The following is a 121,896-nucleotide window of genomic DNA, read 5'->3' on the forward strand; positions in this document are numbered from 1 at the left end:
GTGGACCGTATATATTATTTTTAAAGTGTTGGAAATAACACAATATAAGTTGAATAAACGCGATCAGATTTGCTGTGTGCTGTTGCTTGTGTTTCTGTCTCTCTGGTTTTAGAATCATATTTCAGTGGAAAATCTGAAGAAACAAAACCCACCAAAACTCTTCAGGATTACTATAGGCCAACAGCTAGTAGGCTAATGCTATCGCTAACCACTAGGGGTAAAAGCTAGCTACAGCTAGTATAAATTCTGACTGAATAAAACTATTACTGACAAAAATAAGTAGTGGAAATTCACAAATACTATCTAAAGTAGCCTAATATGATTGATGATAAAATATTTATCAAAGACAATGTTGTTGTTGTTGTTGTTAATAGAGTCATAGAATTTTAATCAGGCAGCTTGGTTGCTGTTAGCGTACCATAAAATGAGGAATGACAAAAATACTGTCTCCAGAAATACACATAAATATCTAAAAATCAACCAAATGACCACAAAAATATCCACAAATGACATAAAATGATTCCAAAAAGCACACGTTTGTGGCCCCATTGTGTTAAAAGTTCTCCATCACTTGGACTAGATTGTGTGTTTTCCTGAGACTTTGAGCTTCTGTAATAAACAGTGTTTTCTGTGTTAGGTTTGATTATCTTTATTTTAGGTCAACTGGAGGCTCGCCAGTAAGCATATCCTTCATTAGTTGTCTTTGGAAATGTTTTTTTTTTTTTTTTTTGTGTAAAAAAATGTAAAAAACAAAAACTTGTTAAAATGTTGTGCTGGCACAAAATGACGCATGCATAAACATCACTAAATACAGGAAATATTTATCTACAGTTCAGGAAGTCATTTTGTGAGATAAATGCCTGTTTTAACATCAACGTCTCTGCATGCCAGTGCCAGATGGTGTAAAGTTACAGATGGGATTTTGAGGGAGGTGATCACCATCTTTTTTTCCTAAAAATCCCTCTAATATACATAATGGAATGTTTCTTAGTTTCTAGCAAACTGAGAGCAAAGTGTGATTGGAGCAAGCATTTATTTGTGACTTGTTTCTAAGGTGAATTACTAAAACGGCAGCCGCGGTGTGTTCTTTCCGCGGCAACTACCAAGTTAAATTCCTTGTACTGTTCTAAACTGTACCTGGCGAATAAAATCCTTTCTGATTCTGATATATATATATATATATATATTTAAATAATTGTGCCCCGATTAGCATAGCCCTGCATTGGACTGGATGAGAAAGACTAAAGACTTGGATGGATGAATAGATGGATGGATGGATAGATAGATGTACCGGCGGATGGATGAATGGTTGCATTTAAAGCTGCTATCCGGAGTTTCTGAGAAACATCTTGATGTCCCGCCCTCAACAGCTCGACTTCCTCCCACTTCCTCTGCAATCTACCAGAAGCCACGCCTCTACTTTCTGCACGCGCATCGCGGAACATAACTAGGTCGCATCGGGTCGCATTGATATAGGTCTATGGGTCAGGTAAGAGCCAAAATCATATTTACCTGTTTGCTGTTGTGACGCGCGGCCTTGTTCTCGTGCACAGTTCCGCATTCACTTTGATTGACAATCTCAAAAACAGGAAGTCGAAGCCTATTGGCTGGGTGCACTCGGCGATTGTTTCCATTTGTACAGGGGTCTATAGGACGAAGGAGGGACTTATATACATCAATGTATATGAATGACCACCAGCAGTAGACCATAGTAAAAGACTAATTAGGTATTTTTTAGCATTTCAAAAGAAACATACATAAACATAGATTTCTCAGAAACTCTGGATATCAGCTTTAAGATGCATTTCAGGAAGTTGCTTTCTGGAATATGTGGACTACAAGCCTCCAGTCCACAGAAAATGGCCTGACGTGTCTCCACATGTTCTGAGAAAAACTATTATCCAACAATTATTTCTTTCCCTGAAAACCAGACAATGATGTTTGAAAAGAGCAGCGATGTCAAAGGAGGGATTTGATGGTTTTTGTCTGTTGAGCTCTTACCTGAGGGTGAAACCGTGGCACTCCCAGGATTTTGGAGGTTTCAGGTGACAATGAAATGATCTCACTGAGTGAAAGATGATAATAGCATAAATGCTTTGAGGCATATGTCAATCCCCTGTGGGTTAGTCATTCAGGCCATGACTTCATCACAAATACAGGGACACAAAGCAAATCCTCATCACTTTTGAAAATGAATATATTCGACCAAATATAACAGAAGGTACAAAACCATAAAGATATTTTACCTACTTCAAAATTTCAATATTTGAAATAATTGTGATATTTTAATATTGTAAAAATATAATGATTGTTTAGCCTGGGGGTTCTCAAACTTTTTGGATCAAGGGACCCCTTACAGGGGAGAATATTTTGTACTCCTAAATGCCACAGAAATTATCTATTCTTTGAATGTTGCAACTTAAATATTTAAGATCCGTGTAGTACAACTTCATTTAAAAAGTACTTGTACTAGTCTCGTATAGATCATAGAATGTGTTTTTTTTTTTTCTTTACTAATGAACAAAATATTTAATATTTATTTGAAAAACATTGAAGTAGTTTTTTGAATGTGACGGGACATGATGCACTAAGTGCATCATGTCCCGTCACATTCTACTGTACTTGTAAAGTACGCTGGTTTTATTGGTGCATTGGTTCCCAAATGTAGGTATCCACTTTTGTAATGATACGACATGAATAGTAGTTAAAAAGATATATATTTCAAGACCCTCAAGCTATGGCCTGAGAACCCCCGGGTCTCCTCAAGCCGCAGTTTGAGAACTACCGGTTTAGCCTATAAAAAAAGAAAAAAGATTTATTCTTTGAAGATTTCTTCATCTTAAATATTGAATATTTTTGTAGTAGGAATAAACTTAAAGAGTACTTATACTAGTCTTGTATAGATCATAGACTGTGTTTAATGTTTTACTAATAAACAAAAATATTTGCACATTTATTCGAAAAAAAAAAAAAAAAATTGCAAGTAAATTTTTTTTAGTGCCTTTTTTAGCCATTGAAACAGCCATCACACTTCACAGTGATACAGCAGTGCATCATGTCCAGTCTCCATATAATGTTGTACATGTAAAGTATGTTGTTTTTGTTAATGCATTGGTCCCCATAGGTATACACTTTTCAAATGTTAATATACGAGAATAATAGTTGAAAAAATAAATAAATAAATAAATAAATAAAATTCAAGACCCCATCAGACCCTATTAAAAATATAATAATAATAATAATAATAATAATAATAATAATAATAATAATAATAATAATAATAATAATAATAATAATAATAATAATAGGGCTCACGCTAAGGTGTAGGAAACATAATTAAGTTCCCAGATGTCAGTTTTAAAACAAAAAAATATGAAAAATCAGAACTTTGTGCACTGACTCAGTAATTTCAGCGATATTTGACAAATAAAGTTTTTTTTTTTTTCCCCTCAGGCGCTGCTTACCCACGCGCAGGTAATTTCAGACACTTTTGATCAGCTGCGCCCTGAAGTCACGTGACATGACCACCGTAGGTTAAACCAGAATATGCTCTTCCCAGGTGGACCAGCGACTGAGAAGCGTTGATATCGCGACGCTATGAGGAAGGATTTGTCTCCAGTGTGCGCAGACGCAGACAGCACTAGACACGCTCATCTTTTATCTGCTGTGACACCTACGAACAGAAAGTGTGCGTCCAAACAGTGCCATGAACACTCACTGTTTGATTGGAGCACAGGTGAGTAATGTATCTGCTGTCCACTCACTCACTCACTCACTCACTGACTGAGATGAGGGCTGCTGCTGCTGTTCTCCATCTTTATTATGTAGGGATGTAATGATTCACCCAACTCCCGATACGATTCGATTCACGATACTGGGTTCACGATACGATTCTCTCACGATTTATTTTACAAAATGGGACTGTATATAAATGTCTGAAAAATATCCCTTTATTTTTTTTGTGGGAAAATACTGTACAATTTTTCATCGTCAAAAGAATCCCTTGATAAACTATTCAAAACAATGCAATTTAACTAAAAGTAAATCTTGAATGAAATAAATAAAGGAATAATACAAATGAAGAAGAAGCTTATTTTTTAAATTCTGGTTCTATAGTAAACAATACAAAACTGCATAGTAGTTCTTTTTCTTTTTAAAAGTGCAACTGAAAATGTATTTTGTGCCTTAACAATTGGACTTACAAAAAAAAAAACAGTCATTTTACTGTATTTAGGTCAGATATTTGTTTGAACCAGCAGAGGCGCTGGTAACCCAGTGGTCGGTTGGCATGCAGATATTTTGCAGTGAAGAAGAGATGCTATGCTAGCAGACAGAGCTAATAGAAAAACGTGACTTTTACAGAGATATTCGTGTAATATTACAGAAATTCTTTCGGTGCTAAAGGGGTAAGTAATCATTTATGAATATGTTTAAGAGTAGAAGGCGGCCAGAAAGAAAGTATTAGCAGATTTCGCCCGCCACCAACACTCGCCCTTTGCTGGTTAAAAAAAGTACTGCGATTCATTTTTCACAGCATCGATGTGAACCTTGATACCTATGAATCGATTTTTAACTGCCTTACGATTAATCGTTACATCCCTATTATTATGGGATGGAAGCAATGGCATGATGAGTTCTGCCTCTGACCCAGAATAGCTCACATAACACTTTTAACTCACTAATATTCCCTAAAATTTAGATTTAAAAGTCCCTATTTACAATGTTAACTGTGAGTCAGTGCAACCTGGATTAATGGACTACATTGAGTTTAAGGACACATTTTCTTTGCTTGTACACTTGATTTTAAATTACATAACAATTTTGTTTGAAAATGTCAATTTGTACGGTTGCCGTATACAACCCCTGGTTCTATTGGTACGGTTACCGAAATACAAGTACGTAGCATCTTAGGGTTAGGTTTTGGTTAATGCTCAATATCGCAACAATTTTTAGGGTAAGGTTTAGTCTTAGTCTCGTGACCTAAACTGGCCAAAAAGGGGCGCCGCGTACGGATAGAATGTCGAAATATTGATACAGCAACCGCACGGATAGCTACTGCCATTTTGTTTTTACCAGTCAATTTTAACTCCAGCATTGAAAGCAAATTTTGATTAAGTTTTTGTCATAGTCTCTTAACTAAAATGCAACTTAGTCGTAGTCAAAATGTAATAATCAGGACTATTTCACTGTAGTCTTGCACTGCTACATGTTTTTATGTGCTATGTTATCTTGTGTTTTATTGTGTCCTATATGCTGCACATATTTTTGCAATCTGAATCGCCCCTATTGGGGGCAAAAGATTCTGATTCTGAAATAAAGTTGATTGATTGATTTGATAGTTTTAGTCAACTAAATTACATTAAGATTTTAGTCGAAAGGAAGAAAGGATTGTTTAAAAAGTAGGGTTGTCCCGATCCGATATCGGATTCAAATTTCCGGATTATCCGATTTTTCTTTTTTTATTAAGTTGTAGAATACTGTAGATATTATGTTGAAGGTTAAAAATTATATGAGAGAGAGAGAGAATTGTAAGTTGATGAACTACGGCCAGTCCTGTGGAATATGTCTGCGCCGAATAGCACGTACCATGTTCCCGAGAATTCAGTCAAATGACTCGGTTCCACCAAATAAAACAAGCATTAACGAGCTCAAAGTGTCGATGCGTACACATCCATAGATTATACCTTCCAATGTTCAGCCCGATCCAGTCAAGAATAACAGAGGAGTAGCGTACGCAAGAAGAAGAAGAAGAACAACAACAACAACAAATTGAGTGGCGTTTTGAGTCTGCTAGCCCAGCCTCAAATATATACTGAAAGGGCATTTTGACCTGTAGCTGTAGCCACCCATTTAGCTATTGCTGTTGACAGTTGGATGTTTGTATAGAATTCTCCATGAGTCTCTGTTGAAAACTTCCCAGCGTGGTTTGCCTTTGGCGAGGGGGAGGAGGGCTCTCTGAAACCCCTGCACATGCTCGGCAGCAGGTGGTATTTGAGACTCTACGTACTACGGTGGTAACTATTCAGATATGCAAAGTTGCTAGATATGCAGATACTTTGGTCTTGTCTAGAGAACCATCTGGCAGTGCGTTAAAGATCAACTTGCCATCCAATTTCATGTCTTTCACAATGTTCTGTTGCCACTGCATCACCTTCTGATTTCTCAAAACCACGGAGCAGGCTGAGGGTCATTCACAGAATGCGTGCATGTTAATCGCGCTACAAATAAATTAGTGTTGTTAAGGGAAGCTTGCATTAACTTGTTATCGTGTTATGTTCGACAGCCTTAAAAATAACCAAGATACTTTTTATCCTTGGGTTGAGTTTTGTGTCCCGACCCTTTCCGCCCAGTTACAGAGGGATGGCAGGTGCTGTGCTATTCTAAATCTCGTGAGAAGGTAATTTGAGATTTGATGACCTTAAACACCTTTAACCTCAACCCACTGCTGTGTGTCACCATGTAATGTTAAACTCAGGACAGACCAGACCTTGTCTTCTCATGCCCTGGCAGTAGTTTAGTGTCAGTAATTTACTACCTTCCTCTTGTCTTCCTTTCACATCGTGGCCTTGGGATTGTATGGCAAGTGTGTCGAAGAAGTTTTACTGGGTGTAATCCAAGCTGGAAAAACTAAATGGTATTTAATCTGAAATACTGGCACTTCAAATGTAGGTTAAATGGTAATAGTGCCTTGTATATCGTATATTGATTGCATAGTGAGGAAATAGCATATTACGCTAAGTTAGAAAAAACTAATAGCATACTCCGTACTATGCACTACAAACTCAATGGGAGGATTAGGATGATGACCGTTTCTACTGAATTATACTTCCAAATTTCCCAAGATGCATTTGGAACCTACAATGACAAAAACCTGAAGCACACTGAGGCTAAATATATCTGATTTTCCACCGCTGAACATTCTGAAAGCATTTTAAGCAAGAAAGTGACCAAGTAGAATATTGGTCATATTTGGTCATTTGACCCATAAAACTTGCGGAAACATATCATGCCAACATTTTGGAGATGTTCTGAGACCCGCCATTGTGGTGCTACTGATCAAACTTACGCTTAACTTCAAAACAAGAGCCCCTTTTACAAAAACCTTAAAAACCAATGGAAGACAAGAATAGATACTTTTGAAATAGGAACGTTTGACTTTTAGCTTGAAGCCCAGCTGTGTCCAAGGACGATTTTCCCAATTCATCATGGGGAGGTTGAGCAAGACTAGTGTGCCCAACCAATGAAAATGGAGGAAATGGACAGAATCGGCTTGAACCGCCGTCACCGTGGGGCAAGGAATGTTTTTTTATGGTGAAATGTTTCCAGGAACCGCTTATTAGGTGCACCTCCCTCCTGTCCTGGTTACATTAAACTCAGCCTAAATCACCACAAACACCATCTAAAAACAACGCAAATCCTCACTGACTCCTAAATACAGAGCCACCAGTGCCCGTTTAACTTTGCTGTGTCTGTAAAGCGCTGTCCGTTTGTTGTGTAACGCAGTGGCGCTCCTTGAAAACGTGTTCAGCTTTAATCATCTTCACTTGCTCAGTGTTCGAACTGTAGTGTCTGGCTAACTGAGAATAACTCAGTCCGTGTTGTCCTTAAGTTCTTTTTATTCTAGTGTTTTGTCCGTGCCTCATAAGTACACATTCACAGTCAGTAAGCTACCTCAAGTACAACCGTTTCAATGGGAACTTCCGCTTTACAAAATAAGTCAGTTGGAGCAACGTTATTAGAATGTTACATTCGAACAATATCTCATCCGAGCTACAGAAGACGGGATAATTTAAATTAGGTTAATTTAAACTAAGGTGATCAAAACATAATCATTAAACCAGCTCAGATTCAGTAAACCTTTGATCCCTGAGAGGAAATTGGGTGACATTAATGATATTCTCACACATCTTTATATAAATAATTAAAAAAGAGCAGTCGGAATAATCCATGTCACTACAACTTAGTGACATGGATGTTGACATACATTTTTTGTTTAATTGAGTTTATTAGTATTTATTTTGTTTCCTCACAGGAGGTAAAAACTAATATTTTCTTATAAAATGATAAATATTTCTAAAAATAGAAAATAAAACAGAATCTGGAAAAAAATAAAACAGATTTTATAGGGCCCTATAGGATGATCACACTTTAATTTGGTAGGTTTCTGTCTGTCTGTTACATGGAAACAAATCTAATTTGATGTAGCCTTCCTTTCAGTTCGACGATGCTCTGCACGTCTTCCTCTGGCTCCTGATTGATGTTTTTACTGGGAACTTTAAGCTGGATGTCTTTTGATCTTTTGCTGTCTCACATTTCTCCCTTTTTAAAGATCATCTTAAATCATAACACAATGTGCCCTATGTACATAAAACTCCAGGTAGTGCCAGTGTCGGCATGCGTGCGAGTGTACGCCTACTTCGTGCTTGGTGCCAGGAGTTTAATAGGGAAACAGTTGTGCTTCAATGTGCATTGACTCGTGTGCGTTGTAAAGCTGCGCTAACTTTATCTCTGCTCTGGCTGAAAGATTTCCAGACTGCATGTGGAGTTCAAACACATTGTGTAAGGAAAAGACCCAACTGGCTCGCCATAGGAGGCTTGGCCCAGTTCTGTTGTGTTTGCTATATATAGGATCAGTTGAGGGGCTTTCTGGGACACCGACGCTACAACAAAAGCAGAGTTGATCTGATAATATCTGGATTTGCTTTCTGAGACCAACAGGAAGTGGTTTATTTTATCTACAGCTCATCTAAAAAAGTGTATAGCTCATATCAATAAAAACAAATGCAGAAGTATATTTTGCTCATTGTAATTTTGCGTGAATTCATTGTGATTCAAACAGATGTGGTATTTTGTGTTAGGGGGCTAAGGAGGTAGGCACTAGGCAGCGACTCTTTGTGTTTGGGAGGTCACGATCTTTCACCTGCTACTTGCGGTCTTCCCTGCTGGGAGGTCATATTAGGGAGGTGAAGCATGAAGTGAGGCGACGAGAGGGAGGAGCAGAGAGATGGAACCAGATAAGAACATAAAAAAGATGCTAGCGCAGGAAGTTGGATTATAAATTACTTTGGTGGAGATATTTTTATACACTTGTAAGATGCAAAAATATCTCCATCAAAGTAATGAGAACTATAGGTGTAAGAAAAAAATTAATTTGACGATTTATCGCGATATTTCATCGCCCAATATCATATAAATCCCAAAAAATTCCAAATCAATTTTTTAAACATGTTTTTAACAATTAATTGCGCTAACAAATGCGTAGCACGTAAACACCCGATAATTAGGTGTCAGTGAATCACATCAGACCTTGTTAAACTACCTCACTCCTCAATGCATTTTAGCTTAGAAGTTGATTGCACTTTATTTTCATAAAACATACTGGGTACTTTTCTAGATTTATGTTGTTACTTTTTTTTACTTAACAGAATCAGAATCTGTTGTAGAAGCACAAGTTAAACTTTTTTGGAAAATGTCATTTGACAGTTTGATAATACAAAAAATCACCACTTGTTTTTTATATTGGTGCTTGAACTACAGTAAGTTACCATTTACTTGTTCTTGTGAGTTAAACAAATTGAAATAATTGTATGTCATACCATTTTGTACTTGTAAAGGTGAAAGGTGTTCTTTAGCTTGATGTATAGTTTTTATTCACATAGAAAATGACCTTTCTATCATATTCCAGTAGCTTTTGCTTTTCATAAAAAGCACAACAACGTTTTTCATTTATATTAGCCCTTCAAATAAAACAAAACATGCATTCCAGAAAAAAGCTAAAGTGCATTAAAGTAGAGGTATGATGAAAAAAATCACTTTCTAATGGTTTTGATACAGTGATATACATTCCTTTAGCCTCATTCAGAGGGTCAAAGTTGACAAAGTTCTGTGTCCTCCATTCCTTGTTATTCCACATTGTGTAAAAAGTCAGCTTTAAACGGGCGAGTTGGATTTTGCCCACGTTGGCAGGTGACATCACCTAACACGCCTCCTAGAATGTGAGCTCCTCCCTGTCCAACTATCTAACAGCTAAAACAAACACTGCTGTTTAATATAGAATATATATTATACTTTATTGCCATATTTAAATGCAAACTGCACTACTTTTTCTGCTGCCGATTGTGTTGGGAGTCAGTGCTTGGAACCACGGACCCATTGTTTACACACATCAGCTGTTAGCACTCCGTGCTATTGCTACACCAGTTTATGTAGCGACAGCCGGTGTTGTGTAAGGAGGAAACAATGGGGATGTTAACGGATTTGTGTCTCACAGCGCTAACAATGGACTCGGTTGTGGAATCGGATGGTTTTACGCGGTGACGGACGACGGAGAGCGGTAAGCAGAAAGGAGAGAGTCTGACTGTGGTTGTGTGCATAAAGGAGGAGCTGCTGCTGCTCCTGCAGCAACGCGCGCTCACTTTTCCAACTCAAAATCACTGCACATTTTTTGATTGTGTCACACGCTACTTTTCGGTCTTGCTTTTAACTCGCTAAACCGAAGGCCAAATGTGGCTTTTTTTTTGCAATATTCGGCAGAATATATTTGGTGGCCGAATATTTGGTGCATCCCTACTACCCGGGAATAATGCACATATCCGAGCATTTTTGTAAAACTGATGGGAGAAGCAGTATTAAAGCAACTGACCTCCTTTGCTTCCTCCTCCTGTATTTTCTGTATTTACCTTTATTGTTGGTAGTTTTTTTGTTGACTTTTGTAGTTGTTTTAACAACTGTAAAGTATTTTTGAAAAGCGCTTATGAATAAAATGTATTATTATTGTCGGGACAAGCAAGATTTCCGAGTCTGAAAAGGACAGTATGAGTTCTCACTTTGAAAAGGTAAATTTACGAGGTCCACCATTCACTAACCAGGTCCATGAATATTTTTTTATTAATACATTATTTTACAAATTTGAAGGAAGTGCACAAGATGGACAGGCCGATAAGTGAAACAGCACTCTTTAGCTGATTGATCGCTGTTGAAAAAATTTTTTAGCTTGTGTGTAACATTAGCTTTAGCAGCTAACTCTGGATTTCTGCCTTGGAGACCGATACATGTTTCAGCAAAAAGTCTTTAAAGGAATCAATGCTCCAATGGGAAAAAAATTATCTAAATTTCTGTCAGACTCGCTGTTTACATTGTCAGCTATGGCGAGTTTTGACCTTTTGACCTTTGACCTCATGCGCGAGAACTGAACCAAAGCGAGAGTGTGAAAAGGTTTATAGAAGAGCCTGCACCACCACCACCACTGCTGCTTCCTGTTTTATTTTCCAAACGTCTATCGTTGTGTGTGTGTATGAACATGTCATGGCACAAAGCGTTGATGGATAATGTCATGTATTTCCTGTCAGACTCGTGTGTGTGTGTGTGTGTGTGTGTGTGTGTGTGTGTGTGTGTGTGTGTGTGTGTGTGTGTGTGTGTGTGTGTGTGTGTGTGTGTGTGTGTGTGTGTGTGTGTGTGTGTGTGTGTGTGTGTGTGTGTGTGTGTGTGTGTGTGTGTGTGTGTGTGTGTGTGTGTGTGTGTGTGTGTGTGTGTGTGTGTGTGTGAGACCAGCGCAGCATTTCAGCATGTATAGACTTGCTTATATATTTGGACAGTTGGCTTTCTGTCAGACAAGCATAGCAACACTTCCTGTTCAAAACCAAATGATTTTCATCTTTTTTTACCCCCACCCTGCAACGTTAAATCATCCATGTACAACAGGCTGTAGCCTTTCTATTCACTGTGTTGAATTTTGCACGTTGACATTGCTAAAATGAGCAGGTGGTAAGATGTAATACCTCCTGGAAACAAGGTTAAAGTATGCTAAAGATTTGGGGGTGAAAAATACGTTAGACTGGAAAAAGAAGACTGCTTTATCTTACGTCTTTCTGACCAATGCTGAAAACTGTATTGATATATCAAATAGTTTCTTTACTTCTCTGAAAAACTGTGAATATAGATACCTTCCTAACTGGGTGTCAATTTTTAGCTAAATTTAATTTCATTCCTTTTAATAAAAAAGATGGTTTATACATTAGTAGTCAAGTCAGTAGAGATACTAAAAGACTATTTTATGTAACCTTTACTAGTATGAATTAGTATGTATGACTTAGAAGTGATTTAGAAGCTGCATATGCAATAAAAAGTACTTAGGGTTAGGGTTAGGTTGTGGGCACGTTTGAAAAACAATGATTTCGCGACAAACTCAACGGTCCATGTCATTTAAAAAAATAGCCCACTCACTTTGGTCTAAAAATACATATTCTGATCAGGTTTTTTCTTACATTCCCACATGCAGTTATGGGCCAATGAAAATAGTAAAAAAAAAATGTAGATTTTTTTTTTTCTCAAGAGACTGTCACCCAAGAACCAATGCACATATCTGACTAATCATTAGTGATGTGAACAAAATTAGCTGATAAAATTACAAGGAGCTGAGACATATGAATAGTTGTTTACTGAAGGCCCAAAACCCCGAAAAACTTGTTTCCAAATTTGAGGGACTCTCATGTCCACCAGATAAAATGTATAGCAGATATTTTTTGGAGCGTTTCCATTGACGGTATTGGCTCGACATGGCTCAGCACTCCTCGCTTTCGGGACCTGATAATGTTTTTCCGGAGCTTTTCCATTGAGCACCAACCTGACATGTGAAACTCCACAGATTGCACTAAGATCGCAAACAAAAATCAGTGGTGGCCAAATGCTTCCTCTTTGTGCGTGAGTTGGTCTTTGCTGTAATGATTCTCACACCCAATCAGTGTCTGCTTTGAGCCTATGTCACATGTTCATGTTCTGCTTTTTTTGGAACCTCAATGAAGGAAGTACAGTACTAAAAAAAAAGAAGCACCAGGCCATGGAGGAGGTACTCTTTCCCAGTGGAAACGCACAAAAGGAAAGTAGAGCCGAGCCAAGTAGAGCCTATGCCGCCAATGGAAACACGTCATTAGTATATTCTAAGAGAGTAGGTGGAGCTGTATTACTATACCAAATTTCAGTGTCCTATGTGATGTAGGTCCTGTGATATTGAAAGCTGAAAATGGAAGAAAAATAAGGACGGACGGAAATCCACACATACCCCCCTCTTTAAATTGGCCATATTTCAAAAAGTATTCATCAATTAAGGTAAAAAACTTACAGTGTGCCTATTGAATGATCAGAAAACAAATGGTAAAAACATTTTTAGATTGAAGTGCATGAGATGTCCTGAAAATTTGTTGAAATGCCATGGAATGACCCTCAAGGAAGTGCTCCCTTCACATACTGTAACTCCAACTGGTTTTTAATGAGGTTTAAGGGTTCCAGACTTTCCCATTGTAAGTTGTCTACCTTGTTCAGCTGGAAGGCATTCGTGGATCTGTAGTAAGATGGCTGATGGTGCGCCCACTGACAATTTCAGAAGTCTGATTTCTTATTTCCTCCAAGTGTCCACCAAAATGTTCTTTAGCTTGGGAAGAACGTCATAACATCCAGGAAAATGGATGACACGTAACTAAGAACTAAAACGTCAGATTGAAATGCCATTACACCATAGATTTTACTTATACTCTTCTATATATATGAATAGTATTTGGACAGTCATAGGTTGAAATCTCCAAAATGGCGATACCTGCTTAAAAAGAAGGAATTTTACTTGTATTTGAGGCAAAAACTTGACAGTAAAAAGGAAGAAATTTTTCTGCTTTACATCTGTCCACTAAAATGCATTCATGTGATGAGTTGGTAACACTTAGTTAGAAGAATGTCAATTCTCTGACTATGTTTATATAATCTATTTATGTAATCTTCCAACCCTTGCTTGTCTTTATTTTGATCTTGCTGTTTGGTCAATGCCTGTGTGACCTGCTGAATCACATGCTAAATTACATGTGTGAGGGCATTCTAGTGCACACATTGAAGGCAATGCTTAGTGCGCATCAGATGACACAGCTGCGTCTATTTTAGTTCAGGAGAAACAGACATTCCAGGAGACATACCTATAGGCTGTGATTTAAGTGCATGTGTCTGTTTGAGCAGAAGCTAGTCATGTAGAAAAAGCTCAAAGTGCTTTAGAGATCTGCTGTAAAAACATGTTACAACTAATTACAAGGTCTGCAACAGGCAGGGAGAAAGTCAGACTGCTGACTTTAGCAGTTTGGTTGCAGGTACACGCAGTAAAGTTGAAAATACTTTAATGTGTGGCTTCAGAGGTGCACTTAAGCAGGAAGATTATCAGGAATGCTTTTATACATCTCACAAAGCAGCAGCAGCTTCTTCTATGCACATTCATGCTTCTACAATGGAGCTCCTTGGGCTTCCTGTGCATGTTGTCAATTCAGATGATTAATGTTATTCAGCAGAGTGTTACGAATAAAAGCATATTTGTAAGATGCAGAAGAAAATACTTGGAAGTCATTTTGCGTGCATCTTTCTCTGATTATTACGGTAATTGTTATCTGTGAACTTCTCGAAGTTCAATAAACTCATGTAGAGGTGGAATATGTGCAGCTGACCCTCCTAAGCAAAGACGGTCACACATTCAGTCATCCCAATGTCCCTTTGTTGCTTTAAACATAATTTATTTACCATTTTGTGAATATTTTCTCAAATTCCACCACCCAAAGACCTTCCTCTGCTGCTTTGTTACAGCTGAAAGGTTGAAGGTCGGACAGATACTAAAATACTTCACCCTAAATGCAGCATGAAACCTATCATTGCAATCAATTCACATTATTTTGTCTATCTGTTCATCTATTACGAGAGATCAACTACACAATAGGTACAGTTTAAGTGCACCTAACCTCTAACCACCTATAAATATATGTTGCTTATCAATTATAACAATTTTAATTTGGTAATCATTTAGACTTTGTGGATAGACCAACAGTTTGTTTCTCATCTTCTTCAACACACCATGACTTTTCATGAAGATATTGTTAGACCTTAGAGTTTTGCCCATAGCATCTTTATTTATTGTATCTCTATGACAATGAATTCTATAAAGTAGGGGTGGGAATCACAGCTGGGTATCTCACAATACGACACGCGGTGCATGGTTCACAGTGTTGGGAACGTTACTTTAAAAAAGTAATTAGTTTTAGTTACTCACTACTTGTTCCAAAAAGTAACTGAGTTAGTAACTGAATTACTCTATAATAAAAGTAACTAATTACCAAGGAAAGTAACTATTTGCGTTACTGTTAAAAAAAAAAAAAAAAAAAAAAAATTGCTATATGTCAAAGCATGTATAATCATACCCTCCCCCCAATATCGATATGATACCGATACGCAAGGCTGCAATATCGGTATCATATCGGAAATTAAAAAGTTGTACCCAGACATCCCTAATACTAAATGTACCAAAAATGCACAATAGTGTTTAATTTAGGTATATCTTGTAAATAATTGTATTTTTCTTTTCTTTTCTTCAGCACAAACAAATGCTCTGTCAAGACTTTGTAACGGGATATTTAGCTATATATTTGAGTGTTTATCTTTTCCAAACCCTTGCTACTCCTTTAACCACCTACTCACTAGTGAAATGATCATTAAAATGCATGACATTCTCTCAAAACTTGAAGTGGCACTGTGATAACGTCTCCTAACGAGGCTTTTTCTTCTCACTTCATCATGTTTATATGACTGTTCTGTAACAATCACTCGGATGTCGCCTACTGGGACTGATGGAAGAGGAAAAAGAGTGAATTCCCATGGGTCAGGGGTCAGCACTGCTCAAACTCTATAGAAAGCCTCATGACAACCTGTTTTGTGCCAGGTCGACGGATTCCTCGCTAAGTTTGGCAATGATGACTGTTGTGGTAGAGAACGGTTTCCTTTTAATTTTCTCAGCTATATTTTGGACTCCAAGATGACAAAAATCCAGGGAAGAAAAGGAAAAGAAGCTTAAGGATGGTGGAGTTATCAGGCCAGAATGTGAACATTTGCAAATTGACCACAACAACAATATATGGTGAAGTTATTGACTGCTAAGGTGTGAGAAGAAGTACATAATTGCCATATTTATTTGTTTGTTTATGTTTTCACAGATGCATTTTTTGCAAGGCAAGTAAAGCTTTGAATAGCACAATTCATACACTAGGTACATTACAGTTTAAAAATATCAATACAACCAAAACCACACTACAAAATAAGTAATAAAAGTGAGTATGGCTAATGCAGATATTGAATCAAATCATTATGGATTAGTGGTTTGCCTCTGGTCCGCCTCACAGCATGAAGGTCCTGGGTTCAAGCCCTGGGGTGGACACTTGGGTCCTTTCTGTGTGGAGTTTGCATACTATCCCAATTGTGTGGGTTTTCTTTGGCTACTCCGACTTCCTCTTCCAATCCAAAAACATGACTGTTAGTTGATTGGTCTCTAAATTGGCCGTAGGAGTGAATGTGAGTGGTCGTGTGTCTGTCTGTGTGTTGCCATAGATGGATTGGCACATTGTCCAGGGTTTACCCCTGCTTAGGCACCAGCAGACCCCCACGACCCTGAAAGAAGGAGCAAGTGGGTCCGAAAATGGATTGATGGGTATTCAAAGGGAAAAATTTGTATTGGGTTGAGTCCTCAAACAAACAGCTGGTCAGCCTCTAGCCTTTAACTAAAGAGAAGCTCCCAGTCATGACTCTTTGCCTGCATTTTGTCAGGTCAGTCAACACACGGTGATGCTGAATTCCTCAGAGATGGTAGCACAGGAATGTGTGTGAGGTAGAAATGTAAAGCCTGAGGTTGTTCTTCAAGCTTTGATTCACTGTCTGTTAGAGCTGGGCAAAAAAAATCGATTTAATCGAATTTGTATATAAAAACTATTTTTATTTTGCAAATTAATTAAATTAAATAATAATAAAATATTATTTTTTTATTTATTTTTTTGTTTTTTTAATTTCCCACCACAGTTTTTTCTAACTTTTTTGCTTTCCGATGTGAGCCAGCCCCCTCTTTGTTTACATGTGTTTAGCCTTTGAGTAGGCTATATGTGTGCCAGAGCCATGTTCAATTTTTTATTCACACTATGCTGAGATGCAAAGGGAAGAGTTTATTTTTTAATTGTAATGTTATATGTTATAAAATATGTAGTTATCTGATTTCTTAATCAGAAAATTGAAGCTACTGTGAAGTTGCTGTTGCACTTGTGCTTAAACCTGAGTTAAAGCTTAAAATTATTGAATGACAGAACCTGAACATTTACTTTTTATTTTGGGATTGTTCTATGCATTTTAACTCTTGAGGACAATCACAGTAATAAGTTTTGACAATATATCTGATGTCTGCAGTATTTTGAAGTGCATTAAAAGTGTCCTACTGTCTGTAAGATTTGAAACCTTCACCGATTCAATATTCTTTAGAAAACAGTGCAACCATCGGCTCAGTCTTTGTAAACTTATTATTTGTGTTTGACTAAAGAGAGCAGAGGGGGCGTGAAGTGCTATTAGGTTGGTGGGGGGGGGACTTTAAATGATTGTTGCATGGCCTGAACAGGCTGCAAACATTAAAGTAATTTATTTCACTGATGGAGAAAAGAAAGAACCCCCCCACCCACTCCTTCATCCAGCTCTCCCACTCAGCAGCTGTTCCTCTCACTTTTCATCTTCCTCCTCCTCCTCCTCCTCACCCAGAGCTCCTGAACGCTCGCCCTCCCCACCAACCCCATTTCCTCGTGTGATGGCTTTGTTTTATTGTTGTGCAGCGTTTGGCAGGGAAACCCCCGTCTGGAGTGCAGCAGGGGGGCGGCTCCCTGTGAATGCTGGAGTTGTAGCGGCATGGACGCCCAGAAAAGAGGAGGATTAGAGGCGGCTGTTGGACATTTGCTTTTTAATTGTGCTCTTTGATGATTTTGAGTTGTCACGGTTTTTTTTTTTTTTTTTCCATCTCGAATAATAATGCCTGCTTAAGACATGCCGTTAGATAAAAACCCGCACACTCTGTTTAGTTCCAATGCCAAGAGGCTGCTTTTGATATTATGTACACGACACAGTGGTATTTTTAAGCTTGGGGAAAAAGATCAAGCTGACAAGCAATTTATTTTAAACCTTTCTGTTTTTACGAGCTGTCAACTTTCTTTTGTTATTTTTTATTTTTTTTAAATTGTCTGCTTTTGGAAAACGTACATACACTGGGATTCCAAGACACAATCCCATACACACACAAGCCAAAAAAACTCCCAGTCGAGGACAGGAAACCAACCTAATTTATCTGCCTGGTGATAAATGGTGTTTTCCTGCAGAGAAGTGAAAATCTGCAAAAGGCCCAGAAGCCTCTCCTGTGTTATCCACTGTTTATCCTCCAACCACTAATCAGCCTGCACCAGAAGTCTTCTTTCCATTCATGTGCAGGTCTTTGAGATTTCTTTTGTCTGGCTTTAAGTTTTGAAGCTTGGAGCAGGTTTGTGGTTAGTTGGCTGGGTTAGTGGTTTGGAAATGAAACCATACTGGTTTCCTGTAACCCTGCACTGTCCTACGACTGTATCCCTGTGACTTACTGGTGGAGATAATCAGTAGAGACGTTTACCCTGAGGAGGAAAGGGATTTGGACCTTATTGCACATGTGCACTAGTGTGTAGTTTGTTTAGTTGGCTTGGTGTCACCCTACAGACAATTCCTGCAGATTCACTGTGTGCGCTTGTGCGGTACTCCGAGCCTTTAGGGCCTTGAACTATCCAGTGGGTTTTAAAGCCTGCCTTTAACTGATTTCCTGTTGTATTAAAGCTGACAAGAAACAGACATGCTGTAATGAGCTGTCATCTCATGCACTCAGCCAAACATCAAACTGTGCCACTGATGGCGGGCTGCATCTGTGTGTAGTTTTTACGTCCACGAGTGTGAGTGCAGGATTGTCTGAGTATCAGGTGGAATTATCAGCTTTCGGACAAAAGGTGTAATATTTCTAAATGCTGCTTTGTGTCTGGCTTCTGTCACTTGTTTGTGTGGGTGTGTGGTCAGATATATGAGCACTGGCCTTTGTGCCCTTGGACCCACGGCAGATGTGGTGTGAACAATGAGCACGGTGAAAAAAAGGAAGTGGTGTGTATAAATGGTCTCTTACCTCGAGTAGAGCGTTTGTGCGTATGCATGTGTGTGTCTTTGACTAGTGTGAATGACACAAAGACTACTTTCTGTCTTTTAAACTTTCTTTCAATCTTTTTTCAACTTTCAAATTTTCTTTTAAACTTTCAGTGTCTTTCTTTCAAACTTCCTTTCATTCTGACTTTGTAGACGAACACAGCAAAGCATTAAAAGCAAGATGTGGATTACATATGCACCCGTCAACAGAGCAAGCATCAAAATGATACATTTAACACAAATGTACATATATATCCTCCTAATACAGTTTGAGAATGGAGAGAAATCTACTCCTGCCCCCTCCTTACTTTCAGTGTCTAATTTTTCACCTAATATGTTTATTTAATGCGTTATCCCGTTAAAATAAAAAAAACAATAAGTAACTGTCATAGCAGCTTTCTTTTGGTTGTATCACCATTTTCAACAATTCTGCCAACAAGCATAAAGCAAAAATAGAAAACTAAACCATGCAGGGTATGCTACGCTAACACTTAATTAATATTAGCTAAAATGCTGAGACTTTGTGTTCCTCGTTTCTTTCTTTTTGTCTTCCTAATTTGTTGAACATTTGTGTCCTAAACAACCCCAAGTGAATAAATCTTGGACAAGCTTGTGCCCCTCAGGCGGCTCTTAATGAACTGTGAAGCTCCTCCGGATGTTGGCCTGTAAATCACAGCACAGGAATCAGGGCTCATGGGGAACACGGTTGATAGTAAAGCAGCCTCCTTCTGCCCTGATTCACTCATATCCAAGTAGGGCTGAGCGATTTTTGATCCCCAAAAAAATCTGATTCAAAAAAAAATTTCAAGCTTCGATTACATTTTTTTTAATGTACTTAAAAATGACTGTAGACATCAGATATACTGGCAAAAGTGCAACTTTATTTCTGTGATTGTCCTCAAGAGTTAAAATGTATAGAACAATCCCAAATTCAAAAGTAAATGAGGTTCTGTCATTCAATAATTTTAAGCTTTAACCCAGGTTTAAGCAAAAGTGCAACAGCAACTTCACAGTAGCTCACATTTTTTGATTAAGAAATAAGATAACTACATATTTTATAACATAACATTACAGTTAAAAATAATAATAAACTCTTCCCTTAGCATCTCAGTATAGTGTGATCAAAAACATGCACATGGCTGTGGCTCACATATAGCCTTTTTTTTTTAATTAAAAAAATAAATAAATAAAATTAAAACTCAAATTTTCAAAATAAAAATCATTTTTATCTACAAATTTGATTAATCGGTCTTTGCCCAGCCCAGAGCCCAGATATTTTAACCACATTTTTCTTTTTGAGCAAAATACACTGAAAACTGTTGGTCCTCAAATGTTGCTCAATATTATTGATAATTAATAATTATTGTTTGAAGTTATCAATGGGATGGATGATACCCTTCAACACGCACAACACAAAAACATGAACTAAATGGCTTACCAAGAACATTTTGATTCTCTGTAATAGACATAAAATGAAGGCCCTGGAAAAGAGGAGCAAGTATTTGCTAAGGTTATTGTCAAAGGATTTAAGAATGTCAAATCTCGTGTCTGGAATGTTCATGTGCACAGCCTATTTGTCTAATCCCAGTTGAATTCGTAAGTTTTCTCTCATGAATACGAATCAGACAAAGGTGGATCTACTGTCAAAAGTAGGTCACGAGGTCACAGGCATTATGTGTCGACTACAGATCCATAATACAAATATTTGTGCAAGCATTATAAATATGACTTTGGATTTAATTCAAAAATGCTTCATAAAAGTTTTTCAAAAGTTTGGAATTTCAAAAAGATATATCAAACTGTAGTTTTGACAATTTGTCAGATTCATACCAATGCAAATAACATCCACAAATCAAGTTTGTGTCCACATACCTTACCCTTTACTAATGTTCATTAACAGACAACGTTTTTGAACAAATAGACAGAGAGCTGCTCAATGGTTTCTTTCAATAGAAATCATGGGTTTCACTCTATTATTGCTTTAATCTGTATTTGTTGGATTTAAATTTTCTATCATTGGTTTGAATCAGTTTTCCTCCCACAGTAAACAATCGTCAATAGCAAATATCTCTTATTTTTCACATTTATTATGATGGTCTGTCAATGAGTGTTCCAGCCTTTCTTGGTCACATCTGGGTCCCGTTAGGACTTGTCGCTAACATCTGCACATTCAGTAAACACAGATTTTTCTAGTTCCTCAGACTTCTTAAAACACTGTTTCCTTGGCCTGTGGGATGCACTCGTAGCCTCGGTGTCTAGCTGCTATTACAGCAAGCACGTGACCTCGTATTTCTTCCTGTCAACGTGAGCAACAGTATCCTCAAAAAAATCAGCTGGACAACAGGCTGCAGCGTACACACAACACGCCGTAGCATGATTTCACTCCTGTGTCCACACGGCTTTAGAAGTAAACCGAGCCATGGGGACGTTTGCTAAGCAGCCGTTTGGAATCTCAGTGAATCCCAATGAAAATGCAACAACAATGTGACCTTTTCAACCATTATTAAAGAGGACTTATCCCGCAAACATGAAAGAAGGTAGCTACAAAATAGATTAACTGTTTTTAATTCCATATGTGCTCTTCTAGAGCCTAGTAATCAACTAAGTTTGTTCTGTACTATTTCCATATAAAGACTCTAACCACTATTGTCTTCTACAAACCATCTAATTTAATGGGACTTTTAATTTAATGCTCCCAAATTTTATTTTGTGCACTGTATTTAGAAGAAAAGGTATGAGGCAGTGGTCTAAAGTGTAGTTTTGTTTATTTTTAGATTCACTAACACTCCACAAACCCAATCTGGAATGATCTCATGAAAATGTCAGGGATTTTTTCTTCCTGTTTTGATTGGCTGAATAAGGACCTGTAAAGCCATGGATTGAGGCTTATGTCTAATTTTAGGCTTATTGGTTTCAAAACCCACAATTTGCTTTATCATGGTGGAAGGCAGAGGGTCATAAAAGAAGGGTGCGAGAGCTGACAAGGGTGACCTAAAGTGAGAGAATATAGTTAAGGAAGATAGAAAGAAAAGAGACTGGAAAAGGGCAAAAATGGGAGACGTCATCGAAAGACAGACAGCTGAGGCTTGGAGGGGAGGTTACTGTTTCTGGTTTCTGGCACGGTAGAGCGGACGTGATCACCAGCTCAACTCGGTTCCCACAGAGAAACACATCATCACGTTAATTTATGAGACACGTATGGCGTTGCGTCATCATTAAGCGACTCTGGGTTTGTTGTTGACAGTACATTCTGTTAATTTCATATTTTCTGTTGCGTAGGGTAACTATAAACCAAGATTTACCCAGACACGTGCTCTTTTCACGGACTGGGTTTCCCAGGGCCCCTGAACGCATCACGTTAATTTAAATGACCGTAACTCTGCTCATATTTGTTCTATCGAAGAAATTCCACCAGTTTATGAAAGATAATAAGTTGCTCTTTACAGCCAGTGTCGGTACATTGCGGTAATTTTACTCACACGTAACGGAAACATTAAAGATGCCGCTTTGTTTTGACGAAATCGACACAAGGAACAGAGAGAACCAAGTGAGTGAGAAAGAAAGAGAGATTAAAACAGACCAAATAACGGTGGATTTAATAAAAATGAAAGACTCTCTCTGACGATAAAAACCACCATGAATGGAGGTTCAAATGGATTTTAAAACAAAGGAGGACACTGAGCCTATAAAGGTAAGATCAGTTTAATTTCTGGATCAATAAATGTCGTTCTGATTTTGTGGAGCTAGTCTTTGTGTACATTAATGTAAGTGTAAATAGATGCTTTTAATTGTGTGTTTGTTTAAACTTTGTGTGTGTGTCTGTGTCCATCTGATCATATTTATCTCCATCACATTCAGTTTTCCTTTTGATGAACATGACATTATCTAACTCTTCTTTTATTTCTTCTTTAAGTCCATGCAGAGTGGACACGCCCCTCCCTGGACATTAAAACCATGAGCTGATCCTAGTTTCCATCATCTGGTCAAGACCATCATTTCTACAGACAACAGACAGAATAAAGCTCAGTCAACATGGGAACATGGGATGCACTTATTTATTGAAATGTATATTAAATGATTATTTAACTTTCTTTTATTTATTTTTTTTAGGAGATGTTTTTAATTGTTTCAATAATTTAGAGACTTAAGGAACAGATTGTTATAATGCATAATAAAGGTGATTTACTTGAGTCAGCACTAATTTCAGATTGTTTTTAAGTCTTTGTATAAAAATACTTTAACAGGACAACAATGATGTGCAGAGCTGCAGTAATGTTGGCTTCATACAATAATACTAATAATAATAATAACCACTGCACACACCACCAGAGAAGCATCCAGTGAATAATTTACAAATAAAAAAAAGTTCACTGATGATGACATTGAGATCTCAATGTCATCAGTGAACTTTTTTTTTTTTTTGTAAATTATTCACTGGAAGCTTAGATATTGTGTGACAAAGATATCAAAGTTTTTTGTGTTGAGAAGAGTCATATTTATGATTAAAAGTTATGATTGTATTATATTCTAAAGTTTAGAATTATCTGGCTTGTCTTCCTTTCTTTCTGTTCACAGCATAACCTTATATTTAGTTCTACAAAATGTGTTTACAGCTAATTTTACTGATTATTGTTACACATCATCCTGCATGTGCATTATATACAGTATAAATGTGTAGATTTAACCAACTGTTGGAGAAACCATTTTATTAAATACAAAGCAAACGACATGCAAACAGAAAAACAAAGGTAGAAATACTGTATTTAAATTATGAAATTAGTGAGTTGTTAAAGTGCTGAGGTGCAGCGGAGGGTCTTCTTCTGCAGAGACGTGATGATGAAGGGTCCGAGTAAAACCCAAAATTCCATGGTAATTTTGAGGGTATAAACATGCATATAGCCACATTGCTGGTATATTAACCCATATAAACCAAAAATTATAGAAATGGTACATTTTACGGCTGCAAATGTGTAACATATTACTGGTATTTTGAGAACAGGACACATGTAGATTTCTGAGCAATACATTATAGTTGTGCAGGACTAACAGGAACTCCACACACTGATAATTGGCATTGCCACATGTGCACTAACACGACACGAACTAAGAAGAGAACTAAAATAATATTCCCATCCTTGTACTTCCAATGTTTAAATGTTTTGTTTTTAAGGTTCATGTTACATTTTGCAAAAGGTTGCACTTTATTTCTGGCTTATTGATTTTTGTTTGGAAAATTATTACCCTTTCTTTCAGACATTTCATTTATTTGGGCTTCTATTTGCGATGTTCTGTTTTTGGTTACATTTAGATGAATAAATTAATACACTACACTTTGCTCCCCAAGACACTGTGTTTGTTTTCATTCTACAGAGTTTGTGAGTATGTGTCCCAGAACACTGAAACACCATATATATATATATACACACACTAGCAGCAGTACAATGTCCAATTTCCATTTTTTTTCTGGGTTATATAACAGCCAACCACATGTGTCCTGTCCACAAAATACCAGTAATATGTTACACATTTGCAGCAGTAAAATGTCCCATTTCCATATTTTCTGGTTTATATGGGTTAATATACCAGTAATATGTGTTTATATGTATATTTATACCCTCGGAAATACCCGGACCTGATGATGAGCTGCTACACTCCGTTACTGTCCCGCTGTCGGCTGAACAAAGAGAAGTCCTGACGGTCATGTTGTCCTCTTCCTCCATGAGTTCTCTGTGATGTTGTTCATATATATCAGGTAACGCCAACTCTGAACTTTTCATCGGCTAACGAGCACTTCTGACATCGCTATCATTGCGGAATGCGGATGTTTGTGTACCAACGTCATCACATTTTGCGCGCGGGTCGAGTTGTGCGTGCGCATGCGCGGCCAACCGTGCCAGTCTGGCACGCTGTTTGGACCACCTCTTCCAGCAGGACCATCGGGCCGTTAACCCCTCTGCGGTGCAGTTCACACCTACGCAGGCCAGACAATGGCCCCCCATGGTTTCACACATGCACAGAGCTGGTTAGGAACGGCCCTGGTTGCCAGTGTGAGTACACCCTAAATAATAGCCCCTGCTTGAGTTGGACTGCTTTCATGGCTCCCTTTGTGTGCCGTGACATCTTAGGTTCCCTAAGGAGGAGAGGGCCTGAGAGGGCTTGGCTTCCAGGGTTTTCACTGGCATGGGAAAGCTGGAGTATTAGCCCATTATGAATATGAAGGGAGATAAAGCCTCCAAGAGTCAAAGAGAACCTGCCAACAAACACCCCTGCCTCTTTATCCCAGACACACATCAGCGTATATATACACATCGTAGATGCCAGTGTGCTTGGACAACCAAACAGAGTTGCCTGTTGTTGTTTTTTTGTAATTATTGGTTTTTAAAACAAAACCAGTTAAAATCGCCATAGAGCACATAATATATCCTCACATGCATGTTTTGGAACAGTTATATGCATTTTTTTCCACCTACACAGATGGGCAAAGAGTCCAATGTTGAGCAAAATGTTGTTACGTAGATACAGTATGTTGGCGATATTATGGACAGCTCTCAAGTAAAAATGTTTGATATGTATATCATAATATGTGGCCTTTGTCAGATCTGCGCAAAAAAACATGGGCTGAATTCACCCAACACAGTGCCAGAAGTGTAAAGTTATTGACAATAGTTAGCACAATTAACCTCATCAAGCATATTTGGCACTGTTTTGGGAAGTTTAATAGACAGTAATGATGTAGTTACGGAAAGCCAATGAACCAGAAAAAAAGCGGAAATGGTAACCGTATGCTAAAATGACATGGAAATAAACTCTGAATGGAAATGTCAAGATTTTAAATGCATAATCGAAGGCTCTGATGAAACATTACATGAAGTAAATGTGTTTCAATATCAGCAGTTATGGCATTTTCAGGAACTCTGTTTCATGCTGAGGATTTGTCGTCTTAGCAGTTGTTGATGATATCTTGACATGCGAGGGTCGGGCAGTGATTAGTGTTCCAGCCTCAAACAAATTGCCACTAAACACATTAACAACAACATTTGTTGCACACTTGTCTTCTTTACCATTTCCTCAATTGCCGTTTTCGAAGCCTCCGGAAATTTCTGGCTTTTTGAGATAAAAGCACTATCATTAGCGACTCTGGAATGACGAATTCATCACGAGTGTGATTCACCTGCACAATAAAGTCACATCCTGTTTAATTGACTCATTGGTAAACAAGCAACTGATGATGCAGAGGAAATGATGGTGGGTGAAGGAGGGGGTGTCCTTCCTCTTCTTTCAGTTGTTTGTTTCTGCATATTCTTTTAATAGCAATGGCTGAGTTAAGATATGTGGACTCTAAGTTGTTTGCTTGAATGCATTTCTAATGCTAATGCTTCTTTTGTTCTGAAGCTGATTAGTTTAGAATTTATGCTGTGGACTTGATTAGCCTATTGTGTAGCCTGCACTGGTACTTGAAATAATATTGCAATATTTTGTTACTGTCCAAGAATTTTAGACTTTGCAACTTTAAACAATTCCCAACTTTCAGCACATAATTTTTTTCCAAACCTAAACGCTGCTGTGATCATTAGTTATTATCACCCTACATTGTGTTCAAGTGCTCATTTTTATGTGAAGTTTGTTTTAAGTAAGTTATTTGAGGTTAAAATACGGGATTTGACGTCATATATGACGATGATTGACAGCCGCGGATCTCGCATAGCTCTCTTTGTGAATAGCAGTTACGTGGTGAAGGAAAGCTGAGACGCCATTAAACTTTTCCATTCAATTTTTTGGTCTTTTTCGCACTAACCTCTGTGATCTAATCATCTGAACAAGACGTTGGTAAGAATTTGTAGTGGGAAAGATACTTAAGTTCTTGGTGTAGCTAGGCTGCGTAAGTCATTAGGGCAGTATGCTAAATGGGCGGGCGTGTTACCAGGGCTCCTCCCGTCGAACCCCACTGCGCGTGCAGACTGGCTCTAAATGACGTCAAAATTTGCAAGATGCAAACGTCCCTAAGTGCTGTATTTTGCCTTCAAGAACGTTGAGTGGGAACAGCTACAGTGCACGCCCACTGGTTAAGACACGCCCAGTCTATAAGATAAAAACTCGAAAGAACAATCTACACCATGCTAACTAGCTTCTCAATGCTCACTATAGTTCTCTATTCACAATTATCTCAATTTAACCTACTCACCACAGATTGCAGAGTCCACAGGTTAGTTTTTGTTGGAGGGGCGGGGCCAACAGTGAAATAAGAAGCCACCAAAATGTCACAAACTACCATTGTCAGCCAGTAGCAAAATTTGATTGTAATAGTTTGGTTTTTTCAACCCGTAGAGGGCAGTCCCGCTTACATTTTTACAACAAAATATGCCAAATTGAAATACTTTGACTGAAATGTCAAAAGTTGGACTAGGATCAATCAATAACATTACTTCATACACAAATACATTTGTTTTCAGCAGAAAAAAAAATGGCTTTTTGGGTTTTGTTACTCTTTAAAGGGCCTTTTAGACCACTTACAGATGGTCAAGTATTTTGTTTTGAAATAATCTGCTCTATCTGACCACACTGCTTGTCTGTCAAAGCTGTCAGTGATAAAAGTGAGCAGGTTATCAGCTCGTGCTTCCTCAGACGCGCTGTTCTCATCAGTCATTGTCTTCTGTATGTTTTAAAAGGGTAGGTGTGGTGTTTGGTTTCAAAGTGTCAGCACTGTGTTTGTAGGCTTTCCAGGCTAACACAATAGCAGCCAACTACAGACCCACATCAGTACTGCTTGTTTGGTCACCGCCACAGTATGGGGTGAACAAATGGTCCCCTCCTTTTGATTGTTGCCTACTGAAGGTTCACTTAATTTGTGTAATTTTTTTGAAATGTAAGTCATTTGAGTATAATTAACTCAACACCCCGTGTGCTTTTGTCCTCCCTGTAGAAATAAAACAGTGCACAGACGTGTGAAATGTGGAAAATGTGTGTACGGTATGCTGACATGGTCAGTGTGTTACCTTATCAATCCCAGGAAACCTTGTTTCGCAGAGAGAGGAACAATAGCTACATGCTCTGAGAAAAGGGACTTTCCTCCATCCTGCTCAGCTCGGGTACAGAACAATAAGTGAACTGCACATTTACCAGCAATGACCGGCATTTGCTGGGATGTGAGACCCGTCCCACTGCTAAGACCCCTCACTGTTCCTGAGTAATTTGCCAGCTAAGCTTTTGTTTCCAACTTTGACTTTTTGACACCAGCAAAAAACAATATAATAGAGGCAGGAGCTCGGGTCAAAACTACCAGTGTCTGTAATTTGACCCAGTGCTGGTGTTTTTTATTTTAAGAAAGTGTTTATTCGTACGGTTGTCTTACGGACAAACCCCGGTTTACCGAAGTACACGTACGTAGCGTCTTAGGGTGAGGTTATAACCCTATATCGCAACAATTTTTTAGGTTAGAGTTAGGTTTAGTCTTAGTCACGTGACCTAAACTGGCCAATGACTGACCGATCATGTGACCTTAACTGGCCAATGAGTAACGCTGCGAACAGATAGAATGTCAGTATATTGAAATGGCAACTGTACAGATAGCACTGCCTTTTTTTTTTTTCAGGTTGGAGCAGCATCTTAACCTTGGGCTGCCCTTGTTTTTTTTACTTGGTTCGGCCTCTCAATTTTTTAGCTCAACCACCTACTCTTCTCATGTTCACTGACAGCTCTTCTTGTTTTTTTTACCAGTGTCAGTTCTGTCACTTGTCTCGCCTGCTGTTCTGGCCGTGCTCCACTTTTTTCAGCAGTGGAGGAGAGAACTGGGCTGGATGGAGTGTTGCTAGAGAAATTGGTCAGGAAGTGGGCTGTTTGGCTCTGCGCGTTGCTTTCACCGTCCCCCACCTTCCTCCCTCCCAGTGGGCAGTCAGTTCCTTTGCATTTAGCCTCCATCTGTTCTCCCATCACTCTCTCCCTCTTTCCTTTCAGTGCCTCACTTTCTCTGACCTCGTACAGTAGAGGAATAGTCTGCGGACCTGAGCCGCATCCAACATAGTATTAAACTTTTTCAGGAAACCAGACATGGATCTAACAACTAAAAGGAGGATACTGGGATACTGGCAGCTGTGGAAAGGCTAAATGTAGGAATGGTCTGACTGAGGTAGGTGACAGGTTGTCATTGTCTTACCAACACTAATATTACTGTAAACTGAGCTTTTCATGTCTGCTGTAACAAACGTACCAGATATGACGGTGCAAAGGTGTATTTTGCAGATGTGGATTACAGTAACCCAATATGACCTACTATTATGCTGCCCAAAGTTTCAATTTAGCATAACTCTAATAGCAACTATTCCTATCTCATCTAATAGGATGCCATTGCAGGCTGCTGCAAGTTGTTTCACTTTAGAAGAGGAAGGCTACCGAAGTTATGGTTAATGAAAATTCACCTTTATGGATCTGATTTGAGTTAAGGGTCTGGGGAGACAGATTTGGTTTGGCTTGATGAGATATTGTATTTTTACCACAAGCCAACAGCCATTGTTGATTTATCCCTATTTTCTGTTACTGTATATACAGTATAATACTTTATTCTAATTTTCTCTGTTGTCCAGTGCAATGTTTGGCTGGACGGTCAATTTCAACAGTTTATAAATTAGATATTTTGTAAATATAGCTCTATGGGTTTGCCAATAAGCACCGAACACAATTCATAAATGTTGTATAACCCCCAAAAAATGGTGCATGTTTTAGTGATATACTATAGGTATTCCACACTCTTACCTTATGGTGTGTGTGCGTGTGCGTATGCGTGTGCGTACGCATTTATTTCTGTGTCACTCCTTTGTGGCATGGCCTCATTTTAGAAGCTTTAACTGGAGCACCACACCTCTGGAGGAGATGTTTTCACATATCACTGATGTTCTCTACCAGTTTGACATGAGGTGGCATTGGGGTTCTTGTACTTTTCTGCTTTTTCTACAAGCGAATGTTGCTGTTTCATGTGTGGTTCTTGTATGAGCGTTATAAATACTTTAAAACTAAAGTCTCTTTTTAAAAAATCCTGCAACTTAATAATTGTCATAATTATCTGGAAAAGACTCTGTTTTTGGAGGATTGTGCTTAAAATATTTTATCCAAAACATCCCTCTTGATAGGTTGTTTTGTGTGTGTGTGTGTGTGTGTGTGTGTGTGTGTGTGTGTGTGTGTGTGTGTGTGTGTGTGTGTGTGTGTGTGTGTGTGTGTGTGTGTGTGTGTGTGTGTGTGTGTGTGTGTGTGTGTGTGTGTGTGTGTGTGTGTGTGTGTGTGTGTGTGTGTGTGTGTGTGTGTGTGCGCGTTAAGCAGGGTCGTGTCATGTGTACCTCTGTCTCGTCTCCTTTCCTGGAGCGAGACCCCGTTCTGCGACTTAATCTGTGGCCAAACACAGTTTCCTCTGTACATCCGCCTCATGCTCTCAGACTAAACCAATGAAAAATCTGTGTACACACTCGCCCACACATAACCATCCACAGTGCTTTGTTTTAAGAGCCTGAGAACTTGTGCCATTTTAAGTTTCAGTTACTTTCTAATGAGGTGGGACGATACACTGCATTCACAATATATGATAAGACTTTAACTATGGACATACTGTACATGCTTACTTTCAACTCACTAGGAATATGAAAAATAAAAACAAACCATAGCAATCTGGTGTGGATTTTTCTTATATCTGCCCACCCGGCCCCGCATTACTACTCATACCTTTGACAATACGTCATGTAATGTCTTAATGTCACAATAACTTGTTGCACAATATATCATTCTACCTTTACCTTCTAATATTACATTATTCCCTTTCACGTGGTGTATTTCAAGATCTTCAAACCAACAAAAAAAATCTATCGACCTCCAGAGATGCAGTGTACCACTGGGCAAGGCAGGCAAATGCTTGTGTGTTCCTAAACCATTTGGGGCCTTCAGGGCAGATAAATCTTACTTAACGACAAAGTTTGCAGTTAGGGTTTATTTATTCATTCATTTTCAGCCGTGAATCATTTGTGTATAATCCCTTTTCCTACTTGAGGTCACCTTTTTCTGAATATGCTTTTTGTACTGTTGATGGAAAGTGAAGTACACAGAACCTTCAGGAAATCGAGTTTACTTTACGACTTGAGCAAGCAGTTCTCCACCAAAACAAGAGATGGCAGTAATACTGGATGCTGAAAGAAACTTGAAGTGAAGTAGTAATCATTGTGGTTAATTTGTCTTTTAAGTAGATTTGCCAATGAACTCTACACATGCAGAAGTAGGATAGGACATAATAAGCTCTAAACATTATTGACATTCTAAAAACTGATTCTGCATCACTCACAGTGCCCATTCATCTGTCATCTCTGTAGACACTGTTGTCGCTGTAGTAGCTGGATAGTTATTCGAAGCCCCTACTCTACTATATTGTAGAAGTAATGCCTTAGTCAGACTTCTGGCCGGCAAGAGTTAGAAATTCCTGGACTTGTCCTGGCACTTGGAGCAGACTGATGCTGCCTGAGGGAATAATGTCCGGGAACCTGGAAGCCTCGTAAATTTTGGAAAGTTATTTTATCAATGCACCATATTTAGATAAATCAGGATTGTTTGGGTCTACCACTTTTTAATACTTGTACATGTACCATACTGCATGTAAATCTCTTTGCTCTATCAGTTTTACTCTTACTTTACAAAATCAGGCTGGATTTTGATTTATTCTGTCTAAGATGGCCTGTTTTTTTAATACATCACACTTGCCAGATTTCATCTGTCACTCAAAAACGGTACATCTGGTGTTTTGCACAGGTTTTGCAGCAACACTTGCCAGTTGGAAAACGGTTGAGTAATTGTAACAACAAAGCTGGAATTACGAAGAGACCATTTTTTCCCTTCAAACCAACCACTAATTCTAGTTCAGTCACTCAGTAACAGCAACAAATAATTTTTTTTGATATTGTGCACAGTGGATGTTCATCCATCACTGTTAGTCATATTCTAAGTAGGTATTTATAACTCTTTTTGTAGTGGTTAAGCTGTTTAAAATGCCAAGCTCATCATCAACACAATGTTGGAAAACATTCATCTGAAGTATCTTTGCAGTCGGATAGAATTGTGCAGTTTTGTTACTTTCTCAAAAAAAATCATATACCTAAGTAAGGATTTTTAAAACAACTATTGCAATTCGTGCATTATATTACATTATTTAAGTTTCAGTTAGGGATGTTAGGTATTTACTCTGACATATTGTTAAAAAATAATGTTGTCGTGTTTAAGTTGATGAGAAACAATTTAAACAACATTATATCATGTATATGAACAATAGAATGCGTTATTTGTTTGAATCTAGCATCAGGAAAGTCTTGTTTGACTTTTGGCTTTTGCTTACATCCAACCCATGCCAAAAAGGCGATCTACAGTATACATAACAGCCGTTTACCTGACTTTCCCACCCCAAAAACTGAGCTGAAGGACACAGCTACTTAGAACCTTATACAAGTAACATTTGTCTGCTTTTCTTCAGTGCATAGTTGGAATATAAGCTCCAATCAGTCTTCATCACTAAACCTACCCACAAACAGGACCTAAACAGAATGACTTCTTCTGGTAAATGCTTCTAATCCCTGTTGTGTCTTTACATTGGGGGTAATGAGAAGAGGAAATTCTCTAGTGATTTGGGTAGAAAAATGATACAGCTCTAACAGTTTTGGGCATAATGAAGAGCTCAGACAGCAGGAATAAAGGGTACAAGGTCTGTGACGCTGAATCCTTGTGAGGTCCCTGTCGATGATCAATCTCTGCAATGGCAAAAACAGACGGGGGTCACAGAGGGAAAGAGAAACTGTATATGAATGACCCCTCCATTGACACGTCGTAGTCATTAGTCACAGTCTCACTCACATTCTTAATCTATAGCTCTTTTTTCTTCTCCGAGATACAACGCAGCACTAACTTCTTGGCTCTAGACAGCTGAGAAAATTCGGAAGCTGTCTGAGTGAATCTGGGACTGGATTTCTTACATTTACTAACACACAAGCCCTTACAGGAACACACACTACTATGCTTCAATAACAGCCATGAAATGATTTCTCTCACATCTGTCTGCTTTGTCCCCCAAGAGACAATTATATGGTGAGGGACCGTTTTATTTCTGATTACACCACACGTCACACAGCCAAAACTTTTTCAACAGGCCTTTATGTCCGGAGTCTACTGTGCTTTTGTAAAGCTGATGATTGTGTCTGTGCACGGCTGTAAAAGTTGAAAAGAGTATGTATGAACTCTCTGCCCTCTGTCAGTGTTTTCTCTGGCCAAGTGTTATGAAGAACGGAGTGGGTTATTGACAATCAGCTTTTTCTTCCTCAACTCTGCCTCACTGTCTGTCCACATGCCACTCCACCAAGGGGACAAAGGCTTCAGTGTTGTCATAGTTACCACGGCAGCGCGATGGCAATCCCAAACTACCAGATCATCAATTTTGACTTTTGGTGCTAAAAGCAAGCTGGAGAGGTTATGTGTATGAAGTCTTTTACAAGAATGGCAGTTCTTTGTTAGTTTTGAAAAGGACTCATGCCAGGAGTGTGGAAGGAAAAGACATCAGAGCTGAGCTGAGTGTAAACAGGGGACTAGAGACAGAATTAGTGCGGGAAATTTGTCTTGCAAGGATAATTTTAAAATGCAGTATAACATTTCCATATTGATACAGTATCAACTGCTGGTGGTAGAGTAATGTTTTGGAAGAAATTCCATCATTTTAATTTTTAATGGTTAGAATTTTTCCAATTGTATGTAACATTCCGTTAAGGGCCAACCTTAAATTTGGAAAACTTAAAAGGAATTCCAGGTAAATCCCATGGAAAGTTTCTAAATTAAATTTTTTTTTTGCAATAATGCAACCCTAGTTGGAATGTTGTTTTTATTTTTTTTTTTTCATTTTAAATTGAGGATAATATTTAAGTTTGGATATGATTATTAAAAATTACTCGAAAGTCTATTTTCCGGTTAATTCCAATAAATGATTCCCAGGAAAGTTTGCTTTTGAATTTTTCTAAAAATTTCCGAGTTTAGGGTACCGTGGGACTTTAACAGTTTTTTTTTTTTTTGGCCCCTTTGCAACCCAACCCCAACCCAGAAACAATCTCAATGAATTGTCTTTTTCGTCACTATGGAGGAAATTTGACGTGGTCTTCTAAAGTGTTACTCTTAAGGTCACTTTCACAACTTTAGTTGTTTTGAGCCATTCTTAGATGAACTTGATCTGTTTATGACCTCCTCGAATATGTTGTTAATAATCTCTGTCAGGAACTTTGTGCACTGGCAACAGGCGGCATTAACATTAAATAAAAACACATACGATTGACTGTACTTGTGGCTATGTGTCTAGGTTTTCCCCCTTGAATGGCTTTATTGGCGCTGCTTCTGTTTTTATAAAGTCCTTAGCCAAACCTACAACTCATGGACAATTTTCTTTAAAATCACAGCCCTCAGTAGTAGTGCTGTCTTGTCTTTGATCTCACTTTTAGGGCTCTGTATCCAAATATGGCTGCATATGTACACCCTTAGAAGAGGTTACAGTATTATTTCAGTGGTTGGCATCCTGCAGAGAGTCAAACTGAGGCTGTGGGATCACACAGGGGCCATCAGATAAGGTGGACTGTTGCTGTAGGTTTCCGTCAACAGGTCATGCTTGGTTGAATCAAGGATTTTAGATGGTCCCTCTGTTTGCCAAGCTGGAGGTGTTCATTATAGATGCTCTGTAGAAAAGTGTGTAGTTAAGGTTGCAAAGGGGGTGATGGCAGGTAGGCAGTTTAGAGACAGAGTAGAGTTTTAGGGGCTTTATGGGTCAATAGACTCTTAGCATTAGAGATGTCCTTGGCATGTGTGTAAGTGTTTTGGGGGGTTCAATCTTATGTTTTTACTTCAAAAACATCTTGATATGCTTGCTATTTGGCACCATGACTCAACTAGCATAAGTAGTAGTTGCTTTAGATTAGCAAAAATCTTAGAGGTTATAGCCAAAAAAGTAGCTGTATACTTCCAAGATAAGACAGGCTTGAATATATGTCTGTTCAGCTGTGTTCAACCTTCTAAACCAGGAGCACATGTATTTTGTATTTTTGAAATTTGATGGTAGATCTGTGTTTCAACCAAAGACCAAGTCATTGTGAGCCAAGTGGGTTTGCTCTACTCAAGTTTCTCTTGGTTTTTCCCACTACACAAGTTATCCATGGATGGATGGATGGTCTAACCGCCTTTAATCAAGCTTGGTTTAATAGGAAACCTATTCTTGCTTCTTCAGAGCGAAGGAAGGAAACATCAAGCAGAGATGGCCAATTACAAGATAGTTCTCTGACGAACCCAACGTATATTTATGGATCATCTTCTTGATTGTGGATTGACTACTCAGAGCAACGGCATACACATGTTCTGCTTAAACTCACAATCTACTTGCTGAGATTCAGAAGCATCTCCTTTAATTTTTAGTCATAGTTTTGATCCAGCATTAACTCTCTCAATGTTGGGAGTTTTTCCTCATCTGTGACACAAAGCGCTGTTCATGTCGTGGCCCACAGTGGACGAGGTGCTTTTGTCTGAGCAGACTCGAGGCTCTATTGATCAACTATAACATGCCCACCTACCCCCCTCTTGTAAAGTGTGCAAGTGTGTGTGATCTCAGAGCTGTGTGCTCCAGCGCCTGCACAGCTTGCAGCAGACACACACAAACACACACATCCACACATAAAGAGTACTGCCTGCTTCACTCAGTTAAATGTGGTGATAAGTTAAAATAAGGCAAATAAAAAGTTGGGCAATTTAACCTGGAACTCCGGGCTTCTTGTAATTTGCTGTGGGATGAGGGGGGAGGAGTTGGGGGAGGGGAGTGTTCAGTGGGGAGGGAGCAGCGGAGAGCAGAGGCCATTCACTCTGACACACACACACACTCATGCAAACAGACACATGAACACTTTTGGACACACACACACACATGCACAGGGTGGAGGGAGGGAGAGTCGGGTAGACAGAGGAGATCCTCGGCAAACACCAGTGAGAGACAGAAGAGAGACAACATCAGCCATAGGAGTGTGTTCCCATGATAACACAACCTCCTGTGCATGCTTTAGAGGACTACACATTAGCTCCCAGGAGGAAGGAGTCATTATGACTGGAAGACTATGGACAACTGGGAAATCTAGCTGATTGGGAATACTCTGGATATGTGATCTTCTCTGGAAATCCTTTTGAATCTTTTTTTTTTTTTTTTTTCCAATTGAGAGTCAAAGCTAAAATGCCTACAGGTAAGCAATAAATCCTAAAAAATTGCATTGATCTTTGCCAGCTGGTAGAGATTACACTTGGACTGCTGCAAATGTGCACTTGCTTACGGGGCAGTTTTTAAATTAAAAGTTGAACCATTTGAGTAACCATTAATCTCTTAATAAGTAAATATACAATCTTCTTTTTGTATCAGAACATTAAAGACCAATAAGAGCTCTGCCTCTGCTGAGTAAACATAGATGATTAGACTGTTCGTCTTGATACTACTTTGTGTGCGTGATATTTTGTCCCCAGCTGACAGCGTTGTGTGAAGTGCCTTTGCAGGGTCTGTCTCTTGGCACTAGAGCTGTATGAACAGCGTCCTCATGCTTGTTTTCTCACCCCTGGTGTTGAATGAGGCATGTTTGCTTTCTCGCAGTTGTTCTGGGTTAAATTCCTTGTAATGACAAATTGATGGCGCACACAGCTTTTGCTTTTAGTAGCATTTGCAATTAAGGTAAAAGCTTTGACTTGGAACATTGTTGATAAAGCAGTGGGATTTTGAGGGATTACAAGTAAGATCTTTCTTTTAATTATATTGCAGTGTAAAATGATTCTGAAGGAGATGTAGTTCCCTTTGATGGTGTTTTTTTTTTAGCTGCTGAGTTTGATTTAAAACCCAGACATGTACCAGCCAGAGTGTAGGTTTGACTGTTTCTTGAGATGACATTCTGCAGTCTGCGACCCAAATTAGAGACTCAAAGACAGTGGTTGGGTGTGGGGTGGGGGGGGCAGCAGTAAGAGGTTAAAGTGGAAGGGGGGTGGTAATTATTGTTTGGACCAAACTCTTTGGTTTTGACAATAGACCCCTCCATCCTTTTCCTCCTTTTCATATCTTGTCCATTCCTATGGGAGGACATCTGCCCCCATCCTGAGCACTCTTGTGCAAGGAATGGTGGCCCCACAGTGGCTGGAAAGATGGATGAAGGGTGGCGACACGTCCTTTTTGTCCGAAACTTAAGAAATCTACTTTTGTCCTGCCTCATTCCCGTGCCTTGAAGTCTACCGATGTGTGTATGTTTTCTAAAGAAGTTGACAAGACAATCAACTTTGGTAGTGAGTGCCACGCAGAGTGTCAGGTGATGAGTCGTCTTGTTTCTCTGGGCTGGAAGCCAGGCAGGTCAGAGAATGAGGCTACTGTGTCGCACTTGGTGGGGAGGGTAAGGGTGTGTGCAGAAAGGGTCGCTGGTGTGAAGCTGTGCATGTCCTAAAATAGGGACAGTTTGCACGGTGGAGACTTTTCCCACAGCTGAACGGTTGCTGCCACTGTCAGCTATGCATTCTTCGATCATGTCTACTGTGTCAATAACATTGAGAATCTTAGCCAGAGACTTGGCTTTGACTCAAATCTCGTAAACACACCCCGGAGATAAAGAGGCGCTAATTTGTGTGTTCAACATGTATAACCGCCGTGGTTGTTGAATCAGTTAAAAAAGCTTTTACTTGGTTATGTGAAAGAAGCCATTTGTTGGTAATTAGCCTGCCAGCTGTGTGCGTTTGCTTTAACCATGTTTTGTGATGCCATAAAACAGTCTATAAAGCCACACATTAAGTTCAGACATATCTGCTGCAAATCAACAGGAAAATAGTTGGAATTAATTATTTGAATTTTTGATGATTGCTCCAACCAATGCACGATTGACTGGAGGCGTAAAGATCCTTCTGTTCTGTCCTCGGCTTCTCCCACCTTCGCTGCTGCTACCTCTACCCTCCATGTTTGTTTGGCTGCAGTGTGAAATCCTGAGTGACACCCAAGGGTCCTTAGCGTCAGTTAAGATCAGGTCTGTATCTCTATCAGAAACAGAATGACCTTGAGCAGACATGGTAGAAGATGGGTCAGTGATGCAAAATAAACTTATAATGATTTTTCCAGATTGGTATGTTGATGAGTAAAGCTGTGAAAATGCACAAAAAGTCTATATAGAAAAAGACAGAGTGAGTGGGAAATGGAAATGAGAAATAGCACAGAAGTGGGTGGTGTTTGACCTTTGGTCTGGCTTCTCATCTTTTCTTCCTACTTCCATTCCACTGGGATTTCTCCTCCTCATTTCTCACTCTTTCAGCGACGTCCCTCAGCTTAAAGTGTTAGCGAAGACCTGTCCAAAGTGCACACAAAGATGACCGGGCTGTAAGTCACCAACAGCCTTCACTTGGGTCCCTGCACTCTGAAAGCAAAACTGCCTCGTCATTCTTTGGAAAGCACTTTAAACTGATTTACACTTTAGTTCATTTAAGTATCAGAGGACAAAAAAGTCAGCAAGGGAAGTAAATGCTGTTTGACATACAAACGTTTCACCTACTACCATCATTGTGTAGTCACAAATGAAACCATCAGCATTTAGCAAGAAGACGGTCTTAAAATGTGTTCCTAAAAATTAAACCTCACAGGCACAACTTTTTTTATTTTATTTTTTGATCTTGTGAGCAAATGTTAAAGGTTAATGCTACTACGCGTTGTGCAGTCTTTTTGCCACAGCTATGGGTGTTTTATTCTTGCAGAAATTAGATTCATACTTTTATTATTTTGCTTAGTTGTTACCATCACCAGCCCAAAGGGAAGATTAGCTCAACTTTATTAGAGAGGAAAATATAAAAAAGGAGAGGGTGTTATGCCCTGGTGAGGGGGGAGAAATACGGGAGATGAAGTTAGGGAGGACATAGGCTCATAGGCAGAACTAACAGTTCCCAAATACACCAAAAAAAAACAAGACATTATCAACCTGTTGTCTTACCAGCTGAACTTTTTCATTTAAACTGCCTTTGCAAACATTACATTTAGTTTTGTTTTTAACCTTTAACTTTTATAGTGAGAGCTTTCACACATCTGTTGTCTCGTACGCAATCAGAGCGATGATGGATGCCTCATTAATCTCCCATTGGGAAATTATATTTTCATACACACTAGTTGATTGAGATGTAGAGCCACTTTGCTTTCTTTTCTTCCAGAGTTTTAGAAAACTCCAGAACAGATTGATTCATTCAAAGGTTATGAAGGAGTGAAGATACAGTACATATGAAGTAAGTGAATGTGTATGATCACATCTCCTTTTGACTACAATATCTGCTGTAATGCTAAGAGGATCTCTGTATGTGCTCCTTCTCTTTAACCACCAGCCTAGAGTTTATTACTCTTATGCAAACCCAGTGATTAAAGACGCCACTCAACCAAAAATAAACACTGAAAAAATGTTTTGCAGTTTTATGTATCCACCAACTGCTTGTGTGACATACAGTAATACCTAAAAATATTTTGAGTGGTTTTATGGTTAGACCATCTGCGCGGCACGTGCACATCCATATTATACAGACCACACTGGGCCGCTTGTGCTCTTTTAGCTACTTCTAAGTGCCGTAAAGAGACAAGGGTCCTCACAGCTGTTTGCCAACCACTCCACAACTAATAGCACTTCAGGTGACCGTAAAGTGTGTGACTCTAGTGTAGCATGAGTCATTAAACCTGGCTGGGATGGTACTGAGGCTTGACGGATACAGTTTATCAATGAAGCCAATTCACAAGTCTGTGCGGTCTCTTTGGAAACAAATGTCAAATAATGAGTGATACCCTTGCTTGTTTAGGAGGTTATTACCATTGACTCATATTCAGTGTCTGCTCGTGCAGATACTGGGCTTATCCCAGTTTACGCAGAGTGCAAAGTGGGCTCGACAGACTATTGCATGTTTAACACCCATAGACAGTCTAAGATATGAGTTGAAAGTCAGAAACTTAAAATGTTCTTCAGTTTCATAACTGTAAAAGCAACACCTTCTCTATCTCTCCCCTTGGATTTTATAATGAGACATTTGGTCTGTAGGTCTGAGTAGTGTTGCTAAATCATATTGTGATGTACTGCTGGGATTAGCTGATCTACTGTGTCTATTAGTCACAAAATGAACCTTTTTTTTTTTTTTTACATTTATTGAACAGGAAAGTCTCATTGAGATAAAAAAAAAAAAAATCTCTTTTTCAAGCGAGTCCTGGAAGCAATTAGTTAAAGCTGATATCCGGTGTTACAGAGAAATTTATGTTTATGTATGTTTCTTTTGGAATTCATAAAAATACCTAACTAGTCTTTTACTATGGTCTACTGCTGGTGGTCATTCATATAAATTAATGTATATAAGTCCCTCCTTCGTCCTATAGACCCCTGTACAAGTAGAAACGATCACCGACTGCGCACAGCCAATAGGCTTCGACTTCCTGTTTTTGAGACTGTCAATCAAAGTGAATGCGGAACTGTGCACGGAAACAAGGCCGCACGTCACAACAGCAAATGGGTAAACATGATTTTGGCTCTTACCTGACCCATAGACCTATATCAATGCGACCCGATGCGACCTAGTTATGTTCCGCGATGCGCGTACAGAAAAGTAGAGGCGTGGCTTCTGGTAGATTGCAGAGGCAGTGGGAGGAACTACAGCTGTTGAGGGTGGGACATCGAGACGTCCTCTGAGAAACTTCGGATAGCCGCTTTAAGGGACTTTCTCAAGGTACCACAGTAATGGCTCACAATTGATCCATTGTGAGCCTCCGGTTACAAGCTTGTTTCATTTAACAATAGGCCACCACTGTCCCACAATTAGTCAAGAAATCAAACTCCTCTTTTAATAAAATGTCTTTGCCATGATTTTGATATCACCTGCATATCTCTTATGTTAAAGCTGCAGCAGACAAATGGTAACCCTTTTTATCAGATAGACATAATGTCTGCCTCATATATCAATACATCAAAGATCATTTGCTCAAAAAAAGTGTAAAAGGTTCAAATTGCCACTTGAAAGTTTGTTTTTGTATCCACTGTGAACACTCTTGACATTTTCGTAAAAGTTTTGGCCATTGCATTGTGGGATGTGTAGCTCCGTGGTGTTTTCACTTAATTCTTACCATGATTTCTTGACATGGTGGACAGTGACTTGCTTGACACCATTGCTGTTCTAGTTTGTTTCCAGTATTCCCAGTGGTGTCACCTCACTTCATGAGACATTCAATGTTGGCCATATGTTGGGAAGTCACTTTGGCAGTATCTTTTAGGGCAAACACAAGATTTCACTGTAAGAATGAAGTAAAAACACTTCTATGCGTCCATCTACAGGACTCGACATCCCACAATGCAATGCACAAAACTTTTCCACCAAACCGTGTTTACAGCGGAGATCGAAACAAATTTTCAAACAGCAATTTCTGTGACTTTTTTTCCTTTGAGCAATTTATCTTTGATTTATTGAGTTGTTAGGCCAACGCTATGGATTTATCTATTAAAGTATTTGATCGTAAGCAGCTTTAATATTATTTAATCACACATTCTCATTAAATTCCAGTGAGCGACTGTGCCATAGTCGTGTAGTTTGACAAAACAAAAATCCACTGTGACATTTTTGAGTTCTGGAAACTGAAGTTTTCCCTTCAGTTTTTATTGATTTGAAAAAAACAAATCTTTTTTTGTTTTGTCTGAAGATGAAACCAAAGAGTTTTGACTATAACCACAGCACAGCATCTGGCCCACAGTGTTTTGAAAAGTGCTTTGTTTATAGTCTGCTGAGTCTTCAGCGTGATGCCTACTTGTTGATGCTGTCTGCCTTCCAGACGGGCCTGATGTTCAACATATTAAAGTTGGCTCAATGGAAAAGCAGGGGCCACTCTTTGTCTTTCTTCACATTAAATGAAATCCAGAGATCGGCACTCGATGCATCACTCTCTCTGTTGGCAGGGATCACTGCCTCCACACACTCGTATAATCCATGCACAACCATATACACACACACAAAATGCAGTGTAGAAACAGTGCTAACCTCAATGTCTAACACCATAATTAGATGTGTTTAAAAGGATCAGGTTAAACATATTCTGGACAGGAGGTAACTAAAGGTTTGTAATTGTTCCTCGTGTGTGTTAGTATTTTAATAAGAGAAGAAGGGTTGTTGTTGAACGTGTGTTTGTGTATGTTTAATAAGTCTAAAAACGGAGCCTGTTCACCCAGGAAACGGGCAGGGTGTGCCCCAAACATGATGCTGGGAGGTGGAAAGGAGGGGCTGGGCAAACACGGGGCAATCCTTCTGCGGTGTTTGGGTTTCACTGCGAGCGTGCCTTCTCAGTATTTGCTCTCCTTCTGTAATAATGCATGTGTGTATGGGATGTGCAGACATGGTAGTTAAGTGTATTGCCTTGGATAGCGTTATCTTAATGGTCATAAATTGAATGCTATCAGTGTGAAGCTTGTGCACACTTGGATTCGACGGCCAAATAAACTGATCTGTTACCTATTAATGCCATTAAATACTGTGCAGCCCTTTGTGCTTTGCTGTAACCTGATAGCAGCGTGTTCCTTGTTAAAAGACCAGGCCAACTTCTGCGTTGCTTTGAGTGTCAAAAGTGTTAAATGTTAAAAATCGGAGTCATGCCCTGCAGTGCAAATCAAATTTAATGCCATATAAGTGTCAGGACGCTTCGCTTCTTTCTCATGGGCGGTAATGCTCCTTGCCGTGGTTGCCACGGAAAAAGAACTTCTTTCTTACTTTTATTGACACAGCAGTCAAGCTAAATTAAAACAGGAGAAAGGTGGGATATAGTTTGTCAGCTGCTTCTTTCATCGCATGAAACTTTTGGAAAGATATAGATGATATTTAGCCCAAAAATATTTTAGTTTAGACATATAGGTTAAGTGCTGATTAATGGCTTTGTAGAGAGATGCATCACTAGGTACTCATTAATGATTGTATGGCTTAGATTGTTGCCAGAAAGCCAGCAGTAAATATCTATCTAGATTAAGGTAAAAGCAGTGACTGATGAGGAAAAAACAGATTCTCTGCTCCCAGTAATGCTGTCTTTAACATGCATGCTCCCTTTTGAAACCAAAACTGTTGACTGGTCCTCAAGTACTCCTTATATGTATTAAGTTTTTAATTCGAGTAGAGTGTTGGCTTCTACAGATCCAAACATTAGTGGTTAAGGAGGCTGGCCTTGTAATCAGAGGGTTCCCGGTTCAAGCCTCACCTGGGCCATCACTGTGGGATGTTGAGCAAGTCCCTTAACCCCGAACGGCTCCCAAGGCAGCCGCAAAATGGCTGCCAACTGTTCCCCAGGGATGGTTAGTGAATTTCTTCATTGTGAGATCAATAAAGTATATAAATAACTTGGACAGTTCTTACCTTGTTATGAAATGCAGTTGTTGATCATTCACGCATCAGTCATACCGGTGTGGGTAAGCCACATCTGTAGCCACAGCTGCACTAGCAATATTCGAACAGATTAACAGGGGTTTCGGGAATTATAGCAGACACATTTGGTGAAGAATAAATCACCCTTGTTGTTATTAGACTTTATGAGCTCTTCCACCATCTAAGCTTCTGCTGCCCTCATCACCTCTCTGCTCTGTCCCTGAGTTTGGGCTCAGTTTTTAACCTTGCTTTTTTTTTTGCAGTAGAATCAATTGTGTGGTTCTTAGATTACTGATCAGTTTGACAGTCCTATGAAGAGGTGTCGCCAAGCAAAGAGACCTCCTAGGTACGCGTTTGAAAGGTGAGAGAGTGGGTTTGTTCCTGGATTCTTTGAGCTTGTCCTTAGTTTCACATTTCAAGCTTTTGAACCTGAACCTGTGATCTTTGCCGCTTTGAAGTGTGAACATAGGGCTGCTAGCAACCAGAGAGCTTCTCGGCCCTATAGGGCACCGATCATCAGTGTTGCCACAACACAGCAGCTGCTGGTTCAGGGGTGCATCCAGCTTTGATGATAAAGGCTGGTGTCAAACTCCCACTGAGCCTGGGTGACAGTCTCTCATATCCCCGCTTTGGTTCATCATCCGGTTTCTTTTCCATTAGCCAAGAAAACTCAGAGGAGCCCATGGAATGTTTACTTTTTTTCAGCTGGTGTAAATGAGGGCTTTTAAAGCAGGTCAAAGTACAAGTTTTGAGCTGGTTTGCACAGACACACAAACATGTGTGTCTTTACTTGACTCAGCTCTCTCTGTGGCATCGTTACTCATATCATTTTGTTAATGTCTCACACAACAAACTTGCTAATCCATCATTTGCTTGAGTTCAGTTGAATTTATTTGTATACCTGCAAGAATGCCAGCTTCTCAACAGGGAAGCGTGTCTTCAGATGGAGCGATGAGCCGGTCTTGACGTTTGGTGGCCCTCCTAAAGCGGTCAGTTTGGCTGAGGTGTGCAGGAATGTTTGAAACCAGGAGGCTGAACAGATAGACTGTGGAAATCTGAAAGTGGTGTTGTTTCTGACCCACAGAGAGTCTTTTCAGAAGCATCTTGAAGGAGTGAGGCTAATGACATTCAGGCATTCTGTCCGGTTTCCTTGAATTTTGATCATTTCATGGTAGTTTCAGCATCACTTGGACATTAATGTTTTTTAAGTGGCACATTCCAAGACCACCCACTTTCTTGTTTTTGTTAAATTTGATGAAATGCTTTGTTTCGTAAATGTGGTTTCCCACATCTGATGTCATATTTCTTTTTAAAGATTGAAAGCCTTCCCCAGTTTCTGTTATATCATTTGTTTTTGTGGCTTGATCTCAGCATTCTTTGCTTCGAGAACAGCGCCAAGGCAAAGAGTGAGAGAATAATCAGCCCTGTCTTTGAGAAGTTGGGAGTTGTGCTAAGGGCTGGGTCCCTTAGTTTCAAACGGCACTGGTTGATTAAATGATGAATTGATTGATTGCTGCTGTATTACACAGACTTAATTGTTTGCTTTTGATACAGAGTTTGAATACATATGTTTGGGTTTAATATTCAGTTGTTAGATAAAATAATTGTGTACACCTCATAGATCAATGAATCAAAAATAGTTTACTCTAAAAAGAAAGAAAAAAAAAGTCTATTTTCATCTCCACTCTGAACAATCAGTTTGTTGACTTTACTGTGCATTGCATTGTGGGATGTCCTATAAATGGATGCAAAGAAGTGTTTTGTTTTTTTACTTCATTCTTTACTGTGATATCTTGTTTTTTTTGTTTTTTTTAACATAATTTGCTTGACTCCATTTTTTCTAGTTTGTTCCAGATATTCCCTGTAATATCGGAATTAAGTAAAACTCTTCTATGCACCCGTTTATCAACATCCCACAATACAATGTGCAAAAATGTCAACACTTGTTTATGATGCAGATGAAAACAAACTTTCAAGCGGCAATTTCAACCATTAAATTTTTTTGGGGGAGAAAATTACCTTTGATTTTTTGGTCTATGAGGCCTACATTATCACTACGTTCACACTGCAGGTCTTAATGCACATTTTTCTTTGTGTGATCATTCATATTAAATGCATCTTCAATCAGTTTGGACTATGAATGGAATGCGACCCTGAAGTGACCCGCATGTGCAGAAGAGGTCTTAAGGTGACACATGACCCCGGAGACACGCACGGTGTTTACGGAAGTAAATATCGAGGCGTCCAGTGTATGACAGTGTGAAAAAAAAGTTTTTCCAACCGAAGTCAGCACTTCATACCTTTAAGGAGACTGAAAAAGAGGAAAGCCCGGTTTATCACTCTAGCCGTTTGCATGGCTGTTGTTTTTCCACACGGGGACTCAGAATTTTGACGTTTTTGCATGGTGACGATGTAGGAGTTGGTTAGAAAGCGCCTCGGCCGTCCACACTGCAGGCGCATTGCAAAAAAATTGGATACATATCGGATTTAGGACCACATATGAAAGTGACCTGGGTCGGATTTGAAAAAAATTGTAATTGTGCTGTTCAGACTGTCTTTAACAGATCAGATACAGGTCGCATTTGCCTGCAGTGTGAATGTAGCCTAAGTCTTTATCTGATGATTAGTTTTTTGTTGGTAGCAGCTTTAACAGAAAATAAAGATTAAATGTGTTTTTATAATCAAGTGAAAAAAACTATTCCTCTTGTGTTTTTGTCCTGTAGACGATTACAGCTACCTGTCTGATGCCCTGCCGCCACTTCCCGAAGTCCCGGACTCGGGTTCAGCCCTGAGCGCCGTTGACCTTCCAACCCGCTGCCTACGGAACCAGTCCTTCCGCCACACGTCGCTGCGATACTGTTCTGCCCTCAGCATGGATTCTTCTTTAGATGGCACCGAAAGGCCGATCAGCTACAGCTCCACGTCATCCTCCGCCTCCTCCAGGGACAGTCACTGCTCACTCGGCAGCCGCTCAACGCTCGTCGCCGCCTCACACTGTAACCCTGTGACCCCTGACCGGGACTCTGGAGCGATCCGATTGGAGCTGGTTCCTGCCAAGCAGCTTGGACAGGAGGATGACAGACATAAGGAAAGGACTGAAACAGAAAATGGGCTCAGAATACCAACTACAGCAGAGCATTCAGAGCCTGAGCGAACTTCAGAGGCTGGAGACAAACCAGGTCCCGTTCAGGGACCAACGACATATGTGGACCGTGTGGTGCAGGAAATACTGGACACAGAGAGAACCTACGTACAAGATCTGCGTAGCATTGTCGAGGTAAGGAATAAAAACATTCAACAAAGATTACACAGTCTTACTTTGTGACTGCAGGCAACATGTGAAGGAAATGAAGAGCAGAAGTTTCATGCAAATGGGCTTGACTTTAAAGAGCAGCACATGTGCCATAGCATCAAAGGAAGCTGCACACCACAGATAGGACTTCATGATATGAATTCATCTTAGACATGTGCGCTTAAAGATATACAAAGGGTTTTTATATATTTTTTAAATTCAATCTTTTTTAAATCTTCCTTTTCTTTTGTTTTTTTTATGTTTCATTGCTTCACATCAGACAAGGTCAAAGCTTCAATACTCGTTTATCCCCATAATGCTTTGGGGGTGCTGGAGGCAAAGTGCAGCTGATCTGTTCCCATCTAAAGGCCTGCAGAGGCCCAGTCGGTCATATGTTTTCCTACTTCAATTCCAAAACAGAAACTAATATTAGTCATACCACAGTCATGCTGGAGGTAAGCTACATCTGGGGCCATTCGGCAGGAGCAATAAGGGCGTAAGTAGTGTAGTTCATGACTAAAAGAAATAGATCCACAATACCAAATACTAGGAATGTGTATCTTCCAACAACTCACAATTCGATTCGATTCCAATTCTTGGAGTGTCGATTCGATTCCAACCAATTCTTGATTGACAATCAATACTTTTACTAGTAAAGGGTGCCTTTTGCGGTGTATCGCAGATTTTTTTTTACAGTGCAATTTTGCATGCATTTTTTTTTTTTTACAGTGTATGAATGCACATTGTGTTCTGCATCCTGATTGGCTCATTTTTCTCCTCTCATAAACATAAACCACCTGTGAAAAAAGCCAGTGTGATTAGTGGCTAATGCTATCCTTATTATTACCTGCGACTACCACCTCCTCGCTGATTCTCCTCCACGCCAAATCCTTCCTAGTCCGGTCCCGGTTATAAAGGCCGTGTCATACAGCTCCAGGTGGTCACACACAGCTTCTACTCCATGGTTGAATGGGTGAACAGACCGGTGTCCGTGTTCACGGCCTGACGTCGTCGTCATCAAAGACTGAATGCGTTCGCATCAATGTCTGATCGCTAGCAGTGTGACTCTGAAGTGCTGTATGTTTGAAAAACAGATTTATGTTTTAAAATCTACAAAGTTTTGAACTTTGAGAGTGTTTAAACGAGAGAAATGTGAGAAAATGTTAATTCCTGTCTGAGAAACGTGTATAAAGTGTGTGGTGAGGGGTTTTACAGCCTTAAAACATGTATAATAATTGTAAAAAAAAAAAAAATCTGACTACTTCGCGGATTTCGCCTATTGCGAATATTTTAGAACGCAACCCCTGCGATAAACGAGTGACTACTGCATACAGAGGCTGACTTCAGACAAAGAGATAACATGTTTTGCTTACCTTGCAATCACTTAATAGTAGTTTTAAAAATAAAGCTGTCAAATGCTTTTCAAGTTTCTGTGGCAACAAAGTTTAACAATTCAGTAACATTAAAAAAATTTAAGCTCTTTTGTACGACAAAGAAAAGCAATGAAAGTAATTCTCATTTTATCAATACCAAAAAACGAATTGTTTAACTTTTCAGTTTCTGTACAAATAAGTTAACATGAATACCCACTTATTGGCTTTAAAAGTAAACATTTGAGAACATTGTAAATTAATGTATGACATTCAGACGTGAATCGATTTTTCCCACACTTTACTAAAATTAGCTTTCTCTATGTAGTGGATGGCCAGGTCATAGGTGGTTATAGCATTTTGTAAGGATACACCCTGGACACCAATGAAATAACGATAAGCAAATAAGACTCCCCAGCGTATGCAAATGTTGCTGGGCCTTTGTGAAAGGTGTGAAAATCTATGGATGTCTCTATAACAACAATCAAATATTCTGATTCTTGCTTTTTAGTTGGACTTCCCTCACACGTGACTCTCACTGCAAAACCTCACAAACAATAAGGTCACCTGCACTCTGCTAAACCCGAGTGGTTTCCAAGTTATACGACACCGTTGGGGCGGGCACACACACACACACACACTCACACACAAGCAAATGCACCCTTTTTGTGTTGAGTGCTTTAAACTGTATAGATACACATGCCTTTAATCAGTGCTTTGTTCAGCATTGAATTCACAGGCTCCCCTCCCTCTTCTTTCATATCTTTTCATCTCTTTTGAATCATGTTTGGTGAAAGGTTAAAAAGTCATTGTACTAACAAGCCAAGCACACTACTTTCTTGCTTCCTGTCGGACTATATACGTTGATCTTTGTGTGAATAAAAAAAAAAGCCTTTGTCCAATTCTTCCCACGTTCTACTTTTTGTTACTTACTGTGTTTGCACATGTAGGTTTTACTATAGAAGTCTCATTGAGATGAATGGCAAGAAAAAACTGAAGAAAATAAGAGACAAAAGTAAGTTAGTGGCTCTCATTCTGCCTTCCTCAATCCATCAGGGCTCAGCTCTGAGGAAATTGGATTAAAAATAGGGAAGTAAAAGTTTATGAGTTTCCAATGTCCAAATAGGAAAGGATAACATCAAACAGCACTTGAAGCTGTTACTACTGCAGAATCTACCTTGCTCCATTAGTGTATAAGACCACCCAGCTCTAAATAGCCTAATGCTAATAAGTAAGGCAAGACAGCTAATTTTTCACTATAGGATTCATGCACTTAAGTTTTCTGCACCCTTTTAATGATGGTTTCAGTGGTTGCATCTGGGATTGATTGCTCTGATTTTGTGTGTGTTTTTTTTTTTTACTGGTTAGCAGCGACACTCATCATCAACTCTTCTTTTATCTGTGCAAACCCTGCCAGCTGCAATGGAAAAGGGTGTGACAGCCTTTACGCAAATATTTACCCAAACTCCACGAGGCCAACCTGAGTTTCATCTGTCAGCAGCACACATTTGGTTTTAAAATCCCTTTTTACAATGATTTTTTTTTTTTTTTTCTTTTCTTTTTACTGTCTTGTAATAAAGTCAGGACAATTTTTTTTTCTACCCTGGCCAATTCTCTGTGAGAGAATTATTTGGTGTTTGTTGGTTTTGCTCAAGCACCTTCCTCTGCTGTGCGTAATTATCCCAATCTGTCAGAGAAAACTCCAAGCTTGTTTTTCTTTTCTTTCTCTCCTCCTCCTCCTCCTCCTCCCTCTCCCTCATTCTGGGACCTGGAAGGCAGGACCAAGTGATTTGAAGTCGAGCAGGAATTTGGAAATAATCTCAAAACATCACTTTGGCTGTAGAGAAGCTGAAGCAGAGAGATTTAGTTGTTTGCACTCAGCATTGTGTGGAGTAAAAGCTTCCTACTGCGCGTCACAGTGAGGGATATGTTTGGTGTACCGGGAAGGATCGAGTGCTAATGGTTAAACAAGAAAGTAACAAGTTAGGTCCTGTTGTGTTTGATGCTCATCAGGGAGTAACTTTTCAGGTGTGTGTGTGTTTAGGTTTCGATGTCGAGTGAACAGGCCAGACCAGGTCACATGTTGACCCTGTGGCTAATAGCGCATCACCTTACATATTATTACTAATAGTCAACAACCTCTAAACATGACCCTTAGATATAACCCACAAGAGGAACCCCAGCCTTCCCATGAGCAGAATGTTAAAGTTTTACTAATTTATTTTACATTTCATCAAATGTCGACCTCTTTTTAACCTTTGAATGGTCCGCTTTTTTGCGCATTTTTAAATTTTCCACCGCATCCTTTAGCTTTTTTGTCCCCAAACACTTTTTAATGGATTCCTGCTGATGCTCAGCTATTATACAACCAACAATGATGATGGCTGAACACAAACAATAAAGAGAAACTGAGGCAGCTGACTGGAAGTCAGGCAAACACACAAAAGGGAACACACTCCCGCCCTCCTGAAAAAGATTTAATGCACTGAAACGATCGTCGGGTGTGTTTGTGCATGTTGGGTGCTGTCTTGTACTATTCTCATTATTCTGAATTTTAACTGCTTTGTTCGTTTGGGGGGTTTTTTTTTTTTTGTTTTTTTGTTTTTTATCCACTGGTGGAGTGTAGATTCACACGTACACCACAGATGTCAGGTTAACAGTTTCACATCTGATCAAATTACATTATTATTGTTTTGGGAGAAATTGCTTGGTGTGTGTTTTGTTCCCTAACAGATAACAGATCATATCATCTAAAGTGCATTCATGTGATGGTTTGCTTATCACTTTATCAGATTTAAAGAAACTGTCACATGTTGAAGTTTTCCCTGTATTCCTGTACAATGATGCATGGTTTTACTATTTTTTTTTTTTTTTTTTTTTTAAACCATTATCAGCTTCTTATTGCTGGATGATTGTTGTCTTTAATGAATGGTTTAGTTTAAAAGTTCTCCTAATACGTTTAATTCTCTTTTTTTTTCTCTCTCTCTTTGTTTTGCGACCAAAGCTTAAATTATGAACATTCCTAATCCCAAACAGATTGACTAAAAAGCAAGCATTCGTATCCTAAATTTGATCAACCATTTAATGGAAAATAAACTTGATTTATATGGTGCTTTAATTGTCACTAAGTAGTTTCAAAGTGTGTTACACTATCAGCAACATTCATGCACCAATGGGACAGAGCTGTCATCTAGGCCAGTGCTTCCCAACCAGGGGTACGTGCACCCTTAGGGGGTAACTGACTACATATCAGGGGCGACACAAAAACACCTTTCAATTTAATTTCTAACATCATATGGCAACTTTTTACATGCAGACATACACTTGTGGTCAAAAGTTTTAGAACACCTTAATTTTTCCAGTTATTTATTGCAATTCATGTCGTGCAAGTCATTTACATTTTCAAACTTGTAATAAAAAACAGGCAAGTCCTTCTAATTTGTATATTTTAATTACACAATACAATATTGAAGGTGCTGTGAAGTGTTACTCAAAAGAGAAGTCTAACAATTCAGTAGCTGACAGATGGTAAATGGTGAATAATTGTAAAGAATCAGAAATCGAATCAATAATTATTCGTAATAGAAAATCAATAATCAGAATTGTATCGGGAAATTTGGCTAGATTAACCAGCCCTTTCTATAGAAAAACTTTTAAATGATTGTATTTTGTTTGTTGCGTCCGCTACGTTTTTGTGCAGGTTTTTTTTGACGAGTGGAGGCTGACATGGTAACAAGTGGCCAAAAATGGTCCAAAAGTGGTAAAAACGTGGCAAGAAAAGAGTGAAAATTGACTAAAATGGGCTAAAAGCCGTCAACAGTGGCCAAAAAATGGGCAAATAAAGAGGAATCAGGTGGTATATAATGGCAAATGGTAGCTTAAATGAGCAAACAAATGGCACACACTGGTGAAAAAGGGCAAAAATGTGGAACAGAAAGGTAAAATGTAGCAGAAAAAAAGGAAACGAATGGTATTTATTGGGCAAATGTTAGGGTGAAAAGTGGCCCAAAAAAATTAAAGGACAAAAATTGGATAAAAGTGTCAAAAAGAACTTGTAAAACTTTACCAAAGATGGAGAAAAAGGGATATTTATTGGCAAAAGGTAGCTAAAGTCTGAAAAAAGTGTCAGAACTTTTTGTAAAGAAACAAAAATGGGACAAAGGAAGTTCCAAAATGTCCAAATGAAAAAGGGGTTAAAAAGGTTTCCCCTTTTTAAGGATTTCTGGGGAATAATAATTCAAATTAAGACAAAGAATCACGTGTTGAGCATCACTGACTGAACAACGGCTTCTAAATGGTGTCATTGATAATGTAGTGGGCTGGTCTGGATGAAAACTGCCAGGGCTGAATTTTTGTCCTGGTCCACCCCTGCATTTAGGTAAAAGTTATGGTGTATTATGAGTTGAAGAATGAGATTGTAGATCTGGTGGATGACTGACCCAAACGCAGCATGTACAAATGATCTGTTACTGAGATTATTCTCAGTGCGTTTCTTCTATTCCATGCTGTTTTATGTGATTATTGTCCTTTCTGTAGGACTACTTGGAAAGCATCACTAACCAGTCTCGACTGGCTTTGAGCTCGGAGGATAGAGGCTCACTCTTCGGCAACATTCAGGACATCTACCACTTTAACAGGTACAACGTGCAGGAAGCTGTTTTTGTGGCCGTCATAGTTTCTCTAACCCGTCAGTCCTGGTGGTCCGCAGACACAAAGGGTCGCCCGGCGTTTTATTTCTCAGCTGCAGCATGAAAACTGGCCTGTAAAAGGAAGCGTTAAAGTTGTTAAAACAAGTGTTCACAATGACCTCATCCCTCAGTTGTGAAACAATGACTTCAACTGCCACTGGCAAAGCTCCACACAGGAGCTGGCTGTTTGAATTCATGGAAGTTTCTCACTTGTTCAAAGTCAAATGACCTGAGATGTAACTTGTGATTAGAACAATTACCTAATCACAGGAGAGCAATTTGCATTTATTTATGTAGAAAACAGAAACGTGGCACATTTAACAGTGTAGAATGATTTTTCTTCAGAGGCCAAATACAAACCAGTTTTATCTGAATTGGGCTGCAGATTTCAGGTGGAAAAAAAAAAAGATTTGAACCATTGTTGTGCTCTAGTTTGCACTTCCTCATGTTAATGATAAAGTATGTAAGACACCCACAATATGCGAGCAATAAATGACAGATATCAGACCCTGCAGGATCTTCTCTTCATAGTTCCTTGATTTTGCGACCAATTCTTGTGCAATTTTGGAGAAATTGCAAGATTTTAGAAAAAAATTACTACTTTTTACAATTTTTCATTATAAACAAAAGTGTAGAAAAATGACAAGCCCCTAGTTTAATTGAATTTGTGTATTTGGAGGGACTTAGTTATTTATAACTGAATTATTTAGTAATTTACATTGTTTTCTGTGTAATTTTGACTTTCTAATGCTCAAAAGCAGTGATTTTCAAACTTTTTTGGCCCAATTTCTGAATCCAAGTCCCCCTTTGTCTGACTGCAACATTTGCTTAGAAAACCTTTTGAAAAACAACTATAGAGCACAATGATTGAATGAATGAGTAATAACACACATTTTAAAGAATCTCTTTTTTGTAAATAAGTGGAAAGAAACAGTATTAAGTGCAGTGGTTCCCAACCTTCTTTGGATCTTGACCCCATTTTGATATCAATCATTTCTGGCGACCCCAAAGAATTGGTTTCTAGAATTAGTTTTTTTTTAGCTCAGATATTCTGCATTTTAGTTGAACTGGAATTCACAAAGTGAAACAATAGAAATACAGTTGTTTAAGATTGTGTTGTGTTAGTAAAAAAAAAAAAAAAAGAAGAATTTAACAAATTCAAAAATGTATTTTAATTTTTCTGACATTTCAGGTGACCTCATTTAAACTCCAGGCAACCCCTCATGACACATTTTTCAAATTAATGGTCCGGGGGCGAAATCCGGCCCTTTGGAGCATCCAATTTGGCCCGCAGGAGAAAGTCAAAATGACAGAGAAAACATTAATCTTTGTGTAAAACTCAACAATATTTGCAGGGGCTCACAGGTTTATCGGTGCTTATATCACGATTGCAGTCATTTTTAATGTTAGATAGTTGAAAAAACTAAAAAATTCTTACAAATTCCTTCAATTTTCCTGAAATTATGACATATTTTCCTTAATTAAGTAGAAATTTGTCACAAAATCTAGGGAATTTAAAGTGAAGATCCTGCTGGGACTGATATCTGTCACTTATTGCTTGAACAATGGTCGGTTTCTTACATATTTAGTATTTTATCTATTTGTAAGAATGCAAACGAGGGCACAATAATTTCGAAATTCTGTGTTTTCCCACATAAAATCTGTGGCCCCACTTGAGATCAAACTGTTCTGTATTTGGCCCCTGAACTAAAATGAGTTTGACACCCCTGCCTCATGGGATCCCAACCTCAAGGTTGGAAAAACACTGATTTAGTGGCTCCTGAATAGATTTAGTTTTTATATTTTCTGGTCATTTTCCTAGACGTATACGTACCCCCATTCGAGTAACACTGGTCTAAAGGGCCGGATTTGGCCCCTGGGCCTTGAGTTTAACACAAAGAATCTTTAGACATACAAAGAGGATGGGCCATTATACTGTACATACTGAGTATTCATTGTCTTTCAGGGACCTTCTTCATGACCTTGAGAAGTGCGATGCAGATCCTGTGGCCATTGCAGAGTGTTTCGTATCCAAGGTAACAATATTTACCCTCTGAATTAATTTATTTGTTTGTGGATAGATTATTTTATGGAAACTTGCATTCTGAGATTTGCAGTGCTTTCTTTACATACAATCCTTTTACTTTTTGTGTTGTTTGTTTATGCTTTGGGTGTTGATCACTGCCACTGTTTGTCTGTTTGAAGCTGCTTGTTTTGGACTCACAAACACTAGAAATGATCAGCTATCAATGGTAAAGCCGTGAGATCAGATGAGAACTGAGCTTCTTCTTAGGATGGATTGAGGTCACAATGTTTTTTTTTTAGTCATGAGTGCAGCAGTGAGGAACAAATAATGAAGAATACAGCAGCAGCTTGAAGTATTATTGCTTGTTTGTTTCAGCTCTTGCTGTTTGCTCCACCAAATTCCTCCAAAATTGATGGCTTGATTATGGGTTGTGATAAAGTCTTTGCATTCCTTCACTTCCTGTAAAAAAAAACAACTTTAAGTTCCTTCCATACTTGACTCCAATTATATGCCATGCCACAGAGCAATGGTCTGACCAAACAAACAGGATGCACTAAGTGTCATAAACACTAAAGTAAGCAAAAAACGTACTGGTTTATATGTTTTCCCATATCACATGGTGATATGGGAAAACATATAACTTTCATAAGGGTGAAACTGGGACTAAGCCAACAATGCTCCCCCTCCCCAAAGCACATCCTGTCTGGAGATTCTTTCCACAGATAACTTCTCTCCTTTAAGTCCTTTAACTAACAGGCTTTATTTTGCAAATCCATCATGTTGTAATAAATACTGCAACGCCTGCAAATTGCACAGACATCTTGTGTTGAACGTCCAGTAGCGAAGAAATGTTTGTTATAATGCGGTGATCATATATAAGGCCGGGTCTCACATCCCACAGTGTTGGCGTAAAGGTCCTGCAGCTGAACTGGTACAATAAATATTAAAATGTATTTCAGTAATCAATTTAGCAAGTGGATTTATATTGACTATAAAATACAACTTAGACGGGGGATTGTTAAAGGTCCTGTCATGCTATTTTTCACACATCTACATTTGTTCTAAGAACCCCAAAAAACATAGTATTTGAGGTTTATTTTCCCAAACTCGCCTGTTTTCCAGAGTTTTAGCCTCTGAAAAGTCACTTTCTGAGCAACTCTACACAAACAGGCTGATTTGCGGCCTACTGATGCCTATTCATGAGTGGGCGTGTCTATAGACGGGACACCTGCCCTCCTCCCACCCACTCCGTAGCCGAGCTCATGCTGCTTTATGAACACGAGACAGAGCGTGGGGGCGGAGCTTTCGCAGGTAAATACATAGACTGTAGAAAATACATACATAGCACTGCGTGAAGGACGCTGAAATGCTCACCTTCATGGGCGTGTCTGTTTACATGTCAATCACAGCAGAGAGCTTCCTTGAGGCGTGGCTTCTCCAACTCAGTGCCGCGTTAAATTCGTCATCAAAGTGGGAACACGTCATCTAAATAGAGCGAGGTGTTTGGGCTCACCCTGCAGTAAGAAAGGAGCAAATCACCCTCTAACTAAAGATTGAGGGAATCAATGAAAAAAACACCTTGGGCATGTGTATGAAGCCCAAATAGCACTTTTATAATGTTTAAAGCACAGAAAAGTCAACTTAGCGTACACTGGATCCTTTAAACTGTGATGCAAATTAATTAATCTATTATTCAGTCGTTGCAAATACTATTTTTTATTGCTGTTCGTATGTATTTAAATAGGAACCTATTTACCTGACATTTGCTCTGGCACAGTACCGGACTGCCTGGAGGAGAGGCATCGTGATGAGACCTCAACCATAGGACAGTCATCGTCGACCCACCGACGGACTGCAATGATGACCACATCATTTTATTAGTGCATTGGTTAAAGTGATCCTCCATTGTATTTACAAATTTGGCCTAAAATCTTTAAAATGTACTTATTAGAAGATCTGTACCTAACAAAACGCATTGTTATGCATCATATTCATTTAAATGCCTTTTTAAAAAACGTGACTACTTTACAGTTGAAGGACTCCCACCCAACAGGACTTCTATCCTCAAATGTTTGTTTCTTCAACTGCCCATGATTATTCACTAACTGCAGCCACTAGCGCATCAGCCGTGCACTGTTTAATGGAGACTGAAGTTCCCTTGGGAGAGCTCTTCTTCTCTGCTTCATTGCCTGCTACTAAACCGCAGAGTTGGATCTGTCGCTCCCTGTGTTCATAGATTGTTTTTCACAACTGTTTTTGTCCTTTCAGTAAACAAGTGGGTTACGTTGGCATCTTTTAAGTTTTTTTTTTTTTTTTTTTTAGAGCAATTTGAAGCAGCAGAAAAAGAATGAGGATGTGTTTGCGCAAAAACTAGATTGATTAGTGAGATTGGGTTGCAAAATATGTACATGTACATTATACATTTGTATCCGAAGTCATTGAATCTTGTGATACGAGTCAAATTAATGGTATTTCTTGACATTTTTCCTTAATCTGAGCTATTATTGGCTTGTTAGAGACAACGGTCTAGTCTGGGCTTCATAAATGGAGGATATTTAAAGATCCTAGGCTCATTTAAAAGACACCCGTGATTACTGAACAACTAAATAATAAGTTTAACCCCTCTTTCTTTGTCTCTTTCTCTCTCTCTCGCTCTAAGCCAAGCACAATCCAACAGTGTGTTTCCAACTGTAAATATTTCTCTCCATTCTAAGATAATTGCCTTTCTGTCCCAATGTTCTCTAAATCCTCTTTGTCCTATGGGACTTCCACACATTTCACTGGTTACTATGTGCTGACTGGAGCATAGAGGGCAAAATGACACCCACCACTGCGTATAAAGATGACTCACTGTCACCAGTCGGGTCTCGACAATTAAGCGTTATAACAAAACCTGTTATTTCATTAATGGTAAAATAGATACTTTTCTTTTCCCCGGCAGTGATTGTGGTTTCAGTGAAGCTTTACTTTATAATCTAGAGAAATGTCCACGTTCCAAACTATTACATGCAGATTTAGGATATGATTATTATGATGAATCAAGGCTGGTTTCAGCCAAATTGCTAAAAGTAAAGTGTATTATAGATGTGAGCGTTTTCCAAGGTCTGCTGGTTTTTTGGTGAAGTTCAAAGAGGCTTCATAGATGTTATTTTGTAGCACAGAAATGTCAAATTTGTAGCGCTCTGTAGGATTTCTAAAATCTGTGGTCCTGTGTTGATGGTGCTGGGGGATATTAAGAGTCTGCATTAGAGCTGCCTGTCATCAGTAATCAATGGTGGCACATCTGGTTGTGTTTTAGGCTTGGTTTGTGGCTGCAGACTGCTGGAGACAACCCCTTCAATTTAGGACGGTTCCCACGGAGCTCCTCAGGCTAGGCTAACAACATCCCAGTTTGTGTTTCTGTGCATATCGTGATGATATGATCTGTATATTGCAGTGGAACTTGTGGCTGGACTGTTGTTGTTATGCACTGGGACTGTACTGGATGTGGGAATCCTCTCCTGTATGATTGTGTTACTTTACTAAAGCCTTGCACATCCTGTAACCTCTGGAAGTGTCGATAGATATTATGTAAAATAAACAGGGAACAATATAGGCTCATCCTGAGGGCAGCTTTCACATCTTCTAGAATAGTGGTTCTCAAACCATTTTGGCTCTTCTGAATCCAAGTACTTTTTTCCGACTACAACATTTTCCTCAGAATACTATTAAAAAAAAACAACTATAAAGCATAATGATGAAATGATTTACTGATAAAACACATTTTGAGGAATCCCAATTTGTAAAGTGGAATGAAGCACTATTTATTGCCTCTGGAATAGATTTATTTCTACAGTTTTTATCACTTCCAGTCATCTTCTGCCTGGTGTAGGACCAAGACTGACCCTTGTGTTTTTAGTTCTTGTTTTAATCAAGATAATGTCCATCTTTTATATGATTCTCATTTTTAACAAAAAATAAACATTATAAAACCCCATATTTTTAATGCTTTCATTTTGTTATTTTTTTTTCAAGTACCCCCTTTAGTGCTGTCACGTACCCCCATTAGAATCTGTCTTCTATCTTCTAGAGTCTAGATTTTTATTTGTCATTCAAAATATACATATTCCTATGTGCTTTGTGGATGATTTTTTTTTTTCATTTTGCATCTAGCTCGTGAAACCAGGACAGTAAGACAACATTAAGAAAACAAAGAAAATATATTAAGAAAGTTCGCGGCATAAATATGTGACTAAAGAAATAAACAGGATGCTTCATTTGGATGTCAACCCTCATGTGTCTGAATTTTATCCAACTTGTGAAAACTTACAATCTTATAATTCATACGGAGTGTAAATTCAACACTCGATCCTTTTTAAAAGATTATACTGTGCCCGTTGGAAGTATGTATTCACATAGTGGGAGGAGCTTAACTAGAGTTGTCAATTATGGCCAATTGAGTATGTATTTGTAGGTTGGAAGTACAAAGAGGTGTACATACTCTGTACTCTGTAGTGTTATAAAGGAGTATATTTGCGGGTGCAAAGTAAAATAGTGTGTGCGGTTTCCTGGTTCAATTCTATGGGACATGCGCATGATAAATGTATTTAGTTTAGTGTCTTTTTCTGTAATGTATGTTTTTTTTTTTTGGAGTCATTTTGTATCTTTCTGTTATTATTTTTTTGTTGCTATTGTAGTGTGATTCTGGAGTCATTTTGTGTATTTTTTTTTATCTTTTTTGGTGTAGTTTTGTGCATTTCTGTTGGCATTTTGTGTATTTTTTGTATAAATATTTAGTTTTGTGTATTTTGAGTCATTTTCAACTTTTTGTTATCATTTGGTGTATTTTTCTGTAACATGTCATTTGGAGTCATGGGAATAATTTTAAATAACCATGAAATATTAACTTAAATAACTTTTAGCAGTACATAAAAACGTTTTTAATATTGACCTTTTTTTTTTAAACGCAAACAAACTGCGACACAGTGACGTCACATGAACCGGAAGTAGCGCGCTCAATACCGTGCTCACTACTGAAAGGGAGCTGTAATCTTCAAATTAAAATGAACGTTTTGCAACACCAAATTACTCCAAAATACCGGATGCACACACTTGTGGTATATGGAAGCCGTTGACAGTTTCAGGTTGAAGTCATACTGTGTTGGGGAGATATTTGTCCCACAAACACGCATACACACACACACACGCAGACCTTTGCTGCTTTATAGATAAATGAGACAAGCTTTGCATGTTCATGTCTCTGATCTTTTTGATGTCAACAGAAGTATGTAAAGGGGGGGAAATCTCCGTCAAAGGGGCGAAAGTCTCAGTCAAAGGGGCGACAGAAGGGTGTATTTAATCTGAGTGCCAGGGGCTATTGGGATAAACTGTGAATTAAAGGCCAAGGCTCAGGCTAATCACAAGCTTCCAGTTTGAGTTTGAATTAGGATCTGTGAGCAGAGGAGAGAGGAAGTCTTGTCTTTGGGCTCGAGGTTTGTAGACAGAGTCATGAAAGTCATGAAAGCAGGCCAGAAAAGATGTATGGACATTTTTGACCTTAGAAAGCTTTACAGTTCTGCCTCACAGATTATAATCCTCAACTATTAATGACTATGGTGCTTTGTTAAAACTTGATTGTGTTCTAAGAAAGTTGAATTTTAGGATGCTTTAGATTACATTTCTTCCCTGATCTTGTGTCATTATAAGGTTAAACATTGTGGGGTTTTTTTTTTGCAGGGTGAGATGCAAACCTTAGAATTTTATCTTTTGTCAATGTATATACTGGTAATTTCTTAGATATTCACCAGGTACAGGTTATGGTAATGAATTGAAAAAAGTTCCTGTTGTTATATAAATGTGAAAAACAAAACAAAAAATATTATCTTTATCCAAGACGGGCTACAAATAAAGACGGTTTAATGTTTGTCAAAAGAAGAAAGACTAAGGCTGTGTTCAGAATCACATACTAACCTACGACTCACTACTAATTAGTATGTAGTGCATTCAGATATTATGGAAAGGATTAGTATGCAATAAATACCCAGATGTATACTATATCGGGACATTTTTTTAAGTATTAATGGTTTGCACACTAGTCAGACTAAACCGCCCCATGATGCATTGTGAGTGATAATGAAAAATCGTCCTGGGACTGGCTTCAAGCTAAGAATCAAACATCCCCTTTTCAAAACAAAAGCATCTCTCTTGTCTTCCATTAGTTTTTTCAACCCTTTTGTAATCTGGGCTCTTGTTTTGAAGTTAACTGGAAGTTTTGTCAGTGGCACAGTGGCGGGTGTCAGAAAATCTCCGAAATGTCGTCATGAAATGCGTTTCCGTGACTTTTGTGGCTCAAATAAGCACTGTTCTTATAAAGTTTGAAGCTGTAGTGCAGAGATCTCTTTAGGTGGCCCAAATTGATGTTTTCCCAGACTATAGAAGCTATTTTCTGCTAAACTAGAGAATGGAGTTGTTCTTATAAAGTTTGAAGCTGTGGTGCTGAAATCACACTAATAGTATATAGTAGACAGTATATACTGAGTGTGTTGTACGTTCGTGTGCGTTTTCAAACACAGCCTAAGTCTAGTAAATATCTGTCTGCATCTAGGCGCTTATCATTGAATCTCTGCAACAAGCGTTTCTTAACATCTGTTGACTTCTTTCTGTGTTACAGAGTGAAGAATTCCATATTTACACCCAGTATTGCACCAACTACCCACGGTAAGACGGCAGCCTCTCTCTATGTGTGTGTGTGTGTGTGTACACTAGTGTTCACCTGTCATCTGCTTGATTGTTTGTCTGCGCTGACCTCACCTCCTCACGGCACCTTCCCAGCATCTCGCGTTGCTCCATTGTGCAAGTCGTTCAATGCAGAAAACTGTTAGAAAGGCCGTGTCTGCTGTCAGTTTGGCCTCAGGGTCTATCAACCTCCCTTTACTTGCTTCTTCATCCTTTTATGTGAGGCCTGTTGATACAGTCGCAGTGATCAGATATTGAAGATGTCACATTATCAGGCTTAATGTTGTGGGAGTTTCACTTAGTTTTGTGTGTGTGCCGTAGTGCAATGTGACACCTGTTGGATGAATCTGACGAAGCGAGACAATTCACGATTTGGATACGATATATCCCGATATATCCTCATACTAAACAATACGATATACATTGTGATATATCGCAATATCAATGATTACAAATTTCACCTTTACAGGTGCAAAATGGTATAAAAATACAATTATTTAATTTTTTTTTCAACTTGGGAGTGCAAGTAAATGGTAGCTAAGTATAATTCAAGTAACATTATCAAAACAAGTGGTATGTTTATCAAACTGTGAAATTACATTTTTTAAAAAAAGTTTAACTCCTGCTTCAACAACAGATTCTGATTTTGTTAAGTTCTTAATACATCTATTAAATTTCCCAGTGTATTTTATGAAAATAAAGTGCAATCAACTTCCAAGCTAAAATACACTGAGGAGTGAGGTAGTAACGCAATTAAATGTTTTTTTTTTTTTTTTTTGTTAAAAAAAAAACATGATTAAAAGAAATCTATTTTGACATTTCAGAAAATGGATAAATAGACATTGTTTGGATTGATACACACAGTGAAATATTGCACAATCAAATTTTTTTTACACCCTGAGTTGGGTGTATACCCGTGTTAGTGCCTAAACAGCAGGGTTGGGGTCAATTATTATTGTAATCTAGTAATTAATATACATAATTGAAAAAAATCTGTTGCTGTTGTAATTGCACTTTAACTGAAAATTCTATAAAAACGTATTTACAATTTAATTAACCTCAAACCTGTGGGACCATGTTACAGTTGTATGTCTTATACATGCGCAATTAACATTTACTCAAATCTGATCCGATCAACTTTTCCCACTACCTGTCAGTTCTCTTGAGTATCATTTATACCATTTAAAAAAAAATGAAAAAATCTAAGGGTAAAATGACAGAAAAAAGGCTCAGACACCCACATCAAAATTATTGATACCAATATTTTTCATGGATTAGGAAGCCAAACAAGTAACCAAGAGATTAAAAAAACAAATGATATGATAGATAATATTTTTTTAGTGTTACCTGTTATCATAAGATATGCTAACAGAAAGCTAACACAAGAGCAAGGTTACATTTTATGTGGTTGTTTATTAAAGGGTCAGAAATTGTGATTAATTGAATTTGAACTGTAATTTAGAATGTAAATGTAGTCGACTTTAAAGAGGAAAATTATAATTTTAATTGGAAAAAATGTTGGTCACTGTAATCATAATTGAGTTGTAATTGAACATGGATAATTGAAGACATAATTGTAATTTCAAAATGTAATTGACCCCCATCCTGGTGAATATTGTTGGGATTAAGAAAGTATAGAAAACATATTTCATGCGAGCTAACGAGGATCAAATGAATGAGTGCATGCTTGTGTCTAAAAGGGCTGTTGTCAGCTGCTTGAGGCCGACCTTCTACCACACCACAGCTGGTGACCTCTACCAAGGTCATGAACGAGACACACAGGAATACACACACACACACACACACAAACAGACACAGACCCTGTGGATGTATCACGGTCATGCTTGGCTCTGAGGTCGGATTTCCTCTCAAACAATGTGAGGCCTGTGTGGCGCTGTGCTGGAATTTAGACATGCAGACGTACACATGTGAGCGCGCACGCACACACACACACACGCAAAACTACAGAAGAAAAAAGACAAACCCACAACTGTCCTTTGCAGCCTTTTTTCCATTGTGCATGTGTGCACACCGACACGCACGCACGTACACACACACACAATTGTTGGTGAAACAGCTCTTTATTCTCCAGGCGCTCATACAGTTAGCAAACCTCACCAAGTGGAAAATGAGTTTGATCCAAGGTTGTAAAACACAGCTGTTTGGCTGGAAAATGGAGCTAAAATAAGTTAACAATGGCGATGAAAGTCACAGCCATTACAGAAATGAGTTCAAACTAAAACATTTTTTTAACATATTGAACTTTAAAAGTGTTTTAAAACAGGGGTTCTCATCTGGTCTCACCCTGGGATCCACATTTTGCCATGGTCATCAAATAATCGCGACCCACTTTTTTTCTTTAGTGTTCAACCGACCAAAGTAATTTTTCAAAAATAGCTGTTGAAAACGCACATTAATATTCTTTTCTAAAACCTATATATTTTCCTGTGCAACATGCATTTCACAGCATGCCTGTCAAAAGAAAAGACAAGTCAATCATGAAAAAGACAGTATTTATTTATTTTTGACCAGCTGTCCATGACCCCCCAAATACAGGTCTGCGACCCACTTTTGGGTTCAGACCCACCAGTTGAGAATTGCTTTTTTAAAATGTCTCCTTCCAAGAATGATGTGCATAAATATTACGGGATCTCAGCTGGAGGAAAATTGGCAACACATGCTTCTCGAGTTAAAATCATCTTTTAATTTAGTTAAATAAAGGTATTTTTGCAGATCACCAACCTATGACTCACATTTCAATTTGAATTTTAAATTTTATTTTGACAGTCTTCAGAAAAAAACACAAATGCAACAAAAACAACACTCAATTGTCCAACTAATCAGCCGAAAGGATGTAAGTTGAAGCACAAGCTTATCCACACCTATCCCATCACAAAACCAAAATGAGGCTTTCTCGATCAGGGGTTCTCAACTCGTCTCACCCTGGGACCCACATTTTGCCTCGGTCATCAAATCGCGACCCCCCTTTTTTTTTATTCAACCAACCAAATTTAGTTTTTTTTCAAAGACAGCTGTTGAAAACACGCATATATAATCTTTTATAAAACATAAATCTATATATTTTGCTGTGCAACATTCTTTTCACAGCATGCCTGTCAAAAGTAAAGTTTCTTTCAAAATAAAAGACAAGTCCAACATGACAGACATTAAGTATTTTTTATTTATTTATTTTTGGCCAGCTTTCCGCGACCCACCCAATACAGGTCCGTGACCCACTTTTGGGTCCCGACCCACCAGTTGAGAATCTCTTCTCTAGATAATATAAAAAGATTAATATTAATAATATTTATATATAATAATAATTAGGAAACTAATGTTGCTAGTTTTACAATACACATTCAATATATATTCTTCACAAAGTTCTATATATACAGTTTATAGATACACATCAGACATATATACATAAGTTCACACATTTACATACATGTATGTGTACATACACATTAGGAGTGTGACAATATCTCGATATGGCAATATATCGCTTTTTTTTTTTTCCTTCGCTTGATCGATCATTGATATGCTCGCGCTATCGATTTTTTAATTTTTTTTTTTTTTTGATTTAAGATTTATTTTCTTATTTTCAAAACCTTTTCTGCTTTTTCACTAAAATGTGCAGGTACGTCTTCACAGAAATGTTGTCACTGTTTGTTGAAGGAACCGATATATTGTTTACTGGAATATTGCACTATAAGGGTGTCACTGGTAAGAAAAACCCTATTTTTTGTTTATAGAAAAAACTGTTAGAGATACTTATTCATTTACATTGGTATGTTGTACTAAAATAGTGTCACTGCTCATAGAACACTTTTTCAATTTATTGTCTTTCAGAAATAAAAACTGTATTTTTTCAGTTAATCTTTTTTTTCTTTTCTCGTTATGTCAGATTATTGTAGACTGATTTCTGACCAATATATCGATAATCGCAGTATCGTCATGTCGTGTGATAATCGTTATCGTGAGCCGTGTATCGCGTATTGTATCGTGAGGTACCCAGAGGTTCCCACCCTAATACACATGCATTTATAGTAGATGATATTAACAATAAACTATTTGATATTTACGACACACATTTCATCAATTACATTTTAAATATATAATAGTGTGGTCATATTTAAATTAAAATTCTCTATCACAAGTATGCATTAGTCCCACCCAGGTGGAAATTTAATGAGTCTTTTCAATGTCTTATTTGATTGATTGTAAAATTAATATCAGTTAAATGATTAAAAAATGAAATGAAATATTTCCCACCATCTAATTAGTGTTTACTGCGCCTCCCTGACATCTCCTTTGCTGTGTTTTGTCTCCACAGGTCGGTGGCCGTGCTCACGGAGTGCATGAGAAACAAGGTGTTGGCCAAGTTTTTTCGCGAGCGTCAGGAATCTCTGAGGCACTCCTTGCCCCTGGGCTCCTACCTGCTCAAGCCAGTGCAGAGAATCCTCAAGTACCACTTACTGCTGCATGTACGTCTGCCCGTCTGCTCCATTGTCTGACATAAATGCTGACATGCAAACCATTAGATTGTACGCTACGAAAGGTGGAGGTACTGATACATTTATCCATGTAAACTAAATCAGATTGTAGAGCAACGGGGTTTAGAACACAGGCCTGCAGGGGAAGCCAAATGTTTAGACATATGGTCCTCAGTTGGTGCTGATATCACAAAAATTTGCTTTTTTTATTTAATATGTTCACCTGTTTATGAGCGTGATTGTATACAGTACATGGGTTGGGAGCCTTTTTAAAAGCGTGCACACTAATAGAAGTGTGCATGTGTGCAGGAGATAGCAAACCACATGGAGAAGGACACAGAGACGTACGAGGTGGTGCAGGAAGCCATAGAGACCATGCAGAGAGTGGCCTGGCACATCAATGACATGAAGAGGAAGCACGAGCATGCAGTGAGGCTGCAGGTAGAGCGCGCGCACGCACAAACACACGCGATCAAGAACACCAACAAATCTGGGTCATTATTATCTCATTTCCATGCATATTTTGTCTCTAATCTTGTCACTAATCAAATATGCCACAGTAGATGTGAGGCTTGTTAGAGCCCGAAATGTAACAAGACCTGAATTGTTATTAATGTTTTTAATAAAACCCGAAATGTAATAACTGGTCATTAGTGTAACAAGATGCTGAGCCCAAAACGTAAAAACTTATTTTTCATTATTACATTATGGGGCAGGCAAAAGGTTTTTGCCCTAATAGTAGTATAATGATTTTATGACATCATAGTGAGTCAGTGATTTATGGATTAAAGGGAGAGTGTCATACACAAATGCATATGCGTCAATGCGTTCATTAAAGCCTTTTGGAGAACTTTGACATATTTTTTGTACCTTCATATATTTATACATACATGTATATGTTAGGGGTGTATATTGCCTGGCATCTGGCGATACGATTCATATCCCGATACCTATGTCACGATACGATAAATCCCGATATTAAAATATAAGGCGATTATTGTGATTTTTTTTATATATATATATATATATATATATATATATATATATGACTTAAACAACTAATCTGTAATTGTGTACACCTTCATGAGAACATTATGTATTAAATATATTTTATTGGCATGTTTTACACTCAAAACATTGGCTTTAACATGCCATGTGCCAATAACTTAAAATAAAATAAACAATCGGCCTGTGGCTTTTAAACCAACTTTGACTTTAGTGCAACATGACTTTAGTGCAGCTTAACTGAGGTATATGCCTAGAACAACAAATAAATGGAGAAAGTTAGTACTTTCTTTTCATATTTTATTGAAAAAACACAAGCTGGTCAACATGCCCAGGTTTCAGTGCATTTCTTTGTGCAGTTACAATGTCTCCTGCAGTGGAAAAGACTTTCCTGGTTAAATAAAGGTAAAAAAAAAAAAAAAGAATTGATATGGATGCATTTTGAATCAATCCAAGAATTGCGCGATGTAATACATATATCACTGAATCGATTTTTTTCAACACCCCTAATATATATATATATATACAAGGCAAAACATGTTTGCGTGTTGAGCTCAGCATCTTGTTACATTGTGGACCAGTTGTAACATTTTGGATTTTATTACATTTTTAATTACATCTCGAGCTCAGCACTTTTGTTACATTATCGACCAGTTATTACATCACAGGGTTTATTAGAAATAATCATAACAATTCGTGTCTTGTTAAATTTCTGGTAATTGTTACATTTCGGGCTCTAACAGAGCCCTTGTTTAAACACCTGCAGAACAGTTCTGTGAACTCTCGGTCAGAATCAGCCAAAGCCCTGATCCTCTCCAAATCTTACGCAAGTTGCTGCATTTTCCACTGGGCTAATGATGGCCTTGCATAAGGAGGACACATAAAAGAGGAGCTTGTTTCTTTCATCTGCAGCGAGACAAAGTGGTCACATGGAGGCAGGAATGTGTGGAAACATTTACTCAGAGTCTGGAGAAAGTATTGGCGACATAGAAACTTTCTTTTTTTCCATTTCGTAATATTATTTTGGTCTGATTGAGGATTTGGATTTAATCGCAATTATTGTCTGGTGTAATATGCAGAAATCCTCCTGTGCTCACCCTATCTGAATTTTTGTTTGATCTGTCTTGACCATTTAACCTCCTTCATTTCAATATAGAGTAATTCTCTGTTCACTGCAGGAAATCCAAAGCCTTCTGACCAACTGGAAGGGCCCTGATCTGATTGGTTACGGGGAGTTAGTCCTCGAGGGGACGTTTCGTCTGCAGCGGGCCAAAAACGAAAGAACCCTCTTTCTGTTCGACAAGCTTCTGCTAATCACCAAGAAGCGAGAGGAAAGCTACTCGTACAAAGCCCACATCCTGGTCAGTCACGCTACTTGATGATAGCGTCACATCAAGGTGTGAAAGTGACTCTAACATTGCTTCTCCCCATGCAGTGCTGCAACCTGATGCTGGTGGAAATTATTCCCAAAGAGCCGTTGAGTTTCAGTGTGTTTCACTACAAGAATCCTAAACTGCAGCACACGGTGCAGGTACACGACTAGACGCACGTCATTGCACGTCAAATCCCTCTTAAACATAATAACCCCTTTATTTTTACTGTGCCTAAGTGTATTGTGCAAGAAAGTGTGATGATTATCTTAAGGTGCCTGATTGTTTAGTAGAACATCTCAACTGTGTTCATGGAAGTTGCACAGACATGTTGTAAAGTTGGCAGTCATTATTGTTACACACAAGCTGGGTTTTTTTTTTGTTTTTTTTAAGTTAATGCGTTTGATGTAAGACAGGGTTTATTTTAGCCCTCAGGGGCTGGTTTTTAAGTACACGTATGACAGCTTTGGCTCAGCCATGTTTTTACACTCTGTCCTCAGGCCAAATCACAGCAAGACAAGCGCATGTGGATCCTGCATCTAAAAAGACTAATACTTGAAAACCATCCTGCCAAAATCCCAGCTAAGGTAAGCATCCTCCGCTCATCTCCTGACTGATTCTTTATTGATCACAAATGGCATTAGCACAAGAGGGTTGATGGATTGAGCATGTAGTGCCACCTGGTGTCAAACATAATCACATATATAATGGACTAATTTCTATTCATTTCTAGGCCAAACAAGCCATTTTGGAGATGGATGCAATGCGTAAGTGCTGATTAATGTAATTGATTTATGTTTTATAGTCAAAAGCACAGAAACACAAACATAGATGCTAAATGTTGTATTTTTAAATCACTTCTGCAGATCATCCGGGGTTTCACTACAGCCCTGATGGAGACAAGGACTCTCCTCAGACCAAGGAGGGTCCCACCCCTCGTAGAGCAAGACGCAAAGGTTAGGAAAGAAGAATCTACTTCACTGCTGTATTTGTATGTGGTGCCAAATGTGTGATCGACAGGTGCTGACCTGCCCACTTTGCATAATTTCTAAACATTTAGCTTTACATTTGGCGACCAATTTAGATTTAACATTTACATTTAGATTTAACATTTACATTTAGATTTAACATTTACATTTAGATTTAACATTTACATTTAGATTTAACATTTACATTTCGATTTAACATTTACATTTACATTTTACATTTACATTTAGATTTCATGTGTGCATATTTTTAACAGTGATATAGAACATGCTGTTCTACATGAATTTCTGTCACAAATGAAAGAAAAATGAGATAAATGTTAAAAACATGTCGGCTATGAAAAAGTGAATGAGTATTTACATTCGGCGCCCCATGTATTTGAGCTCTTAAGTCCTTAAAAAACATTTGTCGAGACTAAAAATTTTATTTTTTTCCTTTTCTAGAGCCTTTGTCAAAACTATTGAAGAACGCAAAGCTAAATGCAGCAAACAGTGACGGTGACAAAGTGAGTCTGAACAACCATGTATCTCAATTTTTGATAACATTTCAAATCACCTCTTAACACGGTTCTTTATCCTTTTTAGAGATCAAGTCTAGGTGCCACCCTGCTGTCTCCGGTGTCCCAGCTGGCTCTGGGCACTATCGGCCGCAGCCGCAGCCTCATCAACCAATCACAGGAGTCCCTGGATCCCAGCGATCACTTTGACCACAGTGACAGGGAGGAAGGGGAGGAGCCAAACCAGCAGGATGCTGATGATGAAGATGATAGTGGTCTTGTGAGTTTCTCTTTCTGACTTGTTATCTTTACTTCTATCAGACATAATGATGACATTTAAACCCTTGTTCACAGGGGGGTGGGACCAGGCTTCGAATACCTGGTAAAAGCAGTAGAAAAAGGCTAAACCCCCAGGCTTCTGTTGATAGCATAGAGCAGTGGAAGGCCTTCAACATGAGCACCTCAGATCTGCAGGTATTACTTTAAAACTGCTTTCAAGAGACCAAAAATTTCAACATTGCTCTTTGCATCTTAAATGTGTTGACATGTGAATAAAGCATTGCCCTTTACTCTTGACTCCAGAGAGCTCGGGAGTCGCTCGTAAGGCAAGGAAGTCACCACCCGCCGCTCGTCAGGACGCCCAACGTAACAGAAGAACCTCCAGACTCCCCCGTACCGATTGTGAGGATCACAGACAGTGAACCCTTGGTCAGAAACATCTGGGCTGATCATCGGGCTCGCAGAGCCATGTTCCCCACTCGCCAAAGAACCGTGCAGCCTGACGACGAGGACGAGGACATCTACCAGATGTTTGTCCCCACAGAGCTGAGCAGACAAGACTCAGAAGCGCCTTCGGAGGCTCCTTTGTCCCCTCGAACAGCACGGCCCAGCAGCTGGCATGTTGAGCAGGTGCCTGCGGTGCAGATCGATCCTCCACTTGACGACGGCAGAGTCCTACGAAGGGCGAGCAGTGCTGGGGAGAAAGCTTTAGAAGTACCAGAGAGCCCTGAGGACGAGCACAGCAACCTGGAGGTGATCCACACGGAGTCCTCGAGCAATGACATGTCTGCGTCGTCCTCGGCCGAGCAGCTGACACTGGATGATATTGAAAACGTGTATGATAATATCAGCTATGAGGACCTAAAGAGGATGGGTCTGATCAGAAGGGACCAGGAAGAAAGCCAGCCACAGGAAGTAACACCTAAAGATGCAAAGATCTCTGACTGTGAGGGAGCTCTCAGAGTCACTAAGACTGTGAGTGAAGCAGATGGTTCACCAGGGGTGAACACTCAACAAGAAAACTCTGGGACATGTGAGCTCCAAATAGTAGAGGAAAACATATATGACACCATCTGTTTTAGGCAACCTTTAGCCAAAGACTTGAAGGACAACAAAGCAGGCTGTAGAATAACAGAAGAACGGGACAGTCTGCTGGCCTCAGAGCACGACCTGACTGGAAGCCTTGGTGGTTTTGTTTCGGAGGAGAGCCTCCATTTTGGAGATGACGAAGGACCAGAACTGTCCTCGCTTGCCCGTTGTTCCTCTGAGCCAGATAACTCGTCCTCTTCAGCCTCTGAAACTTTTTCTCACCGCTCGCAGAAAGGAGATAAGATGTCCGAACACGTTGATGAAATCTGGAACGACCTGGAAAACTACATCAAGAATAACGAAAAGAAAGCTGATCGACTTCCCGCTGCATTCCCAGTGAGCTCCAGTGAGTCAGCCAGGAAAGCCCTGAGAAACATCGCTAGGAAAAGTCATTCAGTCAATGCTTTAACCAAGAGTCCTACATCACATCATCCCAAACCTCCACCTGTCACTTCGACGCCATCCTTCACCATTCCAGTAATCAACCTTCCTGATGATCAAAGTAAAGCCACCACTGAAGATGAAATCCACAGCCCTGGCCCTTCATCTCATCCTCTCCCCGTCACACCAGAACCCCTCCCAGGCACAGTGAAGAGCATCCGCAACAGACTGGCACGTCTGAGCAGTGGCAGCTTTCGTCTTGAGGACGATGATCTGGTGGAGCTTCCCCAAAGAAACACCCCTCAAGCGGAGACCCCCCCTAAAGACCTTCATAGTTTGTTTCCAGGCGAGCTGGCTGGTCTGGACTCACCGCTGGCATCCTCGTCTCTTCTTCTGGGAGAGTCTGTGGATTTTCCACTGGAACTCATGGACAAATCCAAGAGTCGGGTTTTCCTAATGGCCCGACAGTACAGCCAGAAGATCAGGAAAGCAAACCAGCTGCTCCGCATGAGGAGCATGGACCCTGGAGACTCCTGCAGTCGAGCCAGAACAGAGAGAAGGCAGAAAGATCTTGCAGCCATATTGGAGGAGAAGAAGCAAGGTGGAGCCGCCATAGGTAACAGGAAACTCATCAATGTGTTTCTGTATACTATTCTGGGTTAGGGACTGCTAGAAGCATTTCACATACTTAAATTTGTCTACCACAATTCACAAGTGGTTTCCCGCGTGACTCGGTCCCCAGGTTTTGCGGATTTCATGGGTGGATGACAGGCTTGGGGCGATAAGGCAGGTCTGGAGATTGTATGTGCAAAGTTTGGTGCAGATAGAGATTAAACACTAGGAGGAGTTCGAAAAAGTAGGTTTTTGATGTGTAGTGACTTACAAAGAGAAATATGCCGTGGGCGTGGCCTATGTCAGACGGTGTGACTATATTTAGGGAACATGTGGGTATAAAGTTTATGAAGATGTAAATTAAAATGTGAAAGTTACAGGCCAAATGTTTGACTGTAAACGTTAATGCAAACATATACCTGCAAATTCTTGCAAATAGATTTTCAATGTTCATCAATGAAAAATAAAATAATTGAGTTATTGTAGATGATGACTGGAAATAATTGGAATTTCATCTTAAAAACAGGATTTTTTTTTTTACAGAATTTTGTATTTTGCTTTCCTGTAAACAATTAGAGTAAATGTAAAAATGGCGTTTTTAAACATCAGGTTTTTTTTTTTACTTATGGAGCCAATAAGCCATTGTTAAAAACTTTTAATTAAACTTTAAATTACCAACGACTCCATGCTGTTGATGTGCTTAAAGAGGATGCTCTGGCTGGTGACCTCTGCTTTACATGCTAACAGCTGCTGCCTTGTTTTGCCTAACATTGCCTGGACCTGACCTTTGCTACGCAGCAGCCCTAATGTTACCTGTTTTCTGTGCAGGTGCAAGGATAGCAGAGTATTCCCAGCTCTATGACCAGGTGATGTTCAGAGATCCACCTGCTCAGACGTCTTCTATTGCACATCACAACCATCCAGGGTTGCCATCATCTCCGTCCTTGCCCGAGACATCTCGTGAGGAGGACTGGCTTCACTCCACCTATAGCAACGGAGAACTGGCCTGTCTTCTGTCTTCCTATAGGGAGTCTGAGGATCGAGTTTGTTCTACCCCACAGCAAAGACTTAACACTGCTTGCTCCATCCCTTCTCTTAAGACCTTCCCCTCGTCTCCATCAACTCCACCCACACAGAGATGGAGCTCGTGTATGTCAGTGCCGAGCCATAAAGAGGAGCACATCTACAGCACAATTAAGAGACATCCGTCTTTCAATACACCCTCTTTGCCTTTAAAGTCTGGTCAGGGTCAGTCATCCGGCTCGCTGGGTAACGAGCAGCAGGAGAACAAGCTCCAGTCTCCATCCCGAAACAGACTCCATGGCCCCAGTTTAGGCCTGACGGGGCGTCAGAGCAGCCTTCCAGAGCGGTCCACACAGGGACAATCAGACCTGACTCTACAGGACGGTCAGCAAGTGGTGGTGCTGAACCGAGCCTCTGCACTCAGCATCCTGTCCGCCACACAGAACTACCTGGCAAACTACAAGGACAACGAGGAAGACGACGACGACTACGTGGAGATCCGCTCCGAGGACGAGAGCGAACAAGACCAGCAGAGGTTGTTGCACAGAAACTGCAGCACTGAGGTCCTGTCCGGCCAGAGCCGAGCTCCCGTTCAGTCTCAGAGTCTTCCGTCCACCCCGGTCCGTTCTCTGGATCGTGAGCACATAGAAAAATACCTGTGGAGCGAACCGCAGCATAGCCAACCCAACATTGTCCAGTCTCTGCGGGAGAAGTTTCAGTGTCTGAGCTCCAGTAGCTTTGCCTGAAACCAGACAGTGCTGCTGTACCTAGACCATCAACCCAAATGAAATGACTACTGCACACACATTACACACATTTCAACAAACATGACATTGGTTTAGGTTTGTGCTAAAAAACAATAGATTAAATAGTTTCACTGTCACATCAAAGCTTAAGGATTTAAGTTTAGCTGTATGGATTTAACCTTCATGACGCTCTAAACAGTTCTAACTGGATGATCTTAAGCAGATTTTTCTTTGACCATCTGCAGTCAGTGAGAACTTTCTTTTAGTTTGGATCTTAATGGTGTTTAACTGCACTTTCAGCTCTGGCTGGTTTTGTCCTGTTTAGGAGAACTCAACCAGGGTCTAGGCTTGTGTTTTTAATGGTGGCCACACTCGAACAGCTTTAAACAGAGCAGCGTTTTAAACTTTCAGGGGAGCTACTCCAGCTTCGGAGCATTTCTTCAGCATTTACTGCAACAAACTCAGCTTTTTCAGGGTCCAATTGGGTTAAGCACAGCTACACTCGAAATAGCAGCTCTGCGTGAAGTTATTGTACACAACTCTACCTGCTGTCTTTGTCACATGTAGGGTGTTATGCTTTAAAAGTCAACTTTATTCAGATTTCTTTAGATTCTCCTTAAGGAAACCATAGGACTGTATTTATTTCAAGCCTGTGAGGATGTTACTGTAGATTTAACAGTTTGGATGGTATCTGTCATGTAAATTACTGGTAGTTTTCTGCCCCCTATAATGCTCATTTTAGCCTTTGCTTTCAGAAGGGACCACGAGAGCACTAAGAAGGGTCGGTTCAATGACTGAAGTACTGTATTTTGTTCTACGTGACTTATATTATTATTATTTTTAATCTATTAAAATGGTTTGACGGCTGTTTATCTCGTTTACACCATGGGGCACGCCCAATTCTCACACTACTGATCTGCACGTTCTCACTCTGTTACACTAAAGTTGTCGTCACTTCATTCAGGTTCAAACAGGACATTTGGTTTCTCTGCCCTCAAAGTTTACGTCACACTCGCTAAATTTGTTCTCCTTCTTTTAAGAAAAATGTAAACTATGAACTATTTATTTAAGAATACCCCTGTTGCTCCCCTTTGTAACATTTAGGGCACAATAACTGTTCACTGAGGACAGTAAAACTTCTTTATAATAAGGATGGTTTTAAGTTTTGAGGGTTTTAAGAATTCACATTTTAAATTACTGTGAATTTTTTTTTTAACCATGCACTGCCAAAAACTGTAAAAAAAAAAAAAAAAAAAAAACTACATCTCTCAGTACACTACCACAGTCAAATGGATTTCAGTACATTTGGATCAAACACAGAATATGAAGTATGTTTTCTTTTTCTTTATTTGTACATGTTGGTTGTGTGTCACCACCGGTGGAAATTGTTCTTTGTCTACTGTTTTTTTTTTTTTTTTTTTGCACATTTGTCTTTTTAATTTTTCTAAGGTTAGTTTGGAAATGCAGTGTAAAGATGTACATTTTTAAGTTACCCTTGTATGATTTATAAGGCTTTTAAATGTTTAAATTAAATATACTGTATTTTTAACTGCTTAGTTGCTGTTGCTCATCTAAACATTGTATTGGAGGAAATAAATTCAGATTAAATTCTGGGAAAATTAATTCGTGTGTGGTTTGTGTGGAGGATTCATCTGTAGGAACTACAGTAGATTTAATATATGATGCCATTAAAAACTAAAATTAACAGGGTTTGTGTTCTGGCTGATATTTTGCAGGGGTAAATAAAATGTTTTTATTCATTTTTTTTTTTTAAAGGAGGACCAAAGACAAAATCTTTTTGAACACCTAAAGTAACAACAAAAAACTGATGTGATTGTTGAATTAGATGAAAATTGTAGTTTTTGTGTGTTAGGACAGTAAACTGAACATATCTAATAAAAGTGGTCAGAGAAAGGAAAATGTAGCTTAAACTGCTGAACATGTGATAAATGATCATACTGTATATAACAACCCATCTTGCCTAAAAAAGTGTAAAGAGTTTGCATGTTTTCTCAAAGTATATCACATATTTCTAGGTAATAACTTTCCCAAAGGTGTAATTTTGGTCATTTATGTGTAAATTGACCTTATGAGGGTGTTCAATTTGTGAACTAACAACTCAAACAAAGGTTTTCCATCAACAACCTTTTATTCCATGAGCCATTTCTGATAAAAAACATTAATTCTTCCTTCCGCTGCCGTGGGTTCGAATCCCGCTTTTGTCATATATTTTGTTTTTCATTTTAACATATTTAACACGGCAAATTCCACCTTTAAAAACACATTTTTTTTAAAAATGTTTTAAGGTATTTCCTGGGTTAGGGCTAAAATAAAAGGGTTAGCGGGCTGGCTAAAAATAAATATGAGCTAAAATAAAACATTTCACGTACACAATGGAACTACAGAGAGTGCTTATGATAAATAATAAAAACTATAGAAGTAAATCTATTCAGGAGCCATTAAATCAGTGTTTTTCAACCTTAGGGTCTCCTGGAGTTTAAATGGGGTCGCCTGAAATTTCTGAAAAATTTAAAGAGATTTTTGTTTTTTGTTTTTTTAATGACTATTCTTAAAATTAAAACAACATTTATCAAACCACCACAATCATGTGTTCAACTATGTTGGTTTGATAAATTAAAAAAAAAGATAAAAATGAATTGGTGTAAAAGAGAACATTTTCAAATTGAAAAAACAAAATCATTTCAACAACTCAAAAAGTATTGAACCACAAAAGGCACTTAAGGCACAAAACTAGCTTTTTTGTAGGAAATGCAAATTGCACAACTGCATAGTTTTGTTAAATATTCAAGGAAAAAAGTGGTTTATTTGTTTGCCTTTTGTACAAATTAAGCACAAGATGTTTAGCGAAAGGTGCCGTGAATAAAAACAAATTTACTAATGTTGCCAAGAAAGGGAAATCTGTTATATGAGGGCTCTGGGGGTTCCGTTTCTATTACAAATGAACCAAGCAACACTAATATTATGCATATGGTCTTTTCAAATTATTCATTAAACCAAAAGGCATGATTCACTTAAGTCTCACAGGCCAAACCCACATGTCTTTACATAAATTCTAGTTGTAAGAGCCATTTATACTTACTCTGGTTTAGGTTTATTTAGTCTTTTTTTTATTAGTTTGACCATTTGGGAGTGTATTGCATTGGGAAGTCACATGTCCCATGGATTTAAGGGCAAAGGTTTAAAGGTAATAGTGAACACAGGTGAAGACAAGGTGTGGAAAGTGGGAACAACATGGTTTTTACTGTAACCATGTCATCCCCAACTCACAGCACCATGTCGGCAGAGGGAAATGTGAGAAAATTGATGCAGTATTTAATGAACTTTTTTTTTTTAATTAAATGGAAACGTAAACCAAAGAGTCAACCTCTATAACACCAAGGACAACCCCTCAAACTAGTGAATATTTTTTTGTTTAATAGGCTAATTGTTATGGATTATAGTACCCAAATTATTTGGCGGGAAATAAACTGCACATTGTCTTCCACAATACAACCTTTAATGACCGCATGTTTAAATTCTCAGTCATACTATTGCATGATGTTTGTCAATCTAACAAAGCCGACAGCAATTTCTGAAATGATTTCACATTCATGTGAGATACATGAAGGTCCATCTCACATGAACGTGAAATATTTTCAGAAATTGTGCAACATTATTAAAATAAAGTTGTAATATATTACTAGTTACAATTAAAGTAACTCAAGTTACATGTATATTTGATTTAAGTGCATATTTGCTTTGTGTTCTCACTGTTTGCAATTATTTGAGGAAAAAATGATCATCATTATAGTTAAATATAACTTATGGGAAACAAAAAAGAAATACAGTTATAACTGCTATTTCGATTTATGCCACTAGATGGCAGCACATGGCTGGTTCACGTAGCCTACAATTATTACCGCACAGGTGTCTATTATATTATATATTATAACTGCAGTTAAATAATATATTTAATGGACAGATAATTTGGTAAACGTCTTGTAATTGGCTAATCAAGCAGAATATTGGGCAAAAGCTTTAGCCTACATTTTGTAGCGTTGTGGGTCTGTGGATCAGTGATCATTCTAAATGGTCTGCTTTTACGCAGCATTTGTACAGGTGGAGGCAGCGGTGCGTGGACATTACGACAGAAAGAGGTATTTCTAAATCTCTAAGCAGAATTATTGGTTGAATTTTGAACCGATTTCTAAACTGTTTTTTTTTTTTTTTTTAAATGTCACACATGTAGCTATGATACAAGATGCTTGGATATATTTAAAATGCTGGTTTTACCACTCAACACTTCATCTCCTCACTCACATCCTTGAATATTTCAATTCTTTGGCTACAATCATTAATGATGATGATATAATAGTAATAGTGATAGTAACAATAGTAATAGTATAATAATAATAATAATAATAATAATAATAATAATAATAATAATAATAATAATAATAATAATAATAACAACATAATATAAGAATCCAGTAACTATAATACAATAATAAAAACAATAATATTAATAATAAACAATATTGAATAATAATAATAATAATAATAATAATAATAATAATAGCAATAATAATACATAATACATACCACTAACTACAATATAAAGTATTAATAAGTAAAAAATACAATAATATGAGAATATAATGATTATTTTAAGAATAGCAATAACAAATATACAGTAGTAATAAAATTATACAATAATAATAATAATTGTCAAATGCAATGTATAGCCTTAAACAATGTTGTCAATAAAAACCTGAGCTCATCTCAGCGTTTTCTAGGTTCCTTTTGTCCTCTATCTATCTATCTATCTATCTATCTATCTATCTATCTATCTATCTATCTATCTATCTAAAAGACCCCGTGAAAATTCCTCTGTAGATGTATCACACTGCAAGAGCGATTGCCACCGGTCCAAGATGGCCGCCCTGTTGACGCACCGCTCTAGTGGGCGGCAGCAGTCGATGCGGCGTCTACATGGCGGAAACGCGCCACAGGGACGTGATGCATGCTGGTACCTGTAGTTTAGAGATGTACCCTTAATCAATCTTTCATTTTTGCTATAAAAGAAAGTCTTTTCGGTCTGGTTTTGTCTGAAATTTGATCGTGACGTGTTCACACACGGAGAGCTAATCATATCACGTGTCTCCATTTTAAAACGTTCTATTTTCTTCTCGAAGCTTCTGCACACAGCCGGTTTACCCATAGTGCACCGCGACACCTTCTTTCTTTTCACAGCTTCCAAAATGTCGATGCTGGACGGTCCGTTAAATGTGCTCGGTCAGAGGACCACAGGAGAATCTGTTCGCACTCAAAATGGTGAGTTGTCCTGTTGTGTTAGTCTGTCTGCGAACGTGTGTTTATACGTGCTTTCAGTGTGTCGGCTTTTAACAGACAAAACCGTCCGCAGTCAATGACTGTGTAGCACACGTGCGACTCAAGCTAGCGCTACATTAACAATGGGAACTCAAACTGGTTCCATTGTGTTCTGCTTGTGTTTTAAAGCTCACTTGAGTCCTCTAAGGGCGAACATCGTGCAGTTTAACGGAATGTTGTGCATGTCCCGTATTAGTGCCGTCTTTCATCCTTCATTGAACGTATGGCTATGCTAACGGGGTAGAAAAACACTGTCACGGTCTGAAGGTGTGGCTGCTGAATGTGCGCCTCACTAAATAAAGTGACAGAACAAAAATATGTTCACCAGGCTCAGTAAAATGTGTTAACAATGCTGTATAAAAATAATTTTAAAAAAAATGAACCAGTCTGGTCTAAGGTGTTGATGTTTTTGTTTTGTGCAGTCATGGCCGCGGCATCCATCGCTAACATCGTCAAGAGCTCCCTTGGACCTGTTGGCCTCGATAAGATGCTTGTGGACGATATTGGGGTTTGTATTAAGTTTAACATACGAACGTTTTCAGACTTCTACTTGTTTGGTAAACGCAAAGAGAAGGGCGTTGGCACAAACAATGCCCATGTGCGGTTTGACTTGTGTAAATGAGAATAAGATGCAAAATATGAGAAAAATAGCATAATATGCCCCCTTAAACATCTTTAATATTTACTATCCTGTCAGTAAGAGCAGTCTGCAATAAGTTATCACTCAATTTTATTATAGCTTCTGATCCCCCTTCCATTCTTATTTTTCAACATTAAATGGTCCAAGAACTGTTATAAATATGATATCACTTTCTTTAGCCTTTGCTCACCCTTTTATCTCAGTACTAAATATGTGAAATATTTAATAAAAATAAAAGAGCTTAAATTGTTTAAATGTGAATTGTGTTTGTCTTTGACAGGATGTGACAATCACCAACGATGGAGCTACCATTCTGAAGCTGCTGGAGGTGGAGCATCCTGCAGCTAAGGTGCTGTGTGAACTGGCTGATCTTCAGGACAAAGAAGTAGGAGATGGAACGACATCTGTGGTGAGTATGACCAAAACCTGTTCATAGCTCTTTATCGGCCCTGAATGAAACCAAAGCTTGTTGTTAGAAGTGAACATGCCTTTGTAATCCTGTATTTATACCAAACATCTGACGGATGTTTGGCTGTTCTCACAGGAAACAGAACAGAAACTGCCCTTTATCGTCTGAAGGAATGGTGCTGTGTTGTCTCTCTCACTCCTAATGAAATAATGGCACAATGTGTTAAGAGAGTGGGGGGAAAAAAGGAAAGCGATAACAGGGTTCTCACCAGGAATTTATCACAGCATAGGGGGATCGCGTGGTGCGGACAATTATGAAATGTATAAATCTCTGAGGGCCAAATTTAGTGAAGTAAAGTTTTGTTGAATTGTTGAATTTGATGATGAATTAGTTAGTGAACAAATGGGCAAACAGAATGGTTAGGGTTGAAGGTAAATGATTATTTCTAAAGCGATTATTCGGGCGTTTATTTTATCGAATAGTCGACTGTTCTAATGACTAATTAGACAATTCATCTAACAATTATTTTTCTGTTGCACAATTAATAAAAACCATAAAATCCTCAAATAAATACCAAAAAAATACTAATAAATTACTTTTAAACCACACATAACCAAACCAATAAATAAAATGCTTTATCAAGTCTCCCTCAAAAACAAAATTGCACTTGCAATTAATATTAAATATTGAGGCCCAGAGGTATATACTGTAGTTGTACCTTCCTTAACTGGTAACAATTCCAATCCAATTAGAACCTTTGTAAACAAAAATGCTAACGGCCCCGCCTCCCCTTGTTTCATTCTGTTATGTACAAAATGCACCAAATAGTTTCTAGTTTGCCCCATTCATTCCACTATAGAACAAACCTGCAGGTGCTGAGGGTGAACCTCTTTGTCATCCAGCCTGTTTGGAGGCAAAAGATGAAGAAAATAAAATACTTATACTTAGCTTGGTTGCTAGCCCCGCTCGGCATCCTTGCTTCTGCTTCTGATCACACCGCTTACGTCTCCTCTGCTGGCGGACACCGCGGGTAAGAGGCTCCGCTGGCGGTGGCCACCGCGCAAAGACTGCAAATAACTATACCTTGATGGTTATGGCTGCCTTTAAAGCATTCCCACAGCTTTAGTGTAGGGCGGAGGGTTGTGTTTTGGTGACATGTAGAGCTTGGGAGGACAGGCTCCTGACTCTGAGAGGTGGTTGGAGATGGAGCTTCGTCCTCCATGCTGGTTTGTTTTGGTCACTCACGCGCGTGTGGTGTGGCGACGTGTCGATTATTTTCTTAGAACTGAGTAGTCGACGTTGTCGACGCGTTGCTACAGGCCTAAGAATAGGATAGAGGGATAGTCCATTCAAGTGTTCCAGACTAATTGAATCGTGAACCATCGATCAGGAACCACCAGCTCTAGCATCGAGACACCTGAAACTGAAAAGACAGCGGAGGGCGAGGAGAAAGCACACACTGCAGGGAAAACATGATACACTCGTTTCTAGTGGTTAGGTTGATATTAAACATCTTGCGGCATCTTCCATGCTCTGAAATACTACTACTACAGATGAGATTTTGTTTTATACTGGTCGGACGTAATGACATATGGGGTCGACATCAGTGTAAATGGTGTGAAGCAGTGTGAGCAGTATGATGTGCTTGTTTATAGCGAAGCCTAGGGCTGGGCGATATGGCCTTTTATAAATACCGCGATATTTTTAGGCCATGTCACGATACACGATATATATCTCGATATTTTGCATTACCCTTGAATTAACACTTTGATGCACAAAATCACACCAGTATGATGATTCTATATGTCTACATTAAAACATTCTTGATCATACTGCATTAATATATGCCAATTTTAAACTTTCATGCAAAAAAGGGGATATCACAACTAAGTCAAAGTTAACATAACTGTATTTATTAAACAGTGAGTGGCTCAAACATAAAATTGTCAACAGAAAGTGCACGTTCTGTGCAAAATTGTCACAGAGACATTTCAAAACAAGACATTAGTGCAGGATGCAACTCACATGGCATTTCAAAACACAAAATTAAAGTGCACTTTTTGTACATAATGCCACTACAATATTTTAAAACAAACAGTGCCCTTTTGTGCATGTTGTCATTAAGATGACATTTCAAAACAACACTAAATTTAAGTGCACCTTTTGTGCATAATGCCACTATGATATTTAAAAAAAAAAAAAAAAGTCCGAGTTTAACGGTATGGTCATTTTCAACACCGCACAGACTACAAGCTGCGATATATCGAGTATATTCGATATATCGCCCAGCTCTAGCGAAGCCCATGTCCGCTTTAGCGGTTGTAATGATTCAGTCCTGTTCATGCGGACTGTAAAGCATAACTCCATCAGAATTTGAATCTCTTCCGGTTTATTGAACCCGTAAATGCGACCGTTTACAGACGAGCCCATGTCGGCTCTAGCGGTTAGGTTATGTTATACCAAAGCATATTAATTATGGAATATAATCACAGTTCATCCCTACCCGAATATTAGACCACCGATGCTGAAGAGGTATACTGAGGTAGTGCTTCTCATACAGTAGGTGCTGCTGTTTTCCACTTGTTATTGCTGTGATGCTTCGTATTTTGATGACGCATGAGGCAGTACGACTCTGTGGCATCTGTTGCCACATTGGATGGCAGAATAAAGACGATATCTCTAAGTCCGAATACGTTTCAATCAGATGGTATTCAAATTCGTGCGCGCACGTGTAATATGATCTGTTGTGAGTTAGAAACATGACGAGCAGCTTAATGTGCACTACACACTACGTCTGGTTGAAGCACACAGTTGGAAATCATAAATATCGTCCAATATAAACAAAGTAATTACACAGGCAGCATCGGGGCAACTAAGTGGCGGCAGGGGTCCTCAGATAAAAACAGGGGCATCCGAGCAGATCACCTGTATTAAATTGATGGTGCGGCTGATCTTTGTGTTTTTTGGTTATGGAGATTAAATAGTTTAAACAACCTGGAAGTGTATTTTGTGTCCAAGTGTGCAACTATTATTACGACCTTACCAATTAAAAAAGGAAAAAGAGAAAATCCCCCCTACGTTGCTGAAAACTGAACGTGGGGTGCGCCATTGCTCCGTAGGGGAGCAAAATTACAATGTCGGGGGCCCCTACTACGTTCAACAGCGCTGACCCTGAGATAAGATTAAAAAAAAGAAGTGAGGAGTTATAGTTAAGCTTTGTTTCTATAGGTGATTATTGCTGCAGAGTTGCTGAAAAGTGCAGATGAGCTGGTGAAGCAGAAGATTCACCCGACGTCAATCATCAGTGGATATCGTCTGGCCTGCAAGTAGGTAGACAGTGACAATTAGTATAAATCCTTTCTGAAATGTCTTTTTGCACCTTTGATCATAACGTTTTTATTTTCTATTTCCAGAGAAGCCGTTCGATACATCAATGAGAACCTCACCATGAGCACAGATGACCTGGGCAGAGAGTGCCTAATAAACGCAGCCAAGACCTCCATGTCTTCAAAGATCATCGGAGCGTATCCTTTAAAAAGGGTCTAATTCCTCACAAAGGTGTTTCATGTAATACATGTGCAGTCAGTTTTTTTTAAATTTTATTATTATCCTTGACCCAGAGTTTAAAGTGATGCGGAGTTCTTTGCTAACATGGTGGTGGATGCTACCTTGGCTGTGAAGTTTGTGGATACCAAAGGAGTTGCCAAGTACCCCATCAACTCTGTCAATGTGCTGAAAGCCCACGGGCGCAGCCAAAAGGAAAGTTTCCTGGTCAATGGATACGCACTGAACTGCACAGTTGGATGTCAAGGTGCATATTACATATATATAAGCTTTGCACCAATAATTTTAAAGAGTGACTATACGCCTGCTTTCTGCTGACCTGCCACTAGGGGGTAAATTCAAAAAAATTGGAATTGAAATACACACATTGATTTGACCAGAATCTGTTCTTTATGGAAACAGTCAAAAACATTCTGCAGGAATACACGGAGCATAGTGTTCCACATTGGGGCTGTCAATCAATAATAACTGTGATAAGATGAAAACAAGTCCCTCCTCCCAACTTTGTTTTCATAGGAGGGGCAGGGCCAACAGTACAGTTGGTGAGCACGATAATTCAAATGAGGTGTCATAATCTCTCAGCCAATAGCAAATTTTAACTGTAATAGCGGGTGTTCAACCCTTAGAGGCCAGTGACTCGTAAAATTATAATACTTTAACTAAAACGTTCACATTTTGAGGAAGATCAATCAACAGCTTTATTTAATACCCAAATACATATGCATTCAGCAGGAATAAAAAGTGGGTTTGATGTTTAGTTACTCTTTAAACTCAGGTTTTGATCGTGTTCCCATTTAAATTTGCTGCTGCGTCTGACCTGTGATGTGTGCAGTGATACGCGTGGGAGAAATAAACTTGACTTTTAAAGGAGCACAGTCACACTATTAGTACTGTGACGCTACTTTAGGTCAGACAATTATATAATGGCTGCCAGGAAGGAAAGATTACTTTAATTTTCCTTTAGTAGTGGTTTTCCTCCAGGCAAAATGTATGTATGATTTTTACATTTTCATTTATTTTTTTCTCAAAGGCATGCTAAAAAGGATCGTTAACGCCAAGATTGCATGTCTGGACTTCAGCCTGCAGAAAACCAAAATGAAGATGGGTATCCAAGTCATCGTCAGTGACCCAGAAAAACTGGACCAGATCAGGCAGCGGTGGGTGTTGCTGCTGTAGCTTCATTATTCTGCCTCTGTGAGCTATACTGTCCCATTTAAATTTGCTGTGGTGCTGACTCGTAGTTCTCACAGTGATACGCGTGGGAGAAAGCAAGATCAGTGTGTAGTGAAGGCCGTAGCTTCCCTCTAAGCTACAGGGTCACCATTATACACTGGACAAACAAATCATTTACATTCTACTTTATATTCAAACCTCTAGATCAGTGTTTCTTAACCTTGGGGTCGTGACCCCTTGTGGGGTGCTTGGAAATTTCTAGTAATATTTACATGTAAAAAATTTCATTTTTGTATATTTAGGTTTTTTAAATGAATGTATGTATTATTTTGCACACAAAAACAAAACATTAATCAAAGATTTGTATTTGTCATTATGTGCATGAACATGTACATCATGAAATAATGTCCCCAAGTTTAGAGTAAAAGAAAAACAGTATAAAAGAATAAAAATTGAAATACAAAAGTAATATAAATGAATCTATACAAAAACAATACAAATATGCAATGATATATAAAACAGTATCACAGAAATGGATAAAGAGTGCATGAAGGGGCAGAAAGCTCAAAATAAAAATTATTCTTTTTCAAATTAAAATGCCACATACATTCTCTTAACTATATTCTATACTTTCACTTTTCCAAATATAAATCTAATTAAAATAAAACGCAGTATGAAAATACCTGAGCTGGTGAATATTGTCACTGTATTTTTAACACACTATAAAAAACATGATTTAAAAAAAAAAGAAACAGTTATTTTAGAGATAGTCTCTAGGGTCACCAAAAATGTGTGATACAAAATAGGGTCACAACCACTAAAAGTTTAGGAACTACTGCTCTAGATTGTGTTGTAGTAGATATCTGTTGGAACAGGCTGATGGTGTTAATGTTGCAGAGGAGGTTTAACAGAAACCATACTTTATGTTTGTCTAAGCATGTTTTGGATGTTGTTAAAGGTTATGCTGATGTATGTTTTTTTTTTTTTTTTTTTTTTTTTTTTCCTGGATTCAGTGAGTCAGACATAACTAAGGAAAGGATCCAAAAGATTTTGGCTGCTGGTGCCAACGTCGTACTGACAACTGGAGGCATTGACGACATGTGCCTCAAGTATTTCGTGGATGCCGGAGTCATGGCAGTACGAAGGGTTCTCAAGCAGGACCTTAAACGCATCGCTAAGGCAACGGGAGGTAAAGCTATACACTGCTTGAGTTTGTTGCATCTTTGTGGTAATTGTAATGTGTGATTGTAATTCTATTTCACTAATAGAGCTGTGTGTCTGTTTGTGTTCTCAGCTGTCATGTGTCCATCTCTGACTAACCTGGAGGGAGAGGAGTCCTTTGAGGCCACGATGCTGGGCCAAGCTGAGGAGGTAGTGCAGGATCGGATCTGTGATGATGAGCTCATCCTTGTTAAGAAGTAAGAACATAAACCAAGCCAGGGTTCTCAAACTCATTCTCCTGAGTGGGCCACAGATTTTATTTGGGAAAATTTGTAATTTATTCATTAGTATGCTCTAGTTTACACATCCACGTCTAAATAAATTCTAGAATATGTACAACACTATTATTATCAAAGCAATAAGCGACAATTTTCACTTTCAATTTATTTAATTTTGACCCATTTTTATGTTAAAGAAAATTTTGTTGAATATTTAAAGAAAATGCAGGATTTGGGAAAAATTGTGTTCTTTTAATAATTTGAGGTAAAAAAATAAAAAAAAAATGGCTGGTATCGTGATAAAGGCTAGGATGGGGAGAAATCTGAGCCCTGCTAATATTTTGAAGTTTTATTGAATTTGTGTATCAATTTGGAGAGATCGCCAACTGAATTAGTTGGTACTATACACAAGGATTCATGTTTTTTTTTTTTTTTTTGCTTTCTGCTGTGGGCCGAATTGGGTGCTCGAAAGGGCCAGATTCGGCCCCTAGGCCTTGAGTTTGACACGCGTGAACTAAGCTGTTGTGTTTGTTACAAGACGTATGGACATTTTTAGCTGCCCTTTGATATCATGACCAAGAATTTAACCTTAGTCATAACTTCGATGTTTTTAACACTGGAATATTAACCAATGTGTAACTTTACTGTTGTTTTTTTACCACTTCAGCACCAAAGCGCGCACATCTGCCTCCATCATCCTTCGTGGAGCCAACGACTTCATGTGTGATGAGATGGAGCGGTCGCTCCACGACGCACTCTGTGTGGTCAAAAGGGTTCTGGAGTCAAAGTCTTTGGTACCTGGAGGAGGTGCAGTGGAGGCCGCTTTGTCCATTTACCTGGAAAACTACGCCACAAGCATGGTATGATTTATTTAAGAAAACAGGTTTTCAGCTGCTCTGTCAAAGATCTACAGAGGCAGCATTTCACTCACATCTGCCCTTAAAAACATACAAGCAATAGTGAGAATAATTTAAAGGTAAATAGCAAGTCCGCAGAATATCAATTTATTTATAGCTTGGATGCAGCAGTGCACTGCGAACTGAATTTATTTAGTTTGGTTTCCTAAAATGACAAGTAACATAAAGCTTAGTACGCAACCAAGCTGTTTCATCTATGACGGTTTAAAAACTATAAATCTCACAATTTATCGGCTGAAAGACACCAATTGCAGTCGTCACGTGGGAGTTGACAGGCCAACTTAGAAGAGAAAGCAAGATGAAGTAATTTGAGTTTTTTTTTTTTTTTTTAAATTGAGAAGAGAAGGTGAAGCAAGAGGAATAGGATGGGTCTTTCTTCCTGTTTAGTAGTGTATTTATCTTCATTGGTGTTGGAATGCTTCTTTTGTCATACCTTTTTTTTGTCCTTTAAAAGCAAATTTAAGAATTTTATAAATTAAATGGATGAATATTAATCAGCATTGAGGGTTTGTTTGATTGCACTGCTGCAGGTACTCCTAAATGTACCAGATGGCCAACACAAAAGTAATATCTTAATGTGAAGTTCAGAGGAAAGAAATTAAAAAGTAAATAACAAAATGTGTGATGTGGTGCCTGTTTTTTTATATATATATATATAATGTGTTTTGTTCTCCCACAGGTGCTTCTTGAGTTAAATGTGAGTGTAGATCTTGGTTTGTTTTCAAACACTGAACATTATTTTTAATGATTTCCTCAGGGATCCAGAGAGCAGCTGGCTATTGCAGAGTTTGCTCGTTCTCTTCTCGTCATCCCTAAGACTCTGTCAGTGAACGCAGCTCAGGACTCCACTGACCTGGTGGCAAAGCTGAGGGCCTTTCACAATGAGGCCCAGGTTAACCCTGAACGAAAGAACCTCAAATGGTGAGTGCATCTGCTCACAAGAGAACAGGACTAATCAGCTCTCTGGCTTTTTTTTTTTTACACAAGTAAATCAGGACAGTATTAGTTTTTAGCCAATAAACCATTTAGTCTAATCCAGGGTTGTGGTCAATTTCAGTTAAAAAAATTATGTTTTTAGTCACAAATGTCCAATTCAATTGTGATCACAGTGACACCAGCATTTTTCCAATTACAAGAAGACATAGTCATCAACATCAACAGAAGGGCAATAACTCTGGAAAAAATAATTGCGCGCTTCTCATTTTTGAACACCATCAAGGTATTGATACCATGAAGCCACACACCGATATTGGTTGTTGTATCTTAAACAGTTTCTAAGAAAAGCTGTCCCCATTAGCTCAGACTGAGCTCAAATCTATATCCATCTTCCACACTTTGTGGCAAGAGATAAAAAAAAAAATACACTCTGAGTTACTAAAGACCAATTACTGAGCCTGAAATAACCTAATAGAAATTAAGCTTCCTTTTGTGCTAGCTTTCTGTTAGCATCTCTAATGACAACGGGTTCTAAATCAGCTGTAAAATACACTAAAAACAAATATTTATCATAATTTCTTTACTATCTATTGGTTACCTTATTAGGCTTCCTAATCAATGAAAATATAGGTTACTAATGTTTTTGGTATGGGCATCTGAGCCCTTTCTGTGTCAGTATACCCCTAGATTTATATTTTTTTTAAATGGTCAAATCTGAGAAAGCTTGATATGAAACATATTTTAATATTAACTACAAATGAGTAGAACGTAAACATAATTCCCCAGTTTTGCGTTAAATGATAATTGACTTTTTTTAATAGAATTTGACATTACAATTTAATTATGACAACAGATATTAAAAAGTACAATTATGCCATAATTGTAATTATCAGTTACATGATTATAATTGACCCCAATCCTGGTCTGATCAGACAAAAATATTGTTGCCAGTATGTTATTGTACAGTTGTTTTAAACTGACTTTCATCACTCGTGTGCGCTAGGATTGGTCTGGACCTGGTCAATGGTAAACCCAGAGACAACCGTCAGGCTGGCGTGTATGAACCCACCATGGTGAAGACCAAAAGTCTCAAGTTTGCCACAGAGGCAGCTATCACTATTCTCCGCATCGATGACCTCATCAAATTGTTCCCAGAGCCAAAGGAGGGAGGGCCTTCATACCAGGACGCTGTGCAGTCTGGATCATTGAATGGTTGAACAGTCACGTTGGTTCCAAGTCTGTATTTATACCATTAAAGCTTTTCATGGCTAGTCCAGTGTAGCCCCTGCACTTTCTGTTTACTGATCTCCCACAATGCAACTAGTAAGTCAGTGTTTTTTGGAAACTAATAAAAGTTCAATGGCTATAAATGACTGTTGATTTAACAATTCAAATTAACTGGATGTGGTTAATAAACATCAATGATCAACGGTAAGCTCAGACTTTAATGGTCATCACAAGAAAAATATAGTTGCATATGTTCTTACAGGTCCAGTATATTTATTATTAGTGAGCACATTGACTGGAATATGGCATTTGTTTGTGTGGAAGGCAAGTAAATGACTGATTTAAGAAAGAACAAGTGTAGCATTAAATGACAATTAGTAATAAAAGCAAATTATTTATACTAACTTTCTCACAACTTAACCATAATAATGGCACGTTATATTTCCCACTTTTTTTTTTAAATAATTGCTGGTTTTTAAGTTGACCACCATTAATCATTTACCAGGCTGATAAAACAAGACTTATCATTTATAATGTTGCATGAATTAAACCTGAGGAGTTCACAGTGTAGCGGACAATTTACAATCTCATGTAGCACAAAGGAAGAAGCGGAACAGATACATTTCATACTACAGTGTAAACCATTGCATCGTCCCTTAATCATTCATAATCTAAGTGCAAACCTAAGGTACAGTATGTGATTTCAGACTCTCTCCACACACATGGCAATGCCCATCCCTCCTCCAATACACAGTGATGCTACTCCTTTGTTGCCTCCAGTTCTCTGCAGAGCATGAAGCAGCGTCACCAGGATTCTGCAGCCTGACATACCGATGGGATGACCCAGAGCTATGGCTCCACCGCTAACATTCACCTGCAGACGAATTCATGGTAGAAAGCAGTTTAAATACAAGTCAGCCCCGGCAAGTTGTAAAAAGAAAACTAAAGACAAACCACTGCTTATGTTTAAAAACTATAATAATGATGACGTGGGCACCTTGTCAGTGTTCAGTCCGAGCTCTTTGACCACAGCGATAGATTGGGCTGCAAAGGCTTCATTGATCTCAAATAAATCAACTTGGTCCAGCTGCCAGCCAGCTTTCTCTACCTAAACAGGAAGTTAACAACATAAAGAGAATTAAAATAGGAAAAACATGTTTCACCTTGTTTTGCTGTTCACCTCTTACCGCTTTCCTGATAGCTGGTATTGGCCCAGTTCCCATGATGGCAGGGTCCAGACCAGCTTGAGCCCAGGATACTATCCTAGCCATTGGTTTAATGCCACGCCTCCCGGCTTCTGATTGGCTCATGAGGACAGCAGCTGCTGCTCCATCATTGATACCTTTCAAAGAATAGAAACAACGTTATTGGGCAGAACTTGAGAACCGGTTCACTCTACAAACTCATTCCATGTTTGATATGATGAACCTGAAGTGTTCCCAGCAGTGACGGTTCCACTGCTGTCCTTGATGAAGCAGGGTTTGAGTTTGGACAAGCTCTCTATGGTGCTGCCGTGTCTGGGAAACTCGTCAACAGTGAGCTGAACAGGACCTGAAGGTGGAAAACTGGTCATTAATCCCAGTCCTAATGGAAAGAAAGCCTGATCCTCTCAGCTGTGTTGGAACTAGGAGCAGAACCTCCATTACTGGGAATGACCCCTGTGCTACATTACAGGGCACTGACTTACCCAGTGTTTTTCAACCTTGGGGTCGCCTGAAGTTAAAATGGGGTCACCTAAAGGTCTAACAATTGATTTAAAAAAAAATTACTGATAGAAATACATTTATCTTTTTTTTCAAATTAAAACAACACAAACAACTATGTTCTATACTTTCACTGTAAAATATACAAATAGTTAATATTAAAAAAAAAAACTAAATGCAGTTAAATATATGAGCACAACTCTGTATTTGTAAATGACGTATAAGGATTTTCACCTTGTGACGTTAAAAAAATAAAAATAAAATAAAATGTACATCGTCATCAGGCAAGATTTTTTCATGAATATTATGATGAAATAAACAGAAATACTTATGAATCTTATACAGGACTATAATAGAACTAAAATAGGGCAGAAAATAAATGTGAGTAGATTTGGAGTCATTTTAAAGATTTTTTTTTAAAACAGCAGTCATGGCCAGATATTTGTAGACTTTGAATAACAGAATAAATAACTTAAGTCAATTCAGTAATTTTAAAAAAGAAATCTAATTGAGCACATATATATTACGTTACTACATATTTGGTATCTTTTAAACCTTTTTTAACTAAAGGAAATGGAGTTGGACAGAATGTTTAGGTGTCACGTGATTCTAAATAAAAATGTCTTTGGGGTCGCTAACCTTTCTTTGAAGGCACTGAGACGGGGACGATCTCTTTGGTGAAATGTCCTGCTTTCTGAGCAGCTTCTGCTTTGTTCTGGGACTGAACAGCAAACTCATCCTGTTCCGCTCGAGTGACATTCCATTGTTTAGCCACATTTTCAGCTGATCAAGCACATTTAAGACAAAGGGTGATCGTAAGAAACAGACATAAATATGTCGCGGTTAAACCGGTTGATGCTGTGCAGATGTAAACCTGTGATTCCCATGTGGTAGCCATGGAACGCATCTGTCAGGCCGTCATCTACCATGGAGTCCTGCAGTGTGGTATTGCCCATCTTCATTCCTGTTCTCATGTGGAGTGTGTGCGGTGCCTGAAATGCAGTCAAAATAATATCATTTACAGTATATGTTATTTCCTGCGATGCTGCTGCTGTCGCCCTGACCCACTTTGCTCATACTCTCCATGCCCCCAGCGACCACCACACTGGACTCTCCGGTCAGGATGGACTGAGCTCCCAAACACACAGCTTTGAGTCCAGAGCCACACACCATCTGGCAGCTCCATGCTGGGACCCCATAAGGAATACCTGCCTCAACACTGGCCTGACGGGCCGGGTTCTGACCATGACCTGTAAGAGGACGTTTAAAATGCATTAAGTGAAGCTTATGCTGCTTTCACACGGATGCGTCTCGAAATGTTCGCGTGATCAGATTACATACAAAGTCAGTGGATAGATGCGTCCCAGAGGCAAAATTTCCTGTGTGGTGGTGCGGTCATATTGGCACATTCGCAAGAGTTGAAACTATTGAACTCCTGCGACTGTTTCGCATGACAAAAGCCAATCAGAGTCTTTGTTGACGATGACGACATGTCGTCAACACGGACACAGGTCTGTTCACCCATTCAGCCATGGAGTAGAACAGGGTTGCCGGACTCCAGTCCTCGAGAGCTGGATTCCTGAGACTTTTAGATGTGTCACTGTTCCACCAACACACCTGAATCAACTGAATGGCTCGTTAACATGCTTCTGCAGAACTAGATGACAACACATTGGTTTCAACGAGGTGTGTTGGAGCCGGAGTCCAGCACCCCTGGAGTAGAAGCCATGTGTGACCACCTGGAGCTGTATGACACGACCTTTATAACCGGGACTGGACTAGGAAGGATTTGGCGTGGAGGAGGATCAGCGAGGAGGTGGTAGTGGCAGGTAAAAGTTCTCTCTGTAGTTTTCATCTTTGAAAGTCTGCACTGAGCTCGGACAGCATTAGCCGCTAATCACGCCGGCTTTTTTCGCTGGTGGTTTATTTTTATGAGAGGAGAAAAAGGAGCGCAGCTCCTCGCTTTAGCAGGCAGTGAAACTCACCGAGTTGGATGTGTCGCTGGTGGGCGGTGCTTCGCTTCAGATGCACATATGAAGAGAATGGGGACATTTTTTGATCCTGCGGAACGTTTCGTGCGGCAGATGCGTCCGGTGCCGCAGAAGATGCATTCGGTGTGAACGCAGCATTAGAGTAAGGCGACCATACGTCTGGATTTACCCAGACATCCTCTTTTCACGTATTGTCCAGATCCTCCAGCCGGATTTTAACAAACTCATCAAAATGTCCGTGTTTCCCAAGAGACACAAGTCTTTGTTATAAAGAGAGAAATGCATTTTTAAACCTAATGGAGAATAACAACTTATTTATCTACTATATTGTATTTTGCCGTTACAAGGTAGATTAAAAAAAAGAAAACGTTGAGTACTTTTTGAGCATGCCAAGGTCAAGCCAAGTGCCCTCTTTTTCAGAAATCAATATATAGTCACCCAGTGTCCTAGACCTCCTGAACCTTTACCTGCTGTTAGGACATGTCCCATAATAACCTCAGAGATCTCCTCAGGCTTCACCCCAGCACGACTCAGCGTGTCTTTGATCACTGCTGATCCCAGGTCCTGTAGCTCTACTGTGGACAGAGAACCATTCAGACACCCTGTGGGAAACAAGCACATTAATCAGGTTCAATTCAAAATAAATGTATTCAGTCACTCAGAATGTATTGTTAATAATGTTTCTTCTTCTTCTTTATTGTTTGAACTGACACAGGGTAAATAATGATTAGCAAATTTGTCAATAGTGGCAAAGTGGGTTCATACAAAATGTTCCCACAGAAAGAACAGGTTGGACTTTGTAGGTCAGGGTTTTCAAACTCATTTTAGTTCAGGGGCCAAATATCAAGTACTTTGATCTTAAGTGGGTTGCAAATTTTAGGCGGGAAAACCAGCAAGTTCAACAAAAATTTACCAAAATTTGCACTTCGACGTATAATTGACACATAAAGTACGTACGGCGCCTACAATATCCAAGCAATAAGTGAGAGATAGCAGTCATTTAAGTTTAATTTATTTTTGAGAAATGATGACATCATTCCAGGAAAGTTGAGCCCTTTGAATAATTTGACATTTAAAATGACTGCAGTCATGTGACAAAAACATGGAAAAAGTTGTGGAGTTTATTTAAATTAGTGTATTTAGAAGGGCTGAAATCTCCACAACTGAATTATTTAGTAATTCACACAACAATTCATGTTTTTTTTTCCTACAAAAGCATCATAATGACTATTCACATCATGTGAATTTACATTTAGTGATTATATAACCTTTTTAAAAATACTCACATTTCATAGAATTATATTTCAAACAATGTTATAATGATACAAAGGTAAGGTAAAAAATGTCTACTGATATTAAAAAAAACATGACTATTAGTGAGTAAATGTTTTAAAATCCTTTCAAACTTATCAGTGTTTACTATCAGCTTTATTTATAAAACACAATGTAATTCTTTAAAACTACTACTAATTACTTTATTTGTCATTGCAGTGGTAAGATGTTTTTGTTTGTTTTTTTACCAACATATTTACCATACTTTTAATATCGTTATTTAGGTTATTTTAAAAAAAATTATATATATATATATATATTTTAAAAATTGCTAAAAACTAAATTTAATTTTTCCAGTAGGTTGGACCCGCCCCGTTTGCTCTCCACGCGCAGACAAGTATCCAATGGGAGCAGACTCGTGCGCCGTGGCACTACTACGTCTGAGCCAATCAGTGAACAGCGTTCGCTCCAGGAAACAGAACAGACCAATCACAGACTAGCAAGCAACGTCAGACGTATTCAATTAACTTTACCTGATGAAAAAACAACCAATAACCTTGATTTTTATGAGAAAACATCAAATAAAAAAACATGACAACTGTAAGTAGGAGGCTGTACGAAACAAAGCTGGAATAAATCGCCGTGTAGGAGAGATAAACTACAAATATCAGGGGGAAAAAATTTGATTGACGTGTATTAAAACGGAGCATAAATTACCAATTGGTGTCCGTCCAGCAGAAACGATAACAACCGCGTCGGTGTTCATTGTGGCTGGTCGAAGACTGGAGGTCTGGGTTTGCTGCTGTTTGCTCCTCTGCTCACTGACACTAAGCTGCACTGCTCAAAGACCTTATATACGTAGACGCCGCATCGACTGTGGAGGGACACGTCAACAGCACCGCCATCTTGGACCGGTGGTGGTGGAGGCAGCGGTGCGTAGACATTACAACAGAAAGAGGTATTTCTCAAATCTCTAAGCAAAATTATTCGTTGAATTTTGAACCGATTTCCAAACTGTTTAATTGTTTGTTTGTTTTTTTTTTAAAAAAAAAAACGTCACACATGTAGCTATGATACAAGGTGCTTGGATATATTTAAAATGCTGGTTTTGCCACTCAACACTTAATCTCCACGCCCACATCCTTGAATATTTCAGCTATTTGTCTACAATAATTAATGATGATGATATAATAGTAATAGTGATAATAATAATAATAATAATACAAAATGATATTATGAGAATCCAGTAACAATAATAAAAACAATAATATTAATAATAAACGACATTAATAATAATAATAATAATATAATAATAATAATAATAATAATAATAATAATAATAATAATAATAACCAGGGCTTTAAATTAACTCCCGCCAAATGCAGGTAAAAATTAACTTTGGTGGGGAACATTTTAGCGTTACTAGCCATTTTAGCTGGTGAAGAATAAAACAAGAAGAATGTCTCTGTTTGGAATCGGCAGGCTGATGAAACGATGTTGCAACATCGTTGCCAGATTGGGCTATTTACCGCCAAGAAATTTTAGGGTTTTTGTGTGTGTTTAGACTTTAAAACGTAATGCGTATCTGGCAACACTGTTAGTTGCACTAATCCTATAAGAATATAATATAATAATGAGAATACCAGTAACTTTAATATAAAATATTAATATTACAATAATGAGAATGTAATGATATTTAAAAGAATAGCACTAACAATAATACACTAGTAGTACCATTATACAATAATAATAATTGTCTATCTATCTATCTATCTATCTATCTATTTATCATGTCAGACGTTTGTTACAAACAGACCCCGTGAAAATTGCTTGAGAATTGAGCGATATATGACAACTTTAATGGCGTAACACGTTCCTCTATAGATGTATTGCACTGTAAGAGCGATTGCCACCGTTCCAAGATGGCCGCTCTGTTGACGCACCGTTCTACTGGGCGGCAGCAGTCGATGCTGCGTCTACGTATATAATGTCTATGGCTCTGCTCTTCACTAATGTAGCAGGGCTTGTTTATTACGTGTCATCAGTGGGAGCCACAGCGCCACTCTGCGGCAGGGAGGACAATAGTTCATTCATTACAAACAGCAAAAACTGACAATGGTGACATTTATAAAATACACAAATACATGCACAGTTTTATTTACTTATTTCCTTTTCTTTAAAAGTTCATATACTAATAATGTCTTTTTCCTAACAGTAAGATGAAGAAAGTCCCTTAACATGCGTTTCCTAAATACTCCATTATCTTGAAATGATTACATTTCAAATTGTAATGGTCCAAACTGCAGCACATTTGGGATCTTCTTCATTTTTAAACATCATTTTATTTCAAGACCAGTCCTACAAATAACATTATTCTTTGCTGAGCTGGTTTCACCAGCCACATTTTACATTTATGCTCACATTATTAAAAAAGGTTTTGACTGATTATTACATCAATTTGTTGTGAATAATTTCTGATTAGACTGTGAAAACCCTAACAGTATTTATATACGGTTATTCCCCATTAGTTGAAGGTCATAGACATTGTAAATATCAACCTAATATTTTTGTTTTATTAGTAAAATATTCACATTTATCAAAGTATTGTGTTTACTGCTCTGAAAACTAACTAAACTGTGTCTGCAGGAAAACAATAATACAACAGAAATATAAACCTGTGACAATAAAATAGTTTACAGTAAATTTGTCAAAAGTACAATAATATACATTTGTGGAATGTGTTGACTTTGTCTCCGTGTAAATAATCAGGACATTAAAGAATGTTTTAAAGAGATCATTATTTTACATTTGCAGTGTCCAGTAGTTAAAAAAAAAAAAAAAAAAAACTTTATTTTGCCGAAAGCATTTCCAAAATACAAACAGGGTCCTTAAGAAAATGAAAAAATAATTTGTTATGATTTTAATCAAATAATTAAACAAGTTCAAACATCAATAAACAATATTAAAATAATATTGATTAGAATTAGAACTAAAAACTGTTTTATTGCCAGGTGTAGTTTAGACCATTTAACATTTAACCTGATGTAATGTAATAAAGCATATATATATATATATATATACCATATTTATTGGTATTTCATTATAACTGTTCAAACTGCTCCATCTTAAATGTGAACAATGATTCTATACAGCAAATGTCTCAAACTCGAGGTTCCGGGGACCAAATTTGGCCCTTTAGAGCATCCGATTCGGCGCACAGGAGAAAGTGAAAATTTATCTATGTGGAAATTACCAAATTCAGGTTGTAAATTACTGTTGGAAGAACTCTCAATTTTTTCCAAAATCCTGCAATTTTTTTCTCAAAATATTCACCAAAATCTCCCCAAATTAAATAAAAATTGGTTAAAAAATAAATAAATCCCAGGGCATTGAAGTATTAGTCACTTATTGCTTAGATATTGTTGATGCCTTCCATTTTTTGTTTAATTTATGTGGAAGTGCAAACTTGTTCCATAAGGCGCAGCAGATTAACAGGTTAACGCTGGAGAAGGTGGAGGACAGGGTACAGATGGAGAACAGGTTAACGCTGGAGAAGGTGGAGGAGGACAGGGTACAGGTACAGATGGAGAACAGGTTAACGCTGGAGAAGGTGGAGGACAGGGTATAGATGGAGAACAGGTTAGCGCTGGAGAAGGTGGAGGACAGGGTACAGATGGAGAACAGGTTAATGCTGGAGAAGGTGGAGGAGGACAGGGTACAGGTACAGATGGAGAACAGGTTAACGCTGGAGAAGGTGGAGGACAGGGTATAGATGGAGAACAGGTTAACGCTGGAGAAGGTGGAGGACAGGGTATAGATGGAGAACAGGTTAGCGCTGGAGGACAGGGTACAGATGGAGAACAGGTTAATGCTGGAGAAGGTGGAGGAGGACAGGGTACAGGTACAGATGGAGAACAGGTTAACGCTGGAGAAGGTGGAGGACAGGGTATAGATGGAGAACAGGTTAGCGCTGGAGAAGGTGGAGGACAGGGTACAGATGGAGAACAGGTTAGCGCTGGAGAAGGTGGAGGACAGGGTATAGATGGAGAACAGGTTAGCGCTGGAGAAGGTGGAGGACAGAGTATAGATGGAGAACAGGTTAGCGCTGGAAAAGGTGGAGGAGGACTGTGAAAGGAGCAAAGACCAGGAGGTGGTCACCACAAGCACAGTCAACAAAGGAGCAGAAAGAGGAAGCTTCTAAAACAAAAGCACCAAGGAAACGGCGCCACCCAAAAGTTAAAGAAGCCCCAACACATTTCATCCGCACATTTAGTGTGTTAGCCCCACCCACTGCCTGGTGACAGCTGGGGCAGACCCCCCCCCCCCCCCCCAAATTCTGAAAATGGATGGATTCTTTAACATGTTCTATTCTTTCTCACCACCTACTGTAAACACAGAACTTCCCTCTGAGTTTCTCTCTCATTTTCCTGCTCTTTAAAATACAAGAAATCAGTAAAAAAAAATACTGTTTGGAGTCAAACCAACTTAATTGTCCATTATTCTATCTGGTCGCTACCTGAATTGTTTACATTTTTACTACTATACTTCATATTAAGTATTAAATATCAATAACCTAAAAATGTTCAAGTTTTTGAAGTGTCTATTCTCGTAAAATGTTGCATTTGTGTTTTTTTTATGAGGCGTTTAGTTTCATACATTTAGGCTAGTAAAAACTAGTGTCTAGTATTAAAATCTTTATTGGTTTTTTGGTCAGTACATGAAAACGACTCAAGTCAGAATTATATGAACATCACATATGAACTACTCACAATTCATCTGATCCTTTTAACATATTTTTTTTAACAAAAAAAAAAACAAAACAAAAGAGACTCACGTCTAAAAATGACCTTTTTTTCAATTTTGAGAAGCTAATTCAGTGACTTTACTGACTTGACAATGAATTACAACACCTGATTATTTCAGTGTCGGGAGCTCAAAACAGAACCACTTCTTGTTCTTTGAGCTGGGAAAAAGAAATTAAAATGAAACGTACTGGGTGCGAATGATTGAGCCGTGCAATTGAAATCTAACATTAAACAATTTCTGTTAACTTTTTGTTTAGCAACATAAATGTGATAAAGGCATCACAATAAGCAGAGGGAAGGAGGGGGGGGACAAACAAACAGCAGTGCAATGTTACAGACTAAGCATTGTTGCCTGTATATTGTATAAAAAGGAAACAACAGTACATCCCAAAGCACATTACAAAACGCTGCCGTCGCTGGGGGCAGAGTCCAGGCCGTTGTGAGCGTGCCGTGAGCCTGCAGTCCTCGTGCCTTTGCTCATGGGGGTCTTTTCCTCGTGGGGGTCGGCGATGGAGTCCGTGTCGTTCGAGTGTTGCGTCAATGACGTCTCGCTGCCGGTCAGAGACTCTACGCTCTCGTACCCTGCACTCAGCTGGCTCCTGAAACCAGCAGGTCCACCACCACCCCTCCCAGTAGCAGTCTGACTCCCAGTAGCCTCTTCAGAGTGGTTGGAGAGCTTGGTCTCAGCTTCACCGGGGCTGGAGGCGACGGGCGACATTGGAAAGTCTTCCTCGGTGCTGCTGACCTCTCGGTACAGACTGGGGGTGGTGGTCTCGCTTCTCTGGGAGGAGTTGCCGTTGCTGGGACCGTTTGACACCCTCCCGTAGTCTTTCCCTGTGGGGTCGGAGGGGGCGCTGGCCTGCTCTGCCTGAGTGGATGGTTCAGTGGAGGAGCTGGAAGCAGTGGGTGAAGTCCTACTGGGACCAGCTCCGGTCACAGGCCCCTGAGAAAGCTGCTGACGTGTCTCTTTCAGCTGCTGCTGCAGGACCAGGATGGTGCTCTGCATGCCCTCCACCTCCTCATCCAGCTGGATGATGAAGTCATTCAACTCTGAGAACCAAAAACCACGATCAAAGCAATGCAAACACTGCATCTGTTTAAACCAGGTGTTCTCAACCTTAGGGTTGCCAGATGCCTTTAAGAAACTAAAAACAATTTGAGCCAATTTTTTACCTTTATTCTGTAACTACACCAAACTTGCCAAATTTTAACCTATTTTCTTGCCATATTTTTGCTCCTTTTAACACATTTTTGCTTCATTATTTTAATTTCTCTATCAAATTTCAAAGCCTTTTCTGCACATTTTTTTTCACTTTCAAGACATTTTCCCCACATAATGTTGCATATGTTGACCCATTATTGTTGCTTTTAACCTCTTTTCACCATATTTCATGCCTTTTTTTGGCTAATGTAACCACATTCATGATTTGTCAGTTTAAACTAATTGTTATTACTAAATGTTCTAATATTGAACCCTTTTTTACCACTTCTTCTGTCGGTTTTTGGACACTAATTTGCAACTTTTAACCAATTTCTGTGGTTTTTAAAATCCCATTTCCCACTATTTTTGGTCACTTTTAACCCATTTTATTCCTGATTAAACCAAGGATTTACATCTTCAAGATGACTATATACTATGTATAATAAACTTTCCAGATAACAGTGGCTATTATTCCGATAAATAAATAAATGTTCATCACTGATTCATTTAACCATGGACCATCCTTCAACAACCTTCAGGTACAGTGGGGTCCCTGGTCTCTGGCACTTTTTATTTTGGGGTTCGCGGGCTGAAAAGGTTGAGAACCACTGGTTTAAACAAAAATGCACAAAGTGACATCAGCTCACCGTCCTGGCTGCTCTTGAGCTCCTCGCTGTACTTCTTCTGCAGAGCAAGCTCCGCCTCCAGCTGAGCGATGCGCCCCTGGGACAGCTGACGACCCAGCTCCTGGTTTTCCTGGATCAGCATTCGACACTTGGCCATCAGCTTCTTCCCCGTCTGGCTGCAAGGGAAACAAGTCTCACATCACACAGTGAACCCCAAGATGGACATGGATGGTTTTAGAGATACAGCAGAGAAGCTTCACCTGACAAAATGAGTCTTGATTAGCCAGGAAGAAAAAAACAAAAAACAATCCACTAATATCTCTAATCACAATTCCTCTTCAGACCACCGAACAAAATCCCACAAATTAAATGCAAAATGAAAAAATAACTAAAGCTTGAAAGCTGAACTTTCTTTAAACTCAAACAAAAATAAATTTAAAAAGCAAACTCTCCTCACTGTTAAATATAATTTGTCAATAAAATAGATTTTCGTCATAATTTTTTTCCTTAATTTCTCCTGGTGCATCACCAACTTAAAGACACAGTGAACACATCTAACAAAATGTTTTACCAGCGTTACCTGCTACAAAATAAAAGTTTTTTTTAAAAAAAAACCGAATCCTGTCTTAAAGGGAAAAAATGTTATTTAACCAGAGCACATGGAGTCATCTTTAGAGAAGCATAAAAATCAAGCATTTAACAGTGACATCAAATACAGTCGAGTGTTGCTTTCTCTGCTTCACAGCCAAAGACACTCCTCACGGACATTTTTTTTTTTTTTTTTTTTTACTTAAAAAGCTTTGTCAGGGAAGCCTAAATCTTTACCTAAATTACATCTGCTTGATTAGAGTTTATAAAAAATAATTTTTACCCTTTTTTTTTACACAAACAATAAATTGTTTCATTACAAATTGATTTCCAAATGTTTTGTATGGATTAATAAATGACCAGATGGATGTCACTGGTGTCAAACAACTTAAAGACAAAAACACTATAATTTGTGTCATTAAAAATGCTTCCATCCATTTAAGTCCAATTGTCCAAATGATCCATATTAAGGGTTAAACACTCACACAGGTTTCATATCTAAACACTATCCAAAACCCTGGTAGTATTTTTGCTTCTGTGAACTTTTCATTGTGTAAACATTGACTTCAAAATAGTGCTTCACAAGTGAGACGAGTCAATGAAATCATTGAGCGGCGCTAAGAGAGAAAGATTGTCAAGTCAACACAGGAATACACAGAGGTACAAAGAATACATTGTCATCAACTCAGAACACGATTTGTTTAAGACATTTGCATTCAACAACTTGTAAACAAGACTGGGATCACATACAGCAGTGTGTTTCAGAGCCTGGGATACCAACAAAAAACAAAAAGTGCTCAGTTTAAGGAGTAAAACCTTATCAAGTGTTCTAGCCAATCAGGCGTCTGTGTTCAAACACACTGCAGTAAGTGTTTGCTTCAGAGAAATGAAAAAAGGATAAATTAAATGTCAGTTAAAAAGATGAACAAGTTACAAAGAAATCAGGTAAATAGACTCTACCGTGTGCAGGCCTGTGTTCTCAGACACAGGCGTCCGGACCCCTGTGGACCAACGGCCCCCCTGTGGACCAGGGCTCAGGCTCACAGTCTTAATGTCTCTCCTAGCGAATGGTCCCCCAAAGTCTTACGTTTTAAATCTTAGAAACTGTCCTCACGTTACTGAAATATGTCTAGACTTGCCGAAGAGTCTTTTACGTTTTTCACGGACACTAGCAGAGACTGTGTGGTGTAATCCACAGTTAAATGTCTTTATAAAGCAAGTACGGGACTTGTTTATAAAATGTTCAATTTGCTGTTTGGGGCTCGGGACGCTCCCTGCCTGCTTTCACCTCCAACACAAACCCTTATTTAATCTGTTAATGGTAGTGCACAGTGCACATCCACAGCTGGAAGTGAGCGACCACCTCTTCAGGAACAGTTGGGACTCCTCGGGGGCCCTTGGCCGGTGAGCGGATGCAAAGGGACGGACCTGAACATACTGTCTGTGCCCTTTAGGCTAGGCTATGTGTAGCGGGCAGTGCGCCGTGCAAAGAGTTTTGGTTCTGGCTTTCTGTAAAGTCTGAGTCTTGTGGTGAGTACAGCATTTGTCAGCCTTCCCCCCCACCATTGGTCCTGCATGTCTGCAGTGAGTGAGGGTGGGGGGCATGAGGAAGTCTTGACTTTTTGTTTTGAGGGGGGAGTTATTTTGATTGTCTTTACCTATCTGGTGTAAATTTCCAGGCACTCAGTTCATTTTGGGCCTGCTCCAGTTTGTCTTTAGTCTGTTCCAGTTCAGCCTTCATTTTGAGGAAAAACAAGTTGATGGCCGGGTCCACCATGGATGACCGCAGTTGGGCTGCACTCGGCTGCTGGACTTGCTTGAGGTACTGGATCTGGGTCTGCAGGATTCAACAGGAAATAGTGAGTGACTCGTAAAACTGGACAATTTATATCCCTTTCCCTTTTTTTCCCCATTACTGACATTTTTTCTGGATGTGTGATGATTAGAGGAACATGTTTTAAAACTAAAGAGTTTGTAATTGGCAGGTGGTTAATAAATAACGGCAACTTTCCTTCCTAAAATAATTTGAAAGTTTGCTCAAAACCAACTCAAGTTATTTTATTTTATGTATGCATAAGTGGGGCCAAGTTAAACATTTTACTTTATACTGTGCATTGTTGGAACGTCACATTTTGTCATATTTTTAATTGATTCATTATTTGAGGCATCAATATTGATTTATACATTTACAATGCTTTAATTTTAGTGAGGTTAGCACACATTCACAGCCATAAATGCAATGGTATTAATAATTGGCACAATTTATTTTGGAGTTTTGGTTTTGCCGACACGATCCGATATTAGTACGAATTATACACACTATGTTTTAAATTATGAATATGTTCAAAGCAGGTCCCTCTTACAAATGATACCTAGTTGCATCAATGGGACATACCTGTATAAGCTAAAATTACAAATAAATTAAACTATTTTATAACTTATTTGGTAGTATGGAATATTAGAAACTGCTTGATCAAGTGATATTTCTCAGACAACAATAGTCAGGACCCATTTATTATTAACAAATGGGTTGCATACATTTTTACCTTTAAAAAGAATATCCTACAACTGAATAAAATAAATTACTAATACATTAAAAGGCTCTGAAAAATAACATCAATAAATCAAATAAAAACTATCAATAATAGATCGGGACACCCTTATAATGTTATAAAACTGTTGTTGAAGTTAGCTGTTTGTAACAAGTATATCCTATATTAAGGGCTGTGTGTAGCGATTAATTAAGAGTTTATCGCCATGCACACAATCAATTTATCACAGAGGAATGGATATTTAGGAACCAGAGGGAGAATATGGGAATTAACCTGGAAGAGTTTATGTCATTAGAACTCAGACCATCACATTATTATAAACACTTATATGAAAAATCAGCTTTAATAATATTAGCGGGATTTTTAAATCAGAAATCAAAGGCAGGTATCACTTCAGCATACTCCAACATAATCTCACCAAAGGTAATGTTGTGCTACAAAATAGTTTGAACGTCGTTTACATTAAAGTAACTGGTGCAGCTCACCTTAAAAAGAAAAAAAAAAAGTTTTTGGATTACAAAATTAAACAAATTCACTTTACATTTCAAAGGCCCTGTGTCTCACAGGAATAGCATGTGCTGCCATAAAGCTACTGGTTGATCTGCTGAGCAAGCAAATGCTCACTTCCTTGACCTTGTTTACCCTTTGCCTGCATTCTCTGATCCTTACTGACTGTGTGCGTGTGTGTGGCTCAAGCCTGGAACATGTGAAATAATTAAACAATTGAATGGAAAATATAGAAATATAAATTCAGATCCAAATATTAAATCACGGGTTGAAACTTCATGTTGCCAGATTGTTTCTATTTTTTTCCAAAGATAAACAGAAACTTTTCCTACATCTGTACTGTTCTTGTCTACTTGGTGGTAGAATAAAACTCCAACCAAATATAACAATCTGAAGTGCAAAACAGTTAAAATAAGACAATCAATAACATTTTAGCCGCAACTACGGTACAAGTGAAACCTATTTCAGCAGCTCAATTCCTGAAAACTATATGTGATAAAAACAGGAGAAGACACATACTGTGCATTCTTGCATCTCCTGCTCCTTCGTGGCAAGCCTCATGACCAAGATGTTCTCCCTGCGTGCAGACTCCTGCTGCTGCTGCTTGAGTTTCTCCTCCGACTCCTTCAGGCCTGGCACGTCATTGGCTGAAACAGCAGGAGAACAAACAACATTCATTAAATAAATAAATAAATCATCTCCATCAGACGCAGTTTTTTTTGGGGTTTTTCGCATTCTGTCCTTGAGGGTTACCGCAGCGCGACGTGAGCCAGCCCCCTCTTTGTTTACCCTTTGAGTAGGCTATATGTGTGTGCCACGGGCCTGTTTGATTTTTTTTATTCACACTGAGATGCTAAGGGAAGAGTTTATTGTTTTTTTAACGGTAATGTTATGTTATAAAATATGTCGTTATCTCATTTCTTAATCAGAAAATTGAAGCTAATGTGAAGTTGCTGTTGCAGTTTTGTGCTTAAACCTGGGTTAAAGCTTGAAATTATTGAAATACAGAACCTTATTTACCTTTCATTTCAGGATTGTTCTATGCATTTTAACTCCTGAGGGCAATCACAGCAATTAAGTGGCACTTTAGACAATATAGTTGATATCTAAAAAAATAATAATTGAAAATCGAATCGAAACTTGAATTTTTCCTTAAAAAAAATCTGATTTTTTTTAAAAAAAGGCAAAATCGCCCAGCCCTTGCTCATGCAGAAATTAACTGTACGCTAAAAGTAAATTAATGCATATCGAGTTATACTTACAACACAACTCTGCATATTTGGCCTCCAGGACCTGGACATATGCTTCATGCTGTTTCCACCTGAGGAGAAGAGATGATATAAAACCAGGCTCAAAGCAGCTGATGCATAATTTACAGGACTTTAAATGTTTTACCTGGTACACAGCTCTTCTCTGGTTAGGGTCTTCATATCAGATTCACTGAGGCGAACCTGTGAGTAAATAAATATAACAGTCTGTTTAGATATAGGACATACTTGGCATTCAGATACACATGTTTATAGAGACAGGGGCTCACCTTCTTGGGTAGAGGCTCCTCATTCGTCATTGTGGACTCTGAAATGTAAAAAAATAAAGTATTAGAGGTTGTGGATGCTAAGTTATTTGCATATAACAGGCTCATAACTCCTAATGTTAATAAAAAAAGAACTAAATTACAGAGTTCATGACAAGTATACGTACTAATGTTGGGTAAGTGCTGACTAGTATAAATATTGCTAGGATGTACAGTGTATTATCACAGTGAACGTGACGGTGCTGTGGAAGCAACAGCCGTAAACCGCCTTGAGAGCAAAACAAGTTAATAATATATACGCGGTGTATAAAAACACAAAGTATCCACCAGCAAATTAGAAACTAGAAGAAAAAGCCACTAATTCAGTGTCCAGTCCAGCCTGGTGGAGTGCACTCCGAGGCTGTTTTTCAACCCGACTTATCACAAAATGGCGGTGAAGGAAACGCTCCCTCCCCTGCGCTGCTGTTCCTCGTCTAGCGGCTCTCAGGCTGCATGTTTCACTCCTTCGCCTGTCGAGGGAAAACCTTCACCTGCGTCGGAGCTTTTCGACGTTTCTGGAACTCCTCTGCTTCACCGACGCTTTCCTGAGCAATTAGCGGGCACCGGTGTTTGGTTAAGCGCTGAATTTAGGACGACTAGTCCCGCTTCAGCGTGGTCATCATCCTCTTCCTCTCCAACAGCCGATCATCAGAGCTCAATGGCAGCTGCTGCGCTGCCGGGCCGCGCCCCCTACCGATGGAAGCGCGTTAGTGACACACAATGGCACACTAGGAAAAGGAAAAAGCAATAACAATAAATGCAATCTACAGCTGGGCGATTCTGCCTTAAAAAAAAATTAAATCGAGTTTTAATTTGATTTTCGATCCCCCCCCAATGCACTTAAAAATGATTACAGACATCAGATATATTATCAAAAGTGCAACTTTATTGCTGTGATTGTCCTCAAGAGTTAAAATGCATAGAACAATCTCACAATAAAAAGTAAATGAGGTTATGTCATTCAACAATTTCAAGCTTTAAGCCAGGTTTAAGCAAAAGTGCAACAGCAACTTCACAGTAGCTTCAATTTTCTGATTAAGAAATCAGATGACTACATATTTTATAACATATAACATTACAGTTTAAAAAATAATAAACTCTTCCCTTGGCATCTCAACATAGTGCGAATAAAAAATGAAACATGCCTGTGGCACACATATAGCCTACTCAAAGGGTAAACTACGGTAACCCACAAGGACTGAACGTGAAAAAGTACAAAAAAAAAAACTGTCATGGGAAAAAAAAATCTTAAATTATTATATATTTTTTAAACTCAAATTTGCAAAATGAAATCTGTTTTATGTACAAATTCGAAAAATCGATTTATTTATTTTTGCCCAGCCCTACTACAACCTTTTTTCAAATACGAAACACCGTGTCGTATTTGAGGAGAGGGATAGGAGGGACTATTCGAACGCAGCGTTCTAAAACAACGTCACATTAGATTAGAAGACATTTTCAACATCGTTCAATGCTTAATATCTTCACATTTCGTGTTTGAAAAGAGGTTGTAGGCTGTTATTATTTATTTAGATGTTTTTGTTATAAAGAAGAAAAAAAACAACTCTTAGAAACACCCCTATTTGGTCACAGTGGTACAGTCCGTTGCTCTCTCACCTTATATCTACTCAATCCAAGGACACTCGTGTGAACTGGGCAGTCTTCAACGTGATCATGTTGTGCAGACTTGGACAAATTCGCAGGTAATACTAATGTAAACCTAATAAATAGGTCAGTTTCTAGTCCAAGTGTCGTATGCTGACATTTCTTGCTAGCAGCTGCTGCTCATTAACTTGAAACAACTTGTTATTGTGTGCTAACACTCAGCTAGTCAGCATGCTAACTTGGATTAGCATAGCTGGTTAGCATGCTGTGGCGCACAAAATACATGCTTTCACTCAAGCACTAAGAAACCACTTATTTATATTCATCAAGTCTTAACATTCATCTTTACCACCTGGATAATTAGGCCCATGGGCATGTCACTTGTGTTTTAGCTTCACAAACATACATTTAGTATGTCAGCAAGTTGTTGCATATTCAAATTGTCAAAATAGGTAGTTATTTAGTTTGGTTGAATTTGAAAATGCTGCTTTCACAGACATTTAATTTAAATGTATGGGTCTTTTGAAAGCCCCTAAGATTGCTGGTGCTGTGTGAGGCAGAAGATAGTCAAATCTGACATATGAAATAATGGACGAGACCTCTCAACTTTTTAAAAGTTTTTTAAAGAACAGGGAAAGTCATTTTCAGTGTAAATAAGCTGTAACAGTTCTCATTTATATTTGCATGTCGATTTAATATCCAAATGAACTAGTTTGGTTGTCTGGTAATCCAGGTTGATGCAAAGAGCATTTTACATCACATCTGTCCTGTAAATAATTTTTACATTTAAATACTAGTAAGTGTCTTATTGCTGACTAGTGCTTTCCGGATACATTAATTAATGCACCTTTTATTTGGCATTTGTCTGCTTTTGTAGAATTACCATTTATTAAGTTCATTATGTTTCCCTGCTGCCTAACATGTCAGTCAACAATGAGAGGATTTGAAGACAATTGACCTTTGGCAAAACCCCGCTCACAAACACTCATTGACAACGACAGTGATGACTGGGGTATACAGTTATTAGCAACTATCATTACCATTGGGGTGGGAACCTCACCATACGATACGCGATACAGAGCTCACGATAACGATTACCTCACGATATGACAACACTGCGATTATCTGTATATTGGTCAGAAATCAATCTACGATTATTTATGACCTAACAATATGTTAATGTTTAACATATGTAAAACCCAAAAGATGTTGAGTGTTATCTCAAAGTGAAAGTGCAGCATACCGGCAGCATAATTGAGAGGGAATCACTAGATCCCAGAAATTTAGGCAAATTCACTCTCCGCCTTATTTATAAACTGTGCGTTGGTAAGTCACTTCTGCTGGCATATGCTAAAAACCAGGAAATGCATACTCAAAAAAAAAATCTTAGCGCTTCAGAACTGTCATGGAAGTTTGGTAAAATATTTTGAAAAAGTTTTCAAAAAAGTGTCGGAACCCTGTAACTCTTTGACTATATCACTACACAGCATATTGTAATCCCTTTTTCCTGGATCTGGAGAATATCGAGCAGGTAATGCTCCAAAAAGAGTAACACGCACTGGGAAACTTCTCCCAGCTATTACAGATGAGACAAACTGAGGAAAGTGACGGATATCCTAAAAGTAAATAAGGGGGGCGGGGCTTTTTCAAAAGGTCAATTGCATCACCTGTCAGTTACATTGTAGGAATCGAGGGTTTCTTCTTGTCTCTGACGATTGAAGATTTAGTTCCAACTTGTTTTATATTTTTATATTTCTGTATTTTTTTTTTTTAAATTGTCATTGACAACTTCCTTTTTCTTTTTTCTTCCCAGTTGTGCAGCCAGCCTCAGCCAGGCTATAAATCAGGTATCTGCATCCAGACAGAAGCACACGCTTCCTGACTTGACTTACGACTATGGCGCGCTGGAGCCCCACATTTGTGCAGAGATAATGCAGCTGCACCACAGCAAGCACCATGCAACATATGTTAACAACCTTAATGTTACGGAGGAGAAATATAAAGAGGCGCTGGCAAAAGGTAAAAGAAAAATCTGATTTGGGCCAATGACTTTTTTTTGCAGATCCTGCATTTCTTTCTGTTTAAAAGGTATAAATACATGCAAAGATATACAGTTTTTGTAGTACCTCTCCTATATATGGATATATATATATATTTGTTTTGCTTTTTTTTAAAAAAGACATCACTTACCTGTAATTTTTCTATTTTTTAAAGTATCAGAAATATGTGATGCTGTTTCAAAAACCTCCTTAAAATCTTTCTAAATCTAATGAAAATGATTTTCTGCCCTATTTATCATTATTTCCTAAGTGTTTTGTATTCTTTTATAAAACTGTAAAGTATTTCTATTTATTGCCATCATTATATTCATGCCAACTTTTATTAAATATCATGCACTGAAAATTCTTCTCCGTCATTTACCCATGAGCAGAAATGTGGATTTGTTGAATTCCTTTCAGCTGATGCTTAAGACTAGGTGCAAACTAAATGTTTGAAAGAAGAAAAAAGAAAAGACCAATATACTGTACTTCATCTCAGAATTTGACACTTATTTATTTGCATGACTTACGTTTGTTAGGGGATGTGACTGCCCAGGTTGCGCTTCAGCCGGCCTTGAAATTTAACGGAGGCGGCCACATCAACCACACCATCTTTTGGACGAACCTTTCTCCGAATGGTGGAGGCGAACCCCAGGGTGAGAAACACACTTCAGCTTCTGACTTACATTAGCTTTTTATTTTAAATTTAATGTTATTTGGAGATGGAACCCACAAACAGACTCCCAGAGCAAAATAAACAAGGACAGTGTTTTATTTAGTGTTGTTGTTCTTTGTTTTATATTGTATGTAACCACCCTCTCCTGGTAAAGGAATGTCTAAACTCTCCATATGTGGTTTACTTTTTTATTGATTTTTAAGTATTTTGTGTAGAAGTGTTAATTGCACACTATTATCTCTTAATGATCATATTAAACCCATGCTGAGGTTTAGTGGTGTGGATTGCAATGAATCTGACAAATTTTAGGTTATGTATATAACCTCGTTCTTTGAGTAATATGAGAGTGAGCAGTCTCACTATGGGATACACACTGCCTGTAGCCCTCAGAAGCACTTTTCTCAATCCGCCAAGCCCTGATTGGCTGGAAAGAACTGTCCATCCGCCAGGGACACTCTCACCCTCTATAAGAGGAAGGGTGAAAAGCCTGTGATAGCAGATCCCTGCAAAGGAGGAGCGCACAGCAGCTGATAAATCTCTGCCAGCCAGTGCATGGCTGGCCAGTGAGGGGCCACCAGGATCAGTCAATGACCCTGCCCCCTCACCCTGGACAGATTGGGGAGTGTACGGGCCAATGGGGGAAACGCGCCAGACGTGCGCCTACCCCGAGTCGGGCATCCGTGCCGGGCAGGGAGAAAAACAACGCGCATTGCGTGTTTTCCTCCACAATGAACAGATTCACCTCGGCCCATCTATAAAAGGCCCACAACTGTTGCACCACCAGTGGGTGTAACCTCTATTCTCCATTCACCGGCGCACCCTGGACAGCAGGTCCGTGCCTTTGTTCAGGACCCCGGGAACGTGCGTCGCTCTCAGAGAGAGATGATGGCAATTCCACAGGATCAGTTTGCGTGCCAGCAGCAGCCGATGGGAGCGTATAAGCCAGCTTGGTGGTTGATATACGCCACCACCGTGATACTGTTCGTCCTCACCAGGACATGATGTCCCATGAGAGACGGGAGGAAGTGGATCAGCGAGAGGAACACCGCTGACATTTCCAAATAATTTATGTGACGGCGTCAGAGGTCTGTGTCCCAGCAGCCTCTTACCGACCTGCCTTTGAACACTCAACCCCAGCCTGCCAGGCCGGAGTTCGTGGAGATCACCTTCCTGGACGTAACGGTCCCCATAGAGACAACGTGCATCAGGAAATTTGAGGCCCGCCAGTGGCGCAGAGCTGCGTTGCACCCCGGCGTAACCAGAACCCTCCTTGCGCCATGACGCACAGGGCTGAGCCCATAAGAGGCCACCCACAGCTGGAATTCCTTTATGTTGAGGCGGCCGAGGCAGATGACATCATCAAGCCATCAATTCGAGTAACCGAAGACATAATCTGAATTGAACAGATTTGTCCGGTCGAAACAGCGCGAGGCATGCCCTGAAGGTCTTCCATTAGCTGCGCCGACAGGTGCGCGGTTAGAGGCACAGAGATGGTCCCAGAAGACAGTTTCCTGTGTAAGGGATAACATGCTCTTTACCGCGTTGTCACGAACCCTAGGTTGGATTGGTGACGTAACAGAATGCGCATGTGCGCTATGGCCTCTGATTCAGCAGCGTGGAGAGAGAGAGAAGTGCACTCAGTGGGATGTGACAAAGCGCTCAGCTGCTCCGTCCAAAATAAGGTCACCCATACGCACTCGCACAAATGTGACCAGATAAATTTTTCACTCGCACACTGAAAAAATACTCGCATATGTGACCATTTTGGTCGCAGTCTCGAGCCCTGGGTGGAACAATAGAGATTGCTTTCCTGCTCAGCGGAGAGCCGATCCCCTCCTGTAATACATGGGCCGGATTTCCCTGGGCCTGAGTGTGTATTACACCGGCAAAACGGGGAAGGACAGCCGCAAACTGCAGCCTGTAACCCCTCGATATGGTCCGCAGCACCGATGACGGAGCTGCAATCGCTGCCCATTTCTCTGTCTTAACGGAAAGGGTGGAAAAGCGCTCCGGCTCGTTCAATCTGGCTGGCACTGGCCATGGTACGGTGGTGCCCTCTCCCGGCGGCAGGCTGCCAGTGGACAGTTCTTTCCAGCCAGTCAAGGCATGGCAGATTGAGAAAAGTGCTTCTGAGGGCTACAGGGAGTGTATAACCCATAGTGAAACATTTCACAAAATATTATGAAATAGAACCTCTACTACAATATTTGATATTTGATGGAACTTGCAAGTACAATTCACTACAGGTACGGTTTAAAACTGTAGCAGTGGCTGTTATTGTTGGTTTATGCCCCCCGGTGGCATTTCCACATACACATTTACAAATCAGAACACACGTGACAACAGTAAATGTAGCAAAAGTCACAAACATTCCTTCATTGAGAAGATTCTTAAAGGAACTGTAATTCAAGTTCCAATATAAAAAAAACAGTGTAAAAAAGTTTAACTATTGCTTCTACAACAAATTTATTAAAAAAAACAAAAAGTAACCACATACTGTACACCTCCAGTATAAAAGTGCCCTGGATGTTTTATTTATGTGCAATTAACTTCCAATCTAAAATGCATCGAGGAGTGAGGTAGTTCAACAAGGTTTGATGTGGTTCATTGACACCTAGTGACCGGGCGTTTACGTGTTATGCATATGTTAGCAAAATTATGATTTTTTTTTTTTTTTTTTGTCGTTAAAAACATGATTTAGAAAATCGATCTGGACATTTTGTGGTAGATATGATAATCATGCGGTGAAATATTTACACTTAGTACCCACCTTCTCCTGGTAACCATACTTCATGTATGGTTTACTTTTCTATTGACTCTTAAGTATTTAAAAATAATTGTATATTGACTATGACTGTGATTACTTCTAATGTAAAGAATGATAATGATGATCTTAAACTAATGATAAGGTTGCTCCCTACTTTTTGCATGTTGCAGGAGAGCTCATGGAGGCCATCAAGCGAGACTTTGGCTCCTTCCAGACGATGAAGGAGAAGATGTCTGCTGCTACAGTGGCAGTGCAGGGCTCAGGCTGGGGGTGGCTGGGCTACGACAAAGATGGTGGAAGACTTCGTATAGCTGCCTGTGCCAACCAGGACCCTCTACAGGGGACAACAGGTTGGTATTTAACAAATCAATCACGACTACTTGACTACACCTGTCTTTTATAATCCCTATCTTTGACCCTACAGGTCTCATTCCCCTTCTTGGCATCGACGTATGGGAGCACGCCTATTACCTCCAGTACAAGAACGTCCGCCCTGATTATGTGAAGGCTATCTGGAACGCAATTAACTGGGATAACGTGAGCGAGCGGCTTCAGGCGGCCAAAATGTAGAAGCGAATTTCAAACACCCTTAAAGCCTATTCATTTGCACCTGGTTCACATATTTAAGAAAGTTCTGCCTTTTCTCATCATCCAAAAAAATAAAAACTCTTGAGTTGGTATGGCATAACCAGAGTACTTATTCATTATGCGGTGTCCAGTTCAAGTTGCACTACAATTGGACCGTGTGATTGCTGTCCATGTTTTTGATGTATTATAGTGATTATAAAAATAAATAATATTGAGTTTGGATATTGAGTGTTTTTATTTCCGTGATATTCTAAGACTACCATTGTTTTAAACTCAGTGATAAAAATTGTGATGAGGTTGTCACTCATTTTCTCATTCTATTGTTCAGATTATTATGGGCTCTTAGAAGCATGTTTTGGGTTTATAGGTTATGTATTTGTTCCTGCAACAACTTGAAGTGAATCCTCGTAAAACTGTCAAGCCCTGATATTTTTCACACTAATAATAGTTTTTGCCCAAAGAGGGCAGTGTTTCCCTGGATATATCTGCTAGGACTCCTGTTGGTTTCCTTCAGTTTAACTTTCCATTTGAATGATGGCTCAATACAGAGTTCATGCCAGGTAATTTACTTTTCCAGCTTCTCTTAATTCAGATACATCTCTGATACAGGATTTAATGAGTTCTTATAGTTTAGTGTAGGAATGTAAAGCTTAAAGAGTAATTTCACTCAATTTGACCACATTTTCTTACTTAAGTTGGGAGTATGAGTGGGTAAAAGTCTCCATAAGAAAGAGACGAGATTGTATGTTTCAAGCTGAGTTGCAATGCTAAAAATTCTGTTACAGTCTGAATCTTTATGGTCACTACTGTATTATTCGTTGTCAACCGGACGAAGCTCTAAGCTATTTAGTGGAATCTATCCAAGCACACAAACTGTTTTATTTCATTACTGAAGTACTGACATTTTCTTACTTCTTTGGCTTTCCTGAATGTGGCCTAGATTTGTGTTTCCCTCGACAACAAAGGAAATTGTAACTTGCTTAGGATAATAAATCGTTGGTTATATTCTTACGGAAATATACTAATATTGTAAATGTTTCCGTATGTGCAGTTATTTCTCTCATGGTGGTATCTGAAATTCCTGTGGGTGCAAAAAGAGGAACACCACCCATTGGTTACAGAAAAACATCCACTAGGTCTAAGACAATAATGGGCTTTTGTTTCACATCCTTTGCTTTAGTGCCAAGATGTCAGTGAAGGAAGTCCATGCCCATCTCCCTGCATGCTTTACTGCTTCACAGTGTGGTATTATTTGTACACTTTGGTGTTATATAAAGCTGTTTAAAGAACATTTGAAGTTTTTAAAAAAAGATTTATTTAATTGAACTAAATCTTTTCCATCTTTTCTCTTACATACAGTCTGCTTGTGTGTTGTTGCTGGGTTTGCACCAGTAAGGCAATGTGGGCCAAACCCGGCCCATGTGATTATTCAATTTATCTCATAGATTAATAAATGTTGACATTCATAATTAAAAGAAAGGTCTGTAGATGCATCACTGATTAAATGTACAAACACACTGCATAGCCTTCCACTGCAGTGTTACTATAGTAACACCCAAAGATGTTTCTTTTCTTCAAATGGTCAGTAAATCTAATATTTGGCAACATTGCTACGTTGCGACATTGGAATTATCTAATTATTTTTAAAACAAATATTGCTCAAAAATAACGGGTCGGGATGTATCCTGGGGTCTGCAAACCTCAGGTTGAGGAACCGTAAATTATTAAACATGAATAAAAGGGCTCAGCCATGTCAGTAACAATGAAACATAGCTGGTAATAAATTACTATAACTCTGATTAAAACATTCACATTTATAAATATAAAAGTGGTCCGTGAATGTGGTTTAAATTAAATAAGGTATTACCTAAAGGGTTTTATGTTTCAGATGGCAGTAAACATAACTGCTTTTGTGGTTCAAGTCCCTCCAAAGTTTAAGCACCTGCATAAAAGATCAAACTTGGCTTTTTTTTTTTTTTTTTTTTTTTTTTGCATCTTTGACATTTTTCTTTATATCCATCATGAGATTGTTGCATTATGATTTATTAAAGGTTTTCTGTAATGGGGCCGTCTTTTTGCATTAGTGCAGCAGTAGTGTCTGAGTGGTTTGTCCCAGACAGGCTGATTTTCCCATTTAGAGTGGAAAAGCATAGTGCTACCATTAAAGCAGTACATTTTTTCCAGAATTTGTAGGCCGTTGTTCCTGGCAGAGTGTATGGTGGAGCTAAATTCAGGGCACCCGTTTGGGTTGAAGCCCAAGTCTGAGTACTTTAAATTTGGATCCCAATCCAGGTGGTTGTGGGAGCCAGAGGCAGGTTGTTTCACTTGCTAACCCAGGGATGTTTTGAAGGAGGCTTGAATGGTAGAGTGTTAGGTTGACTGATCCTTTGTGGCTCCTGTAAAGACCATAGAAACAGCTACACGTCGTCAAAGGCTTGAAGTGAGTAAATGTAAATGCTTTTTATCCTCTCCTGTCCCTGGTGTAACATTCTTACGTTTTTGAAACTCTTAGTCTGCATTAGAGGGAAGAAATCACTTGCCAATTCACGTCTGTTATGTAACATTCATTTGCATCAGTGAATCCAAGCTCTCATGGACATCCGTCAGGCAGCAGAGGGTGATAAATCACGGCAAGTCCTGGGGTCATTTTGGTTCATGCTGGATTGTTCCAAGCTTAACAATTCCACACGGAAAAGGACTGGCTCCAGTGTGAAAAAATGAAAGGCTGGTCTGTCAGCAAAATGCAGCTGTTCTATTGATATGAACCAAAAAGAGCCCCGTGTTTGTGAAATGGACAATAATTGCATCAGTTTATTTGGTGATTTTACGGCCTATAAATCAGTGAAAATGTGATCCTTCTTTGAAAGGTAAATGTGAAAAGCTTTAAAACCCTCACACCAGGTTTAATGTCTTTGGAAATCGTTTCCTCTATATTTTTCCCATTCTTCATCATTGTTGATGTCACTTCTTAGGTTTCTGTATGATTTACATGAGCAATTAATCCTGTTAGAGTTTACGTGGATAATCCTTGGTTTTAATCAAGAGTGTGGATAAATTCCTTCTCTCAAACCTTGGCTGTCCTCTCCAGGTTTGCTGTGAATCAGCCTGCTTGGCTGAAGACAGAATGTCAGACAGATAGTAAATAAAGCCAAGGGAAATTGGAAGATACTCAAGGACAGCAACGTTAAACACAATCAGGTTCTTTCATGTGAAAAACACTTGACTTCCTCCTGCTGTGGCTCCGGGTCAGGTCCAAGGTGACCAGAATTTCTGGTTTCTGCTTACACTATAAAACCTTTCACAAGTACATAAAGGAAAAAAGAAAACTTACAAAAAAAGAAATAACTACTTGCAACACATACCGTCGTGAACATCTACCACTACGTCTTGCCCGATTATGATCCATCAACAATGGTTTGTCTGTGGCTTGATCTTTTTCAGGCCACTTTTGTAACATTTCTTATTGTACCTCAAAAATTTTAACAATCACAATTCTTGTTAAAAAACAAACCACACTTGGAAGCGGCAGCATTCCCTCTTGCATCTAGTTGTTAACTGTGGAAGGATGGATGTGTTAAACAGGAATCTTTCCTATTCACAAACTGGAAAACTTAGATGTAATAAAGAGGGGCAAAAACAGCACCTTGTATTTATTCATTGAAAAGAAATCCTCATCTGCCTGATGTAATTCATCAATCGGTACATTTTACTATAAAGCAGGTCCCAGAGATCAAATACTTTTACTAAGTGATATGTGGGATACTTGATTTTGACAAATGTTTTTAACTGTTATTCATTTTTCATTTGTATCATTAAGTAGGCTAGGATATCTTTTTTATATAAAATGTGTTCAAGAACTTCAAAACTGAGACAGAAATTGTTTAAAAGCACACAATTTATTCTCACTCTCTGCAAAGTTACTATAAAAGACAGGCCAGGGACAAGGAGAATAACAAGAGATGGGGACTTACATAAGTGTTAGAAGTATATATTATATAAATAGGATGGGAAATCCAGTTTAGATCAAGACACAAGCAATTCTACAACAACAGTATTACTAAGATACCTTTGGACCAAATTTGTCCTTGTGTTAAAGGTCAAGAATAGAACCTGGTGACATTAGGACTAGTGTCTTCTCAGGATGATGTGGAGTCATTTAGTAAAAAGTCTAACAGCAAAATATGCAACAGAGAAATGTATGGAATGTCGGCTTTGATGGAACTGAATGGCATTGCACAAGCCAACGAATATACTATAGTTCACATTTGTTTTCTCTTTCATGCTGCTCATAAGAAAGCATTGGTCAGCTTCTTTACAATGTGTCAAATAGATGGATTGTACAAGATGATCAAATTTCTGCCTGTGATTCAATGTGACACCAAGTACGTCGATGATTAATCGCTTCAGGCTAAAGAACCAAACTGAAATGTTCCTTTTGATATGAGGCACTTTTTATAGGATATTAATGGGAAACAAGAGTACTCAGAGAGTGTAAACCTCCACCAAGAACCAAATATCCTCTTTGCAAGATAGTGGCAGTTATCTGGATCAGTAATCCTGATTATCGCACCATGACCATTCACACTTTAAAGGCTTGGAAAAAACGCGTATTCCTTTAATAACGATACACTAGGTCTGAATGTATAGGCACCCCATTTTTTTTCTTCAAAAATCGTGAAGAAATGTGCAATCCGGCTCATATCCAATCGAGACTTTGCTGGGGTAATTGAGGTACCAACCCAACATAACTGAATCAAATTTCCTTGATCTGTCCAATACAAACCAAGATATGCATTTTCAGAATTTTGCCAATTCTAAGAGATACAGATTTTAAAATTTTTGAAAGTGATACAGAATCAGTATATTTATCCGGATCACCTCCAAAATGTAATTGAGTTTTCCATGGCGTGAGAATAGGGATGTAACGATTCACTCAACTCCCGATACGATTCGATTCACGATACTGGGTTCACGAGACGATTCTCACAATTTATTTTACAAAATGGGACTGTAGACAAATGATGACTGAAAAATATTCCTGTATTTTTTTGGGGGAGAAAAAATAGAAAATACTGTACTATTTTATTTTTATTTTTCATTGTCAAAAGAATCCTTTGATAAACTCTTCAAAACAATGCAATTTAACTAAAAATAAATCTTGAATGAAATAAATAAAGGAGTAATACAAATTTAAATTTTGGTTTTATAGTAAACAATGCAAAACTGCATAATAGTTCTTTTTCTTTTTAAAAGTGCAACTGAAAATGTATTTTGTGCCTTAACAATTGGACAAAAAAAAAAGAACAGTCATTGCACTGCATTTACATCAGATATATGTTTGGACCAGCAGAGGGCGCTGGTATCCCAGTGGTCGCTTGGCATGCAGATATTCTTGCAGTGAAGAAGAGATGTTACGCTAGCAGACAGAGCTAATAGAAAAACGTGACTTTTACAAATATTCACGTAATATTACAGATATTCTTTCGGTGCTAAAGGGGTAAGGAATCATTTATGAACATGTTTAAGAGTAGAAGGCAGCCAGAAAGAAAGTAGAAGCAGATTACGCCCGCCGCCTTCGCTTCTGGACAAGAGAAGGATAAATAGATAGCGCCCTCTGTTGTTTAAAAAAAGTACTGCGATTCAATTTTCAGATAATCGATGTGAACCTATGAATCGATTTTTAACTGCCTTACGATTAATTGTTACATCCCTATGTGAGAACTACAGTGTTTTTGGTTAAGATTTTATCCAAATCCATTCGGCACTTTTGACGTAATCCTGCTAACAGACAAACAAACAAATGAATTAATGTCATTGAACATATTACCTCCTTGGTGGAGGTAATAAATCACTGGGTTTATAAGGCAACCATTATCAAACTGGGGTTCCTGAGGCTCCTGGGGTTTCACAAGGTATTGTGGGAGATCTAATTGTGGCATATGATCTAAAATAGCCTTGCGACCAAAGTGGGTCCTACAAAAGAGGAACATTGTCAGGTATGACCAGTAAGTATGACTAAGTTAGAATAGGAAATTACTCTTGAGTAACCCTTCCCAACTTAAAGTACAACAAAGAAAAGAATGAAACTACTGTTGTATTATCTGAACTCTTGATATACAATTTGAGTATTTACTGTAAACAATTTGAATCTGTAAAACTGTCATGAATGAAGATGTCATGAATATTGACCTCTCGCTACAAAGAAAAGTCCAAAATCCATTCCTTTAAAATCCATTCTGCTCTGTCCTACTTCATTGTCAGACTAAACACATCCCCACATGGAAAACTAAGAATGAGCAGACTGGAAAAAAATGAGCGGGTCAGCACTAAAGGTCCTGGTCAAAGCCACTTTGATGGCTTCAATGTTCAACTTCTATCCAGATAATGTGAACAAGAAACTAAAAGATTGGTTTTAAACACAGCAGGGTTTTAGAAAGTCATGTTCTTATTTCTGCTTCTTAGATCATCCGGTCCCCTGAATCCATTTTTTTTTAAAAATTAAACAGAATGAGTTACTTGGGTGTTGCTCTGTATCAAAAGGCAGCTTTTGTTTGTCTATCATTCGGATGCTTTTGTTGTTTCCTGTTTTTGGAGAGAGAAAAATTCATATGAAACCAGAAAAGAAAGACAATGTGATCTGGGGAAAAAAAAGGTTGGTAAACAAAAGCAAACATGCGTAGATCAGGTAAAGCCTCAAGCTTGAAGTCTGGGCTTGTGAGTGTGTCTGTGTTTTGGATGAGGACTTGTCCTGCTGGGGAATTTTCCATAGTCGCTGCTCTATTTAGAAACAGATGCACTTCTGGCAGTTAAACTGGTTGTCGTGTCGAAAACTAAAAAAAAAAAAAAAAAAAAGGAGTAGTCCTTAAAGCGTTCTTTCTAATCTCACTCTCAGCATTGCTCTCAACACCAATCTTTCTCTTTATTTAACCTTTCTGAGTCATCTATCTCAGATTTCTAGCCCTTGTTTATGAAATGCTCCTTTTCTAATCGATAATGAGCTTATTGGCTGAAAATCTCAGTGGGAGTCTTTCCCTTTTCTCAGCCCTCCTTCTGTTGCTCTCTGCCCATGTGAGGGGATTCAGCTCTGGTTGAAATCTTTTAGCAAGCACGTGAGTGACCTCATCCACACACTAGTGTTGTAGTAGTCGAGACCGGTCTTGAGACCAAATTTTAAAGGTCTCGGTCTCGTCTCAGACTCGGAAGCATTTTGACTCTGCCCAGACTCAGGATTTTCCGTCACGACCGTTTGAGACCAGCACTAATTCCTGTTATTTTTAAACTTTTTCACAATGTGATAATAACACGGAGAAGAACGAGATAAAACAATCCTTTATTCATTCTTTAATCCATCCCGTATAATGACCGCAACCTTCCTTAATGTGACTGAGTGACGTGTGTGACACACACACACACAAGCAGGAGAGAGGGGCGGGAGCTAAACATGTCCGCTAACTTGTTGCTTGTGAAATTTGGTTTCACGAACCACAAATAATACATTTGTAAAAGCACAGCAAAGAGGAAACACTCTGCGGTGTGTAGGTGACCAGCCATGTTATTTCTAGGCAGAAATACTTTTAAACACTTGCTGTACATTCAGCTGACGTAAAAGTCTTGTTTTCAAACATGTAGAATAATTGTGAATTTATCAGTAGCAGTAGTAGTTTTAGCATTTTAATTAATT

At 38.7% G+C, this 121,896-nt stretch overlaps 5 protein-coding genes and 1 non-coding gene across 8 annotated transcripts; 4 read left to right on the forward strand and 2 right to left on the reverse strand.

Annotated features, from left to right (window-relative positions):
- The first annotated feature begins 28,977 nt into the window (after positions 1-28,977).
- Positions 28,978-75,731, forward strand: LOC114457731 (pleckstrin homology domain-containing family G member 1). Of its 3 annotated transcripts, none has more exons than XM_028439763.1 (17): positions 28,978-29,146; positions 46,179-46,732; positions 52,654-52,754; positions 54,772-54,841; positions 61,481-61,527; positions 65,879-66,029; positions 66,348-66,479; positions 68,222-68,404; positions 68,479-68,574; positions 68,914-69,000; positions 69,147-69,180; positions 69,280-69,369; positions 69,844-69,905; positions 69,985-70,176; positions 70,251-70,370; positions 70,479-72,261; positions 73,086-74,026. In XM_028439763.1, the coding sequence occupies exons 2-17, from the start codon at positions 46,328-46,330 to the stop codon at positions 74,024-74,026; spliced, it is 4,494 nt and encodes a 1,497-aa protein (XP_028295564.1). In that variant the 5' UTR covers positions 28,978-29,146; positions 46,179-46,327. The 3 variants fall into 3 exon arrangements, with proteins under 3 accessions (XP_028295564.1, XP_028295562.1, XP_028295563.1); XM_028439761.1 differs by lacking the exon at positions 28,978-29,146 and adding an exon at positions 35,994-36,284 and having other exon boundaries at positions 73,086-75,731; XM_028439762.1 differs by lacking the exons at positions 28,978-29,146; positions 66,348-66,479 and adding an exon at positions 35,994-36,284 and having other exon boundaries at positions 73,086-75,731.
- Positions 75,732-79,207: 3,476 nt separating this feature from the next.
- tcp1 (t-complex 1) lies at positions 79,208-89,865 on the forward strand. The gene is made up of 12 exons (XM_028439646.1): positions 79,208-79,360; positions 79,840-79,925; positions 80,338-80,466; positions 83,695-83,792; positions 83,880-83,990; positions 84,096-84,277; positions 85,061-85,187; positions 86,217-86,392; positions 86,498-86,621; positions 87,310-87,502; positions 88,317-88,480; positions 89,499-89,865. Exons 1-12 carry the CDS (start codon positions 79,288-79,290, stop codon positions 89,710-89,712), a joined length of 1,677 nt encoding a protein of 558 aa, XP_028295447.1. The 5' UTR covers positions 79,208-79,287; the 3' UTR covers positions 89,713-89,865.
- Positions 79,601-79,736, forward strand: LOC114458144 (small nucleolar RNA SNORA29). Its single transcript, XR_003672990.1, has one exon. It is a non-coding gene; the product is annotated as a small nucleolar RNA SNORA29 (small nucleolar RNA).
- Positions 89,866-90,171: 306 nt separating the features above from the next.
- acat2 (acetyl-CoA acetyltransferase 2) lies at positions 90,172-95,561 on the reverse strand. Its single transcript, XM_028439647.1, has 9 exons — positions 95,406-95,561; positions 93,884-94,018; positions 92,494-92,675; positions 92,300-92,417; positions 92,065-92,208; positions 91,151-91,273; positions 90,910-91,064; positions 90,720-90,830; positions 90,172-90,596 (listed from the first exon to the last, which is right to left on the reverse strand). The coding sequence occupies exons 1-9, from the start codon at positions 95,452-95,454 to the stop codon at positions 90,426-90,428; spliced, it is 1,188 nt and encodes a 395-aa protein (XP_028295448.1). The 5' UTR covers positions 95,455-95,561; the 3' UTR covers positions 90,172-90,425.
- A 3,808-nt stretch (positions 95,562-99,369) lies between these two features.
- wtap (WT1 associated protein) lies at positions 99,370-107,232 on the reverse strand. The gene is made up of 8 exons (XM_028439926.1): positions 107,032-107,232; positions 106,505-106,542; positions 106,363-106,418; positions 106,230-106,288; positions 105,487-105,614; positions 103,567-103,745; positions 101,342-101,496; positions 99,370-100,543 (listed from the first exon to the last, which is right to left on the reverse strand). Exons 2-8 carry the CDS (start codon positions 106,532-106,534, stop codon positions 99,891-99,893), a joined length of 1,260 nt encoding a protein of 419 aa, XP_028295727.1. The 5' UTR covers positions 106,535-106,542; positions 107,032-107,232; the 3' UTR covers positions 99,370-99,890.
- Positions 107,233-107,966: 734 nt separating this feature from the next.
- On the forward strand, positions 107,967-114,305 carry sod2 (superoxide dismutase 2, mitochondrial). The gene is made up of 5 exons (XM_028439993.1): positions 107,967-108,243; positions 109,959-110,164; positions 110,724-110,840; positions 113,798-113,977; positions 114,052-114,305. The coding sequence occupies exons 1-5, from the start codon at positions 108,215-108,217 to the stop codon at positions 114,195-114,197; spliced, it is 678 nt and encodes a 225-aa protein (XP_028295794.1). The 5' UTR covers positions 107,967-108,214; the 3' UTR covers positions 114,198-114,305.
- Positions 114,306-121,896: the final 7,591 nt, after the last annotated feature.

Source organism: Gouania willdenowi, chromosome 24 (assembly GCF_900634775.1).
Source record: "Gouania willdenowi chromosome 24, fGouWil2.1, whole genome shotgun sequence".
Classification (NCBI taxonomy): Eukaryota; Metazoa; Chordata; class Actinopteri; order Blenniiformes; family Gobiesocidae; genus Gouania; species Gouania willdenowi.

What these genes read in the sequence shown, in the direction of transcription:
- LOC114457731 (XM_028439761.1), top strand. An exon ending in CAGAGTGTTTCGTATCCAAG is followed by an intron (nt 54,842 to 61,480) that starts GTAACAATATTT and finishes TCTGTGTTACAG; the next exon opens with AGTGAAGAATTCCATATTTA. An exon ending in TATTGCACCAACTACCCACG is followed by an intron (nt 61,528 to 65,878) that starts GTAAGACGGCAG and finishes TTGTCTCCACAG; the next exon opens with GTCGGTGGCCGTGCTCACGG.
- tcp1 (XM_028439646.1), top strand. Translation starts at nt 79,288, where the DNA reads ATGTCGATGCTGGACGGTCCGTTAAATGTGCTCGGTCAGAGGACCACA. An exon ending in CTGGACCAGATCAGGCAGCG is followed by an intron (nt 85,188 to 86,216) that starts GTGGGTGTTGCT and finishes TCCTGGATTCAG; the next exon opens with TGAGTCAGACATAACTAAGG. An exon ending in CATCGCTAAGGCAACGGGAG is followed by an intron (nt 86,393 to 86,497) that starts GTAAAGCTATAC and finishes TTGTGTTCTCAG; the next exon opens with CTGTCATGTGTCCATCTCTG.
- acat2 (XM_028439647.1), bottom strand. Translation starts at nt 95,454, where the DNA reads ATGAACACCGACGCGGTTGTTATCGTTTCTGCTGGACGGACACCAATT. An exon ending in CTACCACATGGGAATCACAG is followed by an intron (nt 92,209 to 92,299) that starts GTTTACATCTGC and finishes GTGCTTGATCAG; the next exon opens with CTGAAAATGTGGCTAAACAA. An exon ending in CACTGCTGGGAACACTTCAG is followed by an intron (nt 91,065 to 91,150) that starts GTTCATCATATC and finishes ATTCTTTGAAAG; the next exon opens with GTATCAATGATGGAGCAGCA.
- wtap (XM_028439926.1), bottom strand. Translation starts at nt 106,534, where the DNA reads ATGACGAATGAGGAGCCTCTACCCAAGAAG. An exon ending in AGAGAAGAGCTGTGTACCAG is followed by an intron (nt 106,289 to 106,362) that starts GTAAAACATTTA and finishes TCTTCTCCTCAG; the next exon opens with GTGGAAACAGCATGAAGCAT. An exon ending in TGGAAATTTACACCAGATAG is followed by an intron (nt 101,497 to 103,566) that starts GTAAAGACAATC and finishes TTTCCCTTGCAG; the next exon opens with CCAGACGGGGAAGAAGCTGA.
- sod2 (XM_028439993.1), top strand. Translation starts at nt 108,215, where the DNA reads ATGTTGTGCAGACTTGGACAAATTCGCAG. An exon ending in TAAAGAGGCGCTGGCAAAAG is followed by an intron (nt 110,165 to 110,723) that starts GTAAAAGAAAAA and finishes TACGTTTGTTAG; the next exon opens with GGGATGTGACTGCCCAGGTT. An exon ending in TGGTGGAGGCGAACCCCAGG is followed by an intron (nt 110,841 to 113,797) that starts GTGAGAAACACA and finishes TGCATGTTGCAG; the next exon opens with GAGAGCTCATGGAGGCCATC.